Below are 141,927 nucleotides of genomic sequence, written 5' to 3'. Positions count from 1 at the left end.
CATCATTTCACTCCTAGGTGTCCAAACAGATGCGTACACGTGCACAGAAGACACGTACGAATGTCACTGGTGGCATTATTCGGAATTGCCTCGCACTGGAAACGGTCGGAACGACGCATCTGTTGGTAGGACGGAGAGACGGTGCTACATGCACAGCTCCTTGCAGCTGTGAGCCTCACACGCACGGTCTGAGTTTAAAAAGCTAGTCACAGAAGCCTCCAGCTTTGCGAGTTTGTAGGAGCAAAGAGCAAAACCGGTGAAACTTATCTATGGTATTAGAATGCAGGACGGCGGTTACCTTTGGGGAAGAGCGAGGTTGTGACTGGAAGGGGCTTGAGAGGGGCTTCTGGGATGCTGGTTGTACAGATGTGTTCTTTGTACGCTTGTATTTTGTATGTGTGGTTTTTTTTTTTTTTTTTTTTACCATGTTTAAACAAGTTCCAAAACTGAATTCTGATTCGTCACCCCTCGTGTGAACCCGCGCCCTCTCTGGTGACCTCTGGCTCAGAACACCGCAGCTTCTTTGTGCGGGTTACACGAGCTAAAGCCCTGAGAGCCATTCTGGTTTCTTTCTCTCACGCTTCCGCGTCCACACCGTCAGCAAACCGGTCTGTTGTGTTTTCAAAATACGGCCTCAGCCGCTTCCTACCACTCACTGCTACGGTTTTGTCCAAGTTGCCATCAGCCCTTAGTTGGACTTCTTGGAGTAGTGTCCCGCTCGAGTCTTCTGGTACTTTCGACCCTGCAGTCTCTTCCCTACATCACAGCAAGTGACCCTTTTATTTTATTCATTTTTAATTTTTTTAATGTTTATTTATTTTGAGAGAACATGAGCAGGGGAGGGGCAGAGAGAGAGGGAGACCCAGAATCCAGGCAGGTTCCAGGCTGTGAGCTGTCAGCACAGAGCCCGACATGGGGTTTGAACCCACGAACCGTGAGATCATGACCTGAGCTGAAGTCGGACTTTTAACCGGCTGAGCCACCCAGGTGCCCCAGTGACCATTTTAAAACATAACCAAAATCACATCCCTCCCCTGCTCAGTAGGCTCCAGTGACTTACTGTCTCATTCTGAATAAAATGCCAAATCGTCCCAAGGCCAGGCAGGCCCTGTGTGAATGTTTTCCAGCCATCTGACCTCTCCTACCACTCACCGAGCTCCAGCGGGTGTTCCTAGAACAGCCAAATGCTTCCGTCTCAGCCAAATGCTTCCAGGCCACACCCTCTGCCTGGAAAGTTCTCTCCTCCCAGGTATCTACTTAGTTCATTCCTTCAGTCTCTGTTTGGAAACGGACCCTCTCCTGAGAAAGGAGTTTCCGGCCATCTGATTTGCATCGGCAGGGCAGCCCTTAGGGGGGTTTCCCACAAGCCATCTGTGCTATTTTAGTGCTATTTAAATACCGTCGCTCAGCATTTTACACATCTAAAAAATTTTTTAATATTTATATTTGAGAGAGAGAAAGAACCAGCAGGGGAGGGGTAGAGAGAGAGGGAGACAGAATCCAAAGCAGGCTCCAGGCTGAGCTGTCAGCACAGAGCCCAATGCGGAGCTTGAACTCACAAGCCGTGAGATCGTGACCTGAGAAGTTGGACGCTCAATCGACCGAGTCACCCAGGCGCCCTGGCATTTTACACATTTATTTATAATAAATGTGAGTTCTGTGAAAGCAGATTTGGTTTGGTCCATGTCTGAAGCCCCACTACTGTAAGGCCAGGTAACTCAGGCACTGGCTGTGGATGAATTACTTTTAATGAAGACCGACTAGGTTATGTGATATTTCCCCCTTTCCTGCTTCCCTCACCAAGGTATTGGACAAAAACCCAGTGAGGTGGCCCTTTATAATCTGGCGACAGACTAGGAAATTGCCGATCTAGGACCGTGGGAAAAATGCTTGGTCTCTATATGGGCACTGGACAGTCTTGGATGCTGAAACACCCTTAGAACTACATATGAAGGTCATAGAATTTTTTAGAAATCATAGAGAATTCCTTGCCTCCCAAAGTGTTGTTTTCTGGGTTACTGCTGAGATCCTTGTCAATGGTCGTGGCTACACCTCTGATGTAAACTGAACCGCTCTTATTTTTCTGGGCTGATCATAATTTCAAGGAAAAAGCTGTAACTTCTTTTAAAGTTTTTTAAAAAGCTGTAACTTCTAACTTCCAAGTCTCCCCTTTAGATTTTAGTTGTACCCTGCCGTCTAGTCCGACACACTGGGATCCGGCACGTTATGTAAATCTGTAGCTACGTTATGGTAGGTGTCTGTGGCGTATAAATAACAAAATTAGGGGAAAAAAGACATACCGCTTAAAGTAACTTCCTTTCTCGGTTCTTCAAATAGGAGTGAGGAGGGAAAAAAGGAGAGCCCGTGGCTAGGGGACACATCAGGCGAAGGACACCAGGCACCACAGTGGGCGATGAGACGGACGCGTCTGAGCAGCGGCTGGTAGTCTGCCCGCCTGGGGACCTGGGAGGTGTTCCGGGACAACTAGGAGATACGCTTTTGTGGGCTACTCAAAAAGATACAGAAACTAAGGTCACGTTAACTTTCGGAGTCTCCCTGCTCGTCCCTGGTCGGGGCCTGGCTTACCGGGAGTGGTTAGCACACAGTCTGGAGAGCTGGTGGGCCGGCACAGGGGGAGGCATGGAAGAGGATGAAGTTAGGCAGTGACGGCATAGTCCCGGGGCTCTGCATCTGACCTGACAGCATCTGAAGGGATCAAGTTAAGGGAACAAAGTGGGACCTTTCAGGGTTCAGGACGCACTTCCACATAAATCCTGTTCGTTTAGGAATCGGTGGTACAGGGACAGGAGTCCTCTCCTTGCAGACAGACGCGGGGATCTCCTCTGAAATGAGGACCCTTCCCACAGATGCAGAGGCTTCATTTCCTTGGAATCTGAGCGGCTCAGAGTCCAGCCAGAGCTTACCCTGTGACCGGGGTCCAGTCCTCCTGGCCAGTCTTCTCTCTCCCCAATGGGACGACCTAAGTCCTACGTGACAGAAGTCTCGAGAAATTGAGGAATACCAAGGTGACGTTCCTTTATAGATGCGTCAAGTTACGACAGAAAAAGGTCCTGAGATTTAAATGGCTACATTATTTCCTGAATTCTGTTTTTCACCGTCTGGCATCTTCAGTCAAGGAGGGGCCCAAATCCCACTGTAGGTCACTGGCATTTATATAAATAAGCCAAAAAGACTGCATGGATTTTTTTTTTTTTTTCACTTGTGAAAATCTGCAGCGCCCCCTCCCCCAAACCTCACCTGCAGAAGAGTCTAGAACTCCTTTTCTGTGCTACCCTGTTGTCAGAGCTCTCCATTCTCAAGGCCAGGCTGGGAAGTTGTCAGGTGCCCCTTAAAAGAGCTACCTGATCATCAGACTCCATCCGGAGGAAACCTGATGCTGATTTCTGGCCGACGCGTCGCCCTGCCTGCCAGGGGCATCGTGGGCACGGTCGTCTGCTTCAGAAATCTGGGGGCCAAGGAAAAGCAGGTAAAATGACCTTTACACAGCTGTTTAATTTCTGCAGTGTGGTGAGGAAATAAGTTGACCCTACACCCCAGAGCCTGTGCGAACCCAACTTAAAAAAATATTACAAAAACTATACTGTGTACAGCAGCCAATCTGTGAGGCTTGTAAGACGAGCCGCAGGAAGAAGCTACAATTCAAGGAGGGGGAATGAAATCTGCCCCCTTGTTCTTTCCAGGGTGCGCGGCAGGAGTGTGCCTGGTCTAACCCCCCAGGCCAGTCTCTGAGCACAGGGCCTTGGCAACAGAATTTTACAAAGTTCCTGAAGTGATTCCACAATGCAATGAAGGTTAAATAACACTGGTTTCAGGTACAGAAGAGGATCTTTGTAGGTTGTGATGAGCTAGAATGTTAAAACCAGAAGAGAAAATAACAGGAAGGTTTAACGTTATACTGACGTAAGCCACTATATAATGAGTTATTAGTTTAAGAATGCTTTACAGTTCTTTTTATTAGGAACCAGTTAATCAACTTAAATGCATTAGAACAGAAGCATAACAGATCCCCAGCCTAGTTACTGAAGCACAGACGCTTTCTATTGGCAAAACATGCATAAATATACACACTCTAGATGCGACACAGCAAAATGCTGACGTGCAGTGACCCCGTTCAAGAGTACACTGTGAACACAAAAAAGTGGAATATAAAATTCCAAACAACCTTTGAAAGCGTCCACTCCAAATCCCCTCATTCACGGAGCAAAGTGAAGCTTAAAACAGTCGAATTTTCCAACGTCACAAAGTTGCTCGAAAACCACTGGATTGCTTCATCCCAATGTACTTTCCCTTCCATAGTGCGACCGTGAAAAGTTAACATCTTTTAGGCAGTTTCTCACGTCACTCTGAATCTTCAGCACTTAACCAAAGGACAGACGGGAGCAAATGTGTCCGCCACGTCTGTGATGTTCCCGCAAGGGTCATATGCCCGGGTGCAGTCTCTGGTGCTTGTTGAGAGCAGAGCGGTATCGGAAGGCTTTCCCGCAGTCGCTACATCCAAAAGGCTTCTCTCCCGAATGAATCCTCTGGTGCTGGATGAGGTACGTGCTCTGGCTGAAAGTCTTCCTGCACTCGTTACAGTTATAAGGTTTCTCCCCCGTGTGCGTGTTCTGGTGTTCGGTCAGGTGCGTGCTGCGGCTGAAGGCTTTGTCACACTCGTTGCACTTGTAGGGCTTCTCTCCCGTGTGAATTCGCTGGTGCTGAGTCAGGTGAGAGCTCTGGCTGAAAGCCTTTTCGCATTTATTACACTGGTAGGGTTTTTCTTCCGTGTGAGTCTTTTGATGTTGAGCAAGAGAGGAACAGTGCCGGAAGGCTTTGCCACACTCCGCGCACTCGTAAGGCTTTGCTCCCGTGTGAATCCGCTTGTGTTGCGTGAGGTGTATGTTCTGGTTGAAGGCTCTCCCGCACTCGTTACACTTGTAAGGTCTTTCTCCGGTGTGTATCTTCCTGTGCTGAATCAGGGAGGAGCCGTAGCTGAAGGTTTTCCCACATTCGTGACACTGATAGGGCTTCTCACCGGTGTGAATTCTTTCGTGTTTAGCAAGAGACGAACTCCGAATAAAGGCTTTCCCACACTCCTTACATTCATAAGCTTTCTCCTGGGTGTGAGTCTTCTGATGTTGATTCAGGTTGGAGAGATAACTGAAAGCCTTTCCGCACTCATTGCATTCAAAGGGCTTTTCCCTGGTGTGAATTCTCCGATGCTGCGTCAGGGACGAGCAGTAACTGAAGGCCTTCCCGCATTCGTTGCACTTGTAAGGTTTCTCTCCGGTGTGAATTTTCAGATGTTGAGCGAGGGAGGACCAGTAACTGAAGGACTTTCCGCATTCGGCGCAGTCGTACGGCTTCTCCCCGGTGTGTGTTTTCTGATGTTGGGTGAGGTTGGAGTGCTGACTGAAGGCTTTCCCACATTCGTTGCATTCGTAGGGTTTTTCACCAGTATGGATCATGTGGTGACGAATAAATGTCGAGGGCCCATTGAAGGCCTTCCCGCACTCGTTGCATTTATAGGTCTTCTCTCCAGTGTGAATTTTTTGATGCTGAGTAAGGTGCGTGCTCCTGGTGAAGGTTTTGTCACATTCATCACATTTGAAAGGTTTTTCTCCCGTGTGAATTTTCTGATGTTCCATAAAGTGGCCTCTCTGGCTGAAGGCTTTTCCACACTCATTGCAGGTGTACGGTTTCTCCCCAGTATGAATCCTCTGGTGCTGCACAAGATGGGTCCTCTGACTGAAGGCTTTCCCACATTCGTCACATTTATAGGGTTTTTCTCCAGTGTGGATTCTTTGATGTTGAGTAAGAGACGGACCCTCAATGAAGCCCTTCCCACACTGATCACATTTGTAGGGTTTATCTCCAGTGTGAATTCTTTGATGGTTGATAAGGTTTTCACTCCGGCTGAAGGCTTTTTCACATTCATTACATTTGTAAGGCTTCTCCCCGGTGTGCGTCCTCTGATGGCGAATGAGAGCAGAACAGTAACTGAACGCTTTCCCACATTCGTTGCACTTACAAGATTTCTCTTTTCTGACCGGGTTTGTATTCTGTTTGACGCTCGTCTTAGTAGCGGTCTCTTCTGCAGATGTTTCTTGTGTCACAAGGTTTGAGCTTACACTGATGCTTTTTTCAAAGTCCTTGTTTATAGGGCCTCTCTCCCAAGTGGGTATCGTCTTTTCGGTTATTTTCATCTCTCTTGGCAGCGCCTGCTGGTGTGCCTGACGCTTCTCCAGACTGCCTTCGTACCCCCAACTTTCTGAAAAGTCAGAACCGCGAGGGTCTTCCCTTTTGTGGTTTTCCACCACTGCCCTGTGACACGGCCGCTCTTCGGAGATGTCCGGCTCTGGGACTGCTCGGCTTTCTTCTGGTCCGATGTCACGGTCTGCAAGAAAAAGAAAACGCCCATGTTCTCTATTCAGAAGGGGGAAAAATAACTGCCCTTGTGGGAATGATCTAATGAAGCTAAAAATAAAGTTTTTGGGAAGTCCTGAGGACTTTCGAGCGCAGCCCTCTTATTTGAGGAGAAGGTTGGAAAGAGCCAAGGATAGCCATAAATAAAATCCGAAAGCGGTGAGACAATGTCTAATCCCACGTCACAGAGATTATCTGTGCCAGTAAGGAAACGCCACTTGAGGTCACAGTAGGTTAAGGACACACCACAGAGCTGGCCAAGAGGAGACACAGATAGGCTAACGGAGGTGGTCTGAACTGGGATTCCTTGCCAGTGAACAGCAAAACAAAAATCAAGGAACCAAGATTCCCAGTAGGGACAGAAGGGGAAGACTTGGCTAAGACCACGGTGTTTAGCCTGGAACACGATCTAGTCCGTCTCTGCCAGAGACGCGAAGTTGTCAGCAGAGGAAATACTTCAAGGCAGGCAGATGACAAGGTCAATTCTCGGCATTTTGAGGATGAGAAAAGGCAGTGACAGAGCAGACTGGGGCGGTGTTTGTGGGCGTGGAAGATGCCCAAAGTAGAAGGACCCAGACGCTCAAGTGACAGGAAAGATCAGCTTCAGGGGAAGCGAGAGCTGCGGAAGCGACAGGAACGTTTCGGGGGAGGGGCTCAATAAAACATAAACAGAGTTGAATACGTAATAATCTACACACAAGGCAGTTTATCAGCAAACGAACAACAGAAGCGGCGCCAGACCGGGGCTTCTGCACAAGCAGGAGGCGGAGCGCTGCCCCAGACACAGGCGACAACTAAAACTAGGCCCGTCGACGCCGGTAGAGTCGGGAAAGATGAAAAGCCGCATTTAAAACGTGTTTCTTTGGTCCCTTTGACAACAGGAGGCTGCGGCAGACACGCGAGAACCCCAAGTGTCCCGTGCTGCCGGCCTCGTCACGGTCACCATCACGGTCCCCGCCAGCACGCGCCCAGAGCTCTCCTGTCCCCTCTCCGTCCCTGGCGCCCTGGGGAATGGCCAAGCTTCCGTGTAAGAAACGGGTACCTTTCCTTAAGAGAACGGCACCTGGCAAGCCACGTGTACAGCACGTGCCCGTGAGGAACGGCTCCCAGAAGCGCTTCCCGGTGAGCAGGTGGAGACCGCGGCCTGTGAGGCCGTTCGGCGGCTCGTCTCCAGCCCCGGAGTCCCAGGGGAAGCCGGGACGTGCTCTCCACGTTGTCACGTCTGCGCGGTAACCAACGGAATGACCAGAACGGCAGTGGCGGGGCAGAGAAGGAAGGCTTGGAGGACCGTGGGGCGTGAGCTCGGGAACTCCCGAGCCTGCCTCGCTGGGTTTCCAAGGCGCAGGGCGCACCGAGCCATAGGATGAACACGCCCAAGGCCCTACTTGAGTAGACGAGGGAGGTGGGTGAGATTAGGTAAACGGGGCAGAGGTTTAAGAATAGGGAATCTCAGGATGACAGCATCCAAGAGGAGCTAAACGAGATGAGGCTGCAGGGCGGAAAGCACCCCCCCCCCCCAACTTAGTACAGTAGCAGGAAGCTGATTTCACGGGAAGGAAGGACCCAATGAGGCAAACGGGTACAGAGGGCTATAGACCACCACGGGATGATGTCACCCAGAGCGGAGCTAATTAGCAAAAGAAAGGTGCCTGTAGACCCTGAGGTGCAGGCTCTTTCTAGTCCCTGAGACCCAACCTTCCAACGTGCCGCCAGGAGTTTGTTTTGTACTGACCCAAACCCCCAACACCGCTTACCCTCAAAACCCCCTCCCTCACGCCCATGAGTTAACCTTCATGATTTCATGGGTTTCATGGTCTCTTTGTACGTGCCCGTCCCCAGGCTTGTACGCCTCCTGATCCTAATAAAAACGAAGCAAGACCCTTGCTCGGGGCTCTTGTCTCCTCCCGACATGAGCCTCTCTCACATTTTTAATCCTGCATCCGGCTCTCTTGCTAGACAAGAGAGAACTCCATACCCAGGGTCTACGACAGAGAAAGTTCCAGAAGGCCAGACTGAACCGCACCACTCCCACGGCAGAAAGGCATTTGCGCTTTACTAGTGTGAAGCTGTGGGCACCGAGCGCAGGACCGCAACACCCCTGTGCGTGGAGAAGTACTCACACACGCGGACGGGCGGACTGCCACACACCAGGGAGACCGTAGGGATCGCGGCTACGCATCAAGATTCTGCAGAGACCAGGTCACCAAGACAGCCCAGAGGAGACGGCAGAAAGAGGGCAAGGAGGACAATACAAGGACCAGGAGCCACTTCGGTGCAGGTATTGTTACCGCTTCCGATTACTGTACATTTCTGTAAATCTGTAAACTGCTTTTACAGAGGGAAAAAGCGCCAGGTCCGCAGCTAAGAGGAAGTCTGCTCTGAGGGCTGAAGCGGGCGGGACCAACGGCCAGCTTACAAGATGGCCATCGTTTGGTCACGTCCCAGGAATGAAAGTAAACCAAAGAATGGAGCCAAATATTTCAAGGGACTGTCTTCTACCTACGGACCGGGTCACTGGAACCACCACCTACATGAGCTATGTATGTAGCTCATGTACATGACACACCAACATGAGGGGTCTAGTATTTTTACCTAAATAAGTCTTTTTGGTAATGACTAAAGCATTTTGTGAAAAGTCTAGGATTTTTAGATACATATTTAAATATTTTTAAATTGCTTTTTCATCTGCTCAAGTTGGAACTTTTAAAAACTTCGTTTTTAATTTGTAATAAAACTTGACCATTTTTTTCCCCAAAAGTTAACAACATGTAAGCATGACTTAATAAAAGCTTTTTTTTTTTAAATCACTTTTCTAAATTGTGTTCCATGAAACCATCTTCTTTTAAAAAATGTATTTATTTTGGGGGCGCCTGGGTGGCTCAGTCGGTTAAGCATCCAACTTCGGCCCAGGACATGATCTCACAGTTCCTGAGTTCGAGGCCCGCGTCAGGCTCTGTGCTGACAGCTCGGAGCCTGGAGCCTGCTTTGGATTCTGTGTCTCCCCATCTGTCTCTGTCTGCCCCTCCCCAGCTCATGCTTGCACTCTGTCTCTGTCAAAAACTTAAAAAAAAAAAATTATTTATTTTGAGAGGGAGTGCACACAGGGGACGACGGGCAGAGAGGGAGAGAGAATCCCAAGCAAGCTTCACAATGTCAGCACAGAGCCCGATGTGGGGCTCGAACTCCCAGAACGTGAGATCATACCAAGAGTCAGACGCTCAATGGACTGAGCCACCCAGGGGGCCTCTAAGGGAAATATTTTAATTGTGCAGTTTGGAAAGGATTCACTGTTGGGAGGGTGAGGGTTTGAGGAAGAATGTGACATTCTATGCAACCCTGTTGGAAATTCATAAGGCCCAACTACGTATTTGAAAATCTGAGTTCTTCTGGCAAGAAACCTGCTAAAATTTTAGATGATCCAACACTTCCCAAATCTGAACACAGAGTACTTTCTTTTCTCCATAAAAAAGAACCCCCACCCCAGCTCACTGACTCTGGAGATCTATCCCTTACCTTGTATGACTAAGTCTGTATATGTTTTCAGGGTCAGATCTCTGAAGAGGTCTCTCTGTGCAGTTGGGAATTCACGGTTTACAAGAAAGTTATTCACAGTCTCAAGGACGGTCTGAGTCGTAAGATCGGAGGCGTAAGGAATAAAATGGAAGACTGCAGACACAGACTCGCTCGTGCAGAGTTTGGCTGGGAAGGCAAGGAGGCAGCCTGGATGGTGGCCGAAAGGATGAACAGTGTTGAGTAAAAGTATTCAGAAATTTAGGTTACTGTTTCCGTTTGAAAGGCCTAGTAATAGAGCCTGTGGATCTAAAAAAAAGGGGGAAAAACAACCCTGTAGGGCTGTGAAGCGAGGTGATAGTTAAGAGATCAGAGTCCCAAAGGAGGTGGGGAAAGATGGAACCCACCGGAGTCCAGGTTAAGAGGTTGCCTTCAGAACAAGGCAGGAAGGATGCCTCCTGGGAGAGGAATATAAAACTAGAACAGATGTCGAAAGCCCCAGTGTTCTCACGAAGCCCAAGAGTCCGGATGGATTCTCGTTTCGCCACGGGAGCTGCTTTCAAGAAAAACAGATCTATCTAGATTTCAGCCATAAAAACCTCTTGCCAGGCTGAGGCCTAGAAGTGACGATGCTCTTCCCCCAGGTCCCCAGTACTTACCCCCGCCAGTAGCTCCCGGAACACCGGACTCCACCACCCATGGCTCCGTCCCTTGTTCTAACTGGGAAATCACGTCAGGTTTGGAGACTTGGAGTCCTGCTCACAGGGGGAAAAAAAGGTGTCTGGCTGCAGTAAAAGCCCCGTGGGACAAATCCGACGGCTCTGAACAGCACATAAAGCCTCGGCGGTCCAAATGCCCAGACATGGTTTAATCTGGAAACTGACGTGGGTTCAGAAAAATTACTAGGTTGTACTTCTACCTGCTAGGAGAGTAGAAACCTTTTCAAAACTTAGCAATCTTTGCTTCCTTAACTTCATCAGAGGCAAAAACTTACCGAAGCAGAGAGCCCTCCTCCTCCACACCCACAGACACTTAACTCCGAGAGACCCTTACCTATAGAGACAAGGTGTGTATAATTCTCCAGCGTCACATCCCTGAACAAGTCTCTCTGTACAGGGTCCAGCTGTTTCCATTCCTCCTGGGTAAAATCCACTATCACATCCTTGAAGGTCACGGATTCCTGAAATAGCAAACATATTTCTCCTCAGCCATAACGCATTAACCCGGGGAAAGGGCCAAGTCGGCAACACTGACAGAAGCAAGGCGAGACAGTTGCGGGGCCATCTGGAAAAGGACTCTGATGGGTCCTCTTTGTGAAGTGACTATAAAAACGGTACCTCGTTCGTAGGCTCCCTGTGAGATCTATATAAGAAGTCAACGTGACACATTTAGGGTCTGGCATACAATTAGTGGTAAGTCAATGGAGGCCTTTGTTGTGGTCAGTCATTGTCACCTCCGTGTTCTAAGGTCTATCAAGTATTAATAATACACCTACTAACAAAAATGAAATGTTTTACTACCTACAATGTTCAGTAACAATCAAAAATGTTTCTGAAAGAATCTGGGGAGGAGAATTCCCTATCACGTCTCAAAGTATACCAAGATGTATACCAAAAGATTAAGATAAATTAAAACTGAGTGCCCGAGTAAGGAATAAAACTCAATGTAGCAAAACAGTCCAAAAACGGACCCATGGTTATAAGAACTGAATATATGGATTAAGCAACCATCAAATCAGTTTGAAAAAGCTGAATTAGTCACCAAACGGTGTCATAACAGTGACTGTCCAGAGAAAAAAATGAAGGTGGGTTTCTTCATGGCACACAAATATTTCTGTTGAGTCGAAATTCAATTTTAAGAAAAAGCAAAAATAGAGTAAGAGGTAGGGTTTATAATCTTGCAGTGTAGAAAGCAAACATCCTAAGACAGACTGACCCATACCGCCACACAAATGTGTAAAACTTCTCAAATAAGCCATAAAAGGCAATATTCTGAGATCCCATAAATAGCAAAAGAAGCCCGATGAACCCACATCAATAAAAAAAAAAAGCCAACAACCCAAACAGGCAATTCACCCGACAGTGTTAAATAAGCCATGAAAAATGCCCCACTCCACCGCCACTACGGTGGGAGGAGCTCAGGCCGGCTAGCGCCGCGGGCAGCGCGCATGTGCAGCGTGGCAGGGACACGCGGTCTGTCTCCGGGGCCATCTGACGGGATCCATAGAACTTTAAATGCACGTATCCGTGAATCCAGCGTTATTGCTTGTAGGAATTTATTCTCCAGAAACACCTCGGATGCAAAGACATACGCACCAGTGCCCTCGCAACACCGTGCAGGGAAAACAAGCAAATGCCCATTAATAGGACAGAGCTTACAGACTTTGTGGTGTATCCGTGCTACGCACTTGACGCGGACTTTTAAATGAAGTAGCTCGATGTGCGCTAATTAGGAAATGACGTGTGATACGAAGATCAGTATACATGGCCTGATCCTGGTTCTGTTCTTATGAACAGGCAAGTTCTATGTAAATGACAGAAAAAAACCTACAAGACGACACAACCAAGTATCAGTGGCGCTGTGTGGTGGGACTCGGAGGCAGTACGGGGGACGTCCTACTTCTGTCTTGATTCTGCATTTGAAATCGGGTGAGTTAATTTGGTTTGAAATTGGTAACTGTTGAGATTTCTGCCTCTGACCACAGCAGAGCGACCGGACGGGCTCTCCCGGTGCGAGCGAGCACACACCCCGAAACAAACACGCTGGCACTTGAACAGCAGGCGGACGGAGAGAGGGGAGCCGATCACCTGAGCCCCGCACCCCCTCGTTTCCGGCCCGGAGGCGCTAGGGACCCACAGCAGGAGGCAGGGCCCATCCCCGACGGGCGTCTCCACGCCGGAGGCTCAGGACTGCGCGCGCGCGGAGGAACGTGCACGTTATGGCGTAAGCTCTGTCACACGGGCAGCTGCCGCGGTGACAGAGCCAGAGTGGGGGGGACGCGCACGCTCCACTCCCCTACCGTTCCGGCACACTCCAGGAGCGAGGCCAGAGGAACAGCGGCAGGTCTGGGCTGTTCGGCCCTTGCTAAGCTGCAGGGACACGTGACCAAGCCCTGGAAGCGAATGCCTGGGAGTCCCCGACGGCGGTGTTACCGTGTGCCTACGCGCCACGTCCCAGACCTGTCCGCACGTGAAGACACGCGCACACGGCGCCCACTTTGGGGTCTGCGCCACAGCCGCTCAGAGCCGCTCAGGACTCCAGCAGGCTTCCCGTCTCCTCCCCTGTCCGTGCGTCCCCTGTCCGTGCGTCCCAGCTGGAAAGGAAGTGCCTCTGCGTGACCGTGACCGTCACAGAGGGAGGACTCGGAAGCGTGTACCTGATGTCTCTGGATTCCGCTTGTGATCTTTTCCCTTCTCACGCTGTTTTGTGTCCTTCGTTGTAATAATCTTTAGCCCTAAGTCTTGCCACCGAGTTGGGCGAGTCATTCTGGCAAATCACTGAATTCAAGGGTGGTCGTGGGCAGCCCGAAAAATGGACCCAGAGTAAGGCTAGGCTAGACCAACCTTAAAGAAAGCTTAGGGATCAAAAACAAACCGCAAGGGGCGCCTCGGGGGCTCAGTCGGTTAAGCGTCCGACATCAACTCAGGTTATGATCTCAGTTTATGGGTTTGAGCCCCGGGTTGGGCTGTGTGCTGACAGCCTGCTTTGCATTCTGTGTCTCCCTCTCCCTGCCCTTCCCCTGCTCGTGCTGTCTCTCTATCTGAAACAGACATCAAAAAACCCCACAAAACTTCAAGAAGATCAAGCTGTGGTCCAGATGAGAGTAACAAGACTGGATTTACACTCCTGCATGAAATAACCAGAAACCCCCAGACAAAACCTATGAAACAACAGTTTCCAAGACAACGAATCTCCTACCACAAAGGACAGCCATCCCTAAGAATCAGTAAAGCAGTGAGGTGGGCCGTACAGCTGCTCCCACTTCCTGCCCCGAGAGCCCATGGACAGAGGGCCGCAGAGGAGACAGCGAGCAGAGAAGCCCCAAGAGCCGCAGAGGCTCCCACTTGAGCTTCCGGCAAGTAGCCAACCGTGCGTGGCTGCGAAGAGGCCGCCGGAGGCAGGGAGAGAATTGCCCGGTACCGGCGTTCAAAATGGGCTGGAGACAGTCTCCATTCCCATCACCAGTCGAGGTGGAAAATTTCATGGTTCATTAGACATTGGGTAGAATACGCAGGAAGGTCGTGTCTCAAGAGTGGCAGTAAGTGGCCTTAGACTATACACTGTCCTGGTTCACCTAACAGACCTTAAAGCAAGATTTGAAAGAAACACTGGTTCGGGCACCATAACTGCATCCCAGAATAAGGCTCAAGGATATTTGACAGGCACACAAAACTATGCAGAACCCAACAAAGTTAAATCAGAGATTTAAAGCAGAGATTATGAGGTATACAGAGCAGCAGGAAAATACAGCCTATAATGAGGAAAATAACCAGTTAAAGCCAACCCGGAACTAACACACATGCTAGAATTAACAGATGAGAACATTAAAAATTATTCTGGCCGTATTCCGTATGTTCAAAAAGCTAATAGAGGCACGCGAGACATTTTTTAAATAGACCTAAGTGGAACGTCTAGAGCTAAAAATGAATGTCTGGAGATGAAGAACACACTGAATAGTGTTCATGGCAGATTAGGGATGAAGGAGAAAAGATTAATAAATTCAAAGACAATGAGATAAAAACTATCAAAAGTGAAACAGGAAAAAAAACATGTAAAAAGATATAGCTTCAGGGAGCTCTGGGCAACTTCAGATGGCCCCTTACGTGTGTAGCTGGAGTCCCTGAAAAAAGAAGAGGAGAGGAGCAGAGAAAACATTTGAAGAAATAAATTTGAAGAAATAAATTTTTTTCTAAACTTGATGAAAATTGTAAACCCACAGATCGAAGAAACTCCATGAACTCCAAGTATAAGAGACACAAATCTACATTGAGACACATCTTAATTAAATAGCTCAAACCCAGTGATGGAGAAAATCCTGAAAAACAGGGCACATGAATAAATATAAAGGAACAGAGAAATGACAGCAGCTTTTTCGATGCAAGCAGTGCACAGAGGAGAAAATGAAGCAACAACAGCGTAGAACAGAATAGACAGTGTAGAGAGGAGAACGGTCAATGCAGAACTGAAAAACAAAGGCACAATAAAGACTTCTTCAGATATAAAAACTTGAAGGAATTCCGTGGCTACAAAGGTGCTCTGAGAAATCTTAAGACCTTCATGCAGAAGAAGAAATGATACCAGATGAAAATAAGGGCCTACACCAAGGATTCTCAACCTTGTCGTTACTGATATTTTGGACCAGATCATTCTTTTAAATAATCCGGGGGGAAGGGGCATCACTGCATCAACCCACCGGATGCCAACAGCACTTCCCACTGAGTCAGGACAACCAAAATGTCTCCTGACATTTCTGAATGTCCCAGGGGTCAAAATCACCATAATTGTGAATCACTGATGTACATCATAAAGGATGAGAAACACTAGAAATAGTAGTTGGGTGGATAAACATATATACATTTTTCTTACTATTTTTTCCAGCTCTTTAAAAGGTAATTGCTTGGGGCGCCTGGGTGGCGCAGTCGGTTAGGCGTCTGACTTCAGCCAGGTCACAATCTCGTGGTCCGTGAGTTCGAGCCCCGCGCGAGTTCAAGCCTGTTTCTGATTCTGTGTCTCCCTCTCTCTCTGCCCCTCCCCCGTTCATGCTCTGTCTCTCTCTGTCCCAAAAATAAATAAACGTTGAAAAAAAAATTGTAAAAGGTAATTGCTTAAACAAAAATAAGTATTGTGGGATTTATAACAGGTGTACAAGTAAAACGTGTCTGGGGGCGCACCTGGGCGGCTCAGTCGATTAAGTGTCTGACTCTTAGTTTTGGCTCAGGTCATAGTCTCATGGTTCGTGAGTTCGAGCCCCCAGTCGGGTTCTGCGCTGACAGCGCGGAGCCTGCTTAGGATTCTCTCTCCCTCTCTCTCTGCCCGTCCCCAGCTCATGCTCTCTCACTCTCAAAAATAAACATTAAAAAAATATTAAGAAAAAAATAAAATTTCTTGAAAAACAAACATATGGCAATAACTGCATTAAAAACTGGGAGGAGTGGACTGGAAGTGCACTACTGGAAGGTTCTTACATTATTCCTGAAGGGCAGCCTCGCCTGAAAGCAAATGGCAATAAATGTGTATACCTTAAGCAACAGATAAAATAACCAAGGGTTATGGCTAGTAAGCTAGTGAAGAAAACACACTGGAATCCTAAGCAATATTAAGTTTCCAGAAGAAGGTACGGATAGAGGAAAAAGGGAATGAAGGCAATACAAATAAGAAGAAAAAGCTAGATGACAGACTTACACTAATCACTTCAACAATCACATTAAATGTAAATGTGAATGTATCACATTAGATATAAAATCACATTAAATAAATAGTCTAAACACCCCAGCGAAAAGGCAGATTGCCTGACTGGACAGAAAAAGCAAAACCCAATGAACTACATGTTGTCTATAAGTAACTCACTTTGAATATAAAGACACAAAGTAAAAGCAAAGGATGAAAAAAGATACGCTACGCTGACCCCAAGCAAATATCAAAGTAAGTTTCGAGACAAACAATATTACCAGGCATAAAAAATAAAAAGTTCATTTCTCAATGATAAATAAGGTCAGGTGATCAAGAGGACATAACAATCCTAAATGTTTACACACCTAGAAGCAGCTTCACAATACATGAAGGAAAAGCCGATGGAATTGCAAGGAGAAATAGACAAATCTATATGATAACAGCCCCAAATTTCACTATCCCTATCACAACATTTGATAAAACAAGTAGAAAATCAGTAAGGATATAAAACACTTGAGGGGCGTCTGGGTGGCTCAGTCTGTTACGCGTCTGACTTCGGCTCAGGTCATGATCTCGCCGTCCATGAGTTCAAGCCCCAGGTCAGGCTCTGTGCTTTCAGTTCAGAGCCTGGAGCCTGCTTCGGATTCTGTGTCTCCCTCTGTCTCTGCCCCTTCCCTGCTCACACTGTCTCTTTCTCTCTCAAAAATAAAAAAAATATATATTAAAAAAAAACCCACTTGAACAACAATCAACTTGACCTAAATGACACGTGTGGTATATGGAATAGTGGCCCTCCCAAAGATGTCCACATCCTAATCCTTAAAACCTATGAAATTATTATCTAATACAAGAGACACTGCAGAAGCGATCCCGGTGGGGAAATATCCCAGAATGCATGAGGGGCCCAAGGTAATCAAGAGTCCTTACAAGAGGGAGGCAGGAAGGTCACAGGGCAGATGTGAAGAGGGAAACAAGTCAGAGTCGCAGAGAGGTCTGCAGATGGAGGAAGGGGACACAAGCCAAAGAATGCAGGCAGCCTCGAGAAGCTGGAAGAAGGGAACAGATTCTGCCCTAGAGCCTTCAGAGGATGCAGCCCAGCCTACTGACCCCTGCAACTAAGCCAGTAAATGTGTGGGTTCAAGCCATTAAGCTTGTAAAAGGAAACAAATACATTCTTAGAATCCTCTACCCAACAACCTGAAAAAATACACATTCTTCTCAAGTGCTCACTGCTCATTTACCAAGATAGACTATAATGAGAACAAAAGTCTCAGATTCAAAGAGATTCAGTCATACAGAGAATGTTCTCTGGTTGGGTATCTTCACTGTCTTGACTGTGGTGATGGTTTCATGAGTGCACGTGTACGTCAAAACTTATCAAGTTATACACTTTAAATATACACAGTTTATTAGCATATCATCCACCAATAAAAAATAAAGACCTACCAGAGTCTTTGAGTCTGAGCTCAAAGTAGGAAGAACTGGGGTCATTTCTTTGACGATTACATTGTGGGACAAGAAGTAGGGGGAAAAAATCTAAGAAAAAGGAGCCTGATTAAAGGGGGGCTTGAGGTTAATTATACCTGGTGGAATAATGGTTACCTTTTTTTCCTAAATTCTCAGTTACTGTTTTTTCTTAAAACATTGTCCTGTCCAATCCCTCCTCAGAAACCACTAATGGTTCATGAATGGCCTACAGAATAAAGCCTTCAACACCTCGTCTAGACATCAGAGGCTTGTCCTGTTCCAACTTCTTCAACCATTTGTTTACCATCTGCCCAAAGAAACCAGCTCCCACAATCTTCATGAACCCTATGTGACACCTTTCTTACTTGTGAACCTTTGCTCAAAATCTTCTCCATACCAAGGGGTGCCTGGGTGGCTCAGTCGGTTAAGCGTCCAACTCCTGATTTCAGCTTGGGTAACCATCTTATGGTGCATGAGTTCCAGCCCCGCTGACAGCACAGAGCCTGCTTGGGATTCTCTCTCTGCCCCTCCTCCACTCACTGACTCTCTCTCAAAATAAATAAATAAACATTTAAAAAAATATATCCAAATGTCACCCATCCTTTTACTAGTAACACAAATCCCTTACCCCCGTGAAACTCTCCTGACCCTGCCAGACCACACACTTTTTGCATTCTCTATTTTCATGGTACTCATTTAACCTGTTTTATATTTACCTGTTCTGGTTTTTAGCGGTCATTTGGCCTATTCAAGTTAAGGATCAAGTCAAGACTTGATCTTCTTTTGCTCTCTCACTGTTGGAGCATGACAAGGTACGAAGCAAGAGGTTAAGTCACAAACGTGTCAGTCAAGCTGGAGAAGCAGAGGTCCGAACAAGGTCACTGGGCAGGTGGGAGCCCAGAATGAATTCCCAACATTGGCTTTTAAATGAACATACCCCACAGCAAAAAATACACAATCCACTCGAAGGACTAAAATGGCATTTGGGATAATTCCGACTTACGTGAAAACTGGCTGGTGGGAGGAGAGTATGTCCCCCTGGGAGAAGGGTGGACTCCGAAGAGGTCGGATCTGGAGAAGAAAAAACCACAGTGAGTCGTGTCAACGTTAGCTGGTCCCTGCAATCTTAAATCCAGATTATCTTTCTACGTGAGAATAGCAGGAACTATTATGCCATTTCCTTTACTTCTCAGAATCCAAAAAAAGAAACAAGATAAATGCTGACTAGCGCCGTGGCACCCTCATCGGTAGGCTCGGGAGGTAAAGCATTACTCTCACAGTTCTGTCTCTAGACTTAACAGCATCATTCAACTCAATCTATGTTCCCTGTTAAGTGAGGCAAAGTATTTCTGCTGCCTTCTCTGCTATATCCAACATCTGAATAAAAAATGATTATTTCCAGGGGCACATGGGTGGCTCAGTCGGTTGAGCATCTGACTTTTGATTTCGGCTCAGGTCACGATCTCGTGGTTCATGAGTTCGAGCCCTGCATGGGGCTCCGCCCGGACAGCGCAGAGCCTGCTTGGGATTCTCTTCCTCCCTCTCTCGCTCAAAAATATATGAACATTTTTTTTTTAATTTTTTTTTCAACGTTTATTTATTTTTGGGACAGAGAGAGACAGCATGAACGGGGAAGGGGCAGAGAGAGAGGGAGACACAGAATCGGAAACAGACTCCAGGCTCTGAGCCATCAGCCCAGAGCCTGACGCGGGGCTCGAACTCACGGACCGCGAGATCGTGACCTGGCTGAAGTCGGACGCTTAACCGACTGCGCCACCCAGGCGCCCCTGAACATTTTTTTTAAATGAAAAAAAGATACGATTACTTCCCAGGCCCTTTGAAACTCTGCTATTCATGAAAATTAAATATCACAATGGCATATATTAGTCATACTACCTACCTGCTAGATTGTCTAAAAATTAAACAGACCTGATCAGTACTAACTGCGGCAAGGACATAGAGAAACTGGAACTTTTGTGCAGTTGCTTGTAAATTTATCAATCACATAGAAAAAGTGTTTGGCAGGTATATACTGACTTTAAACACGTTCGTTGTGAATTCAGCAATTCCACTCGTGTGCCTACAATCATGAAAGTGAGGGCTTACAACCACCTAAACACTTGTACAGGACTGCTCATAGCAGGTTTACTGATGATAGCCCCAAACCGGAAATAACCCAAACATCTTTCAACATGAATAAACCATGACATTTTCATACAACAGAATATTATTCAACAATATAAAGAACGAGCTGTCGATATACCAAATAACATGGATGTAACTCATAATGTTGAGCAAAACAAAAAACATAACAAGACGCATACTATATAATTTCACTTAAATAAAAAAAAAACAGACCAAACTGGTCTATGGTAATAGAACAGTGGTTACCTCTGGAGGGATAACAACTGGGCAGGAGCGCAAGAGAAACTTCTGGGGCATCGGAAACATTCTATATCTTAATGTGGTGGTGATTACACTGGTATATGATACATAAAAAATTAATCAAGCACTATACTCTAGATTTGTGCACTTTATGTATATAATTGATATGTCAACAAACAAAAACAAACATTGCTCTTGGGGAGGTCTATTCAGAGTAATGGTTACCAGGGAAGCCCGGTTCTCAGAAAACAGAGGAAGCAACAAAAGGAACTGTTTATTATTCTAGACTTAAATTTGATCAGTAAGGGAAAACTGATCTGTAATAGAAATTTTGAGGAAAAAAAATGAAGATGTGATTTTATAGTTTTTATTTAAACTTTTTTATGTTTACTTTTTGAGACGGGGGTGGGGAAGGGGGAGTAAGAGAGGGAGACACACAGTCTGAAGCAGGCTCTGGGCTCTGAGCTGTCAGCACAGAGCCTGATCTGGGGCTTCAACCCACAAACCCTGAGATCCTCACCTGAGCTGAAGCTGGATGCTTAACTGACTGAGCCACCCAGGCGCCCCAAGAGTTTTGTTTTTTTTTTAAGTTTTTGTCTTTTATTTAGTGTTGCTGATAACAATTCTTGTTTTTTTAAATTTACATCCAAATTAGTTAGCATATAGTGCAACAATGATTTCTGGAGTAGATTCCTTAGTGCCCCTTACCCATTTAGCCCCTCCCCTCTCCCCCTCCCACAACCCCTCCCATAACCCTCAATTTGTCCTCCACATTTAAGAGTCTCTTCTGTTTTGTCCCCCTCCCTGTTTTTATATTATTTTTGTTTCCCTTCCCTTACGTTCATCTGTTTTGTCTCTTAAAGTCCTCATATGAGTGAAGTCATCTGATTTTTGTCTTTCTCTAATTTTGTTTAGCAAAATACCCTCCAGTTCCATCCACGTAGTTGCAAATGGCAAAATTTCATTCTTTTTGATTGCCGAGTAATACTCCATTGTGTGCATATATCTATGTATACATGTACCACATCTTTATCCATGCATCCATCCATGGACAGAAGGAAATGACCATGTACAGCTATGTACCCAAAACTTTAGGGAAACAGAAATGAGAAACATGGGTAAGATGCTTTTGATTTCAAGTAACAGAAACCCACAGAACCAACACCAGTGACACCTGTAGAAAGCAAGTATGTGCCTGGCAACAGCAGATGCTCACTACATGTTACAGGTATCAGGACTATAAGGGACGGAGGTTCATGAAAAGTAATCCTAACTAAACAACTGAAAAATCCCAAAAAGAAAACAAAAGGCAACGACTTACAATGAAATTACTCTGGCAATAATTCTGAGGAACTCAGAATTAAAAAGAACGTTCATAAAAGATATGATAGGCAGAGAACTGAAGAGAAGGATGTCATCAACGTGGCAGAGTAAGAGTTTTCTATCATCTTCCCTCAAAGAACACGATTCAGACAATCACCCAGGGATGGTTCCCAGTGGTCTGTGTGGAAGTCCAGGAGCCCAACAGAGAAGCTTCAGCACACCCAGGACCGGATGCTCCGAAGATGCAAGAGGCAGTTTCACTTTATCTGCATCACCCCCCACCCCCAAGGTGGTAAAGCTCAGGGCCGAGAGACCTTCAAGGCCCTTTATTTCTCCCACAGGGGAAAGTGAGACTGTGAGAGTATTCAGCTTCCCGCCAACGAGAACCACTTCCTTCCCACCCAGCCAGAGACCGTGTGACTGGGGGACAGGAGGCAGCTGAGAGAACAGGAGTCGGTGCTCTCAGAGGGAAGCGAAGGACCACAGATCCTACAAGCCACTTCAGGGGCCCTCAGGAAGCCAACCCACTGGGGATGCTCCGGCTGCAGATACCCCCAACTAGCCCACGGGCACCCCCAGTGCCCTACATACCTCCCCACAACACCCCTGGCCCTATGGCTGGCTCCCTATGGACACTCCTGATGGAAGGGAGAGCGAGACTTTGTAGACAACTAGTGAGCGCATGCAGAGGGCCGACCTGACCCTGCAGGGCTGAGAGAAAGCACTAAGCCCTCAGCATTCAGCACCACCAAGGAGAGCAAATGGGAGTCTGTCAGCCCTCAGCCTGGCTTTGCAGGACTGAGAGAAGGCACACAATTTTAAGAATTCCCAGCCAAGAGGGAATAAGAAATGTGGGGCAGACATAGCCATAGAAGGTCAGAGAAAGCCTCAGAATCCCTGACAGAAGGTATTTTTTTTCCTGAAACCAGTAAGTAAAGACAGGAGAAGGTGACTACTTCTTCAAATGCAAAGATGGAACACCAGATTTCAAGAAACACGAAAAACCAAGAAAACAGGACACCACTGAAGGAACACAATTTTCCTTTAACCCCAAACAAATGGAGATTTATGACTTACATGACAAAAATAATAATAATTCAAAATGATTGTTTTAAAGATGTTCAGTGAGCTAGAAGAAAACACAGAAAAATATTTAAATTAAATTAGGAAAACAATACATAAAATTAGAAGTTTAGCAGATAGACAGACATCATTAACAAAAGGCAAAGCAAAACAAAACAAATTTTAGAGCCAAAGAACATAATGAATGATATGAAAAATGCAATGGAAGACACCTATTGCACACTGGACCATGGAGAGGAAAGAACCTGTGAGGTAGAACACATGTCATTTGAAATTATCCATTCAGGGGCATCCGGGTGGCTCCATCAGTTAAGCGTCCGACTGTGGCTCAGGTCATGATCTCATGGGGAGTTAGAGCCTCATGTCAGGCTCTGTGCTGATAAGAATCTGCTTCAGATTCTGTATCTCCCTCTCTCGGCCCCTCCTCCACTCACTCCCATCTCTCTCTCTCTCAAAAATAAGTAAACATCGAAATTATCCATTCAGAGGAAGATAAAGGAAAAAAAGAATGCCTATGAAAAACAATCTACACGTTAGTGGAGTCCCAGAAGAATAAAGGAAATAAGGAACAGAAAGCTTATCTAAAGAAATAATAACTAAGAATTTCCCAAATCTTGGGAGAGACTAACACCTCCAAGTTCATGAAGCTCACAGGTCTCCAAATAATTTCAACTGAAAAACATCTTCTCTAAAACACATAATGATAAAACTGTCTACAATCAAAGACAAAATTATAAAAGTAGGAACAGGGAAAAAAAAATTTTGTTCACATTTAAGGGAAGTCCTGGGAAGGCTACTGGCAGATTTCTCAGCAAAAAAAAGTGCAGCCAGCACAGAGTGGGATAATACATTCAATGTGCTAAAAGAAAAAAACTGCAAACCAAGAATACTTTACCCAGCAAAGCTATGCTTCAGAAATGAGGGAGAGATAAAGACTTTTCTATACAACACAAGTTGAAGGAGTTCATCACCTCTAGAGTTGTTTTACAAGAAATGCTGAAAGGCATCATTCAAGGTGAAGTAAAAGTATACTAATTAATAACATGAAACATGAAATTACAAAACACACTGGTAAATGGGGCACCTGGGTGGTTCAGTCGGTTAAGCATCCAACTTAGGCTCAGATCATGATTTCACGGTCCGTGAAGTCAAGCCTCGCGTCAGGCTCTGTGTCGATATCTCAGGGCCTGGAGCTTGCTTCAGATTCTGTGTCTCCCTCTCTCTCTGTTCCTCCCCCACTCACACTCTGTCTCTCTCTCTAATATAAATAAGGAAAAATTAAAAAAAAAAAAACCCAACACACTGGTAAAGATAAGTATATAGTCAAATTCAGAACACTAATACTGTAATATGGTTGTGTGTTCAACATTTAATTCTTATATAAAGGTTAAAGGACAAAAACGTTAACTACAATAATTTATTAATAGACACAGAATATAAAAAGATGTAAACTGTGATGTCAAAGACAGATAATAGGAAGGGCAGTAATAAGACAGAGTTTTTGTATGGAATCGCAGTTTAGTTGGTTATCAGCTTGAAACAGACTGTTTTATCTCTAAGATGTTTTCTGTAGGCCCCAGGATAACCACAAAGCAAAACTTACAGTAAATACACAAAAGTTAAAGAAATCAAAGCACACCACTATGGAAAATGATCAGTTCACAAAGGAAGACAGCAAAAGAGGAAGAAAGGAGCCAGGGAAGTACAAAACAGCCGGAAAAAAAAACCAAAAAAACCTAATAAGGCAATAGTAGGTCTTCACTTAAATGGACTAAATTCTCCAGTCAAAAGGAACACAGTGGCTGAATGGATAAAGGAAAATAAGACCCAACTGATATACTGCCTTATAAAAGACACACTTCAATTTTAAAGGCACACTAGGCTCAAAGTAAAGGGATGGAAAAAGATACTCCATCCAAAAGGAAAGCAAAAGAGAGCAGAGGTAGCTACACATATATCAGACAAAATAGACTTAAAGTCACAAATTGTGAAAAGAGACCAAAAGAGCCATTCTATAATGATAAAGGGGTCAATTCATGAAGAGGATATAATAATTACAAATACATACTAACATCAAAACTCTTAAAGTTATTAAGCAAATACTAACAGGTTTCAGGGGAGAAATAGACAACAATGCATAATAGTAGAAGACTTCAGTACCCCACTTTCAGCAATGAGTAGCGCATCCAGACAGAAAATTAACAAAGAAACACTGGACTTGAACCTACTTTAGACCAAATGGACCTAAAAGACATATATAGAACATTCTATCCAACACCACCAAATACACATTCTTCTTGAGGACACAAGGGGCATTCTCCAGGATAGATCATATGAAAAATCACAAATCAAGTCTTGGTAAATTTAAGAAGACTAAAATCATACCCACTATCTACTCAAACAATAATATGAAAAGTGGAGGTCATTCAAAAATACGTGGACACAGGGGTGCCTGGGTGGCTCACTCAGTTAAGCATCTGACTCTTGGTTTCAACTTAGGTCATGATCTCATGGTTTTGTGAGTTTGAGCCCCACATTGGGCTCTGTGCTGATGGTGTGGAGCCTGCTTTGAATTCTGTTTCCCCGTCTCTCTGTCCCTCCCCTATGTGCGTGCATGCACGTTCTCTCTCTCTCTGAAAATAAATAATAAACAAACTTAAAAATATATATATGTGAACACAGGGGTGCCTGGGTGGCTCAGTCAGTTACGTGTCTGACTTCCGCTCAGGTCATGATCTCACGGTTCATGGGTTCGAGCCCAGCGTTAGGCTGTGCTGACCGCTTGCTCAGAGCCTGGAGCCTGCTTCAGATTCTGTGTCTCCTTCTCTCTCTGCCCCTCCCCCGCTCATGCTCTTGTCTCTCAAAAATAAATGTAAAAATAAATAAATAAATAAATAAATAAATAAATAAATAAATAAAAATAATATGTGGACACAAAACAACATATTCCTGAGCAACCAAAAGAGTAAAAGAAGAAATCAAAAGGGAAGTCAAAAGATATCTCGAAACAAAAATGGAAACAAAATATCAAAACTTATCAGATACAGCAAAATTAGTTCTAAGAGAGAATTAACGCTAAATGTCTACATTAAGAAAAAAGAAAGTTCTCAAATAAACAACCTAGCTCTGCACTCAAGGAACTAGAAAAAGAACAAACTGAGTCCCAAGTTAGCAGAAGAAAGGAAATAACAAAGATCAGAGCAGAAGTAAATGAAATAAACACCAGAAAAATAATAGAAAAGATCAATGAAACTAAGAGTTGGTTTTTTGAAAAGGCACACAAAATTGAAAAACCTTTAGCTAAACTAAGAAAAAAAGAGAAAAACCTTAAATGAAAGGAAGCATTACCACAGAAACTGATACCACAGAAATCTGATCCACAGAAAGGATCACAAGAAACTACTGTGCCATCAAAATGGATAACCTATATCAGGGCATCCGGCTGGCTCAGTTGGTTGAGTATCTGACTCGAATTCAGTTCAGGTCATGATCTCAGTTTGTGAGACTGAGCTCCATGTTGGGCTCTGAGTTGACAGTACAGATCCTGCTTGGGATTCTCTCTCTCCCTCTCTGCCCCATCCCTGCACACACTCAACTCTTTCTCTAAATAAATAAATTTTAAAAAACGGATAACCTATAAAAAATAAATTCTTGGAAACATACAACCCAATAAAACTGAATCATGAAGAAACAGAATATCTGAACAGACCAATAAGGAGTAAGGAGATTGAATCAGTAATCAACCTTCCCCCCAAACAGACAAGCCCACTGTTTCACTGGTGAACTCTATCTAATACTTCCAACAATTTTTAACACCAATACTTTTCAAACTCAGCACCATATATAACAAACCTAGTCATCATACTCACTGGTAAACATTCAAAGACTTCCCTTTATGATAAGGGACAAGAGGAGGGGCCCACTCTCACCTTTTCTATTTAACATAATACTAGAAGTCCTAACCAGAGTAATTAGACAACAAAAAGAAATAAAAGGTATCCACATTAGAAAGGAAGAAGTAAAATTACGTTTGCAGATGACATGATATTATATAGAGAAAAGCCTAAAACTCTACCAAAACCACTGTTAGGCATTAGTGGTATAGTGGTGAGCATAGCTGCCTTCCAAAAACACTGTTAGAACTAATCAACAAATTCAGCAAAGTTGCAGGATCCAAAATCAACATACAAAAATCAGTGGTGTTTCTAAACACTAAAAATGAAGTATCTAAAAAAAAAAAAGAAAGAAAACAATCCCATTTAGAATAGCATCAAAAACAATAAAATAAAATACTTAGGAATAAATTTAACCAAGTAGGTGAAAGATCTCTACTCTGAAAACTACAAAACACTGACGAAAAAAAAATCACAGAAGACACAAATAAATAGAAAGGTATCCCATGTTCATGGATCAGAAGAATTTCTATTGTTAAAATGTCCATAATACCCAAAGCTGTCTACAGATTCAATGTAATCCCTATCAAAATTCCAATGGCATTTTTCAGAATAATAGGAAGAAGAATCCTAAAATCCATACGGTACTACAAAAGACCCCCAAAAGACAAAGCAATCCTGAGAAAGAAGAACAAAATAGGATGCACCACACTTTCTGATGTCAAACTATATTACAAACCCATAGCAATGAAAACAATATGGTGCTAGCATAAAAAGTGACACAAACCAATGGAACAGAATTGAGAACCCAGAAGTAAACCTTCTTATGTTTAGCCAATTCATATTTGACAAGGAACCCAAGAATACCCAATGGGGAAAGAATGGTGGAAGAATAGTCTCTTCAAAAAATGGTGGTAAGATGGGGTGCCTGGGTGCTCAGTCAGTTAAGCATCCAACTTCCGCTCAGGTCGTGATCTCACGGTCCGTGAGTTCGAGCCCCGCATCGGGCTCTGTGCTGACAGGTCAGAGCCTGGAGCCTGTTTCAGATTCTGTGTCTCCCTCTCTCTCTGCCCCTCCCCTGCTCATGCTCTGTCTCTCTCTGTCTCAAAAATAAACGTAAAAAAAAAAAAAAAAAAAAAAAAAGCCTTTCAAAAAAAAATGGTGGTAAGAAAATTAGATATAATCACATGTAGAAGAATGAAAATGAACCCTGTCATATACCAATCATGAAAATTAACCTGAAATAGATTACAGATCTAAACAAAACCTAAAACCTAAAAGTCCTAGAAGAAAACTTAGGAGGAAAGCTCCTTGACACTAGTCTTGGCAATGATCTTTTCAACATGACATCAAAAGTACAAGCAACATAAGCAAACATGAACTACAGCAAACTAAAAAATTTCTGCAAAGAAAAGCAAAGGAAACCATCAATAAAATGAAAAGGCAACCTATGGAATGAGAGAAAATATTTGCACACCACGTATTTGATAGGGGTTAATATCCAAAATATATGTAAGGAACTCATACAACTCAACAGCATAAAAACAAGTAATCCAATTTTAAAATAGGCAGAGGACCTGAATAAACATTTTTCCAAAGAAGATACACAAATGTGCCAAAGAGGTACATTAAAAGATGCTCAACATCATTAAGTATCAGGGAAATGCAAATCCAAACCAAGTGACATATCACCTCACACCTGTTAGGATATTATCAAAAAGACAAAAGATAATGTGTTGCTGGATGTGTAGAAAAGGAACTTTTGTGTACTATTAATGGGAATGTAAATTGGTATAGCCACTATGGAAATACATATATCACATTTTCTTTATCCATTCATGTGTTGATGGACACGTAGGTTGTTTCCATGTCCTGGCTATTGTGATTAACACTATAATAAATATGGGGGTGCAGATACTTCTCCAAGATAGTGATTTCATTTCCAGAAGTGGGACTGCTGGATCATTTGGAAGTTCTATTTTTATTTTTTTTTTTTTTAATTTTTTTTCAACGTTTATTTATTTTTGGGACAGAGAGAGACAGAGCATGAACGGGGGAGGGGCAGAGAGAGAGGGAGACACAGAATCAGAAACAGGCTCCAGGCTCTGAGCCATCAGCCCAGAGCCTGACGCGGGGCTCGAACTCACGGACCGCGAGATCGTGACCTGGCTGAAGTCGGACGCTTAACCGACTGCGCCACCCAGGCGCCCCTTCTATTTTTAATTTCTTGAGGAACCTGTATTGTTTTCCATAGTGATTATATCCATTTACATTTCTATCAACAGTGGTGATATGTGTGTATATACACACACAATGGAATACTATTCCGCCATAAAAAAGAAGGAAATCCTGCCATTTGCAACAACATGGATGGACCTTGAGGACATTAGCTAAGTGAAATAAGACAAAGAAAGACAAGTACTGCATGGTCTCACTTATATATGGAATCTAAAAAAGCTGAACACATAAAGACAGTAGAATGGTGGTTTCCAGGGGCTGAGAGGTGGAGGAAATAGGGAGATGCTGCTCAAAGGGTACAAACTTCCAGTTGTAAGTTCTGGGGATCTATGTACTGCATGGTGACTATTGTTAACAATACTGTATTATACACTTGCAAGTTGCTGAGAGAGTAAATTTTAAAGGTTCTCACTGCACACGCATACACACATACACACACAGAAGGCAAATACGTGGAGTGAAAGATGTGATAACTAACCCTACTGAGGTAATCACTTCCCAATATATATCAAATCATCACTATGGACAACTTAAACTTACACAATGTTATGAGTCAAGTATATCTAAATATAGCTAGAAAAAACTTTTTCTCAGAAACATTTTGTAGTTTTAAGTGTACGGAGCTTACACATATTAGATGTATTCCTGTTTCTATGTTTTAATGTTTTGCTTTGTTTTTTTTAATGCTCATTTATTTATTTTGAGGAGAGAGAGAACATGAGTGGGGGAGGGGCAGAGAGCGAGGGAGAGAGAATCCCAGGCAGGCTCCATGCTGTTCAGTGCAGAGTCAGACGCAGGGCTCAGTCTCACAAACCATGAGATCATGACCTGACCCGAAATCAAGAGTTGGATGCTTAACCAACTGAGCCACCCAGGCGCCTCTCCCATTTCATATTTTTGATGCTATTGTTATTTTTATGGAATTGTTATTTGTATTATAATCTATAATTGTTCTTTGATGATATAAAAAAAACAGCTGATGTTTAAAATCAAACTCTTTGTTTTGTTTTGAGATAATTTTAGATAGATATGCACTTGTAAGAAACAGAAGAGATTCTTTGCACTCCTAAAAAAAAAAAAAAGAATTGACAATCAATGAGATATATCTCGAACCTGCATAAATAATACAAGAAATATTAAGACTTCTAATGATGTTAAATAAATTCAAAAAAAGAACTGTATGATGATAGGTTAAACCAAACCTGACTTGATGGCCATATCTGAACAATGTAAAGACAGTGACAATGCAGAGGAAAGTCTATAATGACAGGTCACAGGGCTCTGTCCTTACTCTGAACCTGTTCAAGGACATGAAGAAAGAAATAAAAGGAATATTCATTAAATATGGCAGTGAGATAAAGTTGGAAAGGACAGTTAAAACACTGAATAAATGGGACACCTGGATGGTTCGGTCGGTAGACCCTGTGCGTCTCGATCTCAAGGTCATGAGTTCAATGTGTGGAGCCTACTTACAACAAATATATGTAAAAACAAAAACAAAAAAAACACTGAATAGATGAAGATTCGTAATTATTCTGACAAGCTGGAAAAACCCCTAAACAATCATATATGTGAAGTCCTGATATTTAAGGATAAAAAACAATTCTCTTACACAGGATGGCATAAATCTACTTCCCTACAGTTATGTAAAAAAGATCTAGGGCTTACAGCACAATATCGCTGATTTTTTTCAAAACAAACGTAACCTGATGCTGCACAGCAGAAATATAATTCAAACAAATTCGTCCTTTTAGGTGTTTTTCAAAGCATTTGTAAAGAACTATGTTTAATTTCAGGCAATGCATTTTTTTTTTAAATTTTTTTTTTCAACGTTTATTTATTTTTTGGGGGACAGAGAGAGACAGAGCATGAACGGGGGAGGGGCAGAGAGAGAGGGAGACACAGAATCGGAAACAGGCTCCAGGCTCTGAGCCATCAGCCCAGAGCCCGATGCGGGGCTCGAACTCACGGACCGCGAGATCGCGACCTGGCTGAAGTCGGACGCTTAACCGACTGCGCCACCCAGGCGCCCCTCAGGCAATGCATTTTAAGAAGCATGCTCTGCAGGAGAGCCGAAGAGGTCCAGATGTGTCCTATAAGATCCATCAACGGAGCTGAGACGGTTTTGCTTAGAAAAGAAAAGAATGTGCGAGTAGGAGTTGTAACAGCTGAATTCACATTCTGGAGGGCAGTAATGTGGAAGAGAGAACAGTCTCTTGCTTTCGGAGACCAAGAACTAAGTTCCAACACAGAAGTTACAGGGCTAGGCACTTCTGCCTAATAGAAGGAACTAAAAAAAAAGAGCCAACAAGGGAACAGTCTGCACCCAAAATGGAGTTTGATGCCACACTTCGCATAGGCTTGACAGACGGCCATCAGCAAGGGACCCTTTAATTCTTGCACTGAAGGGATGATTACCAAGATTTTTTCTGACTGCAAGTTTACCATTCTAATATTTAAGAAACAGAAGTCACGTGAGGATCACAGACATTCTGAATCATCTCTCCTTCTCATTCCCCAATCCCGAAGCCAGGGAGACTTAACTCTTCCTGCAAGTCTCTCCATAAGAATGTAAGAATCTCTCCCCTTGATGTAATGCAGTTTTTCTCTATCCCTAAGATAAGCTCCCCACCCCCCACCCCCCAACTTCCACCTCTACCAGTGAGTTCTGTCAAGTAGTCGATCTTCCGGTCCTCACTGTTCTTTTGCCTCCATCAGCCCTCTGTCCCCCCTCCAGTCCCCACTACCTTCCATCTCAGGAGCTCATTCCGTTCCTCCGGAGCCTGGACACCAGGATTTCTCAAGCAGCGTCCTTCCAGCGGGGGCCTCGGTCTGGGGGGCTCAGGTGTCCGGCCAGGAGTCTGCGCCGGCTGAGCCCTTACACGGGCGGAGCGGGGCAGCCCTAAAAGACACAGCCCGGGGTCAGCAGCCTGCGTCACAATCGCACCTCTGAGTTTTGCACAGTGGCTAAGAGACCCCTGGAAAAGAGAAGTGCCCGCCGAGAGCCACCAAACAGGCACTCCCGCTGAACAAAAAGAGAGTGGAGCTCGAGCACGCAGGTTCAGCTCCGGATTCAAAAACCCCTTGGTGCCCACCCTGCAGCCTGGCCAGAGGCGCCCCCAGACCCGGCCCGTTACCTCCGTGCCCACTTGCGGGCTCACGCCCCGGCTCGCGAACGGAAGACACACCTGTTGCGGGGTGGAAACGCTGGAAGGTGGAGCGGCGGGGCGGGGCCCGCTCCCAGTCCTTCCTCCCAGACCGGAACAAAAGAACAAAGCCCTCCAAGGGATCAGGGCGGAACCGCCCCGCACGGAGGGAGGCGAGGGGCGCCCCCTCCGAGGACTCCCCAGCTCCCTCTCGCAGAGGCCGCTTCCAGCGGGGCGAGGAGGATGACGTCACGCAGCCGCAAGGCTGGCGGTTGCCATGGTGATACCTGGGCTTCCCTCCCTCTAGGGCGCTCCACACTCTCAGCTCGCGCGTCCGGAAGCGCCGGGACCGGCACCAGACCTAGCGAAGGGAGCCGAAGAGGGTGCACTTCCCCAGCGCCAACCTCTGCCGGCTTCAACGGCCACTTCCGGTCGCGCGGAGAGAGCCCCTCCCCCCGCTCGTCGTGCCCGGCGGACGCGCGGAACTACGGTTCCCAGAATGCTCCACGACGCCGAACTCCATTTCCCAGAGCTCCCGTTGGGCGGGGCCGGGAGTTCTCCGCGCCAGTCTCTGGCTTCTGAACTCTGGTGGGAGTAACGGGATCCTGGGGACCCTCAAGTTTGTGTGACCGAACGTTGTGTAGGAGATACACATTTACACACGTGTATAATTTTAAAACGCAGGGAAACACTGCACAATTCATTATTTGCCTTTACTACTTGTTCTGCATTCTATTTAGTGCTCTATTTCTTCATTTTAAAACTTCTTGTCGTGGCCCATTATATTGCCTTCAGGACTTTCAAATGGGTCGCGACCCACATCTTTTTAAATGCTAAGGGAAAGCGGGAAGTGGTGTTACCGTGTTCTGCCCTACAGCAGTGCACGGTGTATGCCTACGTCAGCTGCGAATGGAGTCCAACGCCGGTCTGTCGGTGTGTCCCTGGCAAAAAAGAACCCAATAGAACTCCGTAGGGTTTTATAGTGTTCGATGTGTGGCCCACGCAACTGACTGTGCTGCTTCCCAGGCTTTTGGATAGAGGGCCTAAGGTCAAGTCAGTGCTGGATGACAAAACATTAAACTTGGAAATCCTAACAATGAGTACATGAAAGACAAATTCACAAAGGAAAGGAAAGGAGAAACTGGACATCTAAGAGCAGATTTCAAAAAAGATCTAAGGGAGGCACTAGAAAATTTCAGGGAACAAGTTGATATTCTCAGTAGATTCCAAGAAGACATCGACCCAATGAAAACAGGATAGAAAGATGTGAGAACAAGATGTGAAAAAAACAAAACACTAAAAAGACATTCTAGATGAAAAAGGATAAAAATATATAGCGAGCATATTTAACATAAGCAGCATAATTAAAGTCATATTGGAGAACTGGATGGATGCTGTGAAAAGTGAGTCGGTTACCTATAGGATATTCTTTTAAAAAGCTCTTCTATGAATCAGAAGAAAAAGATGAATGAGGCAGAAGAAAAAGTGATATAAAGGACAGACGATGGAAAGCCAACATAGGGATAACTGGCCATCAGGAAAAAGTGACGATATGCAATGAGCTATGATTTTCATATGACTTTATGCCAGGCAGGGTCCTAATAAGTGCTTTGCATCTATTAACTTTTTGAATTCCTAAAACAAGCTAATGAAGTTATTCTGTATTATTATTCCTACTCTACAACTGAAGGGAGCTGAGGCACAGATACGTTGAATAACTTGCCTAAATCACACAGCCAGCAAATGGGGAAGCTGGGACTTGAGTTTAGGAATTTGGTCCCAAACTCTCACTTTTAATCTCTGTAACACTAGACCCCCCCTCCCAAGTAAAGACATGAACAGTTTCCCGAGTTTAAGAATATATCTCTCATTCACGGCTGGTGGGAGGGCAAAATGGTACAACCACTTTGGAAGACAGTTTGCAATTTCTCACAAAACAAAACATACTCTTACAATACGATCCAGCAATCTCGTTCCTGGATATTTGCCCAAATGAACTGAAAACTCATGCTCATATAAAAGTCTAATTTCCAAAACTTGAAAGCCACCAAAATGTCCTTCAATAGGTGATGGATAAACAATGGCACGTCCAGACAATGGAATATTATTCTGCAATGAAAAGAAATAAGCTATCAAGCTACCAAAACACCCAGAAGAACATTAAATGCATATTGCTGAGTGAAAGAATTTAAAAAGGCTACATACTTTATGACTCCAACCATATAACATTCTGGAAAAGACAAACCTGTGGAGACTGCAAAGGACAATGGTTGCAAGGTGCTGGGGAGAGGGAAGGAGTCATGGATAAATAGAGCGAAGGGGATTTTTAGGGCAGCGAAACCATTCTGTATGATAGCGTAATGAATGTATGCCATTATATTTTTGTCAAAACCCATAGAACGTACAAGACACAGTGAATCCCTACTATTAACTAGCAGCATAAATAATATCAATACTGGCTCATCAACTGAAACAAAGGTACCACACTAACCTAAGATGTTAATGATAGGGAAAACTGGTTGGGGGAAGGGGGAGTGAGAGTATGTGGAAACTCTATACCTTCTGCTCAATTTTTCTGTAAACCTAAAACTTTTTTTAAAGTGTATACTTAAAAAACACATGACCATCAAAGTTGCTCTGTTAAGGTTTCAGAAGGAAACGAAGGACACGTAATGAGAAACTGGAAGAAAAGTGACTGTTGTTATAAAGTGAGGAAATCGCCAAGCACAGTGTGGAAGGTGCTTGACTTCTCCCTGATGTCTATAGTTAAAAAAAAAAAAATTTTTTTACAAAAATTTAAAAAGAAATCGAGGAAAGAACTGTTAAGCAAAAGGGAACCAGATTTTGACGACTTGGAAAATTTTTAGCCACCCCTTACACGAAAGAGACTTTCAATGCTGAGGACAGCAAGAACGCGTGTGTACACACATATATCAGTTTTAGTGACTGGGTCTGCACATGAAATGGAAGCTAGTACAGGAAGTTGCACATAGATGCTCCGGGGCTATATGGGTAAAATATTAATTGAGCAGCTATCATGTGCCACGCACCAATTTAAAAATAAAACAAAAAGCACTACCTACATAGAAGGTATAATTTGGTGAATAAAAGACAAAGCTTACTGAGTTTTTACTGGATGCAACGCTCTGAACAGTTTATTTAAGTTAACATATTTCCTTAACTCAGGGTTCTAGAGAACAGGAAAGGATAGAAATTCATGAAAAATGCACAGATGAATAATTTAAGATATCACTCTGCCTCAGTAATGTGTCTTTTTGCACAATGGCTGGAAGTTTGGTAACACAGAATGTTTTTACTCCAAATAGTGAGTATCTAAGTATGTTATCAATAAATATTTGGGTGTGACATACATTTTAGCAGCAGCAAAAAAGTATGACATCCTAGTGATGAAGGATCTTTTGAAAGGAAAATATTTGATTAACAGCTACACAACAAAGCATCCGAGAGTGAACAACTCAGTATGTCTACACAAAGCCAGCACAACCATGGCCTCAGCACCCAATTTGAAAACCGAAACATTACCAGAATGCTAGAAACTCCTCCCAAGGGTAGTATTATTCTGATTTCTAACACCATAGATTAGTTCCACCTGCTTTTGAACTTTCAAACAATGGAATGCACTATAAATGTATTCTTTTGTGCCTGGCTCCCCTCGCTCATTCTTAGCGTGGGAGGTTTCATTCGTGTGATTGTTCTTGTAGTTCCTTCCACTCCCTGTGGGGTGAAATTCCATTTTATAAGAAAACAACAAACAAACAAACAAACAACAGCAGCAGCTCACGATTTGTCTTTTCTACCGCAGATGGACGTTTGGTTTATTTCCAAAGCAGGACTAAATAACTGGACTAGCTTTTGTTTCCTGCAGCTCAACGTGCATTGTCTTCCTTTACCTAGACCCATTCCATGAAAAACATTTTCAGTCCAGTAAAACAAAGTTGCACCTGTGTCCACTCCTTCCTCACGGGCACCCTAAAGCAAACAAGCAGTTGATTAATTGTAATTCAAAGGGCACATCACTAATTGCTGTTTTGCAGTGTTTTCCAAAGCACAGATCTTGGATAGTCCCTCGGTATCAAACCTCAATCAAAACTAGCGTTCCAGATGACTTAAGCAAAAACAGAAGAGCCACAACGTGCTTGATAAAAAAACGTGTACACCAAGTAAAAAAGAGGAGGGGATCCGCACAAGTTATGGATAGTAACTGCTTCACGTCTACCCCTTCGGAGCAGGCTGTCCCATCAAACCACAGGATTAACTAACGTCTCTCCCTTTCTCGTCTCTTCCTCGCTCTCTACAGGCGACGTGATTTCTCCACCTGCGATCGTTTGCCTCTTAAGTGAGCAGGGCACCCCGAGTAGACCACAACCAACTCCTGGCACCGGGGCACCCCACGACCTCGGACTCGAAGGCGGAGACCAAGTCGGGGAAGAGAAAACACACCGGCGCTCGCTAACTTTGGAGAGAGAGAGAGAGCGAGAGAGCGAGAGCCTGCTTCGCACACGAATCAACACAGGGTCCTGCTCTGGGAAGGCGCCCCCCGCAGCCCTCCCCCCGCCCTGCGCCCGCGACCGCGGTCGGCGGCGCCGAGTCCCTCCCGAAAGCCGCTCCGGTCGGTCACGGGCCCAGGGCTCCCCTCCAGCGGGCCCGCGGCCCCGGAACCCCCGGCAGGTCGCACACACTTGGCAGCGACTCGGCTCCCGGCGCCCGCGGCCTCCACCCTTTCCCCGCCTTCGGCCGCTGCTCTTTCTAGGTAAGGCCTGCGCTGGCCGCTCGAGCCCCATGTAGTCGTGGCCGAGTGGTTAAGGCGATGGACTAGAAATCCATTGGGGTCTCCCCGCGCAGGTTCGAATCCTGCCGACTACGGCGTGTTTTTCTCCGGCCCGAGTTCGGCCTCGGCCCGCCGGGAGCGGCGGGCCCTGTTACTTTAACGCCCCGGAGAGCAGGGCTCCCTCTTTTCCTCGGAAAACCCGCCCGAAGCTTTAGCGGAGGCCGGCCGGGGCTAGCCAGTGTAGACGCGCACCAGGCACCTGGGCCACCACAGGGGACGCTCCCCGGGCGCGTCCCGTCAGTTCTTTCCGTCGTCCCGCCCCGGAACTGCAGCCGCGCTCCGCGCTCCGAGGTCCGGCGAAGGACCGCGCTGGGCCGGGGGCGTCCACCTGCGGCGCCAGGGCGCTAGTCCGGGGGCGGGGGCGGGGGCGGGGGCGGGGGCGGGGCTGCAGTCCGACCAGGAGGAAAATGGCTTCCGCGCCGGGGGCGGTGCCAGCTCCGGAACCACGTGGTGGACGGCTGGCGGCCAATCAGAATTCCCCCGGATGTGACGCGTCGGCAGGGCACAAGGTCACTCTAGGTATCCCTCAAAAATGTGTGGTGTGAATCTGATCAGAGGAAACCTCTGACGGTTTCAGAAGGAGGGTCGTTCCACAAAGTAACTGCGTTGTTCTCCTCCTCGCAAATCGCACCAGTATGACACAGAGGAAGAATAATGTTTCAGATCTTAAAAGAATTTAATGCAACACATGATCTGGGGTTTTCTTTTGCTGTGCAGGACATTATTGGAACAATCGGTGAAATCCGAATGAACCACAGGGATTAAATAATTTTATTTTATCGGTGGTAATTCCTGATTGTATTCATCGTTCTTTGGTTATATAAAAGAATGGCTTTAAGAAAATACTGGGAGAAGAAAGAAAAGACCATGCGTTTTCAAACTCCGTCTCAGTTTCAAAAAAGTATGACATTAAGAGAAAACGAAAGTACAATAATATGTCAAACATGCTAAACTTTGGAGAATGGAGTGAAGGGTAGCCAGGAATTCTTTATATTCTCGTAAATGTTCTGTCCGTCGGAAATTATTTGAAAATTAAATGATTTCAAAATAAAAGGGTGAAAGAAGAAAACAGAATAAAACCATAAATGAAGAATATACTCATTGAAATTTATTGTCTTCTTCCAAAAGCAAGAGCACACTGTACACACTATGTTAGCTAATTTGACAATAAATTATATTGAAAAAGAAAAGCACAAATACACAGTTTGAACCATTGATATGAAAGGGGCAATGAGTAAATTACTCAATAAGAATTTAGGATTGGTGAAGGAATGGGTTCAAAATGTTTTTTTTTTTTTTTAAGGTTACTTATTTTGAGAGCAAGAGAATGGGGAAGGGGCAGAGAGAAAGGGGGAGAGAGAGAATCCCAAGCAGGCTCCCTGCGGTTGGTGCAGAGCCCCGTGTGGAGCTTGATCCCACGACCAAGAGATCACGACCTGAGCCCAGAGCAAGAGGCGGAGGCTTAAAGGACTGAGCCACCCAGGAGCCCCCCCTCCCCACAGCATCGTTTTTTAAGAGAAAGGCCACCCTTCCAAGATAAAAGCCTAAATCTGAAATATTACTTTAAAGTTAATTGTTAACATTCTGTCATGAAGTTTTGATAGTCAAGTTTAAAAGATAGTATTACCGTGCAGCTCTGTCGGCCACTAGCTTACTTCTGAAGCGACTCTAGGGCGCAGGAGGCTGCCCCCTGCTTTTCACCTACCATTGAATCTCATTTGTCTCTCTTCTTCAGAGACAAACTATTCCTTTTTTATGGAGGAAATATGATTCGTCATGATAAGAATTACGAAGGCACTGAGAGCAATCAACGCGGGTGGGGCTTGAAGGGCTCCGAACCGTGGGAGAAGGGACACAGGACCCGAGGTGCACAAGGGCATCCCCTTGAGGACACGTGCTATTTTCCAGCATTTTGGAATAGATGTCGAGTGCAAAGATGTAGATGCGCTGGGCCGGGGAGACCTAGAACCCGAGGGACAAAGTTCTGGTGGTGAGGGAACCACGGAGAAGGAGCTCGAATTTCTATGTATTCTTCTTATGTCATTGACAAATCCCTCAACTGCACACACACACAGGAAGATGTTCCAAAACTCTGTCGGAAAGAGCAGCTGGAAGGCCAATAATGTTCTCTAGAGATTCAGCGGGCGTATACTTCTGGGGGACACAGAGGTTAAAGTTCACGCCTCTCCCAGTTGGAGGGAACTTGGTTAACAGTACTGTTATTTGAGACTTCAGAAGCATTTCCCCTTAGCAGTAAGTGACAGACCCTAGTCATAAGAACCACACAAAAGGAGTAACGGCTATGTCTTTAGCTTAAAGAAACACTAACATAGCCCAACTATAACAAAGGTTCAATCTTATGTACTTCAGAAGGACTACCAGAAAACTCTGAATGTTTGAAAAGAAAGCAATACACATCTATGTAGTCCATGGGTCAAAGAAGATAACGAAATGGAAATCTAAAATTTTTTTGAGCTGAATAATAATGAAATGCATTATATTCTTATTTGTCTGATGTAGCTAGAGCCATTTTTAGAGGGAAATTTTTATTTTTTTATTTTTTATTTTTACATATTTTTCAATGTCTATTATTTTTGACACACACACACACACACACACACACACACACAGCACGAGCAGGGGAGGAGCAGAGAGAGGGGGAGACACAGAATCTGAAGCAGGCTCCAGGCTCCGAGCCATGAGCACAGAGCCCGACGTGGGGCTCGAACTCACGAACTGCAAGACCATGACCCGAGCCGAAGTCCAACACTTAAATGACAGAGCCACCCAGGCCCTCCCCCCCCCCCAAATTTTTATTTTTGACTGCAGGTATTAGAACAAGACAAAGGTTGAAAATAAGTGATTTAACTTTTTAATTTTATGGCTCAGCAAGCCATAAAAAGTTGGGAATTTAAATGCACAAAGTAGAAGGCTCTATAAAAATAAGTGCAAAAATCAATCAATGGAAAACAGACATACATCAGAGAAAATCAACAAAGTAAAAAAAGCTGGCTCTGAAAAGAATGATAAAATAGATACACCCTGAACAAGACTAATCAAAAAGACGGTAAGATAACCACACAAAATACCAGCAGTAGGAGTGAAATAGATGATATTCATATATATCCTAAATATATTTTGAAAACAAGAAAGAGGCATTATAAACATCTTTATGTCAGTACATGAGACGTGTTCAATGAAATGGATACATTCCTGGAAAAACACAATTTACCACAACTGACACAAAAAGCAATAGGAAACTGAATTGTCCTATTCCTATTAAAGAGATTGAATCCATAATTTACTCACCGTGTCTGGGGCGCCTGGGTGGCTCAGTCGGTTGAGCGTCTGACTTCGGCTCAGGTCACGATCTCATGGTCTGTGAGTTTGAGCCCCGAGTGGGGCTCTGTACTGACAGCTCAGAGCCTGGAGCCTGCTTTGGATTCTGTGTCTCCCTCTCTCTCTGCCCCTCCCCTGCTCATGCTCTGTCTCTCTCTCTCTCTCAAAAGTAAATAAACATGAACAAAAAAAAATTTTTTTTAAATAAAGAGATTGAATCTACAATTTAAAAAGTCACTCATATAAACTTCCAGGAGTAGATTCATTTGTAATTTTTCTATGCAAAGAGAGATGAAATCAATCCTACTGAAATCTTACAGAAAAAAAACATCTTTCAACTCATTATATGAGACCAACATAACTGTGATCCAGAACCTGAAAGACATTATGAGAACAGCATATTACAGGCTAGTATCCTTATAAACAGAAGCGAAGCTCAAAACTGTTAACTAAGATAAAAGCAAATCAAATCAAGCATATTTTTTGAAAAAGCTGAAACATCATGATCAAATGGACTTTATTCTAGAAATTCAAGATTGGCTTAACATTTTTAAAATGTAATTTACCGCATCGATAAAATAAATCTAAGAACCAATGATCATCTTATTAAACACAGAAAAAACATTTGATAAAATTCAACATCAATTCATGATAAAAACCCGAAAAATGCCGAATAGAGGGGAATTTCTTTAGTCTACCTAAAACAATAAAATAATACCTACACTGAACCCAGTCTGGGAACATGACCAAGATGTCTATATTATTTCTTTTACTCAACATGGTTCTGGAAGTAAAATCTAGTGCAATAAAACAAGAAGAGAATAGGAGTCCCTGGGTGGCTCAGTTGGTTGAGCGCCCGACTTCAGCTCAGGTCATGATCTCACAGCTTGTGAGTTCAAGCCCCACGTTAGGCTCTGTGCTGACAGCTTGGATCATGGAGTCTGCCTTCCTCTCTCTCTGCTCCAACCCACTTGCATTCTGTCTCTTTCTCAAAAATAAATAAACATTAAAAATTTTTTTTTAAAAAAACAAGACAAGAATAATTGATATTAATACTGGGAAATGAAACCTTTCATTATTATGAATGTACGAAACTGAGAAGAATCTAAAAATTACTGGAATTAGTTAAATGAATTTAGTTACTTACTATTTGTTACTATTCAGAAGGTTATTGCCTTTGTGGTCAATGTGCAAAATGTCAAACGTGTGAATATATTCTAGCAATAAACAAGTGAAATATAGAATTTTCTAAATTCCATTTCAATAGCATTACAAACATTACCTAGGAATAAGTCTGACAAAACTGTGCAAGAAGACTCCATCAGAAACTACAAGACATTACTGGGCTACATTAAAGAAGACCTAAACAAGTGATCTCTTTTGCATATGGGATGACTCAAGAGTGTTAGGATGTCAAATCATCTTAAATTACTCAGCAGATTCAATGAAATCCAAATCCAAATCTCAGAAAGTATTTTTGTAGAAACGGGCTCTGGTGCAAAGGAACTTGCAAAGTCAAGTCAATATTGAAGAAGATAAACTAAGCTAGAACAATTATGCTGCCAACTCACAAAATAGGTCCTAGGTAAATTTAGTCAAGCGAGGGTGGTCTTTTCCATAATGATACAACATCTTGAGAGAATTAAATGAATCTTGACTTCCTACTTCGCATTATAAATGCACTACAAACAAAACTATTTCGTGATAAACCTTCATGTGAAAGAAAGAACAACCCAGTTTCTAGAAGAAAACAGAGCAGAATATCTTCATGGACTTGGGCTAGAGAAAGATTTCTCAAATGGGACCAACTGAGTCATAAAATAAGAAGTTGAAGAGTTGGACACTTCAAATAAAGGATGTATTGGTTGCAGAAGACACCCATGAAAAAAGCAAAAACAAAGCCTTGAAATGGGAGGAGGTATCTGGGATCTGTATGTATATTATCCATCCATCCATCAAATGACTGATATATATATATATATATATATATATATATATATATATATATATGAAGAACCTCTACAAATAAATAAGAGTAGACAACTCAACTTGAAAGTGGGCAACAGGGGCGCCTGGGTGCCTCAGTTGGTTAAGCGTCCAACGTCAGCTCAGGTCATGATCCTGCAGTTTGTGAGTTTGAGCCCCGTGTTGGGCCTCTGTGCTGACAGCTCAGAGCCTGGAGCCTGCTTTGGATTCCATGCCTCCCTCTCTCTCTGCCCCTCCCCTTGTGCTCTGTCTCTGTCTCTCAAAAATGAGTAAACATTACAAAAAGAAAAAGAAAATGGGCAACAGGCTTGGCAGACATTTTGTTAAAAATATTCAAAATGGGGGCGCCTGGGTGGTTCAGTCGGTTAAGCATCCGACTTTGGCTCAGGTCATGATCTCACGGTCTGTGAGTTCAAGCCCCGCGTCGGGCTCTGTGCTGACAGCTCAGAGCCTGGAGTCTGTTTCAGATTCTGTGTCTCCTTCTTTCTCTCTCCTCCCCTGCTCATGATCTGTCTTTCTCCTCTCAAAAATAAATAAATGTTAAAAAAATTTTTTCAGGGGCGCCTGGGTGGCGCAGTCGGTTAAGCGTCCGACTTCAGCCAGGTCACGATCTCGCGGTCCGTGAGTTCGAGCCCCGCGTCGGGCTCTGGGCTGATGGCTCAGAGCCTGGAGCCTGTTTCCGATTCTGTGTCTCCCTCTCTCTCTGCCCCTCCCCCGTTCATGCTCTGTCTCTCTCCCAAAAATAAATAAAAACGTTGAAAAAAAAATTTAAAAAAAAATTTTTTTTCAAATATTCAAAAGGGTCAATAAGCATATAAAAAGGCACTCAACATCATGACTCATCAGAGGAATGCAAATCGAAACCAAAATTAGATAGCACTATACACCCATGAGAATGTCTAAAATTTAAAATTCTAAGCATAAAAACTAGTGGTAAGAGCATTTTCACATTGCTAGTAGGAGTATAAATTCATGTAACCACTTGGAAAAAATGTTTCACCATGCCTACAAAAGTTACACATAATATTCTTGTGGCCCAGATATTATCCTACTTGACCATATAACCAACACAAATAGCGTGTACGCGCATGTTTGTAGCAACGTCATTTGTGATAGTCAAAGTCTAAACCACCTAAATGTACTGTCAGTGGCAGAATGGAAATGTGGAATAGTATACAGCCATTATAAGGAATAACTACTGATAAACACAGCAACATGGCCAAGCCTCACAGATACGATGTCACTCAAAAAAACACCTAGAAGAGTGTCCATCTCCACTTATAAGAAGTACGAAGACAGCAAAATTGATATATGACGATAGAGTGCTTGTCCTTGGAGGGAGGGTACACGCGGACAGGGATGAGACTAGTGAGAGCCTTCTATACTGCTGAAAATATTCTGTATCTTGATCGTGGCGATTGTCATACAGGTATATGTACATGCGAAAGCTGATCAAGCTATATAATTTTAAGATTTGTGGTCTTTTTTTTTATTTTTTTTTCAATGTTTATTTATTTTTGGGACAGAGAGAGACAGAGCATGAACGGGGGAGGGGCAGAGAGAGAGAGGGAGACACAGAATCGGAAACAGGCTCCAGGCTCCGAGCCATCAGCCCAGAGCCCGACGCGGGGCTCGAACTCCTGGACCGCGAGATCGTGACCTGGCTGAAGTCGGACGCCCAACCGACCGCGCCACCCAGGCGCCCCAAGATTTGTGGTCTTTACAGTACGTAAGTTATACCTAAATTGAGAAAATGAAAAGAATTAAGGCAAAATAAGGATGGTTTCACTCAAAGGTAAGCAGGGAGAATGCCTCATTAGCAGATATGCATGACAAGACCTGATAAAGGGTGAGGTGCTGGGTGACTCAGTCGGTTAAGCACCCAACTCTTGGCTTCGGCCCAGGTCATGATTTCATGGTCGTGAGATCAAGCCCCACGTAGGGCTCCACACTGAGCATGAAGCCTGGTTGGGATTCTCTCTGTGTCCCTGCCCGGTTCATGCTCTCTCAAAAAAAAAAAAAAAAAAAAAAAGTTCCAATTTCAATAAGCATCAAAAATGTCAACTGCCTAGCAGTAAATCTAATAAAAGATGAGCAAGATATCTATACTAAAATCCTGTATTCATCCAGAAGAAGGTGAATAATATAAATACTTATCGATTTAAAAAGGGGCAAGGGAGCAGGAATGGGAGGACAAAGAACAAACTGGCAAAGTTGAGAGAACTGGAAGCAAAACTAAATAGCTACTTATCTTTAATGCTGGTAGACTAAATATTTCAATTATAAGACAGATCATCATAATGGGAAAAAAATTTACCCAAAACGATATGCTTTTTAAATTTTTTTTTTCGTCAACGTTTTTATTTATTTTTGGGACAGAGAGAGACAGAGCATGAACAGGGGAGGGGCAGAGAGAGAGGGAGACACAGAATCGGAAACAGGCTCCAGGCTCCGAGCCGTCAGCCCAGAGCCTGACGCGGGGCTCGAACTCACGGACCGCGAGATCGTGACCTGGCTGAAGTCGGACGCTTAACCGACTGCGCCACCCAGGCACCCCACGATATGCTTTTTATAAGGCACACAATTTAAACATATGGCTTTTTTAAAAAGAATTGAAGTAAAAAAATGGAAGACACAGAATAAATAACAACAACGAAAACTGACCCGAACCACTTTAATGATAATAATTTGAATTTGTAGCCTTTAAGAAAGAAGCATTACTAAAAATAATGAGGCTATTTCATAACCTCCAGGGTCAATTTAGTAAGAAAATATTACAACACTATATTTGTACGGGCATTAATAACAGCTTCAAAGTATAGAACGCAAAAGATGGACAGAGCTAAATGAAGACACACAAAAATCCATAATCATAGTTGATGTTTCAACACCTCTGTAGAAATAACAAACGGGACTTGGAGAAAAATTTAGTATGGAAAATTAAGTAAAATTTAGTGAGGACATTTTAGGCAACTGGATTAATACGATACCCAACTGCAGAACACCTGAGCTTTGGGGGGACACAGGAGACACTGAACAAAATCACTCAGGCGAAGCATCACGCAAGTCTCAACAAGTTTCAGGAGACAGAGATCAAGCGGAACAGGTCCAGCACTGTAAAATGAAATCAAAACCAATGTCAAGAACATCAACAAGTGGAAAATCCTCAAATGTTACAAAATCAAGTAACGGAATTGAATTTACAAAATAACCCTGTGGGTCAAATAAGTTTAAAAAACTGTAAACGATTTTTAACTGCATGATAATGAAAACCGGATCTATAACGTCTTGTGACAAGAAGCTACAACAGCACTTGAGGTCTAATCGTTAGCTCCAAATCTACACATTAACAGAGAAGAAAAATGGAAAGGTAATGATCTAAGCTTTCATCTCAAGAATCGAGTTTTAACAAGCCAGTAAATTAAATCTTTATTTACTTTATTACTTTATTTAATTTATTTAAATAAATAAAATTATTTATTTCTGAGAGGGAGAAAAACAGGGTGTGGGCAGGGGAGGGTCAGAAAGAGAGAGGGAGACACAGAATCCAAAGCGGGCTCCAGGCTCTGAGCTGTCAGCACAGAGCCCGACGCGGGGCTCAAACCCACGAATCGTGAGATCGTGACCTGAGCCAAAGTCGGACGCCCAACCGACTGAGCCACCCAGGCGCCCCAAATCCAGACTATTTTTAAGGAGGAAAAAGTATAAAAGGGGGACGACATTAAAGATCTTACTGATATCAAGATCAGAGTGAAAAGATAAAGTGAATAGTTCGTGGGGAAGGAATCTGACAATAGAGGACAAATCACAGGTTCCTTTATAAACGTGACTTACCAAAGCAGACACAAAGAGAAATTAAAAGTTCAAACAGTCTGAAGTCTACGAGAGAAATTAAAGTCATAATTACCCTCTGTGTTAGCTTGCTATGGCCGCCATTACAAAATACCATAGAATCAGGGGCTTAAACAACAGAAATTGATTTTCTCACATTTCTTGAGGCTAGAAGTCCAAGATCAAGGTGCAGTCTTGGTTTATCCAGAGACCTGTCTCTCTGGCTTGCAGAGAGCCATTTTCTCTAATGTGAAGATAGCTGTGTCCTTATATGGCCTTTCTTCTGTGAGTGCTCATCTCTGGGGTCTCTTGGTGTGCAAATTTCTTCCTATAAGGGTACCGGTCAGATTGAATTAGCGCCCATCCTAACAGCCTCATTTTAACTTAATTTCCTTTTTAAAGTCTCTGTCTCCAAGCGCAGCCACATTCTGAGGTGGGACACTGGGGTGGGGGTGGCGGTTAGGTCTTCAGCATCTGATTCTGGGAGGGAAAGGGCGCCTGGGTGGCTCAGAAGGTTGAGCATCTGTCTGACTTCAGCTCAGGTCATGATCTCACAGTTCACGGGTTCAAGCCCCATGTCGGGCTCCGTGCTGACAGCTCAGAACCTGGAGCCTGCTTCAAGTTCTGCGTCTCTCTCTCTGCGTGTGTGTCCCTCCCCCATTCATGCTATATCTCTCCCTCTCTGTCTCTCAGAAATAAATTTAAAAAGTTTAAAAAAATGCATCTGGGAGGGAACACAATTCAGCTTATAACACCTTTTGACAACGCAAACAGTATGCACAAATGGCTTCACACTGTTGAAAACTTAAACCATTAAGGAAGGAATAATACCATACATAAACTCTCTCAGCAAACAGAAAAAGTAAAAACATTCGTAACTCTCTTGATGAGGCCTGAATAATCTTCATACTAACACCTGACAAGGATATTACTAGAGAGGAAATTCCAGGTCAATCTGTGTGTTGAACATTCTAGATGTAAAACTCCTAAATCAAATAATAGCAATCAGATCCAGTAATATCAGTGATCCAATGAGTTGAAAGTAAAGAGGTAATGTTTGTCTTAGTAATATGAAATTTGTTTAATATAAACATCAATCACTTGAAATGTATCACAAAGAGTAAGAGAAAAAAATCAAATGATCATAGCATTTGACAAAATTCAACACCCCTCATTAAAAACTTTCACCAGTCTAGGAATGGAAAGGAGATTTCTTAATCCCATGATGCATATATACAAAATCCGACATCTAACATCCTGATTATGGTAAGTATTTTTTTTTTAATTTTTTTTTCAAACAGGCTCCAGGCTCTGAGCCATCAGCCCAGAGCCCGACACGGGGCTCGAACTCACGGACCGCTAGATCATGACCTGGCTGAAGTCAGATGCTTAACCGACTGCGCCACCCAGGCGCCCCTATGGTAAGTATTTAACACTTTCTCCCAGATACTGGGACCAAGACAAGTATGGTCACTCCCACCACTGCTTTCAAAGTTGTACTGGGATCTTAGCTCATAAAATAAGTTAAGGCATAACAAAGAATTAAAGACATTGAGATTGGAAATGAAGAAATATGACTGTCATCATTTGCAGATGACGCAATTAGGTGCTTGGAAAACTCCCCAAATCTACAAATTATTAGAATTAATAAGTAAAAATAGCAAATTTGCTGCATACAAAACCCAACATCCAAATAAATATATGTCATCTTCATACACACTGGCAAAAAAAAAAAAAAAGACAACTTTTTAAAATGTCACTTACAATAGCAAGAAAACTATGAATAACCTAATAACAAATACCGTAATAAATGTCATTAAAAAGTACAACAGTGCTACATTAATAGCTCCGAATCACTGTGCAGAGAATTTTAAAAATTGTCTAAATGAAAGGATATACCATATCCATAGATTGAAAGATACAGACTCAATGTATTTGAAGTAAAATATTCAAACAGGACTTTTGGTAGAATTGACCATCTCTAAAATGCAATTTCAGGGGCTCCTGGGTGGCGCAGTCGGTTAAGCATCCAACTTCGGCTCAGGTCACGATCTCGCGGTCTGTGAGTTCGAGCCCCACGTTGGGCTCTGTGCTGACAGCTCAGAGCCTGGAGCCTGCTTCGGATTCTGTGTCTCCCTCTCTCTGCCCCTCCCCCGCTCACACTCTGTCTCTCTCAAAAATAAATAAAATTTAAAAATTTTAATAAAAAATTAAAATAGGGGCGCCTGGGTGGCGCAGTCGGTTAAGCGTCCGACTTCAGCCAGGTCACGATCTCACGGTCCGTGAGTTCGAGCCCCGCGTCAGGCTCTGGGCTGATGGCTCGGAGCCTGGAGCCTGTTTCCGATTCTGTGTCTCCCTCTCTCTCTGCCCCTCGCCCGTTCATGCTCTCTCTCTGTCCCAAAAATAAATTTTAAAAAGTTGAAAAAAAAAGAAAAAAAAATTAAAAAAAAAAAGAACAAATCTGGAGGACTTTTACTACCACATAACAAGACTTATTCTAAAGCTACACTGATTAAGAAAGTGTGTTACTGGCATAAGGACAGATACAAAGATCAATACAACAAAATAGATATGCCTACACAAAACCACACACATGTAACAAAGTGTCACTGCAATTCAATGGGGCAAGTGATAGATTTTTCAAAAAGCAGTTGAGTCAGCTCAACATACAAAGGAGAACAATGTGGACATTGACCTCCTCTGTAAACTATCCCCTAAACTAATTCAAGACGTATTCAAGACCTAACTATGTGAGCTAAAACAATAAATGTTATCGAGGAAAACAGGAGACTGTCTTCACGAACTTTGAATTAACGAAGATTTCTGTTTAATAAGCACAAAAAGCAATACCCATTAAAAAAAGATAAATTGGACTTCTTTCAACTTAAGAACTTCAGCACATCCAAAGACAACATTAATAGTGCGAAAAGGCACAGGGCGGGAGGAGATATTTGTCACACACACGTTTGGCAAAAAATTTGTCTAGAATATGTAAAGAACTCCTTAAAATCAGTAAGAAAAAAGGCTATAGGCAGTAACTCAGATGGGGGGAATCTGGGTAATCTCCTGGGGCAACGGTTGAAAAACTGGTCAGTAACAGTGAGGGCGTCTTTCGAGGTGTCAGTAGGCTTCCCCTCAGGGTGATACAGGTGCATTATTTTTAATTCTCTGGGAAGGCAGAACATTTCAGCTCTAACGTCTATACAGGGTACAGCAGGTTGGCATAAGCATCTAGTTCCACTTTCTGAACCTTCCCTTACGACAGAGGCTAGAAGGTTAAAAGTACAAATCCTGGGCGCGTGGGGGGCTCCGTCGGCTAAGGGCCCGACTCTTGACTTCAGCTCAGGTCATGATCTCGTGGCTCGTGGGTTCGAGCCCCATCTCGGGCCCTGTGCTGCCAGCTCGGAGCCTGGAGCCTGCTTCGGATTCTGTGTCTCCCCCTCTCTCCGCCCCTCTGCCCCTCGCACTTTGTCTCTCTCAAAATTAAGTAAATATTTTAAAAAAAAAGAAATGTAAACTACTTTCTGACTGTTGTGTTTTCTTAGATTCTGTTTCTGTCTATCTGATACGCACTGATCACAGGGCCAAGTTAACCCCCGAGTTTGTTTTTTTACATCTCCTGCTATCCAGAGCCCAATACTCTGAACCACCTCCCAAACTGCTTCTAGGGGACCCGAGTAGCATCTAAGTTTTCTTGCAATGACACCGACCTCTCCTCTCTGAGACCGGGGCACAAGTCACTGGCTGACTTGCTTTCTGCCACGACAAAAGGCTCTCGTGCCAAATTTTGAGAACCACTGCCCTGGAAAGTACACTGGTGCTGCAGAAGCCTCCAGATTTCTGCCCCGCGGTTCAGGCAACAGACGTCTGAAACCAACCATTCCAGGGGCAGCGTCTGGATTTTCTGCTTTCTCGACTGCAGAGACAACGCAGGCTCTCTGGGAGCCCATCTCCGCGGGGTTGGATTAGAGCTGGCACCTCCCTCCACCCCCCCCCCAGTCCCAAACTTTCCTAGGGGTCTGTATTCTTCATTAATCCCCTTTCGCTTACAATAGCTTCAGAGGTTTTGTTTTTGAAGGAAATCTTTAGGGACGTACAACACAACGTAGCAGTGATGAGGAAAAAGACGTGAACTGTAACGACACAGCTCAAGAGAGTTTCACAAAGGGAACGCACCTGTGTACCCGGGACCCCAGAATGAGAAACCCCCTTCTCGGCATCCCGGGCAGGTTCTCCTCGAACTACAGTTCCACGGGAATTTACTTAAAACGTCACAGGTTCGTTGGAAACGTGTGGCCCGAATAAAAGCGTCATAATGTGACACATTACGGCAACATCTGCATCGCAACTTGCACGTTGGTTTCAATTTGCACTTAGTCACCTTATAAGGTGACCCGACTTGTAAGCAACGGCTACGCGACTGATGCTCAGTTTGCTGGGAAAGTTAGTTCAGCCAATAGACTGCTCAGTTCAATGCGGAGTCCGGCCCCTTTACCCCAAACCCGCCGTAATACTCCCCTCAGAGCAGACTCCCCTCCATTAGCCCGGGGGGTTTCCTAGAATTGATTTTCTGTTAGGAGAGGAACCTCCTTCATCTCCCTCCCACCCCCTTCCCTCTTCCCGTCACCTCTCTCCCCCCTCCTCCTCTTGTCTGTTTAGTTTTGCCTCAAAAAAGGGACATTTATTCAAAGAGAAAAAGGCAAAGAGTAGCAAGATACGCCTCCCTGTCTCCCTCCCCCCCTCCCCTCCCCTGCTCCTCCCCAACCCCCCTTCCCGCCGCGCACAGACCCCTGGCTGCTGCGGGGAGGAGGACAGCCCCTCTCACATAAGGTCGGGAACACCGAGGGGCATCTCCTCAATGGAGGTGTTGCAGAAGGTCTGGGTGTCTCCAAGAGTCCCCCTGTCTTCTTCGGTCACCATGGTAATGGCCACAGTCCGTGGCCACATATGGCTTCAGCCGCCTCCACGCACACTTCAGTCCTGCGGGCGGTTTAGCGGCGCCGAAGCCCCTTCTGTCTTCGGCTCGAGCCCCCTCCTCCTCCCCACCCAGGCGCTCCTCCCTCCCCTCCTTGTCCTCCCGGTTTAAAAATGAGATGAAGCCCTTCTAAGCAGGACAGACCAAATCCGCTTCAAGACTTGGGAAAACGCGGCCAGAGAAACTCACATGTAAACCTAAGAGGAAACACAGACGCTGCGGGGCGTTGGTTAAACCTGGAGAGAAAGAGCCCGGGCCTCGGCCCAACGTCAAAGCCGAGCGGGAAACAAGAGGCTTAGCAACCTGCCGGCGAGGGGATGCAGAACTCTGAGCGCCCTCCGCCCGGGGCACAAAGCCAAGGAAGCAGGTGCCCGCCTGGTGCCCGCCTGGTGCCCGCCTGGAACTCACCGGGAACCCACCTGGAGCCCGCGTGGAGGCCCGGAAGTCCTGGAAGCCCGGACGCACCCGCGACCGCTGGTGGCACCGCCGCTCCGGGGTCCCGGGGGTCGGCCGCAGCGTGTCCGCGGAGCTCCCGAGGGATCGTGCGCGTCGCCGCCGCGGCCCACGGAAGCGGGGCCGTGCGCTCCCGCCCGCGGGTAGTCGTGGCCGAGCGGTTAAGGCGACGGGCTAGAAATCCGTTGGGGTGTCCCCGCGCAGGTTCGAGTCCTGCCGACTACGGCGTGTTTTTCTGCGCCCCCGCGGGCACTGCGGGGCGGCCCTGGTGACCAGGGCCCCGCTCCGTCCCTCTCGCTGCCTCCGGGCTCCCGTCGTGCGGCGGTTTTTTTTAAAAATGGTCTTCACAGGCAAAACCCCGCAAAACCCACCGAGCGAGCTTTTCTCTGCGGCGACGCCGCCTGGGTTTCCTCCTGCGGGTGGCGCGCCCGGTGGCGGGGGGCACAAGGCCCGGGTGCCCCGCAGACCCAGCGCGGAGGGACCCCGGGCCCTGCGCGGTTTGCGGCGCTCCCGCCGGAGGACGCCACGCGCGCCCCCCCGTGCGTCCCCGCCCGGGCTGGCGTTCTCCGGGCCGCGGGCGCCCCCTGGCGGCGGGGCCTTCCCGCCGGTCCCGGGCCCCCGACCACCTGCTTGCTCCACTCAGTTCTCGTCCGTCTTCCTGCGCCTCACTGTTTTCTAGGCAACCGGATCGGATGCAAAACAAGCGAGCTGCACGCGTCACGATGAGTAGTACAGAAGGACAACGGTAACCCGACAGCGGGGACGATGGGGACAGGCAGCATCCTGTGCCGCCCAGAGACCTACTTCGGTGGACGCGACCTCATCTGCGTGGTGCTCGGCTAAAAGCGCACAATCTGAATTTAACTTTCGGGAAAGCATCAAACTCAGGGTGAGGGGGCGTTCTACAAAATACCGGCCCAAGTTAGGCTTTGAAGGTCAAGGAGATGAAACACAAAGATGGGGGCGCTCTTCCAGACGAAAGGACTAAGGAGGCAGGACAAATGAATGTCATCTGTTTTTCTTGAAATAAAGGATTCGCACAATTGGCAAAACAGTAACAAGGCCTCTAGATCAAGTAAGAGTTTTAATCCAGATTTCATAACTGTTCTGTGGTTAGGAAAGAGAACGTCCCTGGTTTTAGGAAATACACACTGAAGTATTTAGTGGTAAAGGGACATCTTGTCTGAAACACACTAGAAAAAAATTCTATATGTGTAAACTTATTTCTATATATCTAGCTATTAAAAAACACATATCATAAATTAACAGCGAATATAGGTGAAGGATTTATGAAAATCCTTTGTACTATCTTGCAACTTCTCCATAAATTAGAAATTAGATCAAAATAAAAAGTTGAAGGAAGAAAAAGAAAGCAATAGAACTATTAATTTAACAATATGCTCCTTTAAATAAAAACCCAAGCACAATTTGAGCATTAGACATAACATAGGGAAATACTATGTTTCGAAACACTCAATTTAAAAAAAAAATGTTTGTTTATTCATTTTGAGACAGAGCATGTGTGCAAGCAGGGTAGGGGCCAAAGAGAGAGGGAGAGAGAGAATCCCAACGTGGAGCTTGAACCCATGAACCGTGAGATCAGGCTGAAATCAAGCCAGATGCTCAGCCACGGGAGCCACCCAGGTGCCCCGGAAAGACTCAGTTTTATCAAGATGACAACTATTTCCAAATTGATCGATAGATTCAATAAAATCCAATCAATCTCTATGTATTGTATGGAAATTAACTCACTGCTTTAAAAACACATTTGGAAATGCAGAACAACTTAAAAAACAAGAAGCTATTGAAGAAGATAGCAAAGTTGGAAGACTGATACTATATATATATATATATATATATATATATATATATATTCAAGACATATGTAATTACTTATAAATCCATACTGATTAAGGCAGTGTGCTCTTGGTTATTATATATGTAAATACTAAAACATTGTCTTCTTATTTATTTATTTTAGAGAAAGAGTGCGAGTAGGGGAGAATCCCAAGCAGGCTCCACACTCAGCTCGGAGCCCCATGAGGGGCTCCATCAGATGACCCCAGCATCATGACCTGAACCAAAATGAAGAGTCAGCCACTCAACTTACTGAGCTGTCCAGCGCCCCCATTATCTTCATTATCTGTGTCAACTTGGCCAGGTTGAACTACATTCCCCAGAATTCCCTTTTCTATGTGTTTCTGATTGGATGGTCCCCAGGAGACATTCTTGGGGGAGATTTGGAGGAAGAGGTCAAGTAGCAGCCATCTTGTTGCTCATTCTAACTCATCTGCTGACTTACCTCCTCAGGAGGCAGAGCTGGGTCTGCCACTGCCCCCCACCCCCCCTTCCCCTGCACCCTCCTTCAGCCTCCCCCTTTCCCGGATCACATGTGTGCGTTTAGCCCTAAATGAAGGGCCCTGGCTTCTGCGGGACACCTGCACCACCAAGTTCTGAGGCAACCAAAGCTGACACAGATTTCAGTCCATCCGGTGGGATCCAGTTCATGCTTGTGGGTTCCAGCTTGTTCTAATCTTAGCCACTTTTTATCTGTCTTCCCGTCTGGGTCAAACTGCCCTGGGGGGTCTGAGCTTCAGCACTTCAACATTTATGTGGACTATTCAACCGGCTTCTACAAATCTACATGTGTACACATGTATCTGTCTATCTCTACGTATCGATACCTGTATATGAAATTTACATAACCATCCTGGGGGGGGGGGGGGTCCGCTTCTGCCATTGAACACTGACCGCCCTTATTTTTTCATGGACTTGCACTAAGCGTTAACCTTCACGTGTTGACCAGGAATAAATTTAGTTGTCGAAATGTCTGTATTCAAGAAGAGGGTCACGGAAGAAAAAGATGATTAAGCAACCACACAAAGGAATGGGCGAATACCCCGCCAAGATTTAAAGTCAGATCGGTGGGCTGGAAGCGGCCAGTGCCAGAAGGACTTGTGATCTGCAGCATTGTGGAACACCTGAGACCAGACATACTCGTCCACCTTAAACTGGAAAACGGAATACGGTATACAACACAGTGTTCTTCAGACAGCATGCGACTTCAGACAGTGACTAACGCGGATACCCGGGAGAAGAAAAACGGATGAGAAGAAAAGCACCCCACCTTACTGCTGGAAAACAGATCAAGAGGGACATTTCATGATGGTAAAGGGGTAAATACATCAGGACACAACAACCCTACATCTGTATACAATTAATAACAGTTTCAAAATACGTGTAGCAAAATCCGAGAAACTGCAAAGAGAAAGAGAAAAATTCCTCAAATACAGTTAAAGATTTTAACACTTTCAGTAATTGGTAGAACACAATGGTCAGGAAAGTCAGTCAGAATATGCCAGATTTGAACAACATTATCAATGAACTTGACCTAATTAACATTTATCGAACCTTCTATCCAACAACAGAATATATTATATTCAAGAAACATTGAATACTCACCAAGGCAAATTGTATTTTGGGCTATAAGACAAATCTTGGTAAGTTTAAGAGTATGTGAAATCATAGAAAATATGTTCTTTGACCATGACAGAATTAAACCAGAAATCAGTAATGGAAATTAAAGACAATACATCTAAATAACCCACAGGCCAAATAATATATCACAAGGGAAATTTAAATTTTTTATTAAGAAAATAAAAACAAGGGGCACCTGGGTGGTTCAGTCGGTTAAGCTTCCGACTTCAGCTCAGGTCATGACCTCACGATTCGTGGGTTCGAACCCCGCGTCGGGCTCAGGGCCTGGGGCCTGCTTCAGGTTCTGTGTCTCCCTCTGTCTCTGCTCCTCCCCTGCTCACACTCTGTCTCTTAAAAACAAAGATTAAAAAAAATTTTTTTAAAGAAAGTAAAAACAAAACATAAAACATCTACAGCTGAAGCTTTGTATAGAGAGCAATTTATAGCAAGAGATGCTTATATTATAAAAGTTCTTAAATCAGTGAATTATAGTCCATCCCAAGAAACTACAAAAAGTGCACCTGAAACTAATATAACACTGTGGATTAGCGATACTGGAATTAAAATTTAAAACTTAATTTAAAAAAAAACTAGAAAAAAAGAGCAAATTAAATGCAAAATAAGCAGAAAGCAATATTAAAGAGAAAAGCAAAATTCAATTAAACAAAACAGAACAGTAGAGAAAATCAGTGAACCCCAAAACCTGGTTATTTGACAAGTTGAATAATATTGACAAATCTCACACCGGGTTTTTAACGTAAGGGTGTATGCAGTGGCATATTGATTTAAACCTGGCTTTCCATTTTCATATTTTCCGGTGATATAAATCACGCAGAGAGCAATGCTTCCTATGAAAAATTTAAGGAAAACAAAAGTGATCGAAACAGACAGCTACCCTCACTTCACTGCACGTCTTTGCTCTCTTGTTCGATTGGCGAGTGTCCCGTCAGTTTTTTGTTTTTTTTTTAAATGTACTTGCTTAATCTGGGGTTTCACTTTCTATACATGGGGGCTATGTGTACGTGCTGTTATGGGTACTAAGGTTCACACGCATTTTCCAAGAAGAACGACGAGGATCCAATTCTTTGCGGGCTACCTGGTGCCCTGAGATCGGGCCGGCGTCACCGTCCTGCCTTCCTGGCCAACGTGCCGCTTCCACGGTTCTGCAACGACAACGACGCGGCGGCCTTGGTGACCACGCAAAGCGGCTGTTTCTGCCCCGTTTGCTCGGTCCGAGTGGAGGGTTCACGGAAGCCACGGCGTCTCCCCCTCCCGGGACCCCGGAAGACCGCGGGGTCAGTGGGGGCCGTTCCAGCGCGGAGAAAGCAGACCCCGGGTGCGACCCCGCGAGGGCCCAGGCTCAGACGGCCGCCTCGTGCCGGACTCACTTGTCTGCTGGAAACACCGACGCGCCCGCGGTGAGGACTCTCCTCCCCGCGCTCCCGACTGCCCGGGCGGCACGAGAGGTCGGGCCCTCTTAATCTGTACCGTTTTACAGGCCAGCCCCCCGTTCTCCCCGCGGGTTCGCGTTCCGCTCACCGGGCCGGCCGAGCGGTGCACCGGGCCCGCGAGCCGGGCTTGGGCGCCGCGCTGTCTACGACTTGAAAAAGGCGGCCGAGCGTCGTGTAGTCGTGGCCGAGTGGTTAAGGCGATGGACTAGAAATCCATTGGGGTCTCCCCGCGCAGGTTCGAATCCTGCCGACTACGGCGGCTCCTTTTCCCGCGGGCGGGCGAGCGGGACACCCCCCCGCCTTTTTTTTTTTTTTTTTTTTTTTTTTTTTTTTTAATCAAAGCCCGGGAGCCCCGCGGAGGGGGCGCGGCTGTGCCGAGGGCGCAGCAGGTGCGGGGGTCTCGGGGACGCGCCGCGGGCGCCCCCGGTTTCGGGGCAGCTCTGGAGCGGCCCGGGGTCGCCGCTTCGGCCGCCTGCGTCCCCCAGCGCGGCGGGGCAGCCCGGCCGGGGAGCGGGCGCCGTCGGGCGGGCAGGGCGGGCGGGGTCGCCGGCAGGGGTCGCGGGAGCGAGCCGCGCGCCGCCCTCGGGGCCCAGAGCACGCGGGCGGCGGGGGTTGGCTTTATGGGATCCGCAGGACGGCGCCACCGCGTCCTCCTCGTTAGTATAGTGGTGAGTATCCCCGCCTGTCACGCGGGAGACCGGGGTTCGATTCCCCGACGGGGAGCACGGAGCATCCTTTTGCGTCCACACCCGCCTGTTTTGGAATCCCTGGCCGCCCGGAGAGCTGCGGAGCTCGACCCTGTTGGCGACCGTGAGCGGCGGGGACCGGGAAGCGCTCTCCCGCCGCCGCGGCTCTTCCGGGCGCGCCTGCCTGATAGAAGACGCGGTCCAGGACGCAGAAGCCCGCGCGCCGTCTTGACCTTGTTCAATCAGCCTCTGTTAGGGGGAGCGCTCGGTGCCGGTTGGCGAGTCCGGGCAAGCCTCAACGGGGGACCGCAAGAGAAGTTACGACAGAGAAGTTCATTACTCACAGGTGGTGGAGGAAGGGCGCCCACGCTTCAGAGCGCCGCGTCGGGAGGTCGAGGCAGACAGAGCAACCCGACCTGCCTTTATTAGGGCCCGTGAGTGCAGTGCTCTGGGGGGGGTTCCAGGGCTAGGGCTGGACTGGCCGGTTCGAACCAGAAGAGGGGTCTGGGTGAGCTCCACAGGGCTCTAATCTAAGGAGAGCGCAATGTCATGGCCCTGGGAGGCAGGGGAGACTTGATCACGAGCGCTTCGGGGACGTCATGGCAGGAACGTACATTTGCTGTGACCCTGCGGGCTGCTGTGTAGGGCACACACCTGTACGAGGGCCTGGTGTCCCTTTCCCGTCCCTGCGGGCCTCGGCCCAAGAACGTGGATGCTGAGACCGCAGTCCCCCCCGGGGTAGCCTAGCTGGGCTCTCCATACACAGGGATGCGAATAAGAAAAATGAGTAGGAAACACACAGTCTAACAGAAAGATGGGCAAACGTCCAAGGGGTCCTTCACAGAAGAGGGCATCAAAGTAACCAATAACCTCACCAGAAAAAGTGACAAGTAAAGCAAGTAAGTTCCACCACTACATTCGTTAGAGTTCTCCAGAGAAAGAGAACCGATAGGACGTGTTTCTAGAGAGACAGAGATTTATTTGGAAGGATTGGTCACAAGCTTATGGAGGCTGGTAAGTCCAGAATCTCCAGAGCGGGCAGCGGGCCGGTGACCCAGAAGAACCCAGGCAGCCGGGCAAGTCTGAAGGCTGTCTGCCGCCTGAATGCCTTCTTGCTCGGGAAGCCCGTCTTTTGTTGGATTTATGCCCACCCACGTGATGGAGGGCAATCTGCTCTGCTCAGAGTCCACCAATTTCCACGTGAATCTCATCCAAAAACACCCTCACAGAAACGTCGCAGAGACACAGAATAACGACTGACCATACGGCCCAGCAGGTTGACACGTAAAATTAACCAGCACAACTATTTGCCCGTTAGAAACGTCCAAATAAAATAACAGAAGACAAGGATGTGGACTCTCATTTGTGGGTTCGATTACTTGCAAAAAGTACTTTGGCATCACAGGACTCAAGCTTGAACATACACACTTACGGCGGTTCCACAATTCCATCCCAGACGACATCTGCCCGGCGAAACCCCCGACTGATGTTGCAAAGACACGCACGAGAATATTCACGGCAGCACTGTTGTGGCCCAAACTAGGAACATTCCAGATGCCTCCGTGGAGGAGGTGGACTTTAAGAGATGCCTTGACATCTGGGGCTGATTTTCAAGAGTGGTGAAGGGGTGTGTGTGTGTGTGTGTGTGTGTGTGTGTTGGCTTTTTGTTTCATTTTGTTCCTCTACAAACAAAAGGTCTGTTCCTACCTGGACCTTTCCTTTCCACTTTCTTCTGCATGCAAATCAGAACACGGAGTCTTTGAGTTTATACTTTGTTTCCCGAATCAACCATAAGGCCCAGGTAAGTGTCCTTGGTCCCCGGATGTGCAGGAGAAGGTAGGAAGAGAGGGCTGGGACCAGAGAACTCTCCCCTGGAGTCTCTAAGTTGTAAGGTGGAGATACTGAACCCGGTGAGTGCTGGTCAGAGACTGTGCTGTTAGGTTCGGGAGTTTTTCTCTAACTGACCTGATTTTCACTTTTTTTATCTTTAAATCCCACTTCTTTCCAAAACTTGCAAATGTGATACTATGACACACTCAATGGATAAAGTGTATCAGACCTCGATGTGCAAGAGAAACTCTAAGTTCAACTTCTTTGTCTACCATGTTATCTGTAAATTTCATGGTAATACCATAGTAAGAGTAATTCCACAGGCACTCACGTTCCAAAGATAAGACGATTGACTACCCCGGTCATTTACTTAGTTTACGTCCTCAGACCAGTGTCACCACAGATCTCCATTAGTAATTTTGCTCTAAAGTCATCCTGTGACGAATCCTGGCCCCTAAAGCTCTTATAAGTCTCCTTCCCTAAGTCCCCTCTTTGAGACACCGAGACTCTTCCAGTCTGAGACTCTAACTTGCGGAGTAAGTTTAATACACCCAGTTTGCCAGAATCAGCAGGCTTTTTCCCTGATGGTTTTTGGAGGGGGCTCCACGTGGATTTTGTTCTTACTCTCAAACTAGAAATATCCACTTCTTGTGGCTTAACCAACTTTTCCCACTCTTGGGCCCTGGAATTTTCACACTGAGAAGGTTTAATGGGTGCAGAGCTCTTTATAAACCGATCATTCATATGAAGCCACAATAACAATCAGTTACTATCACTCAAAAACAGGTAAAACCTCATTGCTGTTCAATGATCCGCCCTACACTTGGGCTAACAAAACACTTAACACACAGTGGGTAACAACTCACACTCCCGGCCAACCACTTAGATTTATCTATGGAGGCAAAAATCTGAATAAGAGAGTCAGGCAGTAACATTAATTTCCAAGTGTAGACAACAGCAGTGAGAGCAAGCTGAGCTGCCCCCACACCTGCACCAACGTCTGGCTCCCTGGGTATAGACACAAACCCAGACAGAGTTCAAACTCAGTCCTGCCACTTACTAGCTGCGTGACCTTGGCCAACTTATTTTACTCCTATGGGTGTCCCTTTCCAGATTTTTAAACTGAGGATATTAATACAATTCACTTCACACGAATGTTGTAAGGATCTTACGTGCTAACATACACAAAGCGCTTGGAGATTTGTATGTAATGGGCGCTTGATAAATACCAGCTGATATTAACGTCATTTCCTACGTGTGAACTACACCAGGATTGAGTTGCTGGCCACTAACCCTGCAATATTTGTGAAAAGTGACTTCACAACTGCATTTAAGGAAGTCCTTGCTCTAGTTAGCATTTGACTGTGCAGTGTTGGGCGACTCAGTCTCGGGTTTCCTTATCTGTAAAATGGGACTTATGTTACCTACATGATAGGGCTATGGGATTAAATGAGCTAATGCAGGTAATCCCAAATTCAGTGCTTGGGACATAGTAAGGATTCAAACATTGGTAGCTGTTAGAGTAAATACTGCTTTATAAAGCCTGAGTTCCCTAGAGCAGACGGTAGCAAGGAAAACACCTCGTCTCCAGAAGATGGGGGTCCGACTTTGCTGCCCAGCGACCCCGAGTTGGCTATGAGCCATAACCGTGGAAAAAGAAACGGCCTTCCTCAAGTCAAAACGTCCACACCCTCACAGATTTACTCACCCCTTTGCGACTGTTTGGCATCGGAGGAAGAGGTTATGAGACCCAGAGAAATGGGTAGGCAGGGCGACCAGGGGACCCGGACGCCAAGGGCAAAACCGTAGCCGGCAGGATTCGAACCTGCGCGGGGAGACCCCAATGGATTTCAAGTCCATCGCCTTAACCACTCGGCCACGACTACCTGCTGACGGCCGCCTCCTGCCAGCGATTTTGAAGGCGGGCCACCTCGCAGCGCCAGGCCGTCCTGCGCCTGCCTGGACGCGCCGCGACGCCGAGATGCGACGCGGGGAGGGAGGCTCGCTGTGCGGGAGTCGGGTCTGCGTCCACGCGAGGCCTCTCAGTCTGGGGTGCGGGGGTCATCCGGCAGCAAAGGGAATCGGGCGGCGCGGGTGGGATTCAGGGAAGACTGTCCGTGCCCGGAGTCCGCTCCCTCGTCACCGCCGGCCGCGCGTCCGCGGGGTCTCTGCGGAGCGGGCGGTGGTCCCGGCGGCCTCGGATGTGCAGGTGCCAGTGGCCTTGGGAGCGCGCTGGGAGGACTCCGAGTTGCTGGCGTCTGCTGTCGGCGCCCGCCACTAGAACCTCAATACCTCGATGGCCTTCACCTGCTTTGCGCTTTCCTGCTTTCCAAGAACAGGTTGAAACCCGACGGGAGCGCGGGTGCGGCGGGAGGGGCGGGAGGGAGCAGGTGCAGAAGACCACCCGGGAGGGGGGTCCCTGCGCCTCGCCTGCCCCGGGAGGGAGGCCCCTTGGATGGGGAGATGCAGGTCGGACGGGGAGGACCCTGTGCAGCTCCCCTAACACACGGGCCGTGTGAGCGCGGCCGCGTCTGGCTCGAGTAATAGGATTGTCCCCGCGCGCAGAGACTGCCTTCAGCGGCACCCCGTGGAACCGGGTTCTTCTCTCAGTGCAGAATTTAGGGACCACAGGGGTGAGAACTGGGGATTGAAGTGCTTTGTCAAAGCTCCCTCACAGCACAGTCACCAGACTTGCTGATCTGGTCGGGAGAATTCCCTGCGCGCCCGAGGCCCTCAGGCTCCCGCGTCTGTTCTCAGGGCGGGCGGAGGGACAGGTGCTCCCCCAGTGGGTCCAAGGCTGGGCGCCAGGAAGATCCGCTGAAATCCCGTCCCCCCTCCCACCTGTGAATGTGACTATTTGAAGAGAGTCTTTGCTGATGCCATCAAGTTATTAAATGGGGTCATTGTGGATTAGGTGGGGCCCTAAATCCAATGATAGTGTCCTTATAAGGAGCAGGAGATTTGGAGGCACACGGGGACACGGCCCACGTAAGGGGGAGGCAGAGGTTGGAACAAAGCGGCTGCAAACCTAGGAGGCCAGCGGAGAGCCATGAAAGAGGTTCTCCTCGGTCCCTCTAGAAACACCAACCTTGGAGACACCGTGCATTCGGGTCTCTGGACTCCGGAGCTGTGAGAAGATACATTTCTGTCGCTTTAAGCCACTCACTTTCTGGTAATTTGTTAGGGCAGTCCTGGGCCACCAAGCCAGCTCCCTTCCCGGGGTGCTTGGAACAAGATCCTTGTTCGGGACTCGCTCCCACATTCCACCGCGGAAGCCCACACAAATGGCTAACCTCCTTCCACGGCAAACTTATTTTGGAGCAAACTCTCCTAGGGAAAGAACCCAAACTAAAAGAAATTATTTATGTGCAGAGACACTCGTGATGCTGTTAGTTATAATTAAAGCATTTCCAAAAATGGGAGGGGGTGATGGTATAGCTTAGGCGTTTGAGGGTTGTGGGTTATTTCTTTCCTTGTGTTTTTCATGAAGTACACCTCGTGACTCAAGTGTTTTTAAAATGAAGCAGCAGAAATCGTGACTCTATTGCTGGAGCCAGAAAGATGTATTCTCCAGGTACAAGGCTTCAGTATCACTCAGCAGCCAAACGTTGGAGGCACACGGGGAATACTTGTCCACCATGGCCATGAAGCCCAGTTTTCCTGGGAAGGAAGGAAGCACAGAGAGATTAAGTGTCCGGCCCCAGGTCGCAGAGCTAGCAGGAGAAAGCAACTGAGTGGCTGCAGCTAGGAAATGTGAGTTCACTTGAGAGAGGATTTAGTGCAGAAAAGTGCCATGTTCATTTTGGGTTTTGTTGGGTTTTTTTAATAGACGTCGTCAATCCAGTTGGCTTTTAAAACTCAATATTGGCCAAATAATCATAACAATTGATAATAACAGTAATAATAATAATAATTTGAGAAATAATTTGGGAGATTGAAGTCCTAAAGTAGCCACGAAGGTGAGGCTGGTGGCCGCAGAGACTGCCACGCTGATGTGCAGATTCTGAGAATTAGTCCTCAGCGAACGAACGTCTAGGTTTGTTTTGAGGAGGGCGTTTGTCTCCTTGGGCCACGCCAGAATCAGCGCCGAACAGAAACCGCCAAAATGCTCTGGAACAGATGAGCTCCGTGTTTGCGAAGCGTTTGCAAAGCAAGGTCTTCTGCTCTTGGCCTTGTTTATTTAGGAAAAGATGTTTATTATTAATTAAAATAGACCAGTTGTTCAACAATGCAGCTGGAGGGGGGCACGCGTCCAGGAGGGCTGGGGCAGCTTTGTAAGGTGCCCTGCTCCTGGGCCCTCCACCTCATTGCCCCCGTCGCCCCGTGGATTTCACGCAGAGTAGAAAGTGATCCCTGTGGGCTTGGAGCCAGAGTCATCCTAGCGGTCGTCATGGGGATGAAACTTGAACTTGGCGCGGTGAAAAGGATGAGAGACACGAACCTCCCGTGTGAGGGTGCAGGCAGGAAACCGGCCCTGAACCAGCCGCTCGGAAGATACGGGAGACCACTGGGACACCCCCCCCCATGCCACAATTTTTTCTCATCTACGCGTAATCGCAATGAAACAACTTGGAAAATACTGCCACTTGGGGACTAGAAGGGCGTTTGTGTGTGTGTGTGTGTGTGTGTGTGTGTGTAACTCTCTGTCTCTCTTCGTGAACGTGCACGTACAGAGGTGGATGAAAGCCACGTGCACACAGCAGTGATTCCTCACATGGAGAACATGCTGGGACCCCACACAGGTCCGGAAATAGATGCAGCCCCCTCCCGCCCCATCCCAGTCAACAGATTACAGAATATGTTTTGGGTTGAAATGATCATCCCACTCTGTGTAGTTTTCTGTCCCTTCTGATATATCCCACTTCGTGTATTACCCTGCCCTTTTATGTTCCCCCTTTTATATCTTGTCTGCTTTTGTGTTGACTGAACAGTTCTATGTTATTCTATTATTTCCTCTCTACCAACATGCAAGCTGCATGTTCTTTTAATTTTTCTTTCAATGGTGAGCCTAGAGATCACCACATATAGTCCTGACCCAACGGTTCTTATGTTACCATCTTTCCAGACAATGCAAAGGACTTAATGTTAGAAAAATTTAATTCTATTCATTCCTCTCTTGATTTAAATGCCATTGTTTGCATGCACTTAATTTTTTTAATGTTTATTTATTTTGAGGGGGAGAGAGACAGAGCCTGAGCCAAGAAGGGGCAGAGAGAGAGAGGGAGACACAGAATCTGAAGCGAGCTCCCTGATGTGGGGCTCGAGCCCACGAACAGTGAGATCATGACCTGAGCCGAAGTCCAAGTCCATCCGGCGTTTCACCAACTGACCCACCCAGGGGCCCCTGTTTGTGTGCATTTAAATTCTACATTCATTTTCTCCTCCAGAAGACATTCGTATTGTTTTATTCAGTCAATATTCGCTTTAATTTGACGATAATGTTCCATTTTTATTTGTATTTTCTGCATCTTCCTCTGAGATCCTTTCTACTTTATGTCTTAATCTTCAGGAAGCAGCTGGAATATGGTTTATGAGATAGCTATGACTGGGGGGAACAGTGCCTCTGTGAGTGGACAGGAAAAAGCCCAAGGAAACTAGGTTTATTTTGTTTTTAATTTTAAAAAATGTTTATTTGTGAGAGAGAGAGTGTGTGAGAGGAGGAAGGGCAGAGAGAGAAACAAAATCTGAAGTAGGCTCCACACTGTCAGCACAAAGTCTGATGCAGGGATCGAACCCATGAATCCATGAACTGTGAGATCATGGCCTCCACCAAAGGCAGATGCTCGACCCATTGTGCCACCCAGGCTCAGGCCTAGAAACTGGGTTTAAATGACACAGGATTTGGCAAACTCACTGACAGTCAAGAGAGAAAAAGCGGTCGGGCACCTGCCTTCCATTTACATGCTAATTTCTTTACCGATTCCTGGAGAAGGTCAGAATGTAAGGGGTCTTCTCAGAGAGGACGCAGTAGAGGTGCGATTGCCCCACGACAAAGATGAGCCCGTCCCCCCTTCCGTCCCCATTCCATCTGACCTACTTACGTGTGAGTCCCCAGACTGCATTCTCGGGAATCTGCACCCCAACAGCCCCCTGAGAACCAGTCCAACTAGTATTTGGGCTTCGGTCACGGATACAACTTTGACCTCATTCGCAAGACAAAGATTAATGAAAATTTTAGTCACAATTAAAAGGTGATTCTCCTTCAGCAGTGTGATGCTTCATTTCTACTTAGAGAATTTGTTTTTATTCAGTTACAGATCAGGTTAGGTGACATAAGAGAATCTCCAGATGCAGAATATTCATAGCCTGGGGTCCATGAACACCTGGAATAGTTTGCAAAATGATATATGTATGTATCTAGGGGCACCTTTGTGGGAAAGAGGCTTCCCAGATTTTATTCGATATGATCTGGAAGCAAGAGGCAAAAGAAATATACCAGGAATCTTTGCTCTAATGAGTTCTTTATCTTGGGAAAGAAGAGAAGAATTTTTCAGCAGCATTTTGTTGGGGGAGAAGATATAAGATGCCTGTGAATGAGCACGAACATTTTAAACCAATTCCCAGGGACTGGTACCAGCCCCCATACCTTCTCTGATGTGGGACTGACCTCCGTCTTGCAGGAACTTGGCGATTACTTACTCTCAGGAAAGATGGTTCGCTCCGTCCTCAGCCCTTCAGCTTGACAGTCTGGGATCGCTTCTGTCCCCTACCGTCCCCCCTTTTTGGGGGGGTGGGGTGGGAGGATCTCCTCCGCGACAGCAGGGAGTCTTGCTGAGAAGCTCGGGAGAGGGGGAGCCTCGCCGCCCGCCGGGGGAGCCGCTGCACCTGCGTCTGCGCAGCCGGGCGGGGGCGGCCGGGCCCGGATTGGCGGTGGGGGGCGAGCTGCAGAAAGGGCAGAGGGCGACAAAAAGCAGGACCTGTCTCATCTGTCCCTAGAAACCGATTTGCTTCGGAATTTTGCGCCGAGAGCCCGGTGCGCGCGAGGAAAGGCCTGCGTCACGGAGGCAGGCTGATACCTGCGCAGGGCGCAAATGCCAGCTTTTCCGAGGAACCTGAGCCACAAATGGGGATGCGTCCTGTCGGGAAGGAGAGCTGTCAGCGACAGCGGCTGTGGGGTTCCATGGTGTAATGGTTAGCACTCTGGACTCTGAATCCAGCGATCCGAGTTCAAATCTCGGTGGAACCTAAGTGTTTTCATCCTTTTTTTTTTTTTTTTTTTAAGTTTTCTTTTCTAGGAATGATCGTCAGGGAGTCCCCGGTTCACATGAAACCCAGAGTGTAATCTAGAAGGGGAAGATGACACGAACTCTTGTGTGGACCCCACTGCCTCCCTGCCGTCTTGTTCGGAGTGCAGAACCACCTCCCTCTTTCTCCCCATTTTCCTCTCCCACCTAACAGATCTTCTGTGACGCTCGTAACTTTGAGTTGAGTTGAACTTTTCCTGATTGATTGCTCTATAAAATGCCCTGAGCTCACTTGGTGCAGGGTCAAAAGGAGGCGACAGAATTGAGGGAGAAAAGAGATCCTCTTGAGCACAATACTGTTCTGCCCAGAGAGAATGAGGCTTCATAATGTCCAGTAGGTACAATGACCAGACTTCAGAGGTGTTTCATTTTCCACGGAGAAATGAAGATTTGTGAAAATCGATTCCTACTTTAAATAAAGGATTTCTTGAACTGTCTCAGATATTTGAACACCACTGGACGATGCCCATGTAAACTTGAAGCACTGTGGACAGAGCAAATAAAGACTCAGATACATTTTCTAAGTATCTCCGCGGTGTTCCTTTGGTCGTTTCCGTGACATTGATCCACCGCACAGAATTGCTGTCGGTGACGAATATGTTCCAGAGAAATCACGGGGCTTTCCGACTGCATCCGAGGACATCTCTGCGATCGCTTTATTTTCATAAAACTGAACGTTCTGATTGCAAGCTGGTTGTTTTTCTGGTGAATGTCTGCGTATGCCACAAGTTCAGGCAAGACAAGGAAGTTCCCGAGATCCCCAAGAAGTAATCCCAAAGTGTTTTCCTTACTTTTATTTCATCTATTGCCTTCCTAAAAACGGTATATATACTTTTTCACTTAATATTTGCTACTGGGTATAAGCTTTTCATATGCCCTTTTTAAAAGTTTATTTATTTTGAGAGCTAGAGAGAGTGCGAGCAGGGGACAGGCAGACAGGATCCCAGGCAGGCTTTGCACTGCCAGCACAGAGTCCGATGTGAGGCCGGATCCCATGAACCGTGAGATCATGACCCGAGCCAAAATCAAAAGTCAGAAACTTAACTGACTGAGCCACGCGGGCGTTCCTAAACATTGCCTATTTTTATTTCAAGATACAGAGTATCAGGCTATAAATGATCTTATGGGTCTTACTCTTTGACTTAATAACATATTGCGAAAATTAATTGTTATCTTTGTTGCAAGTAGCTGCCATTCATTCAGTCATTCGTTCACTCCTCCTTTCATGCATAATACTCTACTGTGTCGATATACCGCAGTTCATTCATCCATCTTTTTGTTAATGGGAAACTCACATAATTATACATAATATGAATTTGGTTTTGACTTAGGTCAGCTCTGGGGTCATGGGAAATTGAAAGTGTTTTAGGGCAGAGAAAATCCACGATTCGATAACCACGCATTTAGCTGGAATTTATAACTTTCAGCTGTCATTCCCTCCCTCCAAAGGCTTGGGCACAGTAATAATCACTCGCCCTTCTATATTATACTACCCCGTTCTCCTAATTACTCATAATGCCTTAATTCCTAGAGTTCACTGCCAGCAGAACTATGTCTCCAGGTACAGTAGGCTATTACTGGCGCGAACAGCTTAAATATCTACCTACACTTACTGTTTCCGGGAAGCAGTTCTGCATAAGACTTTTGCCATCTGTTTCTTTCTTCTGAAGGAAGAGATCTTGCTTTCAGACATCTGATTGGCAAAGCTGAGGGCACAGGCCTGTCTTCTAGCTGCACGGGAGGCTGGGGACTGAGTTATGGCTGCTGTCTTGAGCATGCGCAGTTCATAGCTAGGCGTTTCTTCCTAACCTATGAAGTCTCCGCCATATTAGTGCACTATGTTCAGCAATATGATTATCACCTACTATTCCTTTTTCGCAACTTGCCCAACTTTTCTTCTCCCAGTAGTTTTCTCATCTGTCATGATTCATTAGCAGAATATATTCTAAAGAAGGTTATTAAGCACAGCAAATAGAATTATATCATTAAGAAGTAAATTATGAAAAAGATCGCTTTTAATAAATAATAAAAAAATAAAATCAGAGAGGGGAAATTTATTCATTGATCTAAAAGCTCAAATATATAGTTTCAACAGTAGAGATAACAAAAGTGAGAGCAAATTAATGAACAAGAAATTGGAACTAATGACCGAGTGGTATACAAAAATTATAAAGAACAAGAACATTCAGAAACACAAGAGAAAATCTAAATAAGCAGTGAATGCATAAGACAATATCATTAGTAATTACTACCTTTTCAGGTGTGGTAACAAAATGAAACTAAAATTATAGACAGCAATGATATAAGAAATGGGACATTGTGATCAGGGTCAAATTAGAGTAGAGTTATTTATTATGAGAAAAGATTAAAGACAAAGTTCATTGAAGTCATAATTCAGGCAAATGATAAATGACTGTAAAATCAGTGTTTGTCTGAGACCCTTGCCGAAGCCGCACAATAACCACTTGCAACAAGGAATATTAAATGCTAGGATTGAAAGAAAGAAAGAAAGAAAGAAAGAAAGAAAGAAAGAAAGAAAGATTATTGAAAAAATCAATTCATATTAACATTATATTTTGTTTTTTAAATGTTTATTTATTTTTTTGAGAGGGAGAGACACAGAGCATGAGTGGGAGAGGGGCAGAAAGAGAGGGAGACACAGAATCCGGGGCTCGAACCCACGAACCACGAGCTCATGACCTGAGCTGAAACTTAACTGACTGAACCACCCAGGAGCCCCATAGCATTATTATTTAATGTAGTGTATGACATGTGAGTATACTGGTGTATTATAATTGTGCTGTAATTAAAAATTTAATAGTCAAGAATTGGAATATTGATATTATTGTGTTTCACCGTCATTTGCTAAATTTTTCTTCATTGTGCTGCACAGTTGGGCCCCCCAAAACTGCCCTCTTGTAACTTAGATGGACCCCATTTGTTTCTAACCCTTACTCCTTTTCTTCATAGACTTTATTATATCTGAATAAATGAAGATTTATCCTAATTTTAGAGTTTTTCTTCCTCATGAAAGTGGAATATGGCAAAGTAAACATTCTACTTTTAAATTATCGTGAGTGGATGGAAAGAATTCTCAAACAGGGCTTTTTCTTTAAAGACTCAAAGCCAAAATAGAATGTCATTTTTTAAAGTTATTTTTAAATATTCTAGAAATGAAGAATTAAGATACAATCACATCTTTATTACTCTTCATTTTATTCTAAAGCAAATATTTATAAACAGTTTTGGGGAATAAAAGTATGAGATGTTCTGTTTTAATGTTTATTTATCTATTTATTTTGAGAGAGAGAGTGAGCATGAGTGGGGGAGAGGGGCAGGGGGGAGACAGAGAGAGAGAGAGAGAGAATCTTAAACAGGCCCCAGGCCCAGAACAAAGCACAAAGTGGGGTTCAGTCTCACGACTGTGAGATCATGACCTGAGCCCAAATCAAGAGTCAGATGCTTAACTGACTGAGCCACCCAGGCACCTCATGAGATGTTCTTCTCACTGCTAGCTGTCTAGCTAAAGAACTCTCAATATTTATGTTATCTTTTTTATATCAATTCAGTTTTATTAATTCTTAATATTGCATAAATAAAATTAGCCATTTTCACAAATTATTAATTATTGAAGCATTTTAACCCCAGAAATAGTGAAAATCCATTCATATTTCAACTAACAGATGGTATTTAAAATTTTTCTTAAAGTTTATTTATTTTTGAGACAGGGAGAGACAGAGCATGAACGGGGGAGAGTCAGAGAGAGAGGGAGACACAGAATCCAAAACAGACTCCAGGCTCTGAGCTGTCAGTACAGAGCCCCACGCGGGGCTTGAACTCACAAACCGCGAGATCATGACCTGAGCTGAAGTCGGCCGCTTAACCGACCGAGCCACCCAGGCGCCCCAAATTGATGGTATTTTAATAGATAAAGCACATAAGGAGATTTTCATTCCATGCTTAATAGCTGGAATTATTATTCTTGTCTCAAAATAACTTGTCGGATAGTAACAGTAAACCTGTTACTGTAAACACTAGTAGTCTTACACTGATTAGACATGATGGTAAACAATAGAATCTCATGATTGTTTATTAAACTTAGGTTTAAGGATACCAAAAATGCTGTGGAAATAGGCACCTGGCTACTTAGCTTAATAAAGGCAACAGATAGAGCAAAATCAATCAGCAAAGTGTTGAATCTATGGCTAAAATCAAGTTGTGCTACATCTGATGCTGATTACATTCAGATTTGTTAAGTATGAGTGTTGAGACTTTAAGGGAAACCCTAATCATAATAGAAATGGTGCATTTAAGGTATATATTTTACTTTGAGGTCATTGGAAATTCAAAGGCACTTCCAAGAAATAATCCAGAGAGACCTCCTGTGCCCTTTCCCCAGTTTCCCCCAAGGGTGACATCTTGCAAATTATCCTCCAATGTAAAAAACAAGGATGTTGACATAAATAGTGAACATAAAACATGGCCATCGTCACCTCCCTTTCCCGGTACACCTTCTACTTTCCTCCCTCCGCCCTCATTCCCCCACCCCTCGCAACCACTGATTCTCATTTCTATGTGTTCCCATTAAAGACTATAAGAGTCTTTCGGCGACTGAAGTCGGGAAGATTCTAGCCGGGGCCGAGGATATAGGACCACCTTGTCCTCCTCCCCTTCGACCTTTCCCCAAAGCCCCTCTATAAAATGGTTTGATTCCCCCCCACACACACACAAAAGAATGCTATATAAATGGAATCATAGAGTATATAACCCTTTCAGGTGAACTTTTTCACTCGCTGTAATTCCATTAAAGTGAGATTTCTGTTTGCAATCCTTTCAATGAGCAGTGATGTTGAGCATGTGCTTCTCAGCCATTTATATGTCATTTTTGGAGAAGTTCATTCAAGTACTTTGCCTAATTTTAACACTGGGTTGAGTAGTGGGAATTCTTTGTATAATCTAGATATGGAACCCGATCTTATCAAACATACAATTTATGAATATTTTCTCCAAATCTGCTGGTTGTCTTTTCCCTCTCTTGATAGTTCCCCCGATGCATGAAGCTAAAATCAAGGTGCCAGTGGGTCTGCATTTCTTTCTGGAGGCTCCAGGGAAGAGTCTGTTACCTCACTCAACTGGGTCAGAATTCGGTCCCCTGCAGTCGTAAGACCAATGTTGCTTGCTGCCAATAAGCTTAAAACGGTTTCCATCGTTTCGAGGCCACCACATTCCTTGGTTTGCAGCCCTCCTTCCTCCATCTTGAAAGTCAGCAGCGATGGACGGAGTCCTCATCTCCCATATCTCTGGCCTACTGTTTTGCCTCCCTCTTCCACTTTTAAGCACTTTAGTGATGAGACTGGGCTTTCTCAGATAATTCGGGATAATCTCTCCATCTCCATCCCATTCACAAGAGCCATTTTGCCACGTAAGGCGACATATTTGCAAGTGTTGGGGGTTAGAACATGGACATTTGGAGACACCATTATTCTGCCCATCACAGCAGCTACGGAGTGTCTTTTTTTCATTCAGTTTAAGATCTTTCTGGTTCTTGGCGTCACAAATGATGTCCAATTGGTTCGAGACATTTTGGGTATTATGCTATGAGACTTTGGATCTTATATAAACCTTCTGTGTTAGCTGGCTCCCTCTAACATCTAGCACTGCTCTGACAGGGGAAGGGGGAAACGTTCTGGTTACGGCCAGGGAGCGATAGCATTTCAGGTTCCCCATTCAGCCTCTGTTGCTACCCAAGGTGTAGGCTCCTTATTGCTGTGCAAGAGAGGGAGTCCTGGGCCCCCATTAGGCTTCCTCTAGTGCTTCCCTGAATCGGAGGGGTGGGAGAGCCTCATCCTTGCCCCCCGTGTGACCTCCACTAACACTGAGCAATGATGAACGTCTTGTCTCTCCACTAGGCCTCTTCCAATCTCACCCCGGTGGGGAGGGTGAGAGGCCAGGTGGGGTTGATAGTGCAGGCCCCCCAAGGGGTCTCTAGGGACAGGGCCTGGGAAAGGCCCTTTTAAAGCCTGGAGCAGTGAAAGTCTCAGCCTCGTACTCTGCTCTCTCTGAGATACTTTGTGGCGGGGGCAGGGGGCAGGGGTGGAGGGGAACGCCCTGCTAAAGTCTGGCAGGGATGGATTGGGCCCCCCCCCGTGTCTTTGCTGCTTGTGGGTGGGGTGAGACTGCAGTTTGCTTTCATTTCCATCTTCCTGCAACTGAAAACCTCTCCAATGGAATGTTTAACTTCACTAAACACACAACATGAACTTAAAAGCATAAATCCTCAGACTCAACATACAATTTTTAAAATATAAAGCTTTTAGAAAAAGGCAAGCTTAGGTCCAGGAACTTGTCAAAATATCATGACTTCCTACTGGGAAAGCACTCTCAGCCTCCCATCCACCCTTGCTAATTTAGATTATATAGATTGGGTTTTTTTTTTTTTTAGTTTATTTATTTTTTGAGAGAGAGAGAGAGAGAGAGAACAGAGGAGGAGCAGAGAGAGGTGGGGACAGAGAATCCCAAGCAGGCTCCGCATTGTCAATGCAGAGCGGGACAGAGGGCTTGAACTCACAAACCCTGAGATCATGGCCTGAGCAAAATCAAGAGCCAGATGCTTAACCAACTGAGCCCCCCCAGGCGTCCCTAGATCATATAGATTATGCAGCACACATACCAACTGGCTGTCTGACCCTTCAGGACCCTGTGGTCTATTAACTGTCTCCGCAGCCCTGTTGGTGAAGCCGACCCTCCAGCCCAGCTGGTCGTCATGGTAACTGCCTGCTTCCACCAGGGTCCTGTCACTCCCGTTGCCATTAACAAGCTCTGTGACCACCTGTCCTTCAGTGAGCCCTGAATTTCCCAGTAATTCTAGTCCCTTCTCACCCGCACATTTCTGATGGCCTCGGTGAACAGTGCGGTCATCTGGGTGAGACCCGGGGTCAGGCGGGAGCTCTTTTGGCGCTGGTTACGACCTACCTCCATCTGGGTCACCATGGTGTGTGGATTGGCGAAAACTCATAAAGCCCTGCCCTGGAGAGCTGTGCACATTTCTGTGTCTGTTTCGCTTCCATAAAGACAAACACCAGTTTGCCTTGATGGAGAGCTCTGTTTAGCCAAAGGAATAAAATCCAGCAGTCTTTCTGAGCACATTGCAACATAGTAGACAAAGACATTCTCATTTTAAAGCATGAGACACTGAAACAGAGATTTTAAGTGACTCCCCCAAAACCACACAGGGAGTAAGGGACGAAGGTGATGTCTGAACCTGCCCATGAACCCGAGGGTGGGGGTGGGGGGCCTCTCGCGGCAGAGTCTGGGCGTGAAATCCTCAAGCTTTGAACACGATTGTTTCATAAAGTAAATCCGAGGCTGAAAGTGGCAAGGAACCTGGGGAAGAAGTCCTACCTGGCTCCCGAAGAGACAACTGCAGCTGACTTCTTCTCCTTCAAGTCACAATTCCGAACAGCGCGGTTTTTGGTTTTGTTTTAAAGTAAGTTTGACTCCTTGGAAACGGGCCGCGAGGACACAGCAGGTGTATGTCCGGTCGGTAACCAGAGTGCACCTTCTGCCTTGAAGCAGCCGCGGGGTCTTCTACTATGTGCAGAACCCAACACTCGTCTTGAAAATGGTTGGTCACTTGGAGTTGTCCAGCCTGTCGCTGTCCTCACGGAGCCGCGGCCCGATGCTACAGCCCGTGCGGGTTTGCTGCGCGTCTCCCGGGTCCCCTCGGCAGCTGGCCGCGCAGGGAGCTGGGCTCCCGGGAGGTGTCCTGCCCCAGCCCCTTCCGGCGGCAGGGGTCCTCCCGAGCTCACGACAAGGACGCGTGACTCCGCCAATTCGCCCCGCTGATGTCCAACGGGAAGAGACGGCAACAGCAGATGCGCTTCCTGGTGGAAGATGCGAGCCCCTGACGCCTGTCCCTGGCGCCTGCCCCTGACACCTGCGGGCCTCACGGCTACTTATGCTAATGAGGCCCGCGGCTCCCGTGTAGTCGTGGCCGAGTGGTTAAGGCGATGGACTAGAAATCCATTGGGGTCTCCCCGCGCAGGTTCGAATCCTGCCGACTACGGCGCCCCGCCCCCCACCTGGGGGCCATCCTATTGTCGCCGCCTGAGCCGGGAAGCCAGCGACCCGGTCCTTTCTGGGGCGGCGGGAAGACTCCGCGCTTGCCCGGGCAGGAGGCGCGCGCGCCGTGTTTCCGTGCACTTTTGCACAAGTCACTCGGCCACAGTCCTGCAGGTGTGTCCCCGTCCCCGAGGAGGAGCCAGGCTTCGCGATGCTCCCGAGTCCGCCGCGGTCCCAGCCCCGCTCGGACGGCAGCGAGTCCGCCCGGGAGGTGGCCGCGGGGTCCGCATCTCCGAGGAATCGCACCTTCGTCTGGACGCTTGTCACGCCACGCACGGCCTGGCCACTGGAAAGGACATCCCAGGAAACTTTGGATCAAGTACAGGGGAAAGCCACGACCCGGCGATGGTCGCCAAGTCGTGAATCCAAACCACTGCACAAGTGCGGAAATTAAGTAAAGCCATTTTCCTCGTCCAGCAGGGTCGACGGGGTCTCGCTGAGCTGGCTGGTCCTGGGGTCCTGGAGAGGGGTGGGGGGGAGGGAGAGAGGGGCCAAAGACAAGGAGTTTGACCCTCCCTGGGCTCAAGCCAGACCCGGTTCAGAGGCAGAATCGCACTGTACGAATTACAGGCAGGGGGTCGCGTATTAAAGGAACACTCTCGACTCCCTGCCTGGACAGTCCTTGGAGACTCCGGCCTGTCACTGTCCTGGCTGCTTCGTCGCACCCGTGTCATCACACCCGTGTGCACCTAGTGCAAGGATGCTTCTCATAACTCCTCGTAAACACGGTGCCCACCCTACGGATGGATGACGGGATCCCTGCCTCCTTTATGTGTGTCTCCAGAGGCAGGAGGAATAATTAAAAGCACTCTGAGTCGCCAAGTCAACCGGGCCAGTGGTGCTGAGCTGTGACAGGTCCTCTCGGCTGAGCAGTGCCAGTGGGATGAACGTGACTCGGCCGGGCCTACAAGACAGGTTTCGAAGGGTGAGCTTGATCTTTCTTTGCAAAACGCATCATCTTTCTTCTCTCCTCCTTTCACATCCAGGTTACTGGTGGCTGAGACTCAGAACCTAACAGAATTCTAAAATGTCAGAGCTAATGGAATGTTCGGGTCCTCTTGTGGAAACAATTCCTAATTTTAGAGGTGAGGGAAGTGACCCATGTGACATCAAAGTACAGAATTTAAAAACAAAAATGCGTTCAGAAAAGGGCGTCTGGCTGGCTGAGCTGGTAGAGCGGGCAACTCTTGATCTCAAGGCTGCTGGTTCAAACCCCACGTGGGGTGTAGAGATTGCTTTAAAAAATAAATGTAAAAAAAGACAGTTGGTTTTTTTTTTAACGTGTTCAAAAACATACCTTAGAGGAGAGTTTTGATCTGTCAGTGGGAGTTCCTCTCATTCCCAATGCTTCTTCTGGAGGAGCCCCTGGAGGGCAGAGCCCACGTTCTGGGAACTGTAGCAAGGATCCCCAACCAGGACGGCCCAGGACGCAGAATTTTGCTTCTCAGAGTGTGGGTGTGTGATCTGGTTTCCAAACATTGCCCTTGGGATTCTAGAAAGAGTTCTCCCTTTACTTTTAAATTGCCAAGATGTCTTGTAGAGGAGGAAGACAAAACCGACAACGCCACACTGGTGGATGGGAGCCAGAGTTCCGGTGATTTCAACAGAGAACGTAAGGAAGGAAGTGGAGATGACCCGATAGGGCCACCCTTCACTTTCCTCCATCGTTTTGATATTCAGAGAGTAGTAGCATTTCCAGTGGAAATACGGCCACAGCTGTAATGTAAAGATTTCTATCAGTCATATTAAAAAGTAAAACAAGTATAATTCATTTTAATAATGTTTTCTTTAACCCAGTACAGCCAACCTATCATTTCAAGCTGTAAGCAATTTGGAGAGTCGACGAGATATTTTGTTGTTTTTTTCCGGGCACAATCTTCCAAGTCTGGCGTGTAGTTTGCACTTGGAGCGCGTTTCCTTGGGTCCAAGGGCTCACTGGTTCCCCGAGGCAAGTGGCTAAGACACCACAGATCTGCAGCGTGTAGAAAGCACCACACTGAGCGTGCAGGACATCGAAGCCAAGGATGGTCTACGCGCGGGAAACAACCGGGTACGTCTAAGTTGGGAGTCTTCTAGGCGCGCACCCCGCGGCGCTTCAGGGACTACTGTCGCTGTGACTCCCAGCATTTCCAGGCGCTCTTCCCCGACTCCCTGGGTGTCTGCGGTGGCCCGTGAGCAAGGCTCGCAGCCCCTGTCCCCGAGCAGCGGGGAGCGCCTGTCCGGGCAGCGGAAGCAGCTGTTTGGGCACCGAGGACACTGTCGGTCCCTTGCAGGGACGATTCCTAAGAAGGCAGAGGCCAGGAAGCCGTGCGCCTTCATCACTCATCAGCTCCCCCCTCTCCTCTCCTTGTGCCGCCGTGGGGGGTGGGGGGGGCGCGTCTCTCTGATGGGCTGAGTTGCTGCCTTTACAGCAAAGGTAGAATTCCTCGTGGGTGCAAGTTGATGGTTAGCTTCCGCCCTCGCTTCCTGCCATCCGTGCATCTTGGAGGCTGCCTTCCCACGGCTCCCACTTGGATACTGAGAGAGTTCATACTGAGAGAGTAGTTCATCCCCCACCCCCGGCTTCTATGCCTCTCCTGGTGTCTTTGCCAAAACACGGTTTGAGAAGACGCACATCACCGCTAGCGCCCCCAAGTCACTTTTTGCACATATATCTCCTTTCAGCCTGGTGTTGTACTTCTCCTTCATTGTGTCTGCAGAACGTGTGTCTCAGTGGACTGTCCCGTTTCAATCCTCAAAGTCCAGCTGATAAACTATTTCAGCCACTGTCGTAGCAAATCACCCCACTTACGAATCTAACTGGTGTCGTGTCCTTTCTAAATAGTAAATTCCTACGTGGAGTGTCCTTTGCTCTCTCCTGTCTTCCTGGCTTCATCTAAGAGTCCGCAGAAAGTAGATGCATGAATCCAGCATTTCCCCTCACATGTCTTAAGAAACCTCTGTGTCCTCTGTTACATGTGCTGGTCCTTCAGAAGGAACACAGCACTGCCAGTAAAATGCTACTTACGAGGTGTCTGTGACTCCCGGAAAGAAAGGCAGAAAAGGACAAACCGGGGGCTTCTTCTCAGTGGAGACCATGGAGTTGGGTTCGGAAGAGGGGAGTAGAGGATCCTGTGACCTCTGGTTACAAGGGCACAGAGTTCTGTTCCACTCTGTTGGGCCTGCGTGTGTCTGATTTTAGTGTCTCAGGGGTGTGCATTGAGGAACTCACACCTGGAAAGGTGAGAGAAGTCGTACAGCTGGTTTGACTAGGACCTGAGCCTCGGGCATGGGTGTGCCTTGGCCTCCTAGTTTGTAAAGTTGAGGTTAATGACTCACATAGACGCGTTTCAGAGACGATATTTCTCTGGCAACTTTGTGTTTAATTACAGTGTAGTAGTGATGAAACTTATTCGTTAAAATAAAAGGAGACACAAAGGAGAGGCTAAAATGCAGACGGTTTCTCAGTCTGCTGTCTGTGGCCTCTAACAGTGTTTGTGAATTGTTGGTTTTGCCCCCGGGGGTGGGCGTCTCTCTGTGAGAGGGTGAGTAAATGTTATTTTCCGGGCCGTGGGATTTTGAGCCAAAAAATAAGTTAAGAATTTCTTCCTTAATAGCTTCATGACCCCTGAATGGGAAGAAGAGCTTGCTACCTCTATTTTGTTGTTTTGGGAAGCACACAAAATGACTAAGAGAAGATATGTGGGTCACAAATAGATTCCTTCTAACTTGTACTAGGTTTGTCTGACGTGAGTCCAACACGAGTCTTCTCAAAGACAAAGTCCCACTCACTACCACAGGAGGGAAGAAGCTTTCTTGGAAACCACTAGGCTCACTGCCATGCCCACTTGTGTTGACGACTCAGACCAAGACAGGCGGGTGTCCATCTAAAGCAAATGACTTTCAAGGACTTGGCTGATCCGTATTGCCAACGGCATCGACAAACTTATTCTCCTCTCCCCCCTCTTATATTACACGAGCGTGATTGTATTTATGCCTTCCACTTCATCGCTGCCATTACACCCTCAGGAGGTTTTTGTTGCTGTTGAGATTTTATTTTCAAGTAATCTCTGCACACAGTGTGGAGCTTGAACTCACAACCCTGACATCAAGAGGCCCAAGCTCCACCCACTGAGCCAGCCAGGCGCCCCTACACTCACGGTCTCTAACGGCTATTCAAACCCTTCCCGTGTGGGCTCTGTTGCATGTGCATAGAGTAGCCTTCCTAGTTGGACACAAGTCACAAGAGCAGGGACACGTCCTCCGCCTTCACTTTGTGTTAACTACACCCCAGTCAATAAGATCCAATTCATTCAGAAATGGAGTTTTATCAAAGATGCACTGTGTTTCACAGTTTGCTTTTCTGTTTTTGATGTTTTTCGTTTGTTTGTTTTGTCTGCGTAAGCTATGCTAAGCACTTAATATTATATCTGGGAGGCTTCAGACAGCTTCGTCATGTTTCATAAGGAAGGGAAAAAGGGCAAAGTAAATGCCTCTACGTAAAATACCTGAAAAAAGACAAACTATTCAGGAACAAGTTCAACAAAAGAAGTGCAAAACTTACACTCTGAAGACTACAAAACATTACTGAAATAAGTGAAGATAGATATGTTTATGGATTGCGTCTGAACAATGTTATGATAGCAAGTGTCCCCCAAATTGACCTTCCCTCCCAGAATGCTAGCTGACTTCTTTGTAGAAATTGATGAGCTGATTCTAAAATTCACATGGGATTTCAAGGGACCCAGAATATCCAGAACAATCTTGAAAAAGAAGAAAAAGCAGGAGGACTCACTTCCCAACTTTAAGACTAACTGCAAGGCAATGACGATCAGGACAGTGAAATCAATGGGATAGAATTGAGAGTCCAGAAATAAAGCCATATGTCTACAGTCATCCGGTTTTTTATTAAAAAGTGCCAAGACCATTGGTGGGGGTGGGGGTGGGAATGGTCCTTTCAACAAACGGTGGCTCTGAGACCTAGATGACCACCTGCCAAAGAATGAAGTTGTGTCCTTACCTCACACAATTTACACACATTAACTCAAAACGGGTTAAAGGCATAATACAAGCTCTAATATTATCAACCTTTGAAAAGGAAACACTGGGGAAATCTTCAAGGCCTCAGATTTGGCAATGGATTGTTAGGTATGACACCAGGGTTCAAGCAACAAAAAATAGATAAAGTAGACTTCGTTAACATCAAAAGCAATCGTGCTTCAAAGGACGCTATAAAAAATGCAACCAAAAAGCTACAGGAAAAGATTTGCAAATCATATACCGGATAAGGGACTTGCATCTAGAATGTATAAAGACCTTTACAACTCCAGGGAAAGACAAATAGTTCGTGAAAAAATGAGCAAAGTACACAAATAGACTTCTCCCTAAGAAAGATATACAGATGGCCATTAAGCACACGGGAAAATGTTGGCTGTCATTAGTCGTTTGGGAAATGCAAATCAAAACCCCAGTGACATACCATTTCACACCTATCAGGATAGCTTTAATGAACAGGCCATGTAATAACAAGTGTTGGGGAGGATATGGAGAAATCTGAACCGTCACACACAGGGGAGGATGAAAATGGTGCATTCATGTGGGAAAACAGTCTGGCCGCTCTTCAAAAGATTAAGCATCGACCTACCATATGACCCAGCAATTCTAGGTATATAAACAAGATACAGGAAAACATGTACATAAATAATAATGATGGCAAAACTCACGTTATTTTGAAGTACACGTAGTGAAAACTAAAAGCTCTCTGCAACCCACGAGTTCAGCTCTTCAATTTCTACGCACAGCAGCAAGCAGAAGCCAGGTCTGGTGGAACCTTCCAGAGGGAAAATACATGCACGTGCACCACCTTTTCACCTTTTCTGGTTTTTAAGCATCGTAGCTATCACATACAATTCTGCAGTGAATGTTGAAGGCCGTTCCAGTTGTGGGACGTGGCCCGTCCAGCTTCCCCAAAGGCTGACTCGTTCCAACAACTCATCAGAACAAGGAGTCCCTTCAGTTCTGAGGAGAAAGTCTTGGTGCCGCAGTATGGTAGTCATCCAGATGACATTAAGGAATAGGAAGGATTTGGCTACAAGTGCACTTTCTGGTATGCAACGTGATCTTCACCAACAGAACCAAGCTTCAGCACGGCTATTTACTTTAACAAGGGACAGCTCTGTCACGTAGTCGTGGCCGAGTGGTTAAGGCGATGGACTAGAAATCCACTGGGGTTTCCCCGCGCAGGTTCGAATCCCGCCGACTACGGAGCGGCTCCCTCCGGAATATTTTGACGTCTCGTAGGTTGCTTTGAAACCCTACACGGCTGCAAGTTCAAAGAGAAACAGGAACTGAACCCAAACTCTAAACGATGCATCCTCATTCACTAAACCCCCCCTGTTTTGTTCTTGGGATTAACGGGCCTGTGAAGGAGCCTCTCCATCTGGCCAGAAAAAAAGAAATCATAATTACTGTATTATCCAGTAGGTTTGACCTGAGTCCTAATGCTTTCTTTTCTCCCAGAAGAGTCCGAATTTCAGGGATACCTTGGTGGTTCCTGCTTGAAGGTCACTCTTTCAGAAAGATGAAAAGCTAGTGGGAGTGCTTGCTTCTCCACGGAATCGTTACCGTTCGGCAATGTTTGCAGACCGGCGGTATCGTTAATATCCCCCGATACGCTCATGTTTTCATGCATCTGTGCAGGCTGATCTGGAGTTTCAGGCTGGCTTACCACAACCCCAGCCTGGGTGAGGGTAAGGAAAAAAGCGCCAGAAGTAAATGCTATCCGAAGACAGTAAGATCATTTGCTTCCATGTCACTGGAAGATAAAGTCTGGAACAAAGCTGTAATCAACGGACAGAAAGCATGTTTTCTTTGCATTTAAGAATTCCAATACTGGGGCGCCTGGGTGGCTCAGTCGGTTGAGTGACCGACTTCTCAGCTCGGGGCGTGATCTCGCGGTCCGTGGGTTCGAGCCCCGCGTCGGGCTCTGTGCTGACAGCTCAGAGCCTGGAGCCTGCTTTGGATTCTGTGTCTCCCTCTCTTTCTGCCCCTCCCCCATTCACGCTCTGTCTCTGCCTCAAAAATAAATAAACATTAAAAAATTTTAATAAAAAAAGAATTTCAATATTGAAAATATTTCAAAAATAATAATCACGATATGAATCTCAAATGATATTGGGATACACGCAGTGAAAAAAAGTGTTTTCCATCTAATTGCTTGAGCTCTTCGATTTGCCTCCCCAGTGGAATGAGTTTTTGTCTAACTTTCCAGAGTTACATGTGTGTATAATGTTCAGTCCACTCTATACTCTTAAGTGAAGGGTAGCAAATTCGTACAGAGTGTTCATCTTGGTTATTTCTTTCCCTTAACAATACATACTGACCCATGGAAATATGCCCAACTGATTTCTGAACAGTGGCGTAGGGGAAAAAATTCAACAGAAGAGGGAGCCTTCAATACTTGGTCCTCGAGTAGCTGGCATCCGTAGGCCAAAAACCCCAACAAAAACAGAAACCAAAACCCACATCGACCTAAATCTCATTCTGTACACAAAAATTAACTTAAAATGAATCACAGACTGAAATGTAAAATTCTAAAACTTTTAGAAAACAACATAGCGGATTTTTCAGGATCTAGGGTCAGGGAGACTCCTTCGACTTGGTACCAAAAGCTCAATCCTCAAAAGGAAAAGAGATAAATCAGACCTCTTCAAAATTAACAGCGTTTACTCTGCAGAAAGACGCTATGAAGCCGTTGAAAAAACAAGCTACAAATCGGGAGAAATATTTATAACCCACATATCTGGCCAAGGACAGTATCTAGAACATCTACACAGAATTCTCAAAACCGGACAGACCAGGAAAGAAAACCAACACTTTAGTTAGGAAGTCGATAAAAGACATGAGAGGCATTACACCTATGATAATATACGGATGGCAATTAAGTACAGGAACAAAATGTTCAACTCCATTAGCTGTCAGGGAAATACAAATTAAAACCACAATAAGGTATCACCCTCCACCTGTCAGAATGGCTAAACCAAAAATAATGACAACACTCGATTCTGGCGAGGATGTGGGGAAACTAAATCCCTCCTACACTGATGGTGGGAACGTAAAAACGGTAAAGTGACTCAGGAAAATGGTTTGGTAGCTTCTTAGACAAGTAAACATGAAATTTTCAGATAATCCAGTAATCGCACTCTCGGGTATTTATTCCAGAGAAATAGGAACTTATGTTCCTACAAAGATCTGTACGTAGTTTTGTTTTTTTTTTTTTTACAGCATCTTTACCCAGACTAGCCCCAAACGGGAAACACAGGTAGGTGAATGTCTGAACAGCTAATGATGTATCCACACTGTGAAATATGCTTCCAGTACAAAGGAAGAGACTACATATACATGTGGCCACTTGGATGAATTTCCAGGGACTTGTGTGGAAAAGAAGCCAATCTCAAAAAGTTATATTTTGTGTGATTCCACTTCTACAACATTCCGGGAAAGACTCACTTAGATGAAGGATCAGCTTCTGGTTTTCTGGCCTTAGGGAGGGAAGCGCTGGGAGAAGATGGGGAGGTGGGGGAGTCCCACTGCCACGAAGCCACATGGGCTTGGGGTGCTGGCTACGTGAATCTGCACGTGATAAACCGCATAGAGGTGAACGTACTCACACAAAAGTGACTACAACTGGGGAGATGAGAATAAGACTTGGAGAGCTGTATCAATGTCGATATCCTGCTGGTGATGTGATGAGCCCGGATGTTACCATGGGGGGAAACTCGGGTAACGTGTTCTCTCTCTAGCATTACTTACAACTCAGTGAGTCTGCAGTTACATGGAGTAAATACGTAGATTTACATATATTATGCATGTGTAATTCACATCAGTACAGACGAACATGCCTCATTCACACGATCACCTGCAGAATATTCCATTATATATGCGTTCCACAGCTTAAAGAATCAAAAACTATTACATTTAGAGTTTTGAAATCTTCTTTTTTTTTTATATCATTACAGAAGAGCTTTTTATTAGAGGTGTAGTTGCCAGGTAGGTCTAGAATGTAAAGAATCCAGAAGCTTCTGGCTCTGCTGTTTTATTAGCGTAGGCTACATGTTTAACCTTCTTCGGTCTGTATTTCCCTCAAAATGTTTTTTTGTGTGTGTGTGGATAGTGTAATTTTTTTTTAATTTTATTTTTTAATTTCTTTTTTTAAATTTACATCCAAATTAGTTAGCATATAGTGCAACAACGATTTCAGGAGTAGATTCCTTAGTGCCCCTTATCTTTATATTGCACACGATTTCACAGCCAGTGTCTTCTCGTTGTCCATCATTCCTCACACCGTTTGATTCACAGTCCGTCTGAACCTTCCATCAGAGTTTGTCCTGGTTTGGAGGGTAGCTCCCTGGTTGCCCTCAGAGGCTGACCAAGCAGGAAGCTGGAGATTAAATCAAACCGGGTCTCGTCAACCCAGGGACAAAGCACAACGTGCCCATTTGTCATGAGAGCAAAGGGTCATCTGTTGGACCCATCATGTCAAAGAGTCAGGAGTTTTGGCTCCGAACGTACATTTTACTGTGTTCTTTCACCTCACCGGGAGAGAGTCAAAGTTGAAGACAACTGCTTCATCCTGGTGAGAGATCTTGCTGGATCTCAGTCTAGTTCTCATTTAGCTGCAGGAATTTCCACCTCCCAGGTTACATACGAAACAAGCAATCTGCTTTTCCACCTGAAAAGTTGAAGAAAGACGAAGACAGAGGATCCTCGAGTCTAAGACACACTCACCCCACTGCCAGAAGGGATGGGTGGGTGGGGACATCTAAAGACGAAGCTGCTGGAGTGGGGGCCGAGGAGCAGACCAGAGAACTCAGTCAGGTCAGGGAGAACTGGAGCGTCTGGACTCGCACTGTCAATCCCGAGGGCGAAAAACTGGGCTCCCTCTAGACATAAAAATGTAAGTTGCGGCCCTTCTAGTGCAGTCCAGAAATAGTGTCACAGGCTTGAAATCAGCACTTTGAATCAAAGCCAAAAAATGGGCGGCCAGTCCAGCTAAGAACAGGGGCCCCCGGAGTCTGGCTTCGCTTGACACAATTGAGGAGCGCGGGCCAAGTCCCGCATTTCCATGATATTTTTTTGAAGTCTTGGTTCGACCCTTGCAATTTCCCGGGAGAGCATTCGGGAGTCCAAGTGACCGACGCACAGGTGCAGAGGCCGCGTGACCCTCTTCCGGCAGGAGGGGGCCGCGTCCCGTTCCTGCTGGCGGGGGGGTCAGCCGTAGAAGTGACGGAACGTTCTGTCCCGGGCGGTCCACACAGGGTCTGCGCTTCTGTGCCAGGCAAGAGGGAACGGGGCAGAAAGTACGAGAATGTGCCCGAGAAGGTGCGCACCCTGCAGAATTCGGAAGGGAAGCGAAGGGGGTGAAGGAGGAAACCAGTCGGCGCCTTCAGGGGTTGGCAGGTGCCACAAACCGCGCCTGTATCGGGGGAAGCGCGTCCCGGGTTTGGGTTTGGGTAAAATCTCCTCGGAGAGGGCCCGTCTCTGCCCCGGGAGCTGGCCTGTCGGGTTTCTTCAAACGCCCGCAGCCTTGGCAGCCTGTGGAGTCGCTAGGGCCTTCTGGGCTAAGTCACCCGTCTGTCGGTGCCCGAGGGCCAAGACCCCGCAGGTAGAAACGGACCTGTCGCGCAGCCCCACGTCTGACCGCGGTGCGCGGGGGTGGGGGTGGGGGCGCTTCCAGAGCTGGGTGCAGGTGGCTCTGAACCCCGCGATGGGGGCTTGGAAATGGGGGGGGGGGGACTTTGGGGTCTCCAATAACGGAGAGCGGCCGAGCGAATGAGACCTGCGCGGACGCGCGGGCAGGGGTCACGAAAGGTAAAACAGCCCGGGACCACGTTAGCGGATAAATCCGAGTGCGCGGCGAGAAGGAAGAGGAGGAAGGTGATGGGCTGGAGGACCAGGGGCGAGTCCCAAGGAAGGGGCTCTGCCCGAGCCCTGGTGCGGAGAGCTGACATCCTCGCCATCATCACTCCCAGCGCAGGCGGGTGACGGGCGACCTCGCAGGGAGAGGACTGGAGGTCCCCGAGGGTCTTCGCGGCGAGGACACGTCGGGAGTGGCGTGGACTGTTGGGCTGGGAAGAGAGTGAGACGCGGAGCAGAGACGGAGGGAGGGAAGGAGGGAGAGTCGGGGGACGGAGCGTAGCACCGCGCGGGTCAAGCAGGTAGGAATCGGGGTAGGAAAGCCAGCGATGGCCTCGCCAGACGAGCAGAGTGGCGCAGCGGGAGCGTGCTGGGCCCATAACCCAGAGGTCGATGGATCGAAACCATCCTCTGCTAAGCTCGCTTATTGCTGCCCGCGAGCGCGGGGTCTGCTTCCCAAGCACCCCCAGGGCGGAGACCCCTCCCGGGGAAGGAGCTCACGGCTGCCCTGCTCTCTCTTTCTCAAAGCTCACGGAATAAGGGCAAGCCCTCCCAGCCTTTTATTTTCTGGCACCTCGACTCCCGGTCTGCCGGCTGGACTCGGGCTCAAACCTGAAGAGTCACAGGGGCCTCTCGTGAGCTCGGCCGCGCCCCTACTTCCCGCGCCGCCGGGCCCTGGCGGCCTTGGCTTGGGACGCCGCGGAGGGGACCCTCGGGGGAAAGGGAGCTGACCCTGGGAGGAGCGGGGCTGACCCTCGGCGGAGCGGAGGTGACCCTCGGAGAGAGTGGGGGTTCAGGGCGGAGGGAGGGGAGGTGACGCTCTGGGGGGCTCCCGTAGGAGAAGCCCCGCAATAGCGGGAACCCGTACGCGTGGGGGAGCGGGCGGCGGGACGCGGTGCCGCGGCTCCCGGGGGAGGAGGTGCTGGCGGGGGCGGGTGGGCAGGGGGAGGGTGGGACGGGAAAGGGCAGGGGGAGACTGCGGGCAGGGGGAGGGTGGGGCGGGCGCCGGCGGACACCGGGGCCCGCAGAAGAGGACGCGGGGCCGCGCGGCGGGAGCGGACGGGAAAGGACCGGGACGCGGGCGGGCGGGCGGGGGGTTCGCGGGCGGGAACCGCTCGCAGAAGCGACCCCAGCGTCCGCCTCGCTTCCGGGCCGGGACGCGCGGGACCCGAGACGTGCGCGCCCCAGACGGCCGCGCCCCCGCCCTGCGGCCCCTGACTCCGGGACCCCCTCCCCGCGCGCCTCCCCGCACGTACCGGCCCGATCCCGGTCTCGGTGAGAAGCCCGGCTCCCCGGGGCCCGGGTGAAGTCTCCCGACTCGGGAAGGACGCGCTGTTCCGTCACCGCAGCGGCCGCGCCGTTGAGGCGGGAGGGGGCGGACTTTTAGCCGGAAGTCTAGGGGGCAAATTCCCGCGTCTTCCTTCCGTGTCTGTTCACCAGCCGCGGCGCAGCCCCGGGAGGATGAGGAGCGGGACGAGCTGCGGGTCCGGCTGTGGTTGCACCCCTTCTGTGCTCAGGGCTCTGTGAATTCCAGGTCCGGCTCCCGGGGGGACGCCGCACCTCCATCTTCCCCGACTCGGGGAGAAGCCCCCTGAGGACCCCGCGGCCACCTCCCGGGCGGACTCGCTGCCGTCCGAGCGGGGCTGGGACCGCGGCGGACTCGGGAGCATCGCGAAGCCTGGCTCCTCCTCGGGGACGGGGACACACCTGCAGGACTGTGGCCGAGTGACTTGTGCAAAAGTGCACGGAAACACGGCGCGCGCGCCTCCTGCCCGGGCAAGCGCGGAGTCTTCCCGCCGCCCCAGAAAGGACCGGGTCGCTGGCTTCCCGGCTCAGGCGGCGACAATAGGATGGCCCCCAGGTGGGGGGCGGGGCGCCGTAGTCGGCAGGATTCGAACCTGCGCGGGGAGACCCCAATGGATTTCTAGTCCATCGCCTTAACCACTCGGCCACGACTACACGGGAGCCGCGGGCCTCATTAGCATAAGTAGCCGTGAGGCCCGCAGGTGTCAGGGGCAGGCGCCAGGGACAGGCGTCAGGGGCTCGCATCTTCCACCAGGAAGCGCATCTGCTGTTGCCGTCTCTTCCCGTTGGACATCAGCGGGGCGAATTGGCGGAGTCACGCGTCCTTGTCGTGAGCTCGGGAGGACCCCTGCCGCCGGAAGGGGCTGGGGCAGGACACCTCCCGGGAGCCCAGCTCCCTGCGCGGCCAGCTGCCGAGGGGACCCGGGAGACGCGCAGCAAACCCGCACGGGCTGTAGCATCGGGCCGCGGCTCCGTGAGGACAGGTCCGAGGTCCTGGTGCCGAGGTCCAGCCCCAGCAGGTCCAGGGGTTCCCGAAAGATGAACGTCGTCGGCGAAAATAACACATGGGCGCAGACAACAGCAGTGGGTTCGACCGGCCGCTTTATTGTGGCAAACGTGGCATTATATTTGTTAGCAAATTCCTTGTAGCCGCGTTATCTATGTTTCTAGGCATTACCTAATTCTAAAAATGTTCCTTTGTGTGATCACCCATAAAGGAACAACATAGTTATTTTCTTGTAACGTTCCCTCCTGCCCTTTCAAGGTCATCTAGCTCTCGACACCTCAAGTGGAACGTTTACAGGGATAGGACTTTTTAATTGTTTCTTTGAACCATTTGCAGTATAAGGAACAAAGGTTTTCGCTTTGGTCTGGGGTGCGGGGAGGGAGCCAAGAGGGCCCTGGGAACCCACGCCTCATGTGCTCCCAGAGAAACAATGTATGCCTAGGAACTAATGAACCATTCCGTACCTTAACCCACCAGGTCCAGTTACCATCTGGAACGCCTCCTGGGGGCCAAGCGGGCCTAGGGGTTGGAGTAATTTGTATCCATAGATATGTTTCTTTGTTGCCATAGTGGGGATTTCGAACCCATTTGCCCCCTCCTTGGCTGGGAAATATACGGGCCCATCCTTCCTTTAGGTAGAGGAGTCTTTATAGGGGTGGCAAGGGCTGGATGTGGGGCCGCACAATTTCCCCGCGGACAATTTCTTTCCCCAATGGTTCTTTTCCGGGGGGTCTGGTGTGGGCAATTCCCCACTGACAATTCCCCAGGTACTTTCATTGGTGGGGGGGCTGCCCTGACCAACGCTAAGGTCAAATTACATAAAAGCGGGAGCACGAGAAGCTTCACTTGTACTTGTACTTGTGGGCCACCCTGCAGTCCCCATCCGTCCACCGCCCGGGCCCTGCCATCGGGCTGGTTGGATAGCTCGGCTTCCGGCGAGGCTGGACAACTCCAAGTGACCAACCGTTTTCAAGACGAGTGTTGGGTTCTGCACATAGTGGAAGATCCGGCGGTCGTCTCCCCGAAAACCCACAACCATCTCATTTAAAAGACTGGCTGCACCCGTGTGCGGAGATCACCCTGGCACAGGCCTCCAATAAAGCCGTTCCTCAAACCTTCAAAACATGAACATGTATACAAATGTAAGAGGCTTCTAAAACTGTTCCCCATCTCACTGTTCTTTCAACATCATCTTTTAAAAATTCGTTAATTTTGCCAATCGCCGACTGGCGCCGATGTTTTGAGAAACAAGTTCAAGGTAATTACTTTCACTGTGCATTGCAGGCAACGAGGCAGATGATGAATCCAAGAACCCTTTGAGGCAAATGTCAACTCTCGGGTAATATCAATAAATAACCAACAAATCAATACAATGCGTCCCTCTGCTATTCACTTGTAAGACTGGATCACTTCGCGCTGCAGGAAGCAAACAGAAGGTTCGCTCCTGACTCCGCAAACGGGAAGCCAGCAGCAGAAACATCGTGAAGTGTCCCTCCCTTCCTCTCAGCGTTTCACTGGCGAAAAGGTTGCCTCACTGAGGTCATGTTAATTGCACATTGCTCTCGTCAGTGAATACGTGTTATGTCATAAACGTTTTCCCAGGACGATTACAGAAACCTCCCAAATTTCTGTTTAGCGGCCTTTATTGATCTGTTAGGCAGATGAAGCAAAAATATTTAAACATTTCATCCATTTTCAATATCTTTTTAAACCTATCACAACGGGAAATGAAAAGGTTTGTGTGCAGTACACGCTCTTTGTTAAGTTCATTTCATTAGGACGGCGCTCCTCAAAGCTCAGTGGGCATCAGGTCCTCCCTCCTGGGCTCCCTCCTGGGTTCCCTCCTGGGCTCTGTCCTGTGCCCCCTCCTGGATTCCCTCCTGGGTTCCCTCCTGAATTCCCTCCTGGGCTCCCTCCTGGATTGCCTCTTGGGCTCCGTCCTGAGCTCCCTCCTGGATTCCCTTCCGGATTCCTTCCTGGGCTCCGTCCTGGGCTCCCAAGCACCCTGTGACCGCTGTGACCGCGGTGTCCGCGAAGGGCGGCCGCTGGGGGTCGGCTCCGGTGCTGCGGGCCTTGGACATTCGAGTGGTTTGTGCCGGAGCCTTTTTCTGACCCGCCACGAGGCCGCGGGTTCTCGGTTTGCCCTGCACGGTGGACGGGCTCCTTTGTTCCGGAGGGCGAGGCCCGCGGATCTTCCCGGCTGTCGCCCGGCCCCACTCCTTGGGGCGCGGCACGCATCCACTCTCGGTTCACCCCAGGCGAGCAGGTAGTCGTGGCCGAGTGGTTAAGGCGATGGACTTGAAATCCATTGGGGTCTCCCCGCGCAGGTTCGAATCCTGCCGACTACGGTTTTACCAGGAAGGTAACATACCCCGTTCCCCACCCGCGGGGGCTGCTTCCTCAAGTGCGGGCGGTGCCCTGCTCGGCTCCACTCGCCAAGTTGGCATGATGCACCCGACTTCCTCAGACTCCAGCCCGCACTGTGGGAAGTTAGGATCCCTGAAAAGTAGCGACTCTGGTAGCTCGCTACCGATCACTTTGTGCCAAGAAGACAGGAGTGAAGCAGGAGCCCCATCAGATTTTTATTTCCACTTGATGAAGAAACTGCTCAGGGCCGCACAGTGAGGCTATGGTCGCGGACTTCCGGGTGGGTTGATGGGCCGGGCGCTCACAAGGTCCTCAGGAGACACTCCTAAAACGCTCAGGTTGCTCGCAGCTTCAGGGGCAGATTTGTTAGCGCCCCCAAATCACAGTAGGTCCTCTTTTTCAGGCCCCTACTGCACCCCGGCGTTCCAAGGACTTGATGCGTCTCATTTGTCGATCTTTACACCAGGTCGTCAGAGATCCCGCCAGACACAATAGGTTTGTATTCTGGTCTCAGGACTGGGAAGCCAGAGGGCGAGCCCCGCACCCAACCCCCCAGCAGCTGTTCGTCGCCCCTGGCCCTGCCGGGGGTTCAGACCCGCGCCTGCCTCCACCGCTGAGTCGGCTCACTGTTCTGGACTCGTCCTCTCCGGCGATAAGACCACAAGAGTGGTGCGACCTAAGATCCTGGATTTGGCCTGGGATGGAATATTGCTGCCCGTTGAGTGTTCGGTGCTCGTGTTTTCCCTGATGCCGGAAGCATCACCCCTCAGTACTTGGGGGGGGGGGTTCGCCTATATCTGAGCGGGGCATTTCTTCACAGCGCGCAAAGAGTTTCCCATCCAGCAGACCTTTTCCGCACCTGAACCCCAGAGCCTGATGCCGGGACAGACTTTTCCAACCAACAGGATTTGGATGTAGAGTCGAAGACTGGTTTGAGAGAAAGGCGAGAGCTGTTTTGGCCCCAGAGATGGAGAGGAATTGGAATTAAGGCACATATATTGGAGGGAGGGAGACCTTTAAACTCTGCAAAGCCCCGATCGACATATTCCTTAGAATTAATGCTTCCATGCTGCTGCAGAGACCCCAAAACAGATTCTTCTGTCCCCACTCCCTTCTCCTCTAGCACGTTCAGGGGATGAAAGTGTTACGGCGGGTTTCACAAATGATTAGGAGAAACAAACAGTGATTAAGAGGCTTATGAGTTCAGGTCCGGAAGAAAGATGGGAGTGAACTTGTGGGTGAGAAGACCCGGTGGGGGATGGAGCCGTGGGGGGGGGGGGAAGGTGACTGAAAGTTATGTAGCTTTGAAGATAAATGATTATTTAGGGAGTCACTGAAAAGATCACCTTATTGCTAAGGGCAAGAATCATCCTGGAAGCAGCCTTCCCCAGAATGACACCCAACAGTGTGAGACAGTGGGGGGAACACCGACAAGATCCTCAGGGAAGCATAATGTAAGTCCAGGATTTTACATCAGCTGAGACGTATTTTGGGTCATTTAAGAATGTGTATTCCCACCAAAAAGGATTAGGCGGCATTTAACAGGCATAGATCCACACATAGCTATACGGATGAATCTCAAAAAAAAAAAAAATGTGAAAGCTTCAGGAGCAGAATGAGACGTATAGCAAAATATGATACAGAAAATAAAATCAAATACGCAAAAAATACTGACATCTGTTTTGCAGGAACGCATTTGAGTAAAACCGTAAACATTAGATGCTTTTAAAGTCAGCCTTATAGGGGCGCCTGGGTGGCTCAGTTGGTTGAGCGTCAGGCTTTGGCTCTGGTCATGATCTCATGGTTTGTGAGTTTGAGCCCCATGTCAGGCTCTATGCTGACAGCTCAGAGCCTGGAGCCTGCTTTGATTTTGTGTCTTCTCTCTCTGCCTCACCCCTGCTCATGCTCAATAATAAATAAACATTAAAAAAATTTTTTTTTTAAGTTCACTTTGTAGAGTAGATTCGAGGGAGACCATTATGGAGATAAAACAATCAATCAATTAAGACATGGTCTTTACAGAGACTAATTTACAACCGAGATTGTCTGAAAATCTGACAGGTGTTTCAAATCATTGTAATCTTTGAGACACATTTATGTACATATATATATATATTATATTAGATAAAATTTAATGGATGAAAAATAATGGCTAAAAGTTAGAATGACAGAAACTTCAAAATGTCGACAGTATTGCAGGGCTATCCAAGGCCTGTGAACTGACAGCTGGAAATTATGGAGCTATTTTGGACACAAATCTGTCACCGGGTAATTAAATAAAAGACAAACTTAGCACAGGATCCAACTTTTCTTTGTGTTTATGCTACATATCCCACAAGTCTGTAGAAGGTATCTATGACTATGTTCAGCTTAGTGGCGTTAACAGGGGTGGGATTTTTAATCAGTCTGTTTGTCTGCGACTTGGTGAGTCGATACAACTGAGTGGACGCACACTGAGGTCCGAGACAGTGAGAGGAAGTTACACAGTAAATGTAAACAACACGTGTGGAGCACTTTACTGTTCGTATAAAATAACAAAACAACACATGCAAACAGAACTACAAACATTCAGACAAAAAGTTGCAGAGTCTGGGGGTGGGGGTGAGGGGGGAAATGGCACAGGGCACCTAGCAAAATAGTTGCTCCTGGAGTCAGAAGGCATAGAATATTGTAGTGTGAAAGGGAAATATCAATCCATCCAGCTAAAAAAAAAAAAAAAAAAAAAGAGCTGTGTATAGACCAACAACGGTAATGTGCTTTGAACTGCGGAACGTAATTAAGTTAAATACCTGCTTGGAAATCCAAAGACAAACTGCAACTCTTTGATGTTACCTGGATAGGGTCTATGCCCTCCCGCCTGACCCAGGAACATACCTGTAGTGGGGCACGCTGGGCCGATCATCATCCGTGGCAGGGAGGGAGAACTCCCCCCAGAGGGATCAGGAGGTGTCTCGGGGGGAAAGGATGCTGGAAAGAATTTTGCTAGGATTTGGGCTTTGGCCGGGTGCTTTGGGGGAGGCTCCCAAGTAGCAGGGTTCTGCTCTGGATTAGAAACTGTCAGAAAGCAGGCGCTATTCCTTCACTGGGTATCACAGTTGATCTCGTGAGAAGGAGGCAGATCGGAGAGAAGATAAAGCTGTAACTGGTCAGAGGTGACAGTCACTTGTTTGCGTGAGGAAGAGGTTTGGTATTGTGTGTGTGCCACAGTGACCTTAGACAAAGTTGGGCCGTCAGCTGTCTGGCTCATTCTATCATGGTCTCGGAGGAGGCATGTCTGATGTCGGTATTCTGGGCGATTATGTTCAATAGGAGAATGACGTGGCCTGGCCCGAGTGCCGGGTCAGCTTCTGGATGTCACAAGATACTTTATTCTCCTTTCTTTCTCTATCCAACACTTCTCTTGTGACGAAATTCTTGTTTGCCTCTTAATTTCAAAGTTGAAATTCAACATATCAAAGTTCTTGGGGGATACGATTGGGGAATATGGACTTTGACCAAAGTCTTTGAGCCCATCTTACCATAGTTAGCATCTAATGTGGGTAATGAGGGACATTAGAACAATTTCGAATGGGGCCACCTTCAGATGGGGTGTGAGATTTGAGGTGACCAGAGGTCCCTGGCATGATTAATTCCACTTCAGACCATCGGTGTACTAGAAATCCCTGTATCAGCCCTAAACCTTGACCTGCATGGGCTTAGTTTTCAGACAGTAAAATGACGTCACAGAATGTCCCAGGAAACAGGTATCACAAGGGTATCATCGTAGGTGGGAGGGCATCACAAAAATGGCCCTGATTTCACTTGAAAACATCATCCTCAGTATATAATGACTGATGGGGGCACCTGGGTGGCTCAGTTGGTTGAACAACTAGCTCTTGATTTGACTCCGGTCCTGATCTCATAACTGTGCGATTGTCCCCCTACCCCCACCAAGCCCAAGGTGCATGGAGCCTTGGAAGAGGCTCTGAGATGGACAGGAGGCCTGCTTGAGATTCTCTCTCCCTCTCCTTCTGCACGCACCCCCCCCCCCGTGTTAAACTCTCTCACAAATAAAAAAACATATATATTTAAATATATATACATATATAATGACTGGTTGATATCAACTGTGGTAAACTGAATTTCTACTTTCTCGGGACATATATTCATCTACTTTATGCATGCCTCCCTTCTTCTTCAATTAGGCTGAGTCTTCTCACACTTAATAAGAAACAACAGAAAGGAAAAGAGTTTCCACAATCTTTCCTCCCCTCTTCTATAACAATCAGGCGAATCCGTATGGCTACAGGTTTGAGTCAACCACGGCTGTCAGTTTTTGGTGTAGAGGAAATATCTGTTGATCGTATCCTCTTTAAGTTTTCTGATTCTGATTCATGTGGACCATTTTCTGATGGCAAAATATTTACAAGAAAGACTTAGAGTTTTACTTTTGCAGGGTAGAGACACTTTTTGCATGTTTGTCTGAACAAGAAAATTTGTGTGCCTAGGAAGGTAAGAAAGAATAAAGCAAACTTCAGTGTTGACCACACTAAGAGCAGTCCGTGTCCATGGGTGACGGAGTGTATGAAGAGTAGATCCCACATACTCTGAAGGGCGAGGGGCTGCGGCAAAGCCATAATTGGTGTTTCCCCAGCACAGACCTAGCAAAACACTCGGGATTGTGCGTATCCCACAGTCAGTGACACACCGTGAGAGAGAAAACCAAAGATCTCTAATTTTGAATGAGGGTGTGTGTTTACTCGTGGTGGCAGAGACTTCACAGAACTCATTTATTATGGAGGGCAATCTGGATATGCACGTTTGGATAAACAGTTTGCACAAAGCGACAACGGGAGAAGAAGCAGGCCGTGAACGAGACCCGGCTACGGGGACAGAATTTGCAGGGCGAGCACATTTGGAGTTAGTGATAGGTGTTGGTTGTGAGGGGGAGACCATTGCCTAACAATCTCCTACCCGCCTGGTGTCGTGAAGAGACTATTTGCTGGCGTGGGATCTTCCAGCCCCGGAGCGGAACGTCTGCAGATTTCCAATCCAGGATGAAAACAACCTCACTGCATGTAACACAGATGCCCAACCAGAAGTTAAAAAAAAAAAAAAAAAAGAAGAAGAAGAAGGCCTATACACAACAGTACAAGAGCAAATGAAAAAAGGAAACTTGTACAAATAATGTAATTCGTAAAGAAACAGCTGTAGAGCAGGAGTTAGCCGTGCTGGATGAGAAAGAGGGAAGTGTGGCGTTCTGGGGGCGGCTCAATGGCCCGATGAAGGGCCAGTGAGATTATTACTATGGATTTCCCCTCAAGTTCTGCCTCGAAATATGTTGAACCTGTAGATATCTTTACGATGTGATAATGAGTCTTAGGCAGCCCTTACTTAGAGTCCCCTAATTTCAGATTTTCCACCTTTGGTTTCTGCGTGTGTGTGTGTGTGTGTGTGTGTGTGTGTGTTGTATACACAAACTGGGTTCAGTGGCCATAGGGAGAGGGGAGGAGGACCATTAGAATTATTTATTTCCCCTGTTTGAAATATTTAACAAGTGCAAACATTCTTTTTAATGTGCACAGAAAAATAAATGTTCTGTGAGTCGATTCTTGCTTTTTATTTAGAGTTGTTTCCCGGTCACGGCAGAGTACAGGGGCTTTGCCGTTTCCCTCCTGTGTTTCCGTCTCATGGTTCTTTCCCTCCTTAAAAAGAAACCCCATTAAGCCAGAATGAAATTCCGTCCTTCGTCCTGGCCCAGATGCAGGTGTGTGCGGACTTGCAGGGACTCACAGGGGGTGCCCAGGGCAAAACTGGTCGGGGTCATTGAGGTGAACAGCACTTTCCAGGAAAAAAACAAAGCGAGACCAAAAGACTCGGCAGGTTCCACCGAGACTTGAACTCGGATCGCTGGATTCAGAGTCCAGAGTGCTAACCATTACACCATGGAACCCCGTGTGGGACGCTGGTCCCCGTAATCGTCTATGAAGAGTCTGAGTGACTCCACTGAGCGTTTAGTCGAGTTTATGAGTCACGATTCTTCGTCCACGCTCGCGCGTGACACTCTTAAAACAAACCCCAGGAGATTTCATTTTTGTGTTATTTTATGTTCCGCCACCTAGACGGCCATAGAGTGCCCCTCCCCACCCCAGCCCCCAGAGGTCCTCACCCTGCCGGCTTCGGGGGGAAGAGGGAGCACCCGATCCGCAGCGGGGCTGGGCGGACGTCACAGTCACTGTACGCGGCGACGGTCCCCGAGAAGCGGCCCGCTTAGTCCCCGGACACACGGGGCACAGGCTTGGCGTCTCGCCTCCCGGCCCCGCGGTGTTTTCTCCTCGCAGATTGTTGATCATCGCGTCTCCTGCCTCCGGGAAGACACACCCAGGTGTCCGTTTCTGGCACGTTCACGGGAGAAAACCCGCGGGAGGAGCGTGTTGGCCAGAAAAAGGAGCAGGTGGGCTTGAGCGCACCTCGGCCACCTGCAGCCGTCGGCAAGGAGCGCGTGGGCCACGCGGCAAGTCACCGTCTACACCCGCCAAGTCACCGTCTACACCCGCCGCCTGACCCGAGAGGAGCGTGCCCGCGAAGGCTGCCGAACTCTATCCACGACGTTCTTTCCCGCTGCTCCGCACAGACCCTCTCTCGGGCCCCGCGCTCCCCTTCGGCTAAAGAACAGGTTTCTGGGCGCGGAATTTGTGCGGGCGGGACCCCGGGGGTGCGGGACCCTGGGGGGAGGGCGCGGGACCCCGGGGGGTGCCGGCCGCCTGCCCCGCGCGTCCGAGGCCGCAGAACGACTTCTCATCGGAGAGAAGCGGCCTCGGCCCGGCGGCGCGGTGACCATCCGGGTGAAACCTGTCCGCGCTCAGGACTGTGTCCGAGGCCCGCACCCGGGTCTCCGTGCCGCGCACCCCGGACACCCCCCGCCCCCGGCACTCGCCACGCGGAGGAGGCGGCGGCACGCGCCTCCCCTGCTAGCAGGGGCGAGCGAGGTCGGAAGGGCGGCCCGCCTCTCCTTCCACTGGTCTGTGATGCAAGACCAACCAAAGTCAAGGAGCTTGCAAAACGCCAACTCCGTGCAAACACCAGTTCCGCGCAAAGCCCTTAGAGAACTAGGACCCGGTTCCGGAATCTGGGTCCTGCTCACCCACACGTCTGCGGCCATCTCCGGCGCGGGAGGAAGGTGTCACCCTGCAGCTCACAGGAGCAGGTGCAGAAACATCGCCACAGAAAATAATCTTAAAGGAAATGTAGAGCTAAGCTTGCAAAATGCAGAGCGAAACCTCTCCTCCCTCTCAGGCTTGGGGGTTAGCCCACGTCCCCTGGAGAGTCACTTCTTGGTCCGGGGCCTATATATGTATATATCCGAAAAGCAGGAGTGAAGAACGGGGAAAAGAAGACATTAGAACAGGACCAAATCAAAGGATTGAAACAGAAAGATACGGTTTTTAAAGTTCTTATTGTAGAAAAAAAGTCATCAGCACCTTTTCCCAAGACCATTCAACAGTTTTATTGGACTCTGGAAGGTCAGGCACTGGAGGTGTAGAGGTGAATAAGACAGGGGCTCTCTGCTGGGAAGGATGTTCCGTAACCGGGGATCAAGTGGAGAAGCGCTTGTAGCTGGCAGTGTAACGGCTCGGACAAGATGGGAAGCTCAAATGCAAACAAAAATGGAAAATACTGGTTTGCACAAGAATTGATAACCTACTGTGCAGACTGACCGTCCATAGAGAAAGTGCACGATAAGAGTTCAGCGCATGGGTCCCGATTATAAAAGCAGAACGGTTTGTCTTTGGCAGCCACAAGACGGTAAAACAGAAAAGGGAAAGTAAAGAGTAAGTTCCACAACGGACTTAGAATTTTGGCTCAAACGAGCCTCCGTGCTGTTCGCTTTCAGAGGCACGTACACGCACCGGGGTGTGCACAGGAAAACCCAACAAGGGCAAAGCCAGCGAGCCCAGGAGCTCCCACTGTCATGAGGGAAAGAGGTGCTGAGCCCGCTCAGGGGAGATGCTTACACCGGTCAGAAAGAAGGCGCTGGGCCTCGTGGCCATCGAGAGGCATTTCGTGCATGTCTGAAAACAAGAAAACGAAGCTGGCAGTTTCTTCTGTCTCTTTGTAATGGACTGTGAAATTACCAGGGAGACTTCCAGAACCTTTGTGGGTGAAGCACCCCACGGCGTAAGGAATGGAAGTGTCAGCCCGTCACACACAGAGGAACCTGGACACCAGCACCCCGCGAGTGCAGACCACAGACCACCCAGCGAGTTCACAAAATTACCCGAGTGTGTGCCCAAAACTAAGACCCCCCCCCCCCCGCGTCTAGGTTTTTCCTGCATCTCATAGAGCCCAACGGTAACTCTTAAGAAATGAAATCACTCCAGTAAAATCAAACATAAAGCTCCTAGAGAAACAGCCTCTTCAAGTTCAGGCTGCATAATTCATTAACCTCGAAACTGCAAATTAGGAGCCCAAGGTGCACCCAGGCCTGGAGCTAAGAAGCTCGTCAAACTGGTTCTGATGGTCTCCCTCGTCTCAGGGTGGTTATGGGATGTGGCTTCCTGACCAAGCTGATGTAGGAGACCAGAGTTACACAAACCTGGGTCAGGCCCTGGGGATAGCACCAGGTTCCTTTCTAAGCAGAGGAAGATCAGAATCTCTCCCGCGCAGCTTCTGCTCAACCTTTATCTTGAGTTTCCCATGAGAACGGTTCTATCTGAATTACATTTTCCTCATTTCTTTTGGCAAAGGAAACATGTAAAAGTGTCCCTAATAAAGGGTCTCCTAAGTCTCTATAGATATGCTGAAGCTTGTAGGAACACATTTTTTTTTCCCCTAGGCTTTCCTTGTTGCGCTTGGAGGTAATGCCTTGTATTTCCAAGTCATAGCTATTTCATTAGCCATGCTTTATCCAGAGGTCTTGCTTCTGGAAGATTGAGAAATGGAGAAAAAATGCCAGGTAGTGACGGAAGTAAAAAGAGACACCGATACAACCACAATCATAGTGGGGTATTTTCACACAATACACCTCTCTGAAAAGCTAATAGAAAACATAAACGGAAAAAGTAACCATAATTCATAATACTGTTATTCATATAACCATACAATATAGAGAGAACAGGGCACACATCAACTCCAGGACTCAAACTTTTTCAGACACAGATAAAATGATCTCAAATTTGACATTTTACCAGGCCACAAAGCAAGGCCCCAAAACCATAACATGGCTGGATACATGCTATTATTTCACGGCAAGAAAATTATACCAGAAATCAAAACCTGAAAATGAAATATTATATTTGTTTACAAAATAGTAAATGTGCTTCTAAATAACCTATGGTTCAAAGGATAGATCCCAAATGAAATTAGGAACTATTTTGAAATAAATGATAAAAATAGTGCATATCTGAACACATACTGTGCAGCTAGAAGTGTATATAGAGGGACCCCCTTGTGTACATATATAAATAAAATAAACACTTAAAGGTAATGATCTAAGCATTCAGCACACGAAACTGGGAATCAACCACTAATTTCTTTCCAAAGAAGCTTCAGGGAAGGAAATAATGAAGCAAAGAACAGACAATGCGATAGAAAATAAGTACAAAATGGGGACACTCAACAAAGCCAACAAAAGTGGTAATCTTTTTTTTTCTTTTTTTGATATTTTTCTTGTGATAAAATACACACAACATAAAAACTGACCGTTTTACCATTTTTCAGGGCACAGTTCAGTAGCATCACGCACGTTCACCTTGTCCTGCAGCCCTTCCCACGTCTCTCCTGAACTTTATGCACCTTCTCAAGCTGAAATTCTGTACCCACTAGTCAATACTTCCCTATATCCCCCTCCGCCCGGGCCCTGGAAACTACCGCATCCCTTTCTGTCTATATGCGTTCACTCTAGGTCTCTCGTGGAAGTGGAATCAGTTTTTGTCCTTTGGTGGCACATTTCACTCAGCACGGTGTCTCCAAGCTCCATCCGTGTTGACGAATGCATCAGAATGTCACTCCTTTCTCAGGCTAGATAATACCCCATCACATGCATAGACCCCATTTTGTTTAAGCACTCGCCCACTGATGGACACTTGAGCTGTTTCTACCTTTTGACTGTTGTGAACAATGAGTGTACAAATATCTGTTCGAGACTATGCTTTCGATTCTTTTGGGTGCACACACAGAAGTACAATTGCTGGGTCATATGGCCATTGTATTTTCAACTTTTTTCAGCCTCCTTGAGATCTAGCTGACGTCTAACGCTGTGTAAGTTTAAGGCACAAGGCAGAATAATTTGATACGTACGTGGTTGATATGTACGTATTACCTCACAGAGTTTCAATTTTGTATTGATTGTGTGATTTATTTCAGAAATGCAATCTGATTTAACATTCAAAACGCAATCTAGAAAAGTAAATCTTTTGCATCGATAATATTAATAAGTAAAAGTATAATTATAGTCATCAAAATACACGTGTAGAAAGTGTTTGATAAAATACAGTCCCTGTTCATGTTTTTAACTTAAAAAAGCTTCTGTTTTTAATGGTTACAGATACATAGCAAGTTGCAAATATAGTACAGAGGGGTTCCATGTACCCCATGGTTCCTTCACCCATTTCTCTGATGGGTTACTTGTGACATAATCAAAGTACCATATTAAAAGCAGGAGATTAATATTGGCTCAGTGTTTGTATGTAATCCTGTCTCTGGTGAGAGCAGCCAATCTCAAAACGTTACATACTGTGCGCATTCCTGCACCAGATACACCACAGAACATCGCTGGGATCATCTCCACCCGCCCCTTCCAATCACGCTCACACCCTGTTCCCACCATCCGGAAACCTCTGGCAACCGCTACTCTGTTCTAATCTCTACGATTTTGTCACTCGGTAGAGTCACGTAGTTGGAATCATGCACTGGGCGACCCATCAGGATTACTTCTTCACTGAGCCTAGTGCCCCCCTGAACGGCTTCCAAACTGTTGATTCGTCACTAGTGCCCTCCACTCTTTCCTGCCCAGAGTTCCGATCGACACACTTTGTGTCGTCACGCACCTGCTGAAGGACACTTCGGTGGTGTTCGGTTTTTGGCTGTTGCAAAGAAGACCCCTGTGGTCCTTCATCTACAGGCTTTTGTGCAAACACAAGTTTCCATCTCTCCGGGAATGAGAGTGCAGTGGACGAATCATACAGCATTTTCCTGTTTTATTTTATATGAAACTGCCATTTTGCATTTCCACCCGTATAAAAATCGTGTTCAATTTCTATCACATTCTCAGAAAGGCCAAACTACAGGGACAGAAAACGTACGTGGGTATGGGCTGTTGCCTGCGGGGCTGGGAGGTGTCTAGAAAGGGGAACACAAGGGGCGCCTGGGTGGCGCAGTCGGTTAAGCGTCCGACTTCAGCCAGGTCGCGATCTCGCGGTCCGTGAGTTCGAGCCCCGCGTCGGGCTCTGGGCTGACGGCTCGGAGCCTGGAGCCTGTTTCCGATTCTGTGTCTCCCTCTCTCTCTGCCCCTCCCCCGTTCATGCTCTGTCTCTCTCTGTCCCAAAAATAAATAAACGTTGAAAAAAAAATTAAAAAAAAAGTCCATTTTACTCTTCAATAAATTTTTAAAGTATCATAAAAATAGCCTCTTGTGGCAGACTAAATATCCTTCTTCACCCAGTGGTCTCTTTGGGAAATAGCTTACCTGGAGCAGAGTTCGGGGGAGAGAAAATTCGAAAGTACCCTTAGCTTTTGCACGTCGCCGGGCACAGGCCTGTTGGCGCGAACTTTCTGCGGCAACGAGCGTACCGACTCCGGTTTTTTCTGGGCGGCACTTGGGAAGGGCGGAGGCGGTGGGTTTTCGCCAGGCCCGAGACGCGTCCGCGCCAGGAACGCGCACCCCCTGCAGGTGGGATCACACTGGGGAGAGCGGTGAGGGCGGCCTCTCCGCGAATCGCGGCGCAAAAGCTCACTCGTAGTCGGCAGGATTCGAACCTGCGCGGGGAGACCCCAATGGATTTCTAGTCCATCGCCTTAACCACTCGGCCACGACTACAGGCACGAGCCGGGCTCCTTCGAATTCTAGGAGGAAACGTGGTAGGTTTACAGGTAGGATGCCTGTGTAGACAAAAGCGTGTTCAGGAAGCTGGGCAAGGTGCAGGGAGAGAGACGCGACGCTGAAAACCGTCCTGGGTCCCCTCACTCGGGGTCCCCAAGCTCCGAGGCTGACACCTAACATGCTCGTCTCGCGGCGTTCGGGAAAGTGCTTGGCAAATACCAATGCGCTATCACTTTCCACGCGGATTAGAAGAAACCTATAGGTACAGACGGTCCAGGAGTTTCATTTCCCCTGAGATCCTGGCTGCTTTCTGAAGAAATGGACCAGCTGGTGTGGTTTGGTTTTTGCCAGTGCAAAATGTAACCAACACGACAGTTTCCTGCTCTCCTGTTCACTTTTGCAACGTACTGCTTCCTTCCGCAGGATTTCCAGATGCTCCACTGGGACGATTCAGAACAAAATGCTTGAGTGTGGGTGCCAGGTAGATCGGTCCCCATTTTATGACCAGTGGGTAAGAGGCGACAGCTGAAGGATTTGATGCGTCTTGAGAAAGCTGAGGTAACTGCTTGGATTTAATACATTGTATTTAATCAGAAGTAACAACGTGTTCTTTAAATAGAGTTCAATTCAGATGCCACTGGGAATGGAGAGGGCTAGATCTAATCAAAGATAAAATATTTTCCTTCTATTTGTATCCAGAAAAGATAAACTGTGCTGTCGCTAATAACCAGAAGGCATATGGTCATGGTAAGTAAGCACGCATCACTGGCAATCTTGGGAAAATTCCCAGCTATTTGCTTTAAAAGACTGTGAGACATATTTTTCCATCTTTATTTTCTGCGTCTCCCCATAAGAATATTGGGGGGCGGGGGTGGCAGACCGTTGTCTTGAACTTTCCTAAAACATTTTTTAAAGTCTCAATTTTTTGTTATTACTATAATAACCCCCAAAGAGTCCTTCACCAAAGTATGCACGCAAAATAATTCTTAAGGTCTAATTCAATCAGCAGGTCAGAGAGGTAGAGAGGCCCCCAGGAATTCAATTAGTCAAGAACAAACTCAGAAATAGTGACGGGCATTGGAAAAGACAGATGATTGAACTGAGAACTGCTGGGGAACATTCAACACCAAAGTCCTCGAGTCTATACTTAGAGTTCCTCTTTCGGTGCCCAGAAAAATAGATGTTTCTCTTCCTTGATTGGAAAATCTGTGATGTATGGAAACCAATTTGACAATAAATTTCGTATTAAAAATAAATAAATAAGAAAAAAAAAAAAGAAAATCTGTGATGGCTGTCTCACACGGGGTGAGGGAGGTGGAGAAAACAACCCACAAGCTTACCTCCTAGAAACCAGCAGGACTTGGGTATAACTTCTTTCCCTCACCCCCAACCCCAGTCCTTCCCTTTCTTTCTCTTTCTTTTCTTTTCTCTTCTTTTCTTTTCTTTTCTTTTCTTTTCTTTTCTTTTCTTTTCTTTCTTTTCTTTCTTTCTTTCTCTGTAACACAAGGGGAAAAGTTTATTAAAGTGAAAAGTGCACTCTTGAGATATGAGATGGGGTGAGCTTAAGAGAGAGAGAGCTTGGCCCCCTCCCCCAGTACTTTGAATGCAAAAAAAAAAAAAAAAAAGTGAATAGTTGAAGTCCCCCAGAACTTAAATGCAGACAAAACCCAGCAGGAATACGTAAGCAGTTGAAAAGTTGGGTTATGACTCCTGTGGTAAGAACTACAGACCACGCACCATGGGGAGCGGTGGGTGCATCTCACTAGGAAGAGCCTATTAGAAAGTTCAAGTTCCTACAGGGTTGAGTCTTGCGTGAGGTGATTTGGGGGAGGATTTCAAGAGGAGGGCTTTTCTGGGTTGGATGCTGTCCGGAAGCAGGGAGCGACTCTGTGACTGGATAGCTTGAAACATCCCGTCCGGAAGGGAGAGTAGAGCAAAGCTGAAACTATGATTGCTAAAGAAGCTGTGGTTACTCATATTGGACAAGTCGGGGCGACTTGGGGACATTCTTGTGGCTTCACAATATTTCTGTTTCTCTTTTTGTTTTGTGTGTGTGCGTGCGCTCAGACACGACTACAGAGTGATCTTATTTTCATCTTGCTCCGTCAAGGTCACTGAGTGGCCCCGTCTGGCACCTGTGTTCGGCCAAGCTGTCTGTGCGCAGCAGGAGAGCGCCCAGGCCCGGCCGGTGACTCCGGTGACTCCGGGTCACCTCCCCATGACGGGTGCCGCTTTTCTCTGTCTCACGGTTTTCGGATGTCACGAATTTCGTCGAATATCACATCGCAAACGCTTTTTGCAGGAACTCCCCAGATGTCATCGTAGTGGCTTGGTGATGTTTCGCTCTTCGGATGAGGCCGGAAAGAATTCGATATTCAATATTCTGCTTTTGCGCACAAAACGTTCTTCTTCAGGTGGGGCTCGTTCCGTGGGACAGTGTCCTGCAAAACGGATGACCCATTCAAGCGTTATCAAGCTTAAATCAGCCGAGACGCGTGCCCCGGGTGCTGCGCTCGCGGGGAGAACACGACCCTGTGAGAACACGAAGGCAGCGCAGAGGCAGGAGCCCTGGGCGTCGATCGCCACACGAGTGTCCCGGACAAGGGCTGGAGGACACCTTTGCCTCGGAATCTGAAAATCGGACGCAGCTGTTACTTGCTCGCACCCCCGCAAGCGCCCTTCTGTTCCCAGGATTGCGAGCCTGAACCCGGAGCCTGGAAAGGACGCTGCCTGGACACCCTGCTCGAGGGAACCACATGCGACCCCGAGCCCAGAACCGCCCCGTCTATAATACGGCTCAATTCTGCCCAGGACTCACGAGTTCCTGCCTGGCCTTTCCGCGGCGTGCGCCACCGCGAGGCGCGCAGTGCGGCTCCTTGGACACCGTGTCCTCCGGATTTGCGCGTCTGCGTCTGGGCCGCGGCCTCCCCGACGCCGAGGCACCTCCTGGACCCGCGCTCGCGTCCCGCGCGGAGGCCGGAGGCGTGGACGCTCCTGGGCCAGTGGCGGCCGTCCCGGGGTCCCCCCTGCAGCTGTGAGGGGGCTGCCCAGCTCCCCACGGCCTCAGCCAGCACCCCCCAAGTGTCCCTGGGCCCAGGGCAGCCAGTGTGGTGCCCTCTAAGGAGCCCCAGTTAGGTGTCAGCTGTGAGGGTCACGCACGTGGGTCCCCTCCCTGGCCGCTCCTCCCCCCACCCCCTGCTTTGGCGCCCCGGTTCCAGCCCCCCTGCCTGCCGTGCTCCAGATCTAGAAGTGACCCCACGTGTCCTCGCAGGTCAGCGGCGGGAGAATGCACCATGGGCAAGCTCCGACTCACCAGCCTCGATTGGTCCTGGATTTACTAGGGGCACATTCTTTAATCTGTGAGGAAGACGCCTGGCCTCAGCCAGGAAATGGTTGCAAAACTCGGTGTGTGCCCGTGCCCCCCCCCCCACACCAGGCCTCTGTCACACTCACTGCCAAGCACACCTTGGCCCGGTGGCCAGCCGCCCGCCTACCACGCGCTCGCATTAGGAGTTAACATTCCACTAGCTATGCGGGCGGCTAGACGGCGTGCAATTCTGCTGACTGGCCGTGGAGGGGTGAGCCGGGGCGAGCGATCCAGCACCCAAGATGTTTACTGAGGGTGTGGGGATCAGGGGTTCAGGGAAGGTAGCCCGAACGTCTGCTGTCGGGAAAGGGCTGAGGATGACTATGCGCGCGACCAACGGCATCAGCCTTTCCAGACTTTCCAGAGCTCAGGTCCGGGAGGGTGGATCACCCATCGTGGATAACGGGGACACGAGCAGGGGTGGCTGTAAAGTCTGTGTATCTTAAAGATGCCCGTTGTCATTCAGTCGGTCATCACAGCCGTCTAGAAGCAGCACACCAAGTTTCTGAGCCACCGAAAAAAAAAAAAAAAGAATATCCTTCCCTGTGAACGGGGATGGCAGGGGGTTTTGTCCTGGTCCCGGCCCAGTGCCTCCCTCCATTCACAGCCTCAGCGATCGTAGGAGAGGGAATTCTCCGACCGGAGCAAACTCTGCTCTCACTCACAATCTGTGGTCTGAGACAGATGCGTTTCCAGGAGACCCTAGTTCGCCCAGGATGGACAGCACAGGTCCGAAGACACAGGGGGAGACCGTCACAGCTGTGCCAAACATCACAGGGTCTTTCCTCGCACTTCGCTGTTGGGATTTCACGTGACATATACGGGAAAGGCCCACAAAGTATTTGGAGAACGTGGGTGCATCGCGTAGCCCACGATGGGTAAGCGGCCTAGAGGACTTTATAACGTATAATGAAAATCATGTTTAGGCACCGTCTCTGCATGAGATTGTTTACTTGAAAACGCGTTCTCAGATGGGGTGTTAAGACTGCTGAGGCAAGAGGGATTACGATAAGGTCCGGAAGACTATTTCATTCCACAGACCACTAATTTGGGGGCTTGCTGCAGATATGTGCCACACGAGCAGCTGGGAATATTTAACTGCTCTGCAGTCTACGCGTCTTATTTTCTGCGAAGGAGCCCTTGCAACTGAGCATTCTGTTGATGGCAGACACAAACTAACGACAGATATATTTTTACCGCTGTCCACCCGGAAAGACTTCCTTTCATTTGAAAACTTTAACATTCTCTGCGAAGCACAGCGTGTGGGTTTAAGTATCTAATTAAGTAGCCTAAGGCGTGCTTAGTTAGATCTCCGGATTCCCGGATCCCATCTTCCCAACTGACTCGTGCTTCGTGCCCATCTCGGATACTCCACGGTGACGAAAAGAATTTCATCTTGTAAGCGGACACGCAGGAATGACCCTCAGGAAATAGGACGACCCATCTCCTCTGGCGCTGAGAACGTTCCACCCGGCTTAGCCTCCCGCTCGCGTCCGACACTCTCGTCCTGTCCGCTTTGCGCTTTCGCAGACGCTGGGTTGGGAGCTCGGGTTTTGCCCTGCAAGCCTCGGAGCTCGTTTTGCGCTTTCCGGGTGCGGCCCGGACGTGGGGGTGGGGCTGGGGGCTGAGGACCCCGCGTGCGCGCGCGTGCAGGGCCCTGGGGCCCCTGACCTCCACGTGTGCGCGCTCCGCCCGCAGGTCGGGGCTGGACCCCCGCTGTCCGGGTCGCCGCGCATCACGTCGTGGCCCAGTGGGAACAGCTGAGATGTCCCCTCTTCCTCCGACATCCCCCCCCATGCGCAGATCACCGCAGCGCGCGCGTTCGCGCCCGCAGATCCCGGACTGGCCGCACCTGTAACCCGCCCCTTCGACGAACCCACTGGACCGAGGGTCGCCGAAGGAGCGGGGGCGGCTGGACCGCCCGGTCGCACCGGAGAGAGGCAGCAAAGAAAATTGCCGAGTTGGGAACCTGCAGTATTTCCCAAGCTGCCTGGATGCGCTCAAAGCTCCGCGGGCCTGCGTGGCGGTGCGGTGCTTTGCTCCGCGAGTCCCGGGACCAGGCCGCGCGCGGAAGCCACCGTCCTGGTCAACAGCACAGGTGCCAGGAAGCGCCTCCCCGACCGGGGCCGGAGGGGACGGGGTGAGGGGGGCGAGGAGGAGAGAGGGGGGCGGGGACGGGTTAGCCCCGGCTGCCCAGGCCACGTGCCGGGAGCCCCCCCAGTTCTGTATTCGCGGAGCCAGCGGCCGGGAGCACGTCCGTGCATCATGCGGGTGAAATGACATCTGTGTGTTTATGTATTTATTTATTTGATTATTTATTTACTTTTTCCTTTACATCCCAGTCGGTTAGCATATAGTGCAACAATGATTTCAGGGGTAGATTCCAGTGATTCATCCCCTATGTGTAACACCCAGTGCTCATCCCAGCAAGTGCCCTCCTTGATGCCCTTTACCCATTTAGCCCACCCCCCACCCACAACCCCTCCAGTAACCATCTGTTCTCCATATTTAGGAGTCTCTTATGTTTTGTCCCCCCTCCCTGTTTTTATATTATTTTTGCTTCCCTTCCCTTGTGTTCACCTGCTCTGTGTCTTCAAGTCCTCAGATGAGTGAAGTCATGATATATGTCCTTCTCTGACTAACTTCGCTTAGCATAATGCCGTCCAGTTCCGTCCACAGAGTTGCAAATGGCCCGGGGTTTTGAGCTTTGATCAAACTGTTCCTCATCTCGTAGAGACAGATGAGAATGGTCGCTGGAACGATCAGAAACACCCGCGTCGGGTACTGTGTGTCCCTCGCACTGTCTTGTTTTTGTGTTTCTTGCACTTTTCGCGGTGACTGGAACGGAATAAATGTCCAGAAAAATACTGTATTGCTGACCACGTGCACAGTAGACGACCTTAGGGCTCGGGCCCAGCGCGCCTCCCTGCAGGCTCTGTGGCGCAATGGATAGCGCATTGGACTTCTAGCGCGGGCGGTGGAGGAATTCAAAGGTTGCGGGTTCGAGTCCCGCCAGAGTCGGAAGCGTTTTGCCACTCAGGGGCCGCTTGGTTTCAACTTTGTGGTGTTGGGTCCCCGCAGCTTCGTCATGAGCAATCCCACTCGTGTCTGCAGGGGCTCAGTGACCAAACAGAGCGAAAGGGAGTGAACGCTTGTAGCGAAGGTTCAACATTTGCATAAATGCTGCTATTTCTCTGTCGTGAGAAACGTCTTCCAACGTGCTGTTTTCCCGGTCTTGGCTGGAGGGTCGCGGGCGGGGGTTCCACGCTGCTCCTTCCAGAACATTGAAGTCGCGGGGGGGTTTGCAGCTGCTGACGCGCAGCCCGGGTCTGCACTCCCCCTTCCCCCACGGCGCCCCCAAAGCGCTCCTTGGAAGCACCCAAGTTCCAGCCCCAGAAACTTAACCAAAATTCAGTTTGCTTTTAAATGAATGGTGGGTGAGATCAGTAGCAATTATCCCCCTCCCCCCTTAACTGTGGAAATGGAGATAGAGCCGAAAAATACACCTGCTCTCCATCCTCGAACACTACTTCCTTCATTCTCTCCACTGGCGCGTAGTTTCGAGTATCCTTCCAGAAGTTATACATGCATGTGTATGTTATATAAACATATATTATACAATATATCTATATTATATAAGATTTATATATTTATATATAACCATATGGATCTCTGCGCCCGTCTTTCGTGTGTAATATCATCTCACATATGCAGTGTTGTTGTGTTCTTTATATAAGCTATGCAATATTCCATAGCAGGGGGTGTACAATTGCATCGTAAACACCTCACATCTTAAGTCCAGGTTGCAAGGCATCGCGTGGCCAGCCCTCCCCTTACTGAAGGCCCCCGGGGGGGTGGTCTTGTGTTTGCCATTAGGGAAACAGGACCACGGACCTACTGAATTCCCAGCAAAGCCTGCATCTGGCATGCTTCCGTGCGCTGAAAAGGGAGAACTGGTTGACCTCTACCTTTGCTTGTTGAGCATGGGGTCATTTATCTTCCAATAAAGCATTTTCTTGAACCACCTCTTGTGACATGGTGGGTTTTCTGCTCTTCAACTTGCACAACAATTTGGCAATGATGCGCGTTTCACTGCCGTCAGCCAGGGTAATAATTAACCTCCTACAGAATAGTGCCGATTACACACTCCTCATACCATGATATACATCGCATGTCCAGCAGGCCAGGCAATGAAATGAGGGGGTAGTTTCACAGCCTCTGACCCCTATTCATTCCTGCATAGATTTCTCAGTAAATTACCATGTTCTTACTATAGCTGCAATACCACTTTTCTAATATTAAATCCACACATGGATGATTTCTGAATTCTCCATGCCATTGCATGTTTTATCTGTTAATCCCTGCACCAAAATGCATGCCCTTAATTAAACGAGTTTTCTACTAAGTCTTGATACTTAGTATGCTAAATACCACTGTCTTTTTCTTCTTTAAAAGTCTCCTGACCAGCACAGTCACAGACTCACCTTTTCTCTTTGCCTTCCCTCAAGGATCTCAGTCCTACACTTCCTGCTTCCTGACATCTTTTCTCTAATGGTTATGTAATAGATTTTTTTTCCTGGTTTTCTAATTTTTGTATAGCCAGAGGACAACTCTCCTAGTGGTTAATCCTTCATGGGTGGAAGTAAAATTTTCATTAAAAAAAAAATAACACACGACAGAGATCACCAATTACTTTCACCATTTCATAGTACTTTTCTTAGATTTTTAGATTATTTGATCTATGCATGGGGCTGTTTAAGGACCCTCTTAATCAATTGATTGATTTCTTTTTATCTGCATATTCTATTCCCTATATCATTTTTCTTCATAGGAAACCATTTTAATGTATTAACTGTTCACATTGCCATTACATTAAAACATTACATGTTTTCTTACAGAATATGTAATATTTGGTGCATATCTTTTCCATATGACAAAATCGTACTTGGTATACATATCATTCCACTTCGGACTTTTTCTTTTTTTATACATTGGGATTTTAAAAAAATGTTTATTTATTTTTGGGAGGGAGACAGAATGTGAGCGGGGTAGGGGCAGAGAGAGAGGGAGACACAAAATCTGAAGCAGGCTCCAGGCTGCCAGCATAGAGCCTGATGCGGGTCTTGAACTCACAAGCTGTGAGATCATGACCTGAGCTGAAGTCAGACACTTAACCAACTGAGCTACCCAGGCACCCCTGACCCTTTTCCATAACCATCATTACTTTATACATCATTTAAATGCTGAGCACTATCTCATAGGGTGTATCTACCATATTTTACCTTTTTAAAAAATGCTTCTAAGAAGGTGCCGTTTTAGTCCCTGAGGCAAACATCCTCATTCGCATCCATTTGAAAGGCATCTACCGTTTACCGTCCAGATGTGCTGGTCTGTAAGTTACATTTCAAATACATAGTACCAAGTGAAAGAAATACGGTCACTGCTGCCGGTCCTGACCTCCCTTCCGGTATATCATATTTGTGTTTGGCTATGTAATAATACATTTCATATAAAATTAAAACGAGATAACTAAATGAAGGTCCAACTGTCAAGAAGCAGGCTTAGAAACTGGCTTGGGTCGGATGGTGCAGCGGTGTGAATGTATGTGAGGGAAGGAAATATTCAAGGTAGATCCTATCTTACTACATAAATAAATACATTGTCAGTAAACTTACAAGGTCGGGGGTTCGAAAAACAATAAAATGAGAACATTTGCTGTAGATGGGACTTGGTGAAACAAATCAATGGATACATTTCCTCACAGGTCATTGACATGCTCTCCAAGCTTCTCGGTGTCTTTCTTGTAAAATGCCTATTTCATAAACAGCAAATGGCTGGATCTTCTCTTTTTTCCAGTCTGACCATTTCTTGATTTCAGAGTGGGATTTTAAACTCACCGAGGATGTTGTAGAAATATCGCCGGTACCTGTTGAACGTGAGACTGGGTTCTATGTGTGTCTCTCGCGACGCGCGGATGTAGTAAGGCAGAGACCAGGACTGGAGAAAGCGTTCTCAGGCTCCTGATATTCAGTCATTGATTCATAGACAGAAAGTCAAAGGGCTCCCAGGGGGAGTTTTTCTCACTGTTAGGAAGGCCAAAAATAATACTTCAAGCTAAGGAAGTGTAAGAATTTCTGAAAGTTTGGCACCCTAATGTGTGACAGTTTCATTTATTCTCTCTGTCTTACCTGGGGAAAAAAGGATGATACGGGCAATGGAGAATCTGAGTAAGCATTAATATCCTACAAAGCTCTTTAGTAACAATTCTGGGTAATTGAGTGTACATCACTAAATAAGTAATACAGATTTTACCAGGTGGGAAATAAGAGTCAAACAACATTTTGTGCTTCTGCTAAAATTGTGACTTTTTGACAAGAGAAAGCTTTGATCCACATGAAAATTGTTTTTTGTTTTTTTAAAGATTTGATTTTTTAAAGTAATCTCTACACCCAACATGGGGCTTGAACTCACGACCCCAAGATCAAGACTTACATGCTCTTCTGACTGAGCCAGCCAGGCTCCCCATATGAAAATTGCTTTTATATACATTTTTATACACATTTCATATAATCCACACACACACACTTTTATAGACATTGGTTTTATAAACATTTTTGTATCTTTTTTGGTACAATGGAATAAAATTAATTTTTGAATGTGTAAAGGGGTCTTGAGGCTTGACCCCAGTGTCTTTATCGTTTTGAGGGGATTACAGACTAGGTAGGTCAGATAAGCATCAGAAACATCCTCGGCTTTACCTTTAACATTTTTGTATGAATCCTCATTTAAGAGTGTGGTCGATTTTTCTTTGGAATAGTAGTGAGACTCCAGCCCCAGCTAACGTATGGGTTAATCAGCACGAGCAGAACGGATGGTAGGTAAGTGGGATCCTTCCTTATCGTATAACAACTAATTTCTGACATGGAGTTAAATATTCCCCTGTGAGCAGCAACTTATCATAAACACTGAGGACCTCTGTTTTAATCGTGAAGTGTATGTACTATAATTGTCCCCGACTGACTGATAATCACTTTATACACAATTTTTATACCTATCTTTATGTTTGAATATGACTACGTTTTCTATAAGCTGAGAAATAAAAGATCATTGAAATGTATTTATATTTATGTATTTTACTTTATTTTTATGAAATAAAAATACACCCTCATACACAATTAACCCAGGAAGACTGTTCTCTTTTCAGTGTTAGTCTTTTTTTTTTTAATCCTAAATTTGGTAAATAAAAGGATTCTCACAATACTTCTGAGTCCAAGTCTGGAAAATGACAAAGCAAACCTAATTATTTCTATCATTCTTCCTTTTTAAAGTGGAAGAGCAAATCTTTCTGTCAGTTGGAGGCCATTCTAGAAAACCTGAAGGAGTTAGGCACAAAAGACATCTTCGGGGTTTTTACTCTTCTGAAGTTAGGCCCTACATTTGTGAAAATCAAGTCAAGAGGAATTGTCATGGGAGACAAAACATGAATACAAGTCAGAATTGTGTAAAAACGAGGCATAGTTGTTGTTGTTTTTTAACAGATAACATGTAAATCCACAGCAATAATAACAGTGACTATTGGGAACTTAAAAATATGTAGATTGTCTTCAAATTATTTAAAAATATACCAGGAGTACAAAGAGGCAACAGACTATTTCGGCGATTCAGAAAGAACTTCGGTTAACTTGGTACAAATAACTTGATAATTTTTCAGGAAAAAAAAAATCAAATTTTGCTCTTTTGCACGTATTTTCATCCCACAATTGTTTATTCTTTTCCTACAAATAAATCAATTAAAAATGACTATCTCATATTTTGATCATTTGTATACTGTTTTTTTTTTTTAAATTTAAATGTTTATTTACTACCGAGAGACAGAGGGACACAGAGTGTGAGCAGGGGAGGAGCAGAGAGAGAGGGAGACACAGGATCTGAAGCAGGCTCCAGGCTCGGAGCTGTCGGCACAGAGCCCGACGTGGGGCTCGAACTCACAAACTGTGTGAGTTCATGACCTGAGCTGAAGTCAGCCGCCTGACCAACGGAGCCACCCAGGCGCCCCTGTGTACTGCCTTTTAAATGAACCTTACTATATCTCTCTATGTATGTATTTAAATATACACACATACAGCATCAGATGTATCTGCGGACATTACCGGGGGTCCACGGAGGGTGGCACCGGGTGCCAATCACCCCTGGTTGAGAATCACTGTTCTAACCCTTTTGCCTCTCATGTCTCGCTGATCTGATGCCACAGAATACATCACATCCAGACTCTTCACGCCACAGCCCACGCCCTGACCATCAGGGAGAAGTGATGGGGAGAAGGTGTGCAGGGGAGGAAAGGGGAAGGTCGGAGAAGAAAAAGAGGCTGAGGCGAGGGCAGTGGGGAGGAGGGACACGCAGGAGAAGGGTGGAGGGGTGGAGGGTGCCCCTGCCCCTGCCCGTCACAGAGCAGTTCAAATACTGGAGGCAGGAACTTAGAACCCTCACCTCAACCCATGTTGTAAGACCTACATTTTAATACTGATGTATTACTGAGATTCCACACAGAGGGAGAAAGAAAGAAACAGAAAGGAGGGACGAAGGAAGCACCGGCAGAGGAGAAAGACATGCAAGCCCACCGACTTAAAAAGGGTGACGTGCGGGCAGCAATAGGGAGAAAGGGGAAGACCCGCTCTTGCTGCCTAAAACGGCGGTTACGTAAAGTTGCAGACTTTGAAACTAAAAGGGGGGTGTGTCAGAAGTGGGATTCGAACCCACGCCTCCATGCGGAGACCAGAAGCCCCGAGCGCGGGAAGCGAAGCTTGAGTCTGGCGCCTTAGACCACTCGGCCATCCTGACACCCGCGAAGGGCGGGCCGCTAATCGGCTTGTAAACGCACCAGAGGGAACCGGACTCCGCCCGGCGAGCGCCAGCCCACTGCGCCTGCGCGATGCCGGAGGCGAAAGGCGAGTTTGCCGGAAGCCGGGGGCTGAGGCGCGCGGAACCGGAGCCGGGACCCGGGGACACCCGGGGGGACCCGGGGGACGCCTCCGCCCCGCCGGGTGGGGGTGAGGAAAGCGCGGGCCGCCGAGCCCCCCCCCCCCCCCCCCCCCGGCTTCCCGCGGGGCTCACGCCCCTCCCCCCACGGTTAAGTTCAGAAGGTAACAGGTGCCGCGAGACCCGGAGAGCAGGGCTTAGCGCCCCCTGCCCGGGCCCACCTGGAAGTGTCCTCCTAAGAGTAAGCGGCGGCTGGATTGTTTTTTCGGTCAAGTCGAAATGATTAAATGTTATTCCCCCAGGCATAGGTTTGTCGCGTTAGTTTTAATGCCTGGAATTCCGTGTCATTTCTGTGCCAAAATAGCACGAACACACGACTTCGTAGGAGTTGGCATCGTGGGTACTGCATGAACTTGACGCATGATTTTCCTCATATTTGGCCAAAGTGGCATTTGTCTTCATGAATTGAAAAGCCCAAACATAATGCCTTAAATTAATGATAACGGAAGTATTGACTCGAAGGAGGTGAGTAGTCCGGGGCTGGCGCTGCCGCCTCCTTTGGGTGGGTGGGAATTTGCCCCCCACCCCCCCCACCCCGGTCTCTCTGCAGGTGCTCGCGAGCCGCTAAATCGCGAACCACGAGCACGGTTTCCTCACCCGCCGCTCACTCCTGTCTTGGGATGAGTTGGGGCTCGCGATGCAACGTGAGGGACAAAGCTGGAGGCGGCCCTGCACCCCCCACCCCCACCCCCGGCCCTAAAGAACCCAGACCCTCCATTTCCGAAACTACGGGGACAGTCCCGCAGGCGACAGCCAGGCTTAATCCCCCTGCGTTGTGTCAGGTCAGACCCTCCTCCTCTCCATCTTCCCTGCGTTCTCTTGAGGATGCCCTTCAGTCGTTCCAGTTCCTAAAAAAGCCTCGTGCCGGTTTCCCCCACCGGCAGCGGAGGGAGCCCGCGCGTCCGCTCTGCAAGCACCTGAGGAGGAAATAGTGTGTCCGACGGTCCTTCTGCCCCAAACCGCGAGTCCCCTTCGGCAATAATTGGGTCCAGGAAGAACCTTCACTCTCCCTGTAGCTGTGCGCGTTAACCGGCTCTTTAAAGAATGTCCAGGGTGGCGGTTACGCGGTCTGCTTAAGGATGAGATGACCCGGGTCGCTGAGCCACACTTTGGGGGGCCCTGGTAGTTCCTGGAACCTTAGATCACTTCTCTTCCTGGTAGCTCGAATTCTGCACGGAATTTAGTTATTTATAAGACAAGTTAGCCCTGCCTTTCCAGGGCCTGGGTAGCTCAGTCGGTAGAGCATCAGACTTTTAATCTGAGGGTCCAGGGTTCAAGTCCCTGTTCAGGCGGCAGTTGAACTTTTTTCCCCCCAGCCACATGGCAGTTGAACTTTTTTCCCCCCAGCCACATGTGGAAGAGGAACCTGCACGTGGTCCACATGAACTCCCACATGAACTCGTTGTCTTTGCCCACGTGAAGGCCCAATCTAGCCTCATTTAATTATTCCTTCTAAGAGCGAACTAAGCCACTCCTAGATTTTGCAAGGGAATGTAGAATTGTGGGCGATAGGAGGAAAGACACCAAAAAACTTTCGAGTGAATTACTATGAGATGTGCCCTTTTAAAATTCCCTTGCACAACGTGGGGGTGACTGTCTAGAAGGAGGGGTGCAGTTTGATTAGATCCTGCCCGGGTACCATTGTGGTCACTTTGATCCCTGGGCGTCCCCCAGCTTGTTCAGCAGACGCCAGTGCACGGCTACTGCCCCGCTCTGCAACACGGAGGTGAAGAACTGAAATCCAGACACATCCTGAAATCGTGTTCACCATCCGCTTTGTGCTTTCGTTGAAAAGCTGCCCCTCCCGGGGTGCCCGGCCGGCTGGGTTGGTAGGAAGTGCGACTCTCGGTCACCCGGTTGTGCGCTCGAGCCCCATGTCGGTATGGAGATTACTCTCAAAATCTTTAAAAAGGGAAAGCTACTCCCCTTCTCCTGGGGTTTAAATCATCTGTAGAAGCTCTGGAAAGGAGGTTCTTTCCATTTGTTCTGTGTAGGGTGCCATAGGCTTTGGTAAGTCCTTAGATGGCGTTTTGCTTAAAAAGTCAAGGTTTTCACCTGGTGGATACTGTGTGTGCAAAGCAAGAGTGCATTTGCTTCATCACTGTGTTCCTCGTTTCCACCGCGTGATACCCCTGCAGGAGAACACGTGTCTGGGGAGTGGTACCAGCTTCCCTTCCTTGGCTGGACCCCTGACAGGGCGACAGGGAGCCTCCCCATCTAGGTGTGCCTGACGTAAAGATGTCAAACAACTCCTCATTAAAAGATCCAAAGTCTGCTGTTCTCCAGGTTGAGTTCCTGGCCTGCTCTTGAATCTTAATTCAGTCGGAGAAAGGCTGAGATCTCCCAGATGAGCGGAAGGAACCCACAGCTTCCGGGACACTCGGGCTCTCCCCAGAGTGTGGACCAATTTCCTAGAGTCTTGGACGGGTGCCACAGCCCGTCATCACTGAGCAGATCGTTTCACCTCCACACTGTGCATTTGCTGAAAGCTGATTTATGTGCACACACACGGGAAACGAACCAGAAAAGTCGAGTTCGAAGAAGGGCAGGCTCCATTTGGGGGTGTTTTCGCTGGAGTCCGCCACCGACTGCCAGAAGCGGGCAGTGGGGTAGAGCAGAGGGGCCCTGGGAGATCACGTTTCCTACAGTCCAGGCAGAGCAGGACACCAGGTTCCCGCAGGACCTCGGGGACAGCTGTGTCCCCTGGCCGCGGTGACCAAGGAGGAAGCCCAGGAGGAGACGGGGAGGAGCTGGAGTCGAGCTGACAAGACCGGGCACCTGCCAGGGAGTCTGCTGCCCCCTGTCGAGTTTTTCCTGCACTTTGTACCTGGGATTTCCCAGGTCCTTCGGAGCCGGAAGAAGGGCGGTGCGCCCACCTCGGAGGCTTCTCCTGCTGGAAAAGACCGTTTCCCTCGTCCCCACTGTTGGCAGGTGTTTCCTGCTCACTCGCCCCTCCTTCCTCTTCTCCACCTCGCCGCTGCCTCCCCTCCTTTTCTCTCTGGTCTCTTCTCTGCTTCCTTCTCCGTCTCCCCCCGCGTGTCACCTCCAGTCTCTAAAGGCAAAGTGGGGCGGAATTAAAACACGCCGGCCCCACTGCGCACTGTAGTGACTACATGATCTGGAGGAGAAACACCAGGTTGCTGTCGTTGTTACATGAAGGGTGGTAACAACAGGATCTATGCTACATCACTAGTGGGCTTTTTTTAATGCCATACAAATAGTTTACATTTTATATGAAATACAATAAATATGTGACTATGTTAGTAACATAACCAGAATAACTAATGACAGAGAAATGAGCAGTGGTTCCCTAACTTCGAGGCCTGTTGAGATCACCCGGGAATATCCAACACCTACTGAGGGCTGGTTCCCACCTCCAGACATTCTAATTTCATCGGTACTGGGTCCCACCCCCCATCAGGGATTTTAGAAGCTTCCAGGTGATTCTAATGTACAGCAAACTTCTATGTACATTGAGAGCTTTGCCAAGGGTGGTTCGTGTAAGACCAAGGTCTCCATCGCCAGAGACCTTGTTAGAAAATCCAGAACCCCCGGACATACACTATGTCTACTGCAGGAGAATCTGCATTTGACAAAATACGCGGGTAGTCCCAAAGCCCCTTAGAGTGTGAAGAGTCACATGTGTCGGGAAAAACCGTCAAAGTCTTGGAAATAGGCGACAGAAAATTACTGGGTGTCCTTTCAGTGAAGTGTTGGACATTGTCTGTCGGACTTTTGGAAATTGTTTGGTTCTGAGTGTGCACCTTTAACTGAATTTCTATCTATTAAGCTATTCCAGAGTTTTGTATGGTAGAGGCTGGCTTGTAGATAGTTGATCATAATGCAACTGATGTCTGTCCATAGCAAAAATTCAAATACATTTTGCCCCATAGGGAAGATAATCTCAAGTATTACTGTCTTATAGATTGCTAACCCGTTTCCCATTAATTACTCATTTACTAATCTCCTCAAGAGTCATGGGGTAGAATTTGTTATCCTAAATGTACAGGTGCAGGGAGGGGCGTGAGGGGCAAATACCCTAAGACAGCACCCGCTGTGGAGGGATGCGGCCTAAATTCAGGCACATCTCTAGGTGATTCAAGGAGCTTGTGTTTTGCGCTCCTCTGTCTTAATATTTTGGGTTGTTTCGTTTTCTCGCCAGCTCCATCGAAGCTCGTCCCTTCCCGCCGTTTCAGTTCGGAGCAGCTGGGAATTGCTACTTCGTGTAGACTTTCCGTTTTTCTTTTTTCTAATCTATCCGGTCTGAAAGCGATTTTGATCAGGTGTTTACTGCCCAGCGCTGAGACCAACGGACACATAATTCCGGGGCAGGTAAGGGGCTGGCCCCGGGCACCCCAATCCTTGCCTGCCGCGGCCCAGGTTCCGGCTGCTGCAGGGAGCCGGGAGTTCGAGTCCCGCCGCCGGCAAACCTGGGCTTGAGCCCGTGCGCCACCGGTTCGCAGGCGCCTTCACCTGCCCCTTCGACTCCACTTGCACCTCGTCCCCGAGCGCGGGCCCTACGCCCTGGATGCTCCGGGGAGGCCCCTCCGTCGCCTCACCTGTCCCGGCAGGTGCCCGTCCCTTTCCGCCCAAACACCCCCCACCCCCTGCCCCCGACGCGCCCCCCGCCCCGCGTGCCTGGACACACACCTCACTGGCGCCTGCGACGTCTGCAGCTCAAAGTTCTCAGCTCAACATCCGGGAGCATTTCCGGGGCGCACTTCGCATCCAGGGAAAGCGGCCCGGAGCAACGATCAGCCCCCACACGGAAATTGCCTTAAAACGAGAGGTGGAATCCAAGCAGGAAGCCCCCCGGGAGCCCAGCGCACCCCGGAAGTTTGCTGCTCTCAAAAGGGCGAGGCCAAAAGCTGCACCCGTTGTCTCCCCGTCGGGGAATCGAACCCCGGTCTCCCGCGTGACAGGCGGGGATACTCACCACTATACTAACGAGGAGGACGCGTTAGCGCCCCGAAAGTTCTCCTATAGAGGAGTTCACACGCTGGGTCCTGACCTTTCCTGCGCACGGGATTCCTGAGAGACGCGCCCATCTTCACAGGAAAGATTTGTTATAAAATCCAAGAGAACAGATTTCCCAGTGTGACCTGGAAAATGCAAACACGACAGCCCGCAGGAGATCAGACGTTGCCGTGCACAGTTTTATCACTCTGGCACAGAAATGTTCCTTAACAGCAGGACCCCCGAGCTAGACGCACTTCCTCTGCTTCGGTTCGCCACGGTGAGAATCGTCTGTGTTGTGCGTGAATTTGTACACGGAGTACGGAGAAGAGCTTACTCTTAAAATCTAATCTCAGATTCTGCAGCGCTGACATCGAGTGGGTTATCTGTGAATAGCCTTTTAGCGGTGGAAATCCCACCGTTAGGAATATTCCTCGGTGAAATTCCAGCCCCAGAGCCAGAGGGGGCTTCCCAGGTGGTCTTTGTAGAAATTCCAGGGAGCAAAGAATCGAAGACACACTTCCTGGATGAGCATGACTGAAATGAACGTGTGTCCTGACCGGAGAGAAAAGCAATAGGAGTCGCACGACCTCGGCACAAACCTCTACAAACAGGTTTGGCTTAAGGCAACAGAAACGCGTTCCTCTCAGTTTTGGAGACCAGCAGAGGGAGATCAAGATGCCAGCGCCAGGAGGGCTCTGAGAAGACTCTTTCCTGGCTTCCCAGGTGGCTCCGGGCCATCCTGCCTGTTCCTTGGCCTCTGGCTGCCAAGTTCCAATCTCTGCCTCTCTCTGTGTCTCTGTGGGTCCTCTCTTATAGGGACACCAGCCACTGGATGTAGGGCCCAGCCCAGCCCAGTAGGACCCGATCTTAATTTAACTAATGACATCTGCAAAGACCTATTTCTAAGTAAGGTCGCGCTCTGAGGTTCTGGACAGACACAGATTTCCAGGGGGTGGTATTTAACCCGCTGCAATTAAGAATGAAAGATAAAGCGTTTGTGCATAAACTCCGTTGACTGCGCCAGAGTATACACTAAGAGCTGGAAAGGCACTGATGAAGTTTGGTTGTGGGGAAAGGGAAGGGAGAGTATACAGTCGTCTGATACTGTTGCTCCAGTAAAAATGGAAGGAAATTGTAAAAAGAGGAGGACAAAGCTGTCAAATGACATAATGATGGTGATAACACAACATACAAACTTTCCAAAATATTGGAAACGGCAAAATGTCAACATAGCCTCGTTTCCAAAGAGACATTAAAGACCTAAACAAATGGAGAAGTATATAATTTTGTGGTAGGGGGACTTAGTATCTCAAGGATAGCATTTCTCCCTAAAGCGATCTATGAATTCCACATTATTCTAATATTCATCCCAACAATTTTTTCAAGAGCTTTTTGTAAAATTGTATGTAAGTGTATCGGGCCCATAATAGCAAGGCCACTTTTACTACAGATACGGAGAGGATCGCCTGTAAAGCTTGCAGAACTCATCAGACACTCCAGGAATGAATATATTGTCGCATCACAGACACTGGCATAGAACCTCAAATTGGTTAAACAGGACAGAGAGCTCAGGAGATCAGTCTTTGGTGTATTGAGAGGGGTGGCATTCAGGGCAGAGGACAGTTCAGGCTACTTAGTAAATGGAGCGAGGAAAAAAATGTAGTTTTCTCATGGAGGGAAATATGACATTGGATAAAGATGAACACTAGAAAGATCAAGGATATAAATGGCACAACCAAAATTTAAAGCTCTCAGTAGAGAGTATGTGAATCAGCCAGGAACCTGTATGTGCTAGCCTGGGGAATAATGTGGAGACATTTAATATAGTAAATTTAATAGAATTTAATAATTTGTATAGAAATGTAATATAGTAAATTGTATAGCAGATATAGTAATATAGTAAATTCCGTTAATGATGGAAGAGCTGATGTGGTCAATGGGACAGAGACTATCAATGTAGGAAGCCACACAGGCTAAAAGGCCTGGCTCTCTGGGAGAACTTGACACCCCCGCAGATTTGCCCTCGAAGGCATTTGATGCCCTGAGGAGATACAGCTGAGACCAAGCAGTGGCGAGTAATACTTTCACTCTGGCTTCTCTCCCCTAATCTCCATCCAGTGCCCAACACTGATTTCAACCCAACCAGAAGTCACCTGACGAGGTAAAGTGAGGACTGCAGCTTGCGTGGTCCAGCATCTTCGTGTTAGAAAGCACGAACGAGCCCAGGTCGTGGATAAATCTGAGCACAGACATGCGAGGCCTCCCCTTCTGCTCCTCACCATCCAGTCTCAGCATTTGACTAAAATTTAACTTACATTCAAAAAGCTAATGCTCTGGACGCATGAGGGTGCCCTCAAACCCTTCCAAAAAAAGAAAGGCAAAGCACCATCCTCCTTTTGGAAAGAGGGGAATTGGAATTCTCCAGACCCAGGATCTCATCACACCAGCTCTGTTCTCTGTGAACTGAAGGCAAGGAGAACGTGCAGCTACTCCAGGTTACGGAGCCCGCGGTAGAAAGAGGGGTAGACGTGACCTGGTTCCGCCATCTTTTTTTGGCCTCCAATCTCCCACCAGCGCAACTAAGCTGCAGACAGGTGGGAGGTTGGCCTGGGAAACACCGTCTGGGGAGTTGAGCCCTGCTGATGTCGAGAGTAATTCAGAGGATGGGGATCCACCCACAAGTGAGTGAGTGATCCACCCCCATCATGAGAATGTGTATTCGAGCAGCAAAGATTGGAAACACTGGTTAAATACGACACAGAAATGCTACAGGGTCAAGACAACTTTGACCGGTTTGTGCATATGAAATTAATAGCTTCTTGTAACCGAATTATAGCTTAAAATGAAAACACAACTTGTGCGGAGAAAGGTTAACTGCAATTCAAATAATGGAATTGCAAGAAACTAAAGAGAAAAAGAAAACAGTGCACCAAGACCTCCCTTACGTTAGTAAGTCAAGCACGTCAACGCAATAGAAAAACAGGCAGTCAGGGGCGCCTGGGTGGCGCAGTCGGTTAAGCGTCCGACTTCAGCCAGGTCACGATCTCGCGATCCGTTGAGTTCGAGCCCCGCGTCAGGCTTTGGGCTGATGGCTCGGAGCCTGGAGCCTGTTTCCGAGTCTGTGTCTCCCTCTCTCTCTGCCCCTCCCCCGTCCATGCTCTGTCTCTCTCTGTCCCAAAAATAAATAAAAAACGTTGAAAAAAAATTAAAAAAAAAAAAAAAAAGAAAAACAGGCAGTCAAATAAATACATAAGTAAACCGGAATTGGGGAGAAAATTCAAGTGTATAAATCCAAACACGCGTAGAGATATTCAACCTCACTGTGATACCAAAATGCAAGCCATTACTTCAACAAACTTATTTCCACTTGATAGGATAAAAATTAAATGTACAGAAGTGACAACCGTTGGAGAAGATTTGAAGACACAGTACCCTTTATACTTTGCCCAAAGAGCCTGTGGTGGTGAACCTCATGTGGGAACTTGCCCGGATCAGATATCTGGCTAAACATCGTTTCTAGGTGTGTCTGTGAGGGTGTTTCTGGATGAAATTGGCCCCTGAATTAGGGGGTTCGGTAAAGCCATTCGCCTTCCCCAATATGGGTGAGCACCATCCCAGCCGCTGAGAGCCTGAATAGGACAAAAGGGCAGAGAAAGACTTGGGCCCTCTGCCTAATTGCTCAAAGCTGGTGACAGCGGCCTTCCCTGGCTCCCTGATTCTCAGGCCTTCGGACTCAGGTTGAATTAGGACGGGGCAGACGTTATGGCTTGGATGTTTGGTTATCCCCCAGTTCATAGGTTGAAATCTTGCCCTCCAACGTGATGGTGTTTAGAAGCGGATCCTTTGAGAGGTGACTAGTTCCGAGTTAGTCCCTACTGGGTTGGATTAATGCCCTTTCCAGGAGACCCCGAAGAGCTCCTTCGAGGAAGCTCTCTCTCATCAGACAATTGAAGCTGCTAGCACCTTGATCTTGACTTCCCAGGCTCTGAAACCGAGGAGTAAATTTCTGTTGTTTAGAAGCCCCCAGTCTGTGGAAATTGTCACAGTAGCCACAAGGGACTAAGACAGGCGTGCGTCTTTACAACTTTGGGAAAACAGTTCTCGTTACCTCCAATGGTTACACATTTATGCGACCTGACAAATCAACACTTTGTCTCCTAGGAACATACTCACACGTTACACAGGCATACTTTGCTCTCTTGAGCTTCGCTTTACGGCTGTTATGACTGTTGTTCTTATAAACTGTAGGTTTGTGGCAACCCTGCGTCCTGCAAATTTGCCGGCACCATTTCTCCAAAGGCATTTGCTCACTTCGTGTCCTTGTGTCACACTTTGGTAATCTCACAATATTTCAACCTTTTCATTATTCTTAATTTGTTGTGGTGATCTGTGATCCATGAGCGTTGAGGCCCCCATCGTAACTGTTTTGGGGTGCCACGAACCGTGCCCAAATACGAGAGCGAAATTAATCGAGAATTGTGTACAGTTTGGCAGCTCCATTGACCGGCCTTCCCCATCTCTCCCCTTCCCTCTTCTCGGGCCTTTCTTTTCCCCGAGACACAACCATATTGAAATCAGGGCCGATCGATAGCCCTACAGCGCCTCTAAGTGTTCAAGGGGAGGAGGAGTGGGGCACCTCACTTTAAAATCGAAAGCTGGATGTGATTAAGCTCAGCGAGAAAGGCATGTGGAGAGCCACGGCAGGCCGAAAGCTAGGCCTCTTGTGCCAGCCGCCAAGTTGTGAATGCAAAGGAAAGTGAAAAAATTGTAGCTCCAGCGAACACACAAATGATGAGACGTGACACAGCCTTATTGCTGATGGTGGAGACAGTTCGAGCGGTCCGCATAGAAGATCAAACCAGCCCCAACATTCCCTGAAGCTAAAGCCTTGTCCAGAGAGCAAGGCCCCGACTCTCTTCAATTCCAGGAATGTTGTTCCTGAACCATTGATCAACAAATCTATCTTTCCGCCTCTGGTTTGAAATGCCCTCTTTATCATAGACTAAATGTCCTTATGTGATTTGGTTTATTTCTGGACTTTGTATTTGACCGCACCGATCAATTTGTCCATTCATTTGTGAGTGCCACAATTTTTTTGTAGGTTGATGTTTATCGTTGAATGTTGGGGTCTTCTAAGCGTACTCAGGTCCTCTGCAAAGAGGGATCATTTTACTCCTCTTCCAAATTTTATGTCTCTGATATTTTTCATCTAACTGCATTCCCCATACTGCCAGTAGACAATATTGAGTAGCAGTGGGAGTAGTGACCAGCTGTATTCTTAGTGGAAATGCCCATAGTGGTTTCCTGTTAAATAAGCTGCTTAAACTGCTGGTTTCAAGATGGGGGTGTGTGTGTGTGTGTTCAGAGAAAGTATTCATTAATTTCTATTTTCTTGAACTTTTAAGTGAGGAACGGGTGTTGAATTTTACCTAATTTTTCAGTATCCGTATCGATGTGGTTTTGGACTGGTGGGGGGCCCAGGGCCGATGGCCTTGAAAGAATTCTTGAGTCGTCTTTGTGCAAAAAGGTGGTTTTATTAAGGCATGGGGACAGGACCGTGGGCAGGAAGAGCGGCTCTGGGGTCGTGAGGAGGGACTGATTGCACACTTGGGAGTTGGGGGACTTAAAGGTAAAAGGGAAGTTTCCAAAATGACTTTCATATGCTAAAGAGGACTCAGAAGATACCAGAGGCCTGGCTATTGTCAAGCTAAGGTGGTTTTCCCTCTAGCGAAGCATGAACATTAAGACCGTAGGGGTTCCCGGAGGAATGTTATACTCTGCCTGCCTCAAGAATTTGTCAATGAGCTGCAGGTTCTAAGGAAATTTAGTTCTGCCATTTCCTTCTGTCCTTGTTCCCCACACCACTGTGGAGGGGAGGGGCATGTTGGGGCTCCAGGAAACTAAGTCTAGAGGTGTCTGGAGATTGCCTTTTTTCTTGTAAATCATGAAAACACTTACAAACTGATGGAGACTCAAGTCCTGCACGACTGTGATCTCTATCAGTCAACCATTTGTTTTCCCCTTTCTTTGGTTCTTGGGCGACCAGGGGAGCCTGAGGAATGTCACAAAGAGCCCACCCGTCTGGGCAGAGGTGGGGGCGGGGGGGGGGGAGGTTGGAGGGTGTCACCTTGCCGTATGCTCCTTCATCAGTATCAGAAGAGATCATATGGCTTTTCCCTTTACATCTATTAATGTGATATATCCTTATCCTTTAATGGACTTCATAAAAATGGGACAATCTTGAATTCCTGGACTAAATCTCACTCTGTCAGAATGGTGTTGGACTCTGTTTGCTAATGTCAGTATTTTCAGATTGATATTCGTGTATGATCATCACATGTACATTTTTTTACTGTTAGGTTCAGACATTAATGCTATAATTGCTTCATAAAAAGAATTAGAAGGTATTCCTTCATGTTCTATGTTCTAGAATAATTTATGTAGCACTCAGACTATCTGATGTTTGTAGATTTGACAGAATTCTTCTCAAGACCATTTGGGCCTAGTGGTTTTTTGTGGAGTAGTACCTTGATAACGTTCTCTGTTTTATGGCACATAGTCTAAGTTTTCTGCTGATGTAGTCTTGATTTTGGTAAACCGCATTTCTGTAGGACTCATCTGTTTCGTCTAGGTTTTCAAATATATCTCAAAGGGGTTTGCAAAATATTTTTATAATGTTGACAACATCTCTTTGTTTTCGATGTTGATTTCCCTTCAGTGTTTCTTAGGTCTGTTTTCTCCTTTTTCTCATGATTAAATTAGCCATTAGTTTGCCTTAAGTTATTTTTTTTCCAGAAATTCAGGATTTTGATTTTATTCTATTTTCTACAACACTGTTTTCTGCACTTTATTTTTCTCATTTTCTTCCTTGTGTTTTCGTCTGTTAATTTTGTTGATATTATTCTGGTTTTTTCAACTGACCGTTTATTGTATTTGTTTCCATTCTTATTGACAAGGAGTTTCACAGAGTACCATGAACTGAGGGGCTCATAAACAACAAAAATCCATTTTTCACAGTTCCAGAGGTTGGAGGTCCAAGACTGGCGGTGCCAGTGTGGCTGGGGTCTGGTGAGAGCCCTCCTCCGGGTTGTTTTCTTGTATCCTCACAGGGCAAAGAGGGCTAGAGAGCACTCAGGGCTTCCTTTTGTAAGTCACTAATGTCATTCACCCTCCTGACCCAATTACCTCCCAAACACCCCACATCCCAATATATCACACTGGGGTTTAGAATTTCAACATATGAATTTGGGGGGGGGGTACAAACATTCAGTTCATTGCAAGGATCGCTATCTTCCTGTTATCACTACTTTAAATGAACCCCCCCCCATTCTGTTATGTAGTGTTTTCTTGTTGTGTTAACACGTCTAAGATAGAGAGATACACAATGAACAATTAATTAACAATTAACAATTGAAACAAAAGCCAAAACTTTATAGTAAAATAGTAAAAAGATGTTAATAGACAATTTTTTAAGATATAAAAAAAGTCCCTAGGGGCTCCTGGGTGGCTCAGGTCATGATCTCATGGTTTGTGGTTTCCCATGTCGGGCTCTGTGCTGACAGCTGGGAGCCCGGAGCCTGCTTCAGATTCTGTGTCTCCCTCTCTCTCTGCCCTCCCCTACTTGCGCTCTGTCTCTCTCTCTCTCTCAAAAATAAACAAGTGTTAAAAATTTTTTTAAAGTCCCTTATACATATAAAAGTATATCCGAACTCTAACAGATAAAGAAATGCAAATTCACGCCAAACTGAGATGCCATTTTTCTGCTATTAGATTTACAAAAATTAAAAGGTATGCAAAGCTATGGGGAACAGGCAGTCTTACTTACTGCTGGTGGGAATAGAAATTGATATAACCGTTATGGAGGGGAATTGGGGCATATCTAACAACATCACATAGGCATTCATCATTTCTCCCAACAATCCCAAACCTAATGACCTCCCCTGAAAACTTACCTTCAACAGAATGAAAACACACGTGCGCATATAATTTGTAACTGCGAACAACCGAAATGCCCAAACAGAAGAACGTGGTTAAATAAAGCATTACTTTCACACAACGGGGTATGTCTGCGGCTGTAACAATGTAAGACCAGGGAAGATCTCGATGAACTGACTAGAGTGATCTCTAGGGTCTTTTGGTAAGTGAAAAGATGAAGTGCCAATCAACATCTGTGGTATAGTTTCTTTAGGAAAGAAGAGGAAATTTTAAAATTGTGTATCTGCTTGTTTGTTCAGGAAAAGGTACAGGAAGGATAGGCCGAGTGGGGACTGATTGCCCACAGAGAGAAGGTGGGAATGAGCAGAGAGAGGGAAGGAAAACCAAAGAACCGCTGAGGCGAGTGACATTCTCCGAGTATCTCCGCATGGTTTTGACTTTTAGAACGATATCGTCCCTGTGCCTACAAAAATAATAAAATAAACAAGGGTAGGGTAGAGATGCAACATGGCATGAACCTGATTATTTCAAATGAATAATATAACAACGAAAAAAGGAGAGACCCAACACAATGAACTTAAGTGCAGTATTTATACTACCTGTCGTCAGGCTAAAACATAAAAAAATTAGAAAACCAGGTAAATTCTCAGTACCTTGGGTTCCCAGGGCCGTGGTTTAACGCACACACACCATGCACTTAAAAGCCATGATCAGGGCCTTTAACCATAATGCAAATCCCTGGATAAGAACCGAAACTTTTTAATGTAAAGACAAAAAAGCAGCTAAGACCATTTCAAAATGTGTTCGCGTATGGCTTTTCAGCCAGGCGCTTTTAAGGTGCCACAAACTGTCCGTGTAGGAAGAGTTGGCCCAAACTGTGTCACCCCGGAGACAGACCGCGAAGACTCTCTTCCCTTCCTGACAGGCTTCGCTCCGAGATTAATGGGTCGTGTCAAAGGAACGTGAAAACAGACAAATGTGATTAATGAAAGACCAAAAACGTAAACTCTTGCAAGGATATGCCTTGGTCTGTTTCGGCTGTTGTGGAGACCCCGCTCCAGAGATGTTGTAGGCCTAACTGAAATAAAACAGCGACGGGCCGCCTGAACAGGGACTTGAACCCTGGACCCTCAGATTAAAAGTCTGATGCTCTACCGACTGAGCTACCCAGGCTTCACGGGAGGATCCCTAATTCACTGCATATAATGACTAAGGGCTCCAAGACGTGCGAGTGATGCCCGTGACTCCAGAGATCACTGGCGTCCCCCAGCTGCGCCGCTCACACAGTCCGGGCCTCAGCGCGGCCGCTGAGCTCGACGGCATTGAGCGCTGCATTTCTTCGCGACACAAGTATTGGGTGTATTTACTGCAGGGGGCGTGGGAGCAAAGTCGCTTGGGAACAGGGGGGATCCGTCTGGCGGGAAGGAATATTCCTGCAGGAGAGGACTGCAGGCAGAGCCCCCGGAGCCGGCCTGGGCGTGGACGCGCAGGTGTCCCCACGGCTCACCGCGAGGAGGCAGCGCGGGTTCCACCAGCGACTTCCGAAAATGGGAGGGAACTTAGGAGAGCCAAACGTTGGGTAAAGAACGAAGGTTGTGGCACAGGGCAGAGGTTTAATTCCCGTTGCTTCCAGCAGTGTTTTCCTTCGGCGTCGGGGTCCCCGGGCTGTGAGGGTGGAGCGGCGGGCAGACACGCGACCGCCTCTTCTAAGACGGGCTTCTGTCCGGGACGCGCCGCAGTGTCCAAGTCGTCCCTCGCCTTCCGTCACGTTCCTTCCCTCCACCCCTCCAGGTCTCCCCCACACCTGTCCGACCTCCCTTTGTCAGTGCTGTCATTCTTGCGCCCACTCGTCCGACGCGGCAGGGACGTGAACCCCGGGCAGTGCACCGCCCCCTCCCCAGCGACGCTCGGGAGTCCGCTTGCGTCCTCGCCCTGCTGTTTTTACCTCCACGTTCGGTCCTGAGCTCCGTCCTGTGTACGGGAGGGACGGACCAGGCAGATGCGAGCGCGTGCGCGGCGTCCCCGCAGGTCTTCGTGCGGGCACGACACGTGGTCGCACCTCGGCAGGGGCCAAGACGCGGGGACCATAAACGGGATGACGCGTCCCTTCCCAGTATGGGGTGAGCGTCAAAAATGTTAATAAAGACATGCTTTTGATAATGGCCAATTTCCAACAAGATCCAAAAGAGATCAAGAAAGGTAAGGTAGTAGTGTCACTGTCACGAGCGGCCTTGGTGTTCGTGCGGATCTTGGAGCTGGAGAGGGCAGTGTGCGGATTGAATAAAAACACGCTAGCAGAGGATGGTTTCGATCCATCGACCTCTGGGTTATGGGCCCAGCACGCTTCCGCTGCGCCACTCTGCTACCTGCGGTGACAGTGGCCTAGACTCTAATTAGTACGTCTTTTCGGGTGTCTACACTCTTCTCCGCCGGCTCTTCTACCGCCTTCCACTCGGGGTCCACCGCACATTTCCTTCTCAGACCTGCGACCACAGGGAATCCCTCCCACGTCCGCGCCTTTGTACACACTCAGAAAACCCAGGGTCCGCAGCCCTTTCTCGGGAGCCCGCGTGGAGTTCTGGCGGGGGTTCAAAGCTCGGAGGTCTCGCGCCATAACCTGCGCGCTCGTGGACCCGAAACTAGGTCGCCCTGCACCTCCGCCACCCAGGAGGCGGCAGGGGCGTGGGGCAGAGCCTGGGCTCGCTAGAGGGGAGGGGCGGGGCAGAGGGAGGGCAAGGATGGGGTGGGGACCCGGCTAGGGCAGAGAGAAGGGCAGGCTGGGACGGGGGCGGGGCGAGAGCGGAGGGAGAGGAGGAGGGGGGCTGGGCGGGGTAGAGGGAGGGGCGCGCGAGGCGGGGGCGGAGCGAAGGCAGAGGGAGGGGGCGGGGCGGAGCGAGGGGAAGTGGGCGGGGCATGCCGGGGTGGGGGGCGAGAGCGGAGGGAGGGTCGGGGGCAGAGGGCGGGGCAGAGGGAGGAGCCACAAGCGCTACTTGCAGAACCTCCACTACCGGGGTTGCAGGGAAGGGGCGAGCGCAGGACTCACAGGAGGCTCCGTGCCCTCCTCCCCTGTAGCGGGACGTCCTGCCTACACGAAATCTCCAATCTCTGGTCCCGACACTGAGTTGGTGTTCGGGAGAGAGTCTGTACGTATGTTGTGACCTTGGAGCAGAAAGCGAGGCCCGGATCGCTTTCTAGTTATGTCTGGACCCGTTTCTGCCAGCGAGGCCTGGTTCTTCCCGACCAAGACTCCTGCCAAGCTGTTTCCAAACTTTTCCATGTCCTCATTTCTTACCTGACACCCTTTCGCTCTTCTTTCTTGTCCCTCTCATCGACCGTCTCTTCTTTCTCCCACCTTCCAGGGATGCCCCGAGAGCGTCGTTGAAAGACTGTCTCCTACGCAGAAGTATATGAAGCCGCCTCTCAGTTCGCGCAGGTGTTTCCGTCTTTCCTCCAGCCTCTTGGCCTTGGAGCTACAGAGCCCAAGGGGATCCTACTTTGCTGGGATCTTCGCTCACATCTGAGCCCATGGCCACCTGCTGCGTACTTATTCAAAACCAGACTTCTCTCCTTTCAGCTTCATGGTTAAATGTTATATTCGTTCGTATGATTTGAATTGCTCCAAAGTTAAAAAGCAAAAAAAAAAAAAAAAAAAAAAAAAAAAGTCTGGAACACAGAAGGCGCCTGCTACTGGAGAGGTAGCATTTCCCCCACGTTTCGTTTTGAGTGGAAGCCAAGGTAACTTTGTGGTTCTCCTGGGGAGAGGTCACATTTGTAAGTGGATTTTTACAAAGGCAAGTTATCAATACTTCAGCCTTCTTTTTTTTTTTTAACAAAAATACAAGACAACAAATCTACACCTTTATTTACTTTTCAGTTAGTTTAAATCCTTGAGGGGTACAGCATCACACGGATTTTGTGGCCAATGGCTTTAGCAGGAAGGTTGCTTCGGAATTTGGCACGAACCATGCCACTGTTTCCATGAGCATGAGTCACTTTTCCCCAGATTCCTCTGGTTTTCGGTTTGCCACAGGGAGTCACTGTGTTGTTCTTTGCTTTGTACACATAAGCACATCTCTTGCCTAGATAGAATTCAGTTTCATCTCGAGCATAAACACCTTCAATTTTAAGAAGAGCTGTGTGCTCCCTCTGGTTCCGGAGACCTCGCCTACAGCCAGCAAAAATGGCTTTGGATCACAGCCTTCCAGACGTGTTTGTCGTTTCAGGAGTCCGGTTCCTAGCAGGCCTCCACGGGTTCCAAGACGGCGGAAAGAGGATAGATACTTCAGGCTTCTTAAGGAACCATTTCTATCGCCCACTCCTTACTGCCTCATCGTCAGCTTCAGAACCGTCTTCCAGTTTCTATTCAGTTACTTAGAAAGGTCTGATTGAGAAGGCCCAAGTCACAATCACAGTTCAGCTCCAGCTGGAAGCCACTAGAACCTCAGCTGATACTTCATCCCCAGAGGGACTCAGCCATTATTTCTCTCAAGGTTCTGAATATGGTATGTGATTCCCAAGAGGGCCGGATTTATGGGCCTGAACCAATGAAGTCACACAGCGCACCGTCACCCCCAAACCCACACTTAGAAGGGCTCTGTCTTGGGGTTTATGCTCTGCAGATGCCGTCTTGAAATTCTTAAGAGTTTTCCCTTTAAATATGTTTCGTGATGCTCACTGGGGCACGGAGCGTGTTGAGGCTGGGGCTCTCGTTGAAGCCTGGGCTCTCCTGGCTCTTCCCTCCCAGAGAAGGGTTTGTGCCAATTTGCCCTTCCCACTCCCCTTCCTGACCCCCTCCCTCCAGCAGTAAGCTCCCTAGGAGATCTGGGGGGAAAGGTTGTAGTCTCGCAGCTGGCATTACCGGGGGACGCTGGGTGGGAGTCTTGGTGGGAGTGAGCCTCTAGCCCACCCCCATGGGGGTATATTTTAGTAATTTTAACAGCACGTTTCTCCCGCTCTTTGAGCCAGGGGTCCCCATTTTCCTTTGTCATTGGGTCCCGTAAATTATGTAGCTGGTCCATCTCCCCCAGTTTCCCAGGGCTCCCGTTCTCTTTCCTGGCCTCTCCACGGCCTTCTTTGCTACCTTGCTCTCACTTTTGGAAAGTCAGGACCTGAATTTTCAACGAGGGAGCCTGGTGTTTTCAAGGGGAGAGTGCGGAGTCTTCATTTTGAAATCCCACTGCTGAAGGCTGTGTAAACACCACCCGCGGTAGATTTTTTTTTTTTTTTTAACGTGGCCATCTACATGGAAGTGTACGGAACTGACCTTGAAGTGAATTTCGTTCCAGAGTGAAGACAAAATATAACGCAACGGTGAAGACAGAGGTTGACAATTTTGACTACATGAAAGTTAAGAAGTGTTCTTTTAAAAATCATGCTCAACACTCTAAGGGTAAACAGAAATATACGAATAAAGAGAGACAAACTAGACTAAATCTAAGTGAATATTCCGGAAGCAGTATGACAGAGTTTAAGAGGTGGAAAATATGAAAGACTAATAAAGAGGCATGGAAAACAGATTAAAAGGTTCAAACAAGAAAGAGAACAGCTGTGCTTTGATTGTAGAACCAGCCAGTGATGGTTTAATGTTAGTCGACAGATCCTGAGATTAAAATATTTCATAATAGGTATTCTTTCTGTTAGCATAAGAAGATAGCACGATGCCTCTTAAAAGAAAGAAAAAGATATAATCTCCAGAAAGTTACATATTAAAAGCTAAAAGTGAAATAGGACGTGAGTATGTTAACGTAATTTTATGCAACAAAAAGACAAGATAATGAAAGGAAGAATAGTAGAATTACAAGCCAGTGAAATTTTGCCTCCAGTTACCATAAAGCAAACTTTCTTTGGCACTGGAGGTATTATTTATATTTCATCGTTTTTAAGTTTTTTAGTTTTTTATTTATGTTGAGAGAGACAGAGACAGCACAAGTGAGGGAGGGGCAGATACTGCAGTCTTGTTTTAATCAACAAACATTCAATAAGTACAATAGGAGAAAATGTCTTGAGTCAACGGAAAACCGCATTCTCTCAAAGAATCCCCTCTGGGTTATCTAATTCTGATTCACTCGACAATTCGGTAATTGCGAATACCTGGGAGCAATGGAAAATAATTCTTGTCTATAGACATACAAACTCTGTCTTGGACAGCAGAGGTTCAGATGACTTCCCTTCCCTGCTGTGCCAAAAGCCGGGGTCACATTTTCACATTTATTTCAGTATTCCTGAGCTATAAATATACCTACTCTTTGGATTCTCTTTTAAACTGATAAAATATGCTGGATTCCTGTATTATGAGTTAAATAAAGCCTTTAACGTACGGTGGTTCTTATATCTGTATGAGCTACGGCTTTACTTTTATTGAAACTCATCTTTTCACTACTATGTGTCAGACACAGTTCTAAGCAGTGAGAATAAGAAACTAAACTTTTGTCTTCAGAGAGCTTATTTTCTAGTGACACATAAAGTGTTGAACAATTATTCTGTAAAGACCTTTTACATCAATGAAGATATTTATTGTCTCAGTATTGAATTAGCCTATTAACCTTAAAAACAAAAACTGCCTATTATTTTTACCAGCGAAAGATGGGTTTATTTGGGAATAAAAGAGAATTGGAATCTGGCAAAACCATAGGCAAGTCCAGGGAACAAAGGAGAAATGTGCTTTTTTAAGCAGAAAAGGGGTGAGCTGGGAAGGCAGTTCCAAACCAATGGTTTGTTGGAGCAAACCGGAAGTTGAAGCATGGTGGCTTCTCATTGGCTGGGCTGGGGGGGTGGACAGGAAGAACGTGTCTTCCCGGGGCTGGAATAGTAGAGTGGTGTCCATTTGCAAGGTCGAGTCTGTGCAAGGTTAAGTCCCTGTCTTCCTGTTGGGGCTGCAGTTGGCATGGTTGGGCTGAAAGTGGTCCCGGGTAGACTGGGGAGCCCATCCCCAGGACGTCCCCGAAGGCTCTCGGTCTTGTCACAAGAAAGCATTCAAGGACAGACCAGACACAACGGTTGAGGGGTGCAAGTAGGAAGTTCATTAAAGTGGGAGCACACTAGAGATGTGAGAGTGAGTGAGCTCAGGGGAGAGCCGCCGTCAGGGGCTGGGTGTCTAGCTTTTACTGACAGTTGTTAACTAGGGGATGGAATATGTAGGATTTTTTTGGTGGGGGGTAGGGTTTGGGGGGCCTTTTCTCCCTTATTTGGTGAGGGTTTCTGGCCTGTTTGGTGCCATCTGGCTTCTCGTGGCTTTGTTTCGGAGTGTGACCAGGACCGGCCTCTGACTTCCTTCCTGCTGGCCTCCAGACATCCTGTTAGAACCTAACTGACTGCTTACTCTACCAGTATGGAGTTAGTTCGTCAATCAGTCAAATCGTGGAGTCTTTCATGACCTTGGCCAAATCTCTGGTCTGCTAGGTTTTGACTGTTTCAGTTGACTTGTACATTGTATTGGGCTTGAGAAACAAATATTACATGCTGATTTTGAATTCCCTTCACACTGATGGGGGAGTGTGGGGCAAGCTGAGGGCAAAGTACAGGCTGGCACACCCCCGCCCCCAGGTGGGATATGGGTGATATTCCCAGGACACTCCTGGCTACCCAAGAACAAAGGAAAGGGGTGTAAGTGCTGGCCACGGTGATGTGGGAAACTAAGGCAGATGAAAAATTAAATTCCCTTACTGCCTACAGCCCACTAACATTCCTTGAAACTGGTAGAGTGACCTCCTGCTAGGAGCTCAGCTGCCTCGATGATGACACTTTGCTGGGGGCAAAAGAGAACCTTAGCTTAACATTATCCCAACCTCTAGGATCCTGTAAGTCTACTACTTCCTTGATCTCAACTGCCCCTAGATAGATGCTGGCAATCAGACTCCAAGCTTATGGCCCCTGGTATACATCTGAAGGGTCTCATGACTGAGGTTTTGTTAAACGGCAGTTAGTGGCATTTCCTTAGCAACAGCCAGTCCCTCAAAGTCCTAGAAACCTTGCTTCCAAAATTCCTTAGAGACTTAACCTATCCCTGACCCCCTCCCAGCCTGAGGGTATATAATGAGTTACCTGTCACAACCCCATGCAGCTCTTCCTGCCCATGGGTCCTGTCCCCATGCTTTAATAAAATCACCTTTTTTTGCACCAAGGATGTGTCTTCAAGAGTTTTTTCTCGATTGTCGGCTCCGGACCACCCCACCATCACCCCAAAACGTCATCAACACTACATACATCTGATAGTTTAAATAATCAAATAGGGACGGATAGAAAAAAAAAAAAGATGCAGAACAAAAGAAGAAGAATACATTTGTTTTTATTAATTTTGGGAACACACGAGTCCATTAGAAAGTGTAGGGAAGGAAAAATTTTCCTTCTATCCTCTGGGTTCTTTTGGCTGGTCCGTTAATTAAATTGACATAGGACAGATCAATAGGAGAAAACACACTTAATTTCATACATATGGGAGCCCCAAAGACAAGAGACTCGGGGGCAAGTTGATTTATATGCCATTCTGAGCTAAGGAATGGGACAGGGGTTGGGCTTCAACAAGAAGGAAGACGACTCACAGGAAGATGGGCAGAGCAAACGTTTGGAAAACAAATATCTGTCATGTGGTGCAAAGACAATGGGACACAGGAAGGACTTAGAACAAACAGGCCCTGTGAGCTCCCCCCAGCTCACCACCCCTGTTCCACACTTTTTACAGTCTTTTCTGCTAATTGCTCTCTTCCTGGGCCAGGCCTTCTATCTACATTTTTCAGGCAGTTGAGTCAAATGCCAAAGTGGCACACCCTGGGGTGGCCTATTCTGCTCCCCTGGAAAAGCATGTAGACTAAGGAAAGCATAAAAGATTTTAAAGTGTTCTGCCTGGCCACAGTACTGAAATTAAATACATATATCCCATTTTATACATAGGTAAACTGAGACAAGAGTCAGAACACAGTGACCTGATCGAACACGTCTCCCTCTCCACTCTCCTAATTAGCTTACTGTTAATCAGCTTGTATAAGATTTCACATGTGTCAAAAAATCATCAGTGGGGCGCCTGGGTGGCGCAGTCGGTTAAGCGTCCGACTTCAGCCAGGTCACGATCTCGCGGTCCGTGAGTTCGAGCCCCGCGTCAGGCTCTGGGCTGATGGCTCGGAGCCTGGAGTCTGTTTCCGATTCTGTGTCTCCCTCTCTCTCTGCCCCTCCCCCGTTCATGCTCTGTCTCTCTCTGTCCCAAAAATAAATAAACGTTGAAAAAAAAAATTAAAAAAAAAATCATCAGAGACGTAAAAATGGACAACAGAAATTGTTGGGTCCTTGCCTTAGTGAAGTGCTGGGCATGGTCTAGCAGACCCTCTGGGAATTATCCAGTTTTATACGAATGGGCACCTTGGGCTGACTTTCTATTCACGAGGCTATTCTAGAACTCTATGGTGGTAGAGGTTAACTTATTAAAACAAACAATTTTGCAAGTGCTTCTTGTCTACATCACTGCAAAGGATTTTGCACGCTTGGAATACAATTCTGTCCAGGAGAAGAGAGGACCCCAAACACTGAGCCTTATTGTGCTATAGGATATTAACCAGTTTTGCACCTGTTAGCAAATTGACTTCAGCCTTTCTGATTGTGTGTGGTCTGTTCTTCCCATTCTCCTCGGAAACATTTCTGTTTACTCATTAACTAGTGAGACATAGGAAACCTTTGACATTGTGTTCATATGATATGTTTAAAAGTCAAGTTTTCAGGTTTTTAAAAAAGGACTTTATTTGCCAAGTAACCTCCACACCCCACATCGGGCTCAAACCCACAACCTCAAGATCAAGAGTCACAGGCTCTACCAACTAAGCCAGCCTGGCACCCCAAGGCCTTGCCTTTTCATCTGATTGATAACACCAATACATTGGGAGAGTTTCCAAGAGAGAAGGAGGAAGAAGTCCTGACTGAGATGTCAAGGGCATCTTGAGAGAGCACACCGCCCAAGGTGGGCAGGCGAAGTCTGAAAACAAGTTCATTGGCAGAAAGGAGGACTCGCAGCACATTTTCCAAGTGTTTGGAAGATAGAACACCACAGTTCAGAAAGGGCAATGGAGCAGGGGATTGGAGTTGTTGCTGCACCAGCCTAGTGCCACGTTAGCCAATAGAAAAGTGAAGGTGACCGGCGTCTTGAGCAGCAGCCACTTGTCACATGGTTTGCTGGGGTGGGGTGGGGCCCTACATGAAGTCTCCTTAATCCCTGGAGGATCTCGAGGGAGGACTTGTTCCCTAAATGTAGGGGTGGAGGACACGTTCACAGATGGCCCGAGTCATGCAGAGCGATCCCACACCACACTTTTGTGAGTCACGGGGCTTCAGGCACACACATCTGATTCAAGACCTTCACGTTTTCCACTACTTTGCGTTGCCTTGGAGACAGTATTTGGGGTGCTCTCTGTGAAGACCGACACCAACCCAAACCAGACAACTATCCCCCCCCCCCCCCCCCCCCCCCCCCACGGCCGTGCGCACAGACTAGGATCCTGGCACAGCTGTCTGCCAGTCGGGGCCTGCATGTTTCGGGGGTCCTCGTGGGAAACGAAAGGTTTCTGCAGGCCATTAACTGGGGGGACTGACCAAGAACGCTCCTGTGGGGCAGCAGGAAACGGGAACATTGGTCGAGGCAGGAGGGATTTAAAAGACAACGTCTTTTTCAACTCAGGAGAGATTGTGAAGCCAGTCGTCCGTGCCCTCCTACTTCTCTCGTTCTGCCTCCTATGATGAGGCGCGCCCCGCATCACATCCCTTCTCGCCCTGCAGGCCGAAGGAATGGAAGGGGAGAGGAGAGGGGAGCCAGGAGGTGGCCCCGGGGGACCCTGGGGAGGGAACCCGAGGGCCGCGCAGGGACGTTCAAGGCTCCCCCGCGCCCTGGCCGGAGCCGGTGAGACGCGAAAACACCGCTGCGCCCTGGGGCCGGCTCCCCGCGGGAAAGCTCGTGCAGATGAAGGCGCGGGAGGGTCCGTGACCGTCCAGGGAAGCCCCCGAGGCACGGCGGGCGCACCCCGGCCCGGGTAGCACCTGCAGCCGCACCCCACGCCCTAGACGGGTCCTGCAGGCAGGCCCCCGGGACGCGCGCCTTCACCCCGCCGCCAGCGCGCAACTCCCCGCACCGCTCGTCCGCTTGTGCCTTCGGGTTTGCGGGTGCTTCGCCCCCGTACCTTCTGGAAACAGAGCCCCCCCCCCCCTTCCTGCACGGAAGGGCCTCGGTCATTAATGGTCCTTACCCCCCAAGGCTGCACGGTTCGTCAGGATGGCCGAGTGGTCTAAGGCGCCAGACTCAAGCTTCCGCTTCCCACCCCGGGGCTTCTGGTCTCCGCGTGGAGGCGTGGGTTCGAATCCCACTCCTGACAATGCTCGTTTTGGTTCTTGCCTCACTCATCATCACCCTTTGGTCCCAGGGCTCACTCAGAATGGGAGGAAAATTTTGCAAGCCATGTACTGGCTAAGGGGTTAATATTCAAAGTTTGTAAAGAATTCATACAACTTAATAACAAAGTAGCAACCGATCTGATTTAAAAACGGGCGGAGGAACTAAATAGACATTTGCCCAAAGACGACGTCCGAATGGACAACAGGCAAATGAAAAGGTTCTCAACATCACTAGCTGTCAGGGAAATGCGAATCCAACCCACAATGAGATATCACCTCACACCTGTTAGAACAGCCAGCCTCAGGAAGAGGCTGTTGAAGGAAGGATGTGGAGAAAAGGGGGCCCTGGCTCACTGCTGGTGGGGGTGCAAACGGGGACAGCCGCTGCCGGAAACAGGGTGGAGTTTCCTCAAAAAAAGAAAGAAAGAAAAATAGAACTCTCATATGACACAGAAATGCCACTTCTGGGTATTTACTCAAAGGAAATAAAAACAGCACTGAAGAGACATAGGCACTCCCATGTTTAGTGCAGTATTATGCATAATAGCGCAGATATGGAAGTGCCCTTTGTCTGTCAATGCACGAATGGATCAAGATGTGAGAGATATATATCTATACATATATAATAGAAGAGTATTCAGCCAGGAGAAAAAAGGGAAATTCTGCCATTTGAATCAACATGGATAGACCCTGAGTATATTATGCTAAGTGACATGAGTCAGAGAGAGAAAGACAAATACTACATATAGGAGATATGTGGAATTAAAAACAAAATTGTGTCAGCAGAGAGTGGAGTGGTGGAATCCAGGAGCTGGGGGTGGGGGTGGGTGGGAGAGATACTCTAGGGTGTATATTTGCAACTAGTAGATAAATGAGTCCTGGAACCCTAAAAGACAGCACAGTGATTATAAACAACAAAACTGTGTTATGAACATTAAACTTGTCAAGAACCGAGATGCTGATTGTTGTCAGCACTAGAAGAAATGATAATTATGTGGCCAGCTAAGAACTCTGTTGTACACCTTAAGTGTTACACGATATTGAGCTTACACAATATTGTGTGTCAGATATCTCTCTATTTTGAACACAGAAAAAAAACTACTACAATGACTTTCCTAGGCAAGGCCAGCGGTGGAGCTGAGCTGGAATCCCACCGAGACACATCCCTGCCGGAGAAGTTGCTGGATAGTAATTCAGTAACAGGGGGACAAACTCGTATTCAATAGCAAAGCTGCAAACATCTAAGATCTGAAATTTCAGACCAAGATGTTAGCCTACGCAGAACTTCATAGAATGCATTTTTTTTTTTTTTACCTTCAATAAATGAATCACATAAATCACATAACCCTGAGATAAAATCTCAGAGGGAGCTCTTACTGTTAGTGAGCGTATTTGCACAGCGAGGCCACTTCTCCGCGATTGCTGACTTAAAGGTTTTCGCTCTCAGAGTTCACAGGCGGCACTGCAGACTTTGGGACGGAACTTTGGAACAGGTGTTTTTCCGCACGCGGGTTCAGTAATTCTCTCCTCAGTAAAAACCCCTCCCGCCTGCGGATGACTCGCCCACCCGCGCACGCGGTTCCAGTTTCTGGGAAGAGGGAAGGGGTTGCGTCCAAATGTCCGTGAAAACACCCCCGTACTCTCTTGGTGGCCGGTTAGTTAGTCGCAGGCGGTTACGGGGGAGAATTTTGAATCCACGGAGAGAGGAACAAAACGGAAGTGTCAGAAGTGGGATTCGAACCCACGCCTCCATGCGGAGACCAGAAGCCCCAGAGCGGGAAGCGGAAGCTTGAGTCTGGCGCCTTAGACCACTCGGCCATCCTGACACCGCGGCGCGACGCCTGCCAGATCTGCTACTTGAGGTGCTTCCGCGCGTGCCCCGGGGCTCAGCGCCCGCGGCGTCTCGCGGAGCGACTGGGCGAGGCGCGGGCGAGGCGCGGGTTCGGAACCCAGAGACGCGACCGCGGGGGAGGACGGCGCCCGAGCCGCCCTTAACCTTTCATCTCGCCCGCCGGTTCACTCACCAGCGCTGTCTTCCGCCCTGCGGGGTCGCTTGGGCGCTGCAGGACAGTCCTGCCCCTCCTTTCTCCACGGCTCTCGGGTGCTTTTCGGTAAAAATGACCCACCTTGGGCGGCAGCAGCTAGTCTGAAACATGTTTGCCTTGGGTGGCTGGAAAAACGCCAGCTGACGGTGAAAATGAAATAGCCAAGAAGGAAAAGAAGTAACCTTGGTGCAACTACCGTTCTGGGACTAAGCCGTGAAAGAGAGAAGCACTTTCAAATTCCGATAAACAGGAGTATCGACAGGTTCCTGTAATCAGACCGCAAGGGTCTAGATCCATACAGCACATTTAAATTTGTAAGACATCACTTTTAAATCTGTGATTTCTTCATCTATTACTCTAAAGCTGCGTGGGAAATACCTTTTTTAAAAGGTGGGTTATTATTTGTAGATTTGACTCTTTTTAATGTGAGCATGTTTCAGCACGGCAGTGACAACAGTATCGAAAATTAAGTGCATATCTTAATGTATGCACATGTTGAATTTTTGCACTCGGCCTATACCGGTTTGAGGTCTATGTATATATTTTCTGTGGAATGAAAACTTCTGCATACAGGTTTAAAATATCGGAGATACTTGAAAGTAGATATTATTTTGAATGTCCCGTCATATGGAATTGCAGCAGAAAATATGCCATAATCCAACTGTCTTTCATAGATGGATTCCTCACAGCACGGTCAATATGTCATGAACTCGGGGACAGTACATTTCCTGACACCTCTTTGTTATATTGTATTTTACCCATTTTTTCCTTACCAGTTCAGGGGAAATTGGATAAGTGAAATCTGAAATAGTAGAGGCTTCTGAGTGCAGCCGTAAGAACGCCTGGGACAGACGGTATTTTCCAAAGATGGCCCTACTGAGAGATGTCATGCCACGGGTTCTTCCTTTAACGCGATTTTGACACATTTCCGCCCGAGGGTGGGGGACTGTGTTGCATCTCATTGGGTCCAGGTAGATCTGCGATGCTTGGAACCGATGCTGCTGGGCTCCCAGTGTTAGCTCACCACCGCTCCCAACAGCCTTCTCTCAGGACACTTGTCCTCAGAACCCAGCCACCATGCTGCAAGGAAGCCCGACCTGGGCCACAGGAGACCCTGCAGGGGAACTGAGGTCTCCAGCCCGCACCAGCAGCGGCTGCCTGACACGTGGGGAAACGGTCCTTCGCATGATTTCCTGCCCCCAGCCTCACAGTCCTCCAGTGGGGTCTCCAGAAACCAGGAGCAGAGACAAGCCGTGTCCTCGGTGCTCTGCCCAGATTCCCAACCAAGTCTGGGAGAGAGTAAATGAGAGCGGTCGTGTCAGTTAAGCCATCACGTTTTAATGTGATTTTTTACGTGGCAATAGGTCGGGGGCATCCGTCCAATCAGGAGAGAGACACCGCGCAGTAATTGGACAGGAAAAGGTGTTTGGTTGTTTATTTATTTACTTATCTTTCACGTTGTATTGAGATATGATTGACCTAGAACACTGTAAGTTTAAGATGGGCAACGTAAGGATCTGATATAGGAACG

At 47.4% G+C, this 141,927-nt stretch overlaps 1 protein-coding gene, 21 non-coding genes and 1 pseudogene across 25 annotated transcripts; 12 read left to right on the top strand and 11 right to left on the bottom strand.

Annotated features, from left to right (window-relative positions):
- Positions 1-3,956: 3,956 nt before the first annotated feature.
- ZNF184 (zinc finger protein 184) lies at positions 3,957-33,160 on the bottom strand. Of its 4 annotated transcripts, none has more exons than XM_032593092.1 (6): positions 31,853-33,160; positions 31,463-31,617; positions 18,797-18,864; positions 10,990-11,116; positions 10,596-10,691; positions 3,957-6,397 (listed from the first exon to the last, which is right to left on the bottom strand). In XM_032593092.1, exons 2-6 carry the CDS (start codon positions 31,467-31,469, stop codon positions 4,440-4,442), a joined length of 2,256 nt encoding a protein of 751 aa, XP_032448983.1. In that variant the 5' UTR covers positions 31,470-31,617; positions 31,853-33,160; the 3' UTR covers positions 3,957-4,439. The 4 variants fall into 4 exon arrangements, with proteins under 4 accessions (XP_032448983.1, XP_030172722.1, XP_032448984.1 ...); XM_030316862.1 differs by having other exon boundaries at positions 31,904-33,160; XM_032593093.1 differs by having other exon boundaries at positions 32,149-33,160.
- A 3,503-nt stretch (positions 33,161-36,663) lies between these two features.
- Positions 36,664-36,745, top strand: TRNAS-AGA. Its single transcript has one exon. It is a non-coding gene; the product is annotated as a tRNA-Ser (tRNA).
- Positions 36,746-51,437: 14,692 nt separating this feature from the next.
- Positions 51,438-51,519, top strand: TRNAS-AGA. The gene has a single exon. It is a non-coding gene; the product is annotated as a tRNA-Ser (tRNA).
- Positions 51,520-56,396: 4,877 nt separating this feature from the next.
- TRNAS-AGA lies at positions 56,397-56,478 on the top strand. The gene has a single exon. It is a non-coding gene; the product is annotated as a tRNA-Ser (tRNA).
- A 395-nt stretch (positions 56,479-56,873) lies between these two features.
- Positions 56,874-56,945, top strand: TRNAD-GUC. Its single transcript has one exon. It is a non-coding gene; the product is annotated as a tRNA-Asp (tRNA).
- Positions 56,946-60,542: 3,597 nt separating this feature from the next.
- Positions 60,543-60,624, bottom strand: TRNAS-UGA. The gene has a single exon. It is a non-coding gene; the product is annotated as a tRNA-Ser (tRNA).
- Positions 60,625-65,852: 5,228 nt separating this feature from the next.
- Positions 65,853-65,924, top strand: TRNAQ-CUG. The gene has a single exon. It is a non-coding gene; the product is annotated as a tRNA-Gln (tRNA).
- Positions 65,925-73,965: 8,041 nt separating this feature from the next.
- Positions 73,966-74,047, top strand: TRNAS-AGA. Its single transcript has one exon. It is a non-coding gene; the product is annotated as a tRNA-Ser (tRNA).
- Positions 74,048-80,264: 6,217 nt separating this feature from the next.
- On the top strand, positions 80,265-80,346 carry TRNAS-AGA. The gene has a single exon. It is a non-coding gene; the product is annotated as a tRNA-Ser (tRNA).
- Positions 80,347-85,341: 4,995 nt separating this feature from the next.
- On the top strand, positions 85,342-85,413 carry TRNAM-CAU. The gene has a single exon. It is a non-coding gene; the product is annotated as a tRNA-Met (tRNA).
- A 1,460-nt stretch (positions 85,414-86,873) lies between these two features.
- Positions 86,874-86,955, bottom strand: TRNAS-AGA. The gene has a single exon. It is a non-coding gene; the product is annotated as a tRNA-Ser (tRNA).
- A 2,618-nt stretch (positions 86,956-89,573) lies between these two features.
- On the top strand, positions 89,574-89,655 carry TRNAS-UGA. The gene has a single exon. It is a non-coding gene; the product is annotated as a tRNA-Ser (tRNA).
- Positions 89,656-95,534: 5,879 nt separating this feature from the next.
- TRNAQ-CUG lies at positions 95,535-95,606 on the bottom strand. The gene has a single exon. It is a non-coding gene; the product is annotated as a tRNA-Gln (tRNA).
- A 6,002-nt stretch (positions 95,607-101,608) lies between these two features.
- On the bottom strand, positions 101,609-101,690 carry TRNAS-AGA. Its single transcript has one exon. It is a non-coding gene; the product is annotated as a tRNA-Ser (tRNA).
- Positions 101,691-107,991: 6,301 nt separating this feature from the next.
- TRNAR-UCU lies at positions 107,992-108,081 on the top strand. Its single transcript is given in 2 exon segments — positions 107,992-108,028; positions 108,046-108,081. It is a non-coding gene; the product is annotated as a tRNA-Arg (tRNA).
- A 5,711-nt stretch (positions 108,082-113,792) lies between these two features.
- Positions 113,793-113,898, bottom strand: TRNAL-CAA. The gene is made up of 2 exons: positions 113,861-113,898; positions 113,793-113,838 (listed from the first exon to the last, which is right to left on the bottom strand). It is a non-coding gene; the product is annotated as a tRNA-Leu (tRNA).
- Positions 113,899-115,315: 1,417 nt separating this feature from the next.
- TRNAK-UUU lies at positions 115,316-115,388 on the top strand. The gene has a single exon. It is a non-coding gene; the product is annotated as a tRNA-Lys (tRNA).
- A 3,589-nt stretch (positions 115,389-118,977) lies between these two features.
- TRNAD-GUC lies at positions 118,978-119,049 on the bottom strand. The gene has a single exon. It is a non-coding gene; the product is annotated as a tRNA-Asp (tRNA).
- Positions 119,050-128,090: 9,041 nt separating this feature from the next.
- Positions 128,091-128,163, bottom strand: TRNAK-UUU. The gene has a single exon. It is a non-coding gene; the product is annotated as a tRNA-Lys (tRNA).
- Positions 128,164-129,282: 1,119 nt separating this feature from the next.
- Positions 129,283-129,354, bottom strand: TRNAM-CAU. The gene has a single exon. It is a non-coding gene; the product is annotated as a tRNA-Met (tRNA).
- Positions 129,355-130,834: 1,480 nt separating this feature from the next.
- On the bottom strand, positions 130,835-131,321 carry LOC115514713 (annotated as a pseudogene).
- Positions 131,322-138,226: 6,905 nt separating this feature from the next.
- Positions 138,227-138,332, top strand: TRNAL-CAA. Its single transcript has 2 exons — positions 138,227-138,264; positions 138,287-138,332. It is a non-coding gene; the product is annotated as a tRNA-Leu (tRNA).
- A 1,739-nt stretch (positions 138,333-140,071) lies between these two features.
- Positions 140,072-140,177, bottom strand: TRNAL-CAA. The gene is made up of 2 exons: positions 140,140-140,177; positions 140,072-140,117 (listed from the first exon to the last, which is right to left on the bottom strand). It is a non-coding gene; the product is annotated as a tRNA-Leu (tRNA).
- Positions 140,178-141,927: the final 1,750 nt, after the last annotated feature.

This window comes from Lynx canadensis, chromosome B2 (assembly GCF_007474595.2).
Source record: "Lynx canadensis isolate LIC74 chromosome B2, mLynCan4.pri.v2, whole genome shotgun sequence".
Lineage (NCBI taxonomy): Eukaryota > Metazoa > Chordata > Mammalia > Carnivora > Felidae > Lynx > Lynx canadensis.
This window is presented reverse-complemented; position numbering and strand designations above follow the sequence as displayed.

Excerpts from the sequence above, each read along its gene's own strand:
- ZNF184 (XM_032593092.1), bottom strand. Across the intron at positions 11,117-18,796 it reads TCCCACCAGCCAGTTTTCAC|GAATCCGTGACCTTCAAGGA; the intron begins GTAAGTCGGAAT and ends TTGCTATTTCAG. Across the intron at positions 10,692-10,989 it reads TACACACCTTGTCTCTATAG|GACTCCAAGTCTCCAAACCT; the intron begins GTAAGGGTCTCT and ends CCCTGTGAGCAG.